The following is a 144,179-nucleotide window of genomic DNA, read 5'->3' on the forward strand; positions in this document are numbered from 1 at the left end:
AACGCCGGAAAAATGACTAAGTCCAAAAAAAAAATTTTCAACTTTTTTCAATTTTACCCCCGTGGGATATATATTCTACCCACACACATTTGGAACTCTCCTAGGGTACCCTCACACATATTATTCCCTCATTTAGTGGATATTTTCACAAAAAAGAGAAATTTTCAAAAATCCAGAAAATTGGCTGAAAACGACTAAATATCAAGGACTCATTGGGCGAATCGCTCTGGAACTGAAATCGAAATGCTCACTGACATTTGCCCTATCTGAAAGTCTGATAAACGCCAGAAAAATGACTAAGTCCAAAAAAAAAAATTTTTTCAACTTTTTTCAATTTTACCCCCGTGGGATATATATTCTACGCACACACATTTGGAACTCTCCTGGGGTACCCTCACACATATTATTCCCTCATTTAGTGGATATTTTCACAAAAAGTGAAATTTTCAAAAATCTAGAAAATTGGCTGAAAAAGACTAAATATCAAGGACTCATTGGGCAATTCGCTCTGGAACTGAAATTGGAACGCTCAATGACATTTGCCCTATGTGAAAGTCTGATAAACGCCGGTAAAAATGACTAAGTCCAAAAAAAAAAATTTTTTCAACTTTTTTCAATTTTACCCCCGTGGGATTTATATTCTACCCAAACACATTTGGAACTCTCCTCGGGTACCCTCACACATATTATTCCCTCATTTAGTGGATATTTTCACAAAAAAGTGAAATTTTCAAAAATCCAGAAAATTGGCTGAAAAAGACTAAATATCAAGGACTCATTGGGCGAATTGCTCTGGAACTGAAATTGGAACGCTCACTGACATTTGCCCTATCTGAAAGTCTGATAAACTTCGGAAAAATGACTAAGTCCAAAGAAAAAAATTTTTTCAACTTTTTTCAATTTTACCCCCGTGGGGTATATATTCTACCCACACACATTTGAAACTCTCCTGGGGTACCTTCACACATATTATTCCCTCATTTAGAGGATATTTTCACAAAAAGTGAAATTTTCAAAAATCCAGAAAATTGGCTGAAAAAGACTAAATATCAAGGACTCATTGGGCAATTCGCTCTGGAACTGAATTTGTAATGCTTAGTGACATTTCCCCTATCTGAAAGTCTGATAAACGCCGGAAAAATGACTAAGTCCAAAGAAAAAAATGTTTTCAACTTTTTTCAATTTTACCCCCATGGGATATATATTCTACCCACACACATTATTCTCTCATTTAGTGGATATTTTCACAAAAAAGTGAAATTTTCAAAAATCCAGAAAATTGGCTGAAAACGACTAAATTTCAAGGTCTCATTGGGCGAATTGCTCTGGAACTGAAATTGGAACGCTCACTCACATTTGCCCTATCTGAAAGTCTGATAAACGCTGGAAAAATGACTAAGTCCAAAGAAAAAATTTTTTTCAACTTTTTTCAATTTTACCCCCGTGGGATATATATTCTACCCACACACATTTGGAACTCTCCTGGGGTACGTACCCTCACACATATTATTCCCTCATTTAGTGGATATTTTCACAAAAAAGTGAAATTTTCAAAAATCCAGAAAATTGGCTGAAAAAGACTAAATATCAAGGACTCATTGGGCGAATTGCTCTGGAACTGAAATCGGAACGCTCAATGACATTTCCCCTATCTGAAAGTCTGATAAACTTCGGAAAAATGACTAAGTCCAAAGAAAAAAATTTTTTCAACTTTTTTCAATTTTACCCCCGTGGGATATATATTCTACCCACACACATTATTCCCTCATTTAGTGGATATTTTCACAAAAAGTGAAATTTTCAAAAATCCAGAAAATTGGCTGAAAACGACTAAATTTCAAGGTCTCATTGGGCGAATTGCTCTGGAACTGAAATTGGAACGCTCACTCACATTTGCCCTATCTGAAAGTCTGATAAACGCTGGAAAAATGACTAAGTCCAAAGAAAAAATTTTTTCAACTTTTTTCAATTTTACCCCCGTGGGATATATATTCTACCCAAACACTTTTGGAACTCTCCTGTTGTATCCTCACACATATTATTCCGTCATTTAGTGGATATTTTCCCAAAAAAGTGACATTTTCAAAAATCCAGAAAATTGGCTGAAAACGACTAAATATCAAGGACTCATTGGGCGAATCGCTATGGAACTGAAATCGAAATGCTCACTGACATTTGCCCTATCTGAAAGTCTGATAAACGCTGGAAAAATGACTAAGTCCCAAAAAATATTTTTTTCAACTTTTTTCAATTTTACCCCCGTGGGATATATATTCTACCCACACACATTTGAAACTCTCCTGGGGTACCTTCACACATATTATTCCCTCATTTAGTGGATATTTTCACAAAAAGTGAAATTTTCAAAAATCCAGAAAATTGGCTGAAAAAGACTAAATATCAAGGACTCATTGGGCGAATCGCTCTGGAACTGAAATCGGAACACTCACTGACATTTCCCCTATCTGAAAGTCTGATAAACTTCGGAAAAATGACTAAGTCCAAAGAAAAAAATGTTTTCAACTTTTTTCAATTTTACCCCCGTGGGATATATATTCTACCCACACACATTATTCTCTCATTTAGTGGATATTTTCACAAAAAAGTGAAATTTTCAAAAATCCAGAAAATTGGCTGAAAACGACTAAATTTCATGGTCTCATTGGGCGAATCGCTCTGGAACTGAAATCGGAACACTCACTGACATTTCCCCTATCTGAAAGTCTGATAAACTTCGGAAAAATGACTAAGTCCAAAGAAAAAAATGTTTTCAACTTTTTTCAATTTTACCCCCGTGGGATATATATTCTACCCACACACATTATTCTCTCATTTAGTGGATATTTTCACAAAAAAGTGAAATTTTCAAAAATCCAGAAAATTGGCTGAAAACGACTAAATTTCATGGTCTCATTGGGCGAATTGCTCTGGAACTGAAATTGGAACGCTCACTCACATTTGCCCTATCTGAAAGTCTGATAAACGCTGGAAAAATGACTAAGTCCCAAAAAATATTTTTTTCAACTTTTTTCAATTTTACCCCCGTGGGATATATATTCTACCCAAACACTTTTGGAACTCTCCTGTTGTATCCTCACACATATTATTCCGTCATTTAGTGGATATTTTCACAAAAAAGTGACATTTTCAAAAATCCAGAAAATTGGCTGAAAAAGACTAAATATCAAGGACTCATTGGGCGTATCGCTCTGGAACTGAAATCGGAACGCTCAATGACATTTGCCCTATGTGAAAGTCTGATAAACGCCGGAAAAATGACTAAGTCCAAAAAAAAAATTTTCAACTTTTTTCAATTTTACCCCCGTGGGATATATATTCTACCCACACACATTTGGAACTCTCCTAGGGTACCCTCACACATATTATTCCCTCATTTAGTGGATATTTTCACAAAAAAGAGAAATTTTCAAAAATCCAGAAAATTGGCTGAAAACGACTAAATATCAAGGACTCATTGGGCGAATCGCTCTGGAACTGAAATCGAAATGCTCACTGACATTTGCCCTATCTGAAAGTCTGATAAACGCCAGAAAAATGACTAAGTCCAAAAAAAAAAATTTTTTCAACTTTTTTCAATTTTACCCCCGTGGGATATATATTCTACGCACACACATTTGGAACTCTCCTGGGGTACCCTCACACATATTATTCCCTCATTTAGTGGATATTTTCACAAAAAGTGAAATTTTCAAAAATCTAGAAAATTGGCTGAAAAAGACTAAATATCAAGGACTCATTGGGCAATTCGCTCTGGAACTGAAATTGGAACGCTCAATGACATTTGCCCTATGTGAAAGTCTGATAAACGCCGGTAAAAATGACTAAGTCCAAAAAAAAAAATTTTTTCAACTTTTTTCAATTTTACCCCCGTGGGATTTATATTCTACCCAAACACATTTGGAACTCTCCTGGGGTACCCTCACACATATTATTCCCTCATTTAGTGGATATTTTCACAAAAAAGTGAAATTTTCAAAAATCCAGAAAATTGGCTGAAAAAGACTAAATATCAAGGACTCATTGGGCGAATTGCTCTGGAACTGAAATTGGAACGCTCACTGACATTTGCCCTATCTGAAAGTCTGATAAACTTCGGAAAAATGACTAAGTCCAAAGAAAAAAATTTTTTCAACTTTTTTCAATTTTACCCCCGTGGGATATATATTCTACCCACACACATTTGGAACTCTCCTGGGGTACCCTCACACATATTATTCCCTCATTTAGTGGATATTTTCACAAAAAAGTGAAATTTTCAAAAATCCAGAAAATTGGCTGAAAACGACTACATATCAAGGATGCATTGGGAGAATCGCTCTGGAACTGAAAACGCAACGCTGACTGACATTTGCCCTATCTGAAAGTCTGATAAACGCCGGAAAAATGACTAAGTCCAAAGAAAAAAATGTTTTCAACTTTTTTCAATTTTACCCCCGTGGGATATATATTCTACCCACACACATTTGGAACTTTCCTGGGGTACCCTCACACATATTATTCCCTCATTTAGTGGATATTTTCAGAAAAAAGTGAAATTTTCAAAAATCCAAAATATTGGCTGAAAACGACTAAATATCAAGGACTCATTGGGCGAATCACTCTGGAACTGAAATCGAAATGCTCACTGACATTTGCCCTATCTGAAGGTCTGATAAACGCCGGAAAAATGACTAAGTCCAAAAAAAAAAATTTTTCAACTTTTTTCAATTTTACCCCCGTGGGATAGATATTCTACTCACACACATTTGGAACTTTCCTGGGGTACCCTCACACATATTATTCCCTCATTTAGTGGATATTTTCACAAAAAAGTGAAATTTTCAAAAATCTAGAAAATTGGCTGAAAAAGACAAAATATCAAGGACTCATTGGGCAATTCGCTCTGGAACTGAAATTGGAACGCTCAATGACATTTGCCCTATGTGAAAGTCTGATAAACGCCGGTAAAAATGACTAAGTCCAAAAAAAAAATTTTTTTCAACTTTTTTCAATTTTACCCCCGTGGGATTTATATTCTACCCAAACACATTTGGAACTCTCCTGGGGTACCCTCACACATATTATTCCCTCATTTAGTGGATATTTTCACAAAAAAGTGAAATTTTCAAAAATCCAGAAAATTGGCTGAAAACGACTGAATTTCAAGGATTCATTTGGCGAATCAGTCTGGAACTGAAATCGGAACGATCACTGACATTTGCCCTATCTGAAAGTCTGATAAACGCTGGAAAAATGACTAAGTCCAAAGAAAAAAATTTTTTCAACTTTTTTCAATTTTACCCCCGTGGGATATATATTCTACCCACACACATTATTCCCTCATTTAGTGGATATTTTCACAAAAAAGTGAAATTTTCAAAAATCCAGAAAATTGGCTGAAAAAGACTAAATATCAAGGACTCATTGGGCGAATTGCTCTGGAACTGAAATTGGAACGCTCACTGACATTTGCCCTATCTGAAAGTCTGATAAACTTCGGAAAAATGACTAAGTCCAAAGAAAAAAATTTTTTCAACTTTTTTCAATTTTACCCCCGTGGGATATATATTCTACCCACACACATTTGGAACTCTCCTGGGGTACCCTCACACATATTATTACCTCATTTAGTGGATATTTTCACAAAAAAGTGAAATTTTCAAAAATCCAGAAAATTGGCTGAAAACGACTAAATTTCATGGTCTCATTGGGCGAATTGCTCTGGAACTGAAATTGGAACGCTCACTCACATTTGCCCTATCTGAAAGTCTGATAAACGCTGGAAAAATGACTAAGTCCCAAAAAATATTTTTTTCAACTTTTTTCAATTTTACCCCCGTGGGATATATATTCTACCCAAACACTTTTGGAACTCTCCTGTTGTATCCTAACACATATTATTCCGTCATTTAGTGGATATTTTCCCAAAAAAGTGAAATTTTCAAAAATCCAAAATATTGGCTGAAAACGACTAAATATCAAGGACTCATTGGGCGAATCACTCTGGAACTGAAATCGAAACGCTCACTGACATTTGCCCTATCTGAAGGTCTGATAAACGCCGGAAAAATGACTAAGTCCAAAAAAAAAAATTTTTCAACTTTTTTCAATTTTACCCCCGTGGGATAGATATTCTACTCACACACATTTGGAACTTTCCTGGGGTACCCTCACACATATTATTCCCTCATTTAGTGGATATTTTCACAAAAAAGTGAAATTTTCAAAAATCTAGAAAATTGGCTGAAAAAGACAAAATATCAAGGACTCATTGGGCAATTCGCTCTGGAACTGAAATTGGAACGCTCAATGACATTTGCCCTATGTGAAAGTCTGATAAACGCCGGTAAAAATGACTAAGTCCAAAAAAAAAATTTTTTTCAACTTTTTTCAATTTTACCCCCGTGGGATTTATATTCTACCCAAACACATTTGGAACTCTCCTGGGGTACCCTCACACATATTATTCCCTCATTTAGTGGATATTTTCACAAAAAAGTGAAATTTTCAAAAATCCAGAAAATTGGCTGAAAACGACTGAATTTCAAGGATTCATTTGGCGAATCAGTCTGGAACTGAAATCGGAACGATCACTGACATTTGCCCTATCTGAAAGTCTGATAAACGCTGGAAAAATGACTAAGTCCAAAGAAAAAAATTTTTTCAACTTTTTTCAATTTTACCCCCGTGGGATATATATTCTACCCACACACATTATTCCCTCATTTAGTGGATATTTTCACAAAAAAGTGAAATTTTCAAAAATCCAGAAAATTGGCTGAAAAAGACTAAATATCAAGGACTCATTGGGCGAATTGCTCTGGAACTGAAATTGGAACGCTCACTGACATTTGCCCTATCTGAAAGTCTGATAAACTTCGGAAAAATGACTAAGTCCAAAGAAAAAAATTTTTTCAACTTTTTTCAATTTTACCCCCGTGGGATATATATTCTACCCACACACATTTGGAACTCTCCTGGGGTACCCTCACACATATTATTACCTCATTTAGTGGATATTTTCACAAAAAAGTGAAATTTTCAAAAATCCAGAAAATTGGCTGAAAAAGACTAAATATCAAGAACTCATTGGGCAATTCGCTCTGGAACTGAAATTGGAACGCTCAGTGACATTTCCCTATCTGAAAGTCTGATAAACGCTGGAAAAATGACTAAGTCCCAAAAAATATTTTTTTCAACTTTTTTCAATTTTACCCCCGTGGGATATATATTCTACCCACACACATTTGAAACTCTCCTGGGGTACCTTCACACATATTATTCCCTCATTTAGTGGATATTTTCACAAAAAGTGAAATTTTCAAAAATCCAGAAAATTGGCTGAAAAAGACTAAATATCAAGGACTCATTGGGCGAATCGCTCTGGAACTGAAATCGGAACACTCACTGACATTTCCCCTATCTGAAAGTCTGATAAACTTCGGAAAAATGACTAAGTCCAAAGAAAAAAATGTTTTCAACTTTTTTCAATTTTACCCCCGTGGGATATATATTCTACCCACACACATTATTCTCTCATTTAGTGGATATTTTCACAAAAAAGTGAAATTTTCAAAAATCCAGAAAATTGGCTGAAAACGACTAAATTTCATGGTCTCATTGGGCGAATCGCTCTGGAACTGAAATCGGAACACTCACTGACATTTCCCCTATCTGAAAGTCTGATAAACTTCGGAAAAATGACTAAGTCCAAAGAAAAAAATGTTTTCAACTTTTTTCAATTTTACCCCCGTGGGATATATATTCTACCCACACACATTATTCTCTCATTTAGTGGATATTTTCACAAAAAAGTGAAATTTTCAAAAATCCAGAAAATTGGCTGAAAACGACTAAATTTCATGGTCTCATTGGGCGAATTGCTCTGGAACTGAAATTGGAATGCTCACTCACATTTGCCCTATCTGAAAGTCTGATAAACGCTGGAAAAATGACTAAGTCCCAAAAAATATTTTTTTCAACTTTTTTCAATTTTACCCCCGTGGGATATATATTCTACCCAAACACTTTTGGAACTCTCCTGTTGTATCCTCACACATATTATTCCGTCATTTAGTGGATATTTTCACAAAAAAGTGACATTTTCAAAAATCCAGAAAATTGGCTGAAAAAGACTAAATATCAAGGACTCATTGGGCGTATCGCTCTGGAACTGAAATCGGAACGCTCAATGACATTTGCCCTATGTGAAAGTCTGATAAACGCCGGAAAAATGACTAAGTCCAAAAAAAAAATTTTCAACTTTTTTCAATTTTACCCCCGTGGGATATATATTCTACCCACACACATTTGGAACTCTCCTAGGGTACCCTCACACATATTATTCCCTCATTTAGTGGATATTTTCACAAAAAAGAGAAATTTTCAAAAATCCAGAAAATTGGCTGAAAACGACTAAATATCAAGGACTCATTGGGCGAATCGCTCTGGAACTGAAATCGAAATGCTCACTGACATTTGCCCTATCTGAAAGTCTGATAAACGCCAGAAAAATGACTAAGTCCAAAAAAAAAAATTTTTTCAACTTTTTTCAATTTTACCCCCGTGGGATATATATTCTACGCACACACATTTGGAACTCTCCTGGGGTACCCTCACACATATTATTCCCTCATTTAGTGGATATTTTCACAAAAAGTGAAATTTTCAAAAATCTAGAAAATTGGCTGAAAAAGACTAAATATCAAGGACTCATTGGGCAATTCGCTCTGGAACTGAAATTGGAACGCTCAATGACATTTGCCCTATGTGAAAGTCTGATAAACGCCGGTAAAAATGACTAAGTCCAAAAAAAAAAAATTTTTCAACTTTTTTCAATTTTACCCCCGTGGGATTTATATTCTACCCAAACACATTTGGAACTCTCCTGGGGTACCCTCACACATATTATTCCCTCATTTAGTGGATATTTTCACAAAAAAGTGAAATTTTCAAAAATCCAGAAAATTGGCTGAAAAAGACTAAATATCAAGGACTCATTGGGCGAATTGCTCTGGAACTGAAATTGGAACGCTCACTGACATTTGCCCTATCTGAAAGTCTGATAAACTTCGGAAAAATGACTAAGTCCAAAGAAAAAAATTTTTTCAACTTTTTTCAATTTTACCCCCGTGGGATATATATTCTACCCACACACATTTGGAACTCTCCTGGGGTACCCTCACACATATTATTCCCTCATTTAGTGGATATTTTCACAAAAAAGAGAAATTTTCAAAAATCCAGAAAATTGGCTGAAAACGACTAAATATCAAGGACTCATTGGGCGAATCGCTCTGGAACTGAAATCGAAATGCTCACTGACATTTGCCCTATCTGAAAGTCTGATAAACGCCAGAAAAATGACTAAGTCCAAAAAAAAAATTTTTTTCAACTTTTTTCAATTTTACCCCCGTGGGATATATATTCTACGCACACACATTTGGAACTCTCCTGGGGTACCCTCACACATATTATTCCCTCATTTAGTGGATATTTTCACAAAAAAGTGAAATTTTCAAAAATCCAGAAAATTGGCTGAAAACGACTAAATTTCAAGGACTCATTGGGCGAATCACTCTGGAACTGAAATCGGAACGATCACTGACATTTGCCCTATCTGAAAGTCTGATAAACGCTGGAAAAATGACTAAGTCCAAAAAAAAATTTTTTTCAACTTTTTTCAATTTTACCCCCGTGGGATATATATTCTACCAACACACATTTGGAACTCTCCTGGGGTACCTTCACACATATTATTCCCTCATTTAGTGGATATTTTCACAAAAAGTGAAATTTTCAAAAATCTAGAAAATTGGCTGAAAAAGACTAAATATCAAGGACTCATTGGGCAATTCGCTCTGGAACTGAAATTGGAACGCTCAATGACATTTGCCCTATGTGAAAGTCTGATAAACGCCGGTAAAAATGACTAAGTCCAAAAAAAAAAATTTTTTCAACTTTTTTCAATTTTACCCCCGTGGGATTTATATTCTACCCAAACACATTTGGAACTCTCCTGGGGTACCCTCACACATATTATTCCCTCATTTAGTGGATATTTTCACAAAAAAGTGAAATTTTCAAAAATCCAGAAAATTGGCTGAAAACGACTAAATTTCAAGGACTCATTTGGCGAATCACTCTGGAACTGAAATCGGAACGATCACTGACATTTGCCCTATCTGAAAGTCTGATAAACGCTGGAAAAATGACTAAGTCAAAAAAAAATAATTTTCAACTTTTTTCAATTTTACCCCGTGGGATATATATTCTACCCACACACATTTGGAACTCTCCTGGGGTACCCTCACACATATTATTCCCTCATTTAGTGGATATTTTCACAAAAAAGTGAAATTTTCAAAAATCCAGGAAATTGGCTGAAAACGACTAAATATCAAGGACTCATTGGGCGAATCGCTCTGGAACTGAAATCGAAATGCTCAGTGACACTTGCCCTATCTGAAAGTCTGCTAAACGCCAGAAAAATGACTAAGTCCAAAATAAAAATTTTTTCAACTTTTTTGAATTTTATCTCCGTGGGATATATATTCTACCCACACACATTTGGAACTTTCCTGGGGTACCCTCACACATATTATTCCCTCATTTAGTGGATATTTTCAGAAAAAAGTGAAATTTTCAAAAATCCAAAATATTGGCTGAAAACGACTAAATATCAAGGACTCATTGGGCGAATCACTCTGGAACTGAAATCGAAACGCTCACTGACATTTGCCCTATCTGAAAGTCTGATAAACGCCGGAAAAATGACTAAGTCCAAAAAAAAAAATTTTTCAACTTTTTTCAATTTTACCCCCGTGGGATATATATTCTACTCACACACATTTGGAACTTTCCTGGGGTACCCTCACACATATTATTCCCTCATTTAGTGGATATTTTCACAAAAAAGTGAAATTTTCAAAAATCTAGAAAATTGGCTGAAAAAGACTAAATATCAAGGACTCATTGGGCAATTCGCTCTGGAACTGAAATTGGAACGCTCAATGACATTTGCCCTATGTGAAAGTCTGATAAACGCCGGTAAAAATGACTAAGTGCAAAAAAAAAAATTTTTTCAACTTTTTTCAATTTTACCCCCGTGGGATTTATATTCTACCCACACACATTATTCCCTCATTTAGTGGATATTTTCACAAAAAAGTGAAATTTTCAAAAATCCAGAAAATTGGCTGAAAAAGACTAAATATCAAGGACTCATTGGGCGAATTGCTCTGGAACTGAAATTGGAACGCTCACTGACATTTGCCCTATCTGAAAGTCTGATAAACTTCGGAAAAATGACTAAGTCCAAAGAAAAAAATTTTTTCAACTTTTTTCAATTTTACCCCCGTGGGATATATATTCTACCCACACACATTTGGAACTCTCCTGGGGTACCCTCACACATATTATTACCTCATTTAGTGGATATTTTCACAAAAAAGTGAAATTTTCAAAAATCCAGAAAATTGGCTGAAAATGACTACATATCAAGGATGCATTGGGAGAATCGCTCTGGAACTGAAATCGCAACGCTCACTGACATTTGCCCTATCTGAAAGTCTGATAAACGCCGGAAAAATGACTATGTCCAAAAAAAATTTTTTTCAACTTTTTGAAATTTGACCCCCGTGGGATATATATTCTACCCACACACATTTGGAACTCTCCTGGGGTACCCTCACACATATTATTCCCTCATTTAGTGGATATTTTCACAAAAAAGAGAAATTTTCAAAAATCCAGAAAATTGGCTGAAAACGACTAAATATCAAGGACTCATTGGGCGAATCGCTCTGGAACTGAAATCGAAATGCTCACTGACATTTGCCCTATCTGAAAGTCTGATAAACGCCAAAAAAATGACTAAGTCCAAAAAATAAAATTTTTTCAACTTTTTTCAATTTTACCCCCGTGGGATATATATTCTACGCACACACATTTGGAACTCTCCTGGGGTACCCTCACACATATTATTCCCTCATTTAGTGGATATTTTCACAAAAAAGTGAAATTTTCAAAAATCCAGAAAATTGGCTGAAAACGACTAAATTTCAAGGACTCATTGGGCGAATCACTCTGGAACTGAAATCGGAACGATCACTGACATTTGCCCTATCTGAAAGTCTGATAAACGCTGGAAAAATGACTAAGTCCAAAAAAAAATTTTTTTCAACTTTTTTCAATTTTACCCCCGTGGGATATATATTCTACCAACACACATTTGGAACTCTCCTGGGGTACCTTCACACATATTATTCCCTCATTTAGTGGATATTTTCACAAAAAGTGAAATTTTCAAAAATCTAGAAAATTGGCTGAAAAAGACTAAATATCAAGGACTCATTGGGCAATTCGCTCTGGAACTGAAATTGGAACGCTCAATGACATTTGCCCTATGTGAAAGTCTGATAAACGCCGGTAAAAATGACTAAGTCCAAAAAAAAAAATTTTTTCAACTTTTTTCAATTTTACCCCCGTGGGATTTATATTCTACCCAAACACATTTGGAACTCTCCTGGGGTACCCTCACACATATTATTCCCTCATTTAGTGGATATTTTCACAAAAAAGTGAAATTTTCAAAAATCCAGAAAATTGGCTGAAAAAGACTAAATATCAAGGACTCATTGGGCGAATTGCTCTGGAACTGAAATTGGAACGCTCACTGACATTTGCCCTATCTGAAAGTCTGATAAACTTCGGAAAAATGACTAAGTCCAAAGAAAAAAATTTTTTCAACTTTTTTCAATTTTACCCCCGTGGGATATATATTCTACCCACACACATTTGGAACTCTCCTGGGGTACCCTCACACATATTATTCCCTCATTTAGTGGATATTTTCACAAAAAAGAGAAATTTTCAAAAATCCAGAAAATTGGCTGAAAACGACTAAATATCAAGGACTCATTGGGCGAATCGCTCTGGAACTGAAATCGAAATGCTCACTGACATTTGCCCTATCTGAAAGTCTGATAAACGCCAGAAAAATGACTAAGTCCAAAAAAAAAATTTTTTTCAACTTTTTTCAATTTTACCCCCGTGGGATATATATTCTACGCACACACATTTGGAACTCTCCTGGGGTACCCTCACACATATTATTCCCTCATTTAGTGGATATTTTCACAAAAAAGTGAAATTTTCAAAAATCCAGAAAATTGGCTGAAAACGACTAAATTTCAAGGACTCATTGGGCGAATCACTCTGGAACTGAAATCGGAACGATCACTGACATTTGCCCTATCTGAAAGTCTGATAAACGCTGGAAAAATGACTAAGTCCAAAAAAAAATTTTTTTCAACTTTTTTCAATTTTACCCCCGTGGGATATATATTCTACCAACACACATTTGGAACTCTCCTGGGGTACCTTCACACATATTATTCCCTCATTTAGTGGATATTTTCACAAAAAGTGAAATTTTCAAAAATCTAGAAAATTGGCTGAAAAAGACTAAATATCAAGGACTCATTGGGCAATTCGCTCTGGAACTGAAATTGGAACGCTCAATGACATTTGCCCTATGTGAAAGTCTGATAAACGCCGGTAAAAATGACTAAGTCCAAAAAAAAAAATTTTTTCAACTTTTTTCAATTTTACCCCCGTGGGATTTATATTCTACCCAAACACATTTGGAACTCTCCTGGGGTACCCTCACACATATTATTCCCTCATTTAGTGGATATTTTCACAAAAAAGTGAAATTTTCAAAAATCCAGAAAATTGGCTGAAAACGACTAAATTTCAAGGACTCATTTGGCGAATCACTCTGGAACTGAAATCGGAACGATCACTGACATTTGCCCTATCTGAAAGTCTGATAAACGCTGGAAAAATGACTAAGTCAAAAAAAAATAATTTTCAACTTTTTTCAATTTTACCCCGTGGGATATATATTCTACCCACACACATTTGGAACTCTCCTGGGGTACCCTCACACATATTATTCCCTCATTTAGTGGATATTTTCACAAAAAAGTGAAATTTTCAAAAATCCAGGAAATTGGCTGAAAACGACTAAATATCAAGGACTCATTGGGCGAATCGCTCTGGAACTGAAATCGAAATGCTCAGTGACACTTGCCCTATCTGAAAGTCTGCTAAACGCCAGAAAAATGACTAAGTCCAAAATAAAAATTTTTTCAACTTTTTTGAATTTTATCTCCGTGGGATATATATTCTACCCACACACATTTGGAACTTTCCTGGGGTACCCTCACACATATTATTCCCTCATTTAGTGGATATTTTCAGAAAAAAGTGAAATTTTCAAAAATCCAAAATATTGGCTGAAAACGACTAAATATCAAGGACTCATTGGGCGAATCACTCTGGAACTGAAATCGAAACGCTCACTGACATTTGCCCTATCTGAAAGTCTGATAAACGCCGGAAAAATGACTAAGTCCAAAAAAAAAAATTTTTCAACTTTTTTCAATTTTACCCCCGTGGGATATATATTCTACTCACACACATTTGGAACTTTCCTGGGGTACCCTCACACATATTATTCCCTCATTTAGTGGATATTTTCACAAAAAAGTGAAATTTTCAAAAATCTAGAAAATTGGCTGAAAAAGACTAAATATCAAGGACTCATTGGGCAATTCGCTCTGGAACTGAAATTGGAACGCTCAATGACATTTGCCCTATGTGAAAGTCTGATAAACGCCGGTAAAAATGACTAAGTGCAAAAAAAAAAATTTTTTCAACTTTTTTCAATTTTACCCCCGTGGGATTTATATTCTACCCACACACATTATTCCCTCATTTAGTGGATATTTTCACAAAAAAGTGAAATTTTCAAAAATCCAGAAAATTGGCTGAAAAAGACTAAATATCAAGGACTCATTGGGCGAATTGCTCTGGAACTGAAATTGGAACGCTCACTGACATTTGCCCTATCTGAAAGTCTGATAAACTTCGGAAAAATGACTAAGTCCAAAGAAAAAAATTTTTTCAACTTTTTTCAATTTTACCCCCGTGGGATATATATTCTACCCACACACATTTGGAACTCTCCTGGGGTACCCTCACACATATTATTACCTCATTTAGTGGATATTTTCACAAAAAAGTGAAATTTTCAAAAATCCAGAAAATTGGCTGAAAATGACTACATATCAAGGATGCATTGGGAGAATCGCTCTGGAACTGAAATCGCAACGCTCACTGACATTTGCCCTATCTGAAAGTCTGATAAACGCCGGAAAAATGACTAAGTCCAAAAAAAAAATTTTTCAACTTTTTTCAATTTTACCCCCGTGGGATATATATTCTACTCACACACATTTGGAACTTTCCTGGGGTACCCTCACACATATTATTCCCTCGTTTAGTGGATATTTTCACAAAAAAGTGAAATTTTCAAAAATCCAGAAAATTGGCTGAAAATGACTACATATCAAGGATGCATTGGGAGAATCGCTCTGGAACTGAAATCGCAACGCTCACTGACATTTGCCCTATCTGAAAGTCTGATAAACGGCGGAAAAATGACTATGTCCAAAAAAAATTTTTTTCAACTTTTTGAAATTTGACCCCCGTGGGATATATATTCTACCCACACACATTTGGAACTCTCCTGGGGTACCCTCACACATATTATTCCCTCATTTAGTGGATATTTTCACAAAAAAGAGAAATTTTCAAAAATCCAGAAAATTGGCTGAAAACGACTAAATATCAAGGACTCATTGGGCGAATCGCTCTGGAACTGAAATCGAAATGCTCACTGACATTTGCCCTATCTGAAAGTCTGATAAACGCCAAAAAAATGACTAAGTCCAAAAAATAAAATTTTTTCAACTTTTTTCAATTTTACCCCCGTGGGATATATATTCTACGCACACACATTTGGAACTCTCCTGGGGTACCCTCACACATATTATTCCCTCATTTAGTGGATATTTTCACAAAAAAGTGAAATTTTCAAAAATCCAGAAAATTGGCTGAAAACGACTAAATTTCAAGGACTCATTGGGCGAATCACTCTGGAACTGAAATCGGAACGATCACTGACATTTGCCCTATCTGAAAGTCTGATAAACGCTGGAAAAATGACTAAGTCCAAAAAAAAATTTTTTTCAACTTTTTTCAATTTTACCCCCGTGGGATATATATTCTACCAACACACATTTGGAACTCTCCTGGGGTACCTTCACACATATTATTCCCTCATTTAGTGGATATTTTCACAAAAAGTGAAATTTTCAAAAATCTAGAAAATTGGCTGAAAAAGACTAAATATCAAGGACTCATTGGGCAATTCGCTCTGGAACTGAAATTGGAACGCTCAATGACATTTGCCCTATGTGAAAGTCTGATAAACGCCGGTAAAAATGACTAAGTCCAAAAAAAAAAATTTTTTCAACTTTTTTCAATTTTACCCCCGTGGGATTTATATTCTACCCAAACACATTTGGAACTCTCCTGGGGTACCCTCACACATATTATTCCCTCATTTAGTGGATATTTTCACAAAAAAGTGAAATTTTCAAAAATCCAGAAAATTGGCTGAAAACGACTAAATTTCAAGGACTCATTTGGCGAATCACTCTGGAACTGAAATCGAAACGCTCACTGACATTTGCCCTATCTGAAAGTCTGATAAACGCCGGAAAAATGACTAAGTCCAAAAAAAAAAATTTTTCAACTTTTTTCAATTTTACCCCCGTGGGATATATATTCTACTCACACACATTTGGAACTTTCCTGGGGTACCCTCACACATATTATTCCCTCATTTAGTGGATATTTTCACAAAAAAGTGAAATTTTCAAAAATCTAGAAAATTGGCTGAAAAAGACTAAATATCAAGGACTCATTGGGCAATTCGCTCTGGAACTGAAATTGGAACGCTCAATGACATTTGCCCTATGTGAAAGTCTGATAAACGCCGTTAAAAATGACTAAGTCCAAAAAAAAAAATTTTTTCAACTTTTTTCAATTTTACCCCCGTGGGATTTATATTCTACCCAAACACATTTGGAACTCTCCTGGGGTACCCTCACACATATTATTCCCTCATTTAGTGGATATTTTCACAAAAAAGTGAAATTTTCAAAAATCCAGAAAATTGGCTGAAAACGACTAAATTTCAAGGATTCATTTGGCGAATCACTCTGGAACTGAAATCGGAACGATCACTGACATTTGCCCTATCTGAAAGTCTGATAAACGCTGGAAAAATGACTAAGTCCAAAGAAAAAATTTTTTTCAACTTTTTTCAATTTTACCCCCGTGGGATATATATTCTACCCACACACATTATTCCCTCATTTAGTGGATATTTTCACAAAAAAGTGAAATTTTCAAAAATCCAGAAAATTGGCTGAATAAGACTAAATATCAAGGACTCATTGGGTGAATTGCTCTGGAACTGAAATTGGAACGCTCACTGACATTTGCCCTATCTGAAAGTCTGATAAACTTCGGAAAAATGACTAAGTCCAAAGAAAAAAATTTTTTCAACTTTTTTCAATTTTACCCCCGTGGGATATATATTCTACCCACACACATTTGGAACTCTCCTGGGGTACCCTCACACATATTATTACCTCATTTAGTGGATATTTTCACAAAAAAGTGAAATTTTCAAAAATCCAGAAAATTGGCTGAAAATGACTACATATCAAGGATGCATTGGGAGAATCGCTCTGGAACTGAAATCGCAACGCTCACTGACATTTGCCCTATCTGAAAGTCTGATAAACGCCGGAAAAATGACTAAGTCCAAAAAAAAAATTTTTCAACTTTTTTCAATTTTACCCCCGTGGGATATATATTCTACTCACACACATTTGGAACTTTCCTGGGGTACCCTCACACATATTATTCCCTCATTTAGTGGATATTTTCACAAAAAAGTGAAATTTTCAAAAATCCAGAAAATTGGCTGAAAATGACTACATATCAAGGATGCATTGGGAGAATCGCTCTGGAACTGAAATCGCAATGCTCACTGACATTTGCCCTATCTGAAAGTCTGATAAACGGCGGAAAAATGACTAAGTCCAAAGAAAAAAATTTTTTCAACTTTTTTCAATTTTACCCCCGTGGGTTATATATTCTACCCACACACATTTGAAACTCTCCTGGGGTACCTTCACACATATTATGCCCTCATTTAGTGGATATTTTCACAAAAAGTGAAATTTTCAAAAATCCAGAAAATTGGCTGAAAAAGACTAAATATCAAGGACTCATTGGGCAATTCGCTCTGGAACTGAAATTGGAACGCTCAGTGACATTTCCCTATCTGAAAGTCTGATAAACGCCGGAAAAATGACTAAGTCCAAAGAAAAAAATGTTTTCAACTTTTTTCAATTTTACCCCCGTGGGATATATATTCTACCCACACACGTTATTCTCTCATTTAGTGGATATTTTCACAAAAAAGTGAAATTTTCAAAAATCCAGAAAATTGGCTGAAAACGACTAAATTTCAAGGTCTCATTGGGTGAATTGCTCTGGAACTGAAATTGGAACGCTCACTCACATTTGCCCTATCTGAAAGTCTGATAAACGCTGGAAAAATGACTAAGTCCCAAAAAATATTTTTTTCAACTTTTTTCAATTTTACCCCCGTGGGATATATATTCTACCCAAACACTTTTGGAACTCTCCTGTTGTATCCTCACACATATTATTCCGTCATTTAGTGGATATTTTCACAAAAAAGTGAAATTTTCAAAAATCTAGAAAATTGGCTGAAAAAGACTAAATATCAAGGACTCATTGGGCAATTCGCTCTGGAACTGAAATTGGAACGCTGAATGACATTTGCCCTATGTGAAAGTCTGATAAACGCCGGAAAAATGACTAAGTCCAAAAAAAAAATTTTCAACTTTTTTCAATTTTACCCCCGTGGGATATATATTCTACCCACACACATTTGGAACTCTCCTGGGGTACCCTCACACATATTATTCCCTCATTTAGTGGATATTTTCACAAAAAAGAGAAATTTTCAAAAATCCAGAAAATTGGCTGAAAACGACTAAATATCAAGGACTCATTGGGCGAATCGCTCTGGAACTGAAATCGAAATGCTCACTGACATTTGCCCTATCTGAAAGTCTGATAAACGCCAGAAAAATGACTAAGTCCAAAAAAAAAAATTTTTTCAACTTTTTTCAATTTTACCCCCGTGGGATATATATTCTACGCACACACATTTGGAACTCTCCTGGGGTACCCTCACACATATTATTCCCTCATTTAGTGGATATTTTCACAAAAAAGTGAAATTTTCAAAAATCCAGAAAATTGGCTGAAAACGACTAAATATCAAGGACTCATTGGGCGAATCACTCTGGAACTGAAATCGGAACGCTCAATGACATTTGCCCTATCTGAAAGTCTGATAAACGCCGGAAAAATGACTAAGTCCAAAGAAAAAAATGTTTTCAACTTTTTTCAATTTTACCCCCGTGGGATATATATTCTACCCAAACACATTTGGAACTCTCCTGGGGTACCCTCACACATATTATTCCCTCATTTAGTGGATATTTTCAGAAAAAAGTGAAATTTTCAAAAATCCAAAATATTGGCTGAAAACGACTAAATATCAAGGACTCATTGGGCGAATCACTCTGGAACTGAAATCGAAACGCTCACTGACATTTGCCCTATCTGAAAGTCTGATAAACGCCGGAAAAATGACTAAGTCCAAAAAAAAAAATTTTTCAACTTTTTTCAATTTTACCCCCGTGGGATATATATTCTACTCACACACATTTGGAACTTTCCTGGGATACCCTCACACATATTATTCCCTCATTTAGTGGATATTTTCACAAAAAAGTGAAATTTTCAAAAATCTACAAAATTGGCTGAAAAAGACTAAATATCAAGGACTCATTGGGCAATTCGCTCTGGAACTGAAATTGGAACGCTCAATGACATTTGCCCTATGTGAAAGTCTGATAAACGCTGGTAAAAATGACTAAGTCCAAAAAAAAAAATTTTTTCAACTTTTTTCAATTTTACCCCCGTGGGATTTATATTCTACCCAAACACATTTGGAACTCTCCTGGGGTACCCTTACACATATTATTCCCTCATTTAGTGGATATTTTCACAAAAAAGTGAAATTTTCAAAAATCCAGAAAATTGGCTGAAAACGACTAAATTTCAAGGATTCATTTGGCGAATCACTCTGGAACTGAAATCGGAACGATCACTGACATTTGCCCTATCTGAAAGTCTGATAAACGCTGGAAAAATGACTAAGTCCAAAGAAAAAAATTTTTTCAACTTTTTTCAATTTTACCCCCGTGGGATATATATTCTACCCACACACATTATTCCCTCATTTAGTGGATATTTTCACAAAAAAGTGAAATTTTCAAAAATCCAGAAAATTGGCTGAAAAAGACTAAATATCAAGGACTCATTGGGCGAATTGCTCTGGAACTGAAATTGGAACGCTCACTGACATTTGCCCTATCTGAAAGTCTGATAAACTTCGGAAAAATGACTAAGTCCAAAGAAAAAAATTTTTTCAACTTTTTTCAATTTTACCCCCGTGGGATATATATTCTACCCACACACATTTGGAACTCTCCTGGGGTACCCTCACACATATTATTACCTCATTTAGTGGATATTTTCACAAAAAAGTGAAATTTTCAAAAATCCAGAAAATTGGCTGAAAATGACTACATATCAAGGATGCATTTGGGAGAATCGCTCTGGAACTGAAATCGCAACGCTCACTGACATTTGCCCTATCTGAAAGTCTGATAAACGCCGGAAAAATGACTAAGTCCAAAAAAAAAATTTTTCAACTTTTTTCAATTTTACCCCCGTGGGATATATATTCTACTCACACACATTTGGAACTTTCCTCGGGTACCCTCACACATATTATTCCCTCATTTAGTGGATATTTTCACAAAAAAGTGAAATTTTCAAAAATCCAGAAAATTGGCTGAAAATGACTACATATCAAGGATGCATTGGGAGAATCGCTCTGGAACTGAAATCGCAACGCTCACTGACATTTGCCCTATCTGAAAGTCTGATAAACGCCGGAAAAATGACTAAGTCCAAAAAAAAAATTTTTCAACTTTTTTCAATTTTACCCCGTGGGATATATATTCTACCCACACACATTTGGAACTCTCCTGGGGTACCCTCACACATATTATTCCCTCATTTAGTGGATATTTTCACAAAAAAGTGAAATTTTCAAAAATCCAGGAAATTGGCTGAAAACGACTAAATATCAAGGACTCATTGGGCGAATCGCTCTGGAACTGAAATCGAAATGCTCAGTGACACTTGCCCTATGTGAAAGTCTGCTAAACGCCAGAAAAATGACTAAGTCCAAAATAAAAATTTTTTCAACTTTTTTGAATTTTATCTCCGTGGGATATATATTCTACCCACACACATTTGGAACTTTCCTGGGGTACCCTCACACATATTATTCCCTCATTCAGTGGATATTTTCACAAAAAAGTGAAATTTTCAAAAATCCAGAAAATTGGCTGAAAACGGCTAAATATCAAGGACTCATTGGGCGAATCGCTCTGGAACTGAAATCGAAAAGCTCACTGACATTTGCCCTATCTGAAAGTCTGATAAATGCTGGAAAAATGACTACGTCCAAAAAGAACTTTTTTTCAACTTTTTTCAGTTTTACCCCTGTGGGATATATATTCTACCCACACACATTTGGAACTCTCCTGGGGTACCCTCACACATATTATTCCCTCATTTAGTGGATATTTAAAAAAAAAAGTGAAATTTTCAAAAATCCAGAAAATTGGCTGAAAACTACTAAATATCAAGGACTCATTGGGCGAATCGCTCTGGAACTGAAATCGAAATGCTCACTGACATTTGCCCTCTCTGAAAGTCTGATAAATGCCAGAAAAATGACTAAGTCCAAAAAAAAAAAATTTTTCAACTTTCTTCAAATTTACCCCCGTGGGATATATATTCCACGCACACACATTTGGAACTATCCTGGGGTACCCTCACACATATTATTCCCTCATTTAGTGGATATTTTCACAAAAAAGTGAAATTTTCAAAAATCCAGAAAATTGGCTGAAAACGACTAAATTTCAAGGACTCATTGGGCGAATCACTCTGGAACTGAAATCGGAACGATCACTGACATTTGCCCTATCTGAAAGTCTGATAAACGCTGGAAAAATGACTAAGTCCAAAAAAAAAAATTTTTCAACTTTTTTCAATTTTACCCCCGTGGGATATATATTCTACCCACACACATTTGGAGCTCTCCTGGGGTACCCTCACACATATCATTCCCTCATTTAGTGGATATTTTCACAAAAAAGTGAAATTTTCAAAAATCCAGAAAATTGGCTGAAAACTACTAAATATCAAGGACTCATTGGGCGAATCACTCTGGAACTGAAATCGGAACGATCACTGATATTTGCCCTATCTGAAAGTCTGATAAATGCTGGAAAAATGACTAAGTCCAAAACAAAATTTTTTTCAACTTTTTTCAATTTTACCCCCGTGGGATATATATTCTACCCACAAACATTTGGAACTCTCCTATGGTACCCTCACACATATTATTTCCTCATTTAGTGGATATTTTCACAAAAAAGTGAAATTTTCAAAAATCCAGAAAATTGGCTGAAAACGACTAAATATCAAGGACTCATAGGGCGAATTGCTCTGGAACTGAAATTGGAACGCTCAGTGACATTTCCCCTATCTGAAAGTTTGATAAACTTCGGAAAAATGACTTATTCCAAATAAAAAAATTTTTTCAACTCTTATCAATTTTACCCCCGTAGGATATATATTCTACCGACACACATTTGGAACTATCCTGGGGTACCCTCACACATATTATTCCCTCAATTAGTGGATATTTTCACAAAAAAGTGAAATTTTCAAAAATCCAGAAAATTGGCTGAAAATGACTACATATCAAGGATGCATTGGGAGAATCGCTCTGGAACTGAAATCGCAACGCTCACTGACATTTGCCCTATCTGAAAGTCTGATAAACGCCGGAAAAATGACTAAGTCCAAAAAAAAAATTTTTCAACTTTTTTCAATTTTACCCCCGTGGGATATATATTCTACTCACACACATTTGGAACTTTCCTGGGGTACCCTCACACATATTATTCCCTCATTTAGTGGATATTTTCACAAAAAAGTGAAATTTTCAAAAATCCAGAAAATTGGCTGAAAATGACTACATATCAAGGATGCATTGGGAGAATCGCTCTGGAACTGAAATCGCAATGCTCACTGACATTTGCCCTATCTGAAAGTCTGATAAACGGCGGAAAAATGACTAAGTCCAAAGAAAAAAATTTTTTCAACTTTTTTCAATTTTACCCCCGTGGGTTATATATTCTACCCACACACATTTGAAACTCTCCTGGGGTACCTTCACACATATTATGCCCTCATTTAGTGGATATTTTCACAAAAAGTGAAATTTTCAAAAATCCAGAAAATTGGCTGAAAAAGACTAAATATCAAGGACTCATTGGGCAATTCGCTCTGGAACTGAAATTGGAACGCTCAGTGACATTTCCCTATCTGAAAGTCTGATAAACGCCGGAAAAATGACTAAGTCCAAAGAAAAAAATGTTTTCAACTTTTTTCAATTTTACCCCCGTGGGATATATATTCTACCCACACACGTTATTCTCTCATTTAGTGGATATTTTCACAAAAAAGTGAAATTTTCAAAAATCCAGAAAATTGGCTGAAAACGACTAAATTTCAAGGTCTCATTGGGTGAATTGCTCTGGAACTGAAATTGGAACGCTCACTCACATTTGCCCTATCTGAAAGTCTGATAAACGCTGGAAAAATGACTAAGTCCCAAAAAATATTTTTTTCAACTTTTTTCAATTTTACCCCCGTGGGATATATATTCTACCCAAACACTTTTGGAACTCTCCTGTTGTATCCTCACACATATTATTCCGTCATTTAGTGGATATTTTCACAAAAAAGTGAAATTTTCAAAAATCTAGAAAATTGGCTGAAAAAGACTAAATATCAAGGACTCATTGGGCAATTCGCTCTGGAACTGAAATTGGAACGCTGAATGACATTTGCCCTATGTGAAAGTCTGATAAACGCCGGAAAAATGACTAAGTCCAAAAAAAAAATTTTCAACTTTTTTCAATTTTACCCCCGTGGGATATATATTCTACCCACACACATTTGGAACTCTCCTGGGGTACCCTCACACATATTATTCCCTCATTTAGTGTCTATTTTCACAAAAAAGAGAAATTTTCAAAAATCCAGAAAATTGGCTGAAAACGACTAAATATCAAGGACTCATTGGGCGAATCGCTCTGGAACTGAAATCGAAATGCTCACTGACATTTGCCCTATCTGAAAGTCTGATAAACGCCAGAAAAATGACTAAGTCCAAAAAAAAAAATTTTTTCAACTTTTTTCAATTTTACCCCCGTGGGATATATATTCTACGCACACACATTTGGAACTCTCCTGGGGTACCCTCACACATATTATTCCCTCATTTAGTGGATATTTTCACAAAAAAGTGAAATTTTCAAAAATCCAGAAAATTGGCTGAAAACGACTAAATATCAAGGACTCATTGGGCGAATCACTCTGGAACTGAAATCGGAACGCTCAATGACATTTGCCCTATCTGAAAGTCTGATAAACGCCGGAAAAATGACTAAGTCCAAAGAAAAAAATGTTTTCAACTTTTTTCAATTTTACCCCCGTGGGATATATATTCTACCCAAACACATTTGGAACTCTCCTGGGGTACCCTCACACATATTATTCCCTCATTTAGTGGATATTTTCAGAAAAAAGTGAAATTTTCAAAAATCCAAAATATTGGCTGAAAACGACTAAATATCAAGGACTCATTGGGCGAATCACTCTGGAACTGAAATCGAAACGCTCACTGACATTTGCCCTATCTGAAAGTCTGATAAACGCCGGAAAAATGACTAAGTCCAAAAAAAAAAATTTTTCAACTTTTTTCAATTTTACCCCCGTGGGATATATATTCTACTCACACACATTTGGAACTTTCCTGGGATACCCTCACACATATTATTCCCTCATTTAGTGGATATTTTCACAAAAAAGTGAAATTTTCAAAAATCTACAAAATTGGCTGAAAAAGACTAAATATCAAGGACTCATTGGGCAATTCGCTCTGGAACTGAAATTGGAACGCTCAATGACATTTGCCCTATGTGAAAGTCTGATAAATGCTGGTAAAAATGACTAAGTCCAAAAAAAAAAATTTTTTCAACTTTTTTCAATTTTACCCCCGTGGGATTTATATTCTACCCAAACACATTTGGAACTCTCCTGGGGTACCCTCACACATATTATTCCCTCATTTAGTGGATATTTTCACAAAAAAGTGAAATTTTCAAAAATCCAGAAAATTGGCTGAAAACGACTAAATTTCAAGGATTCATTTGGCGAATCACTCTGGAACTGAAATCGGAACGATCACTGACATTTGCCCTATCTGAAAGTCTGATAAACGCTGGAAAAATGACTAAGTCCAAAGAAAAAAATTTTTTCAACTTTTTTCAATTTTACCCCCGTGGGATATATATTCTACCCACACACATTATTCCCTCATTTAGTGGATATTTTCACAAAAAAGTGAAATTTTCAAAAATCCAGAAAATTGGCTGAAAAAGACTAAATATCAAGGACTCATTGGGCGAATTGCTCTGGAACTGAAATTGGAACGCTCACTGACATTTGCCCTATCTGAAAGTCTGATAAACTTCGGAAAAATGACTAAGTCCAAAGAAAAAAATTTTTTCAACTTTTTTCAATTTTACCCCCGTGGGATATATATTCTACCCACACACATTTGGAACTCTCCTGGGGTACCCTCACACATATTATTACCTCATTTAGTGGATATTTTCACAAAAAAGTGAAATTTTCAAAAATCCAGAAAATTGGCTGAAAATGACTACATATCAAGGATGCATTTGGGAGAATCGCTCTGGAACTGAAATCGCAACGCTCACTGACATTTGCCCTATCTGAAAGTCTGATAAACGCCGGAAAAATGACTAAGTCCAAAAAAAAAATTTTTCAACTTTTTTCAATTTTACCCCGTGGGATATATATTCTACCCACACACATTTGGAACTCTCCTGGGGTACCCTCACACATATTATTCCCTCATTTAGTGGATATTTTCACAAAAAAGTGAAATTTTCAAAAATCCAGGAAATTGGCTGAAAACGACTAAATATCAAGGACTCATTGGGCGAATCGCTCTGGAACTGAAATCGAAATGCTCAGTGACATTTGCCCTATGTGAAAGTCTGCTAAACGCCAGAAAAATGACTAAGTCCAAAATAAAAATTTTTTCAACTTTTTTGAATTTTATCTCCGTGGGATATATATTCTACCCACACACATTTGGAACTTTCCTGGGGTACCCTCACACATATTATTCCCTCATTCAGTGGATATTTTCACAAAAAAGTGAAATTTTCAAAAATCCAGAAAATTGGCTGAAAACGGCTAAATATCAAGGACTCATTGGGCGAATCGCTCTGGAACTGAAATCGAAAAGCTCACTGACATTTGCCCTATCTGAAAGTCTGATAAATGCTGGAAAAATGACTACGTCCAAAAAGAACTTTTTTTCAACTTTTTTCAGTTTTACCCCTGTGGGATATATATTCTACCCACACACATTTGGAACTCTCCTGGGGTACCCTCACACATATTATTCCCTCATTTAGTGGATATTTAAAAAAAAAAGTGAAATTTTCAAAAATCCAGAAAATTGGCTGAAAACTACTAAATATCAAGGACTCATTGGGCGAATCGCTCTGGAACTGAAATCGAAATGCTCACTGACATTTGCCCTCTCTGAAAGTCTGATAAATGCCAGAAAAATGACTAAGTCCAAAAAAAAAAAATTTTTCAACTTTCTTCAAATTTACCCCCGTGGGATATATATTCCACGCACACACATTTGGAACTATCCTGGGGTACCCTCACACATATTATTCCCTCATTTAGTGGATATTTTCACAAAAAAGTGAAATTTTCAAAAATCCAGAAAATTGGCTGAAAACGACTAAATTTCAAGGACTCATTGGGCGAATCACTCTGGAACTGAAATCGGAACGATCACTGACATTTGCCCTATCTGAAAGTCTGATAAACGCTGGAAAAATGACTAAGTCCAAAAAAAAAAATTTTTCAACTTTTTTCAATTTTACCCCCGTGGGATATATATTCTACCCACACACATTTGGAGCTCTCCTGGGGTACCCTCACACATATCATTCCCTCATTTAGTGGATATTTTCACAAAAAAGTGAAATTTTCAAAAATCCAGAAAATTGGCTGAAAACTACTAAATATCAAGGACTCATTGGGCGAATCACTCTGGAACTGAAATTGGAACGATCACTGATATTTGCCCTATCTGAAAGTCTGATAAATGCTGGAAAAATGACTAAGTCCAAAACAAAATTTTTTTCAACTTTTTTCAATTTTACCCCCGTGGGATATATATTCTACCCACAAACATTTGGAACTCTCCTATGGTACCCTCACACATATTATTTCCTCATTTAGTGGATATTTTCACAAAAAAGTGAAATTTTCAAAAATCCAGAAAATTGGCTGAAAACGACTAAATATCAAGGACTCATAGGGCGAATTGCTCTGGAACTGAAATTGGAACGCTCAGTGACATTTCCCCTATCTGAAAGTTTGATAAACTTCGGAAAAATGACTTATTCCAAATAAAAAAATTTTTTCAACTCTTATCAATTTTACCCCCGTAGGATATATATTCTACCGACACACATTTGGAACTATCCTGGGGTACCCTCACACATATTATTCCCTCAATTAGTGGATATTTTCACAAAAAAGTGAAATTTTCAAAAATCCAGAAAATTGGCTGAAAACGACTAAATATCAAGGACGCATTGGGAGAATCGCTCTGGAACTGAAATCGGAACGATCACTGACATTTGCCCTATCTGAAAGTCTGATAAACGCTGGAAAAATGACTAAGTCCAAAGAAAAAATTTTTTTCAACTTTTTTCAATTTTACCCCCGTGGGATATATATTCTACCCACACACATTATTCCCTCATTTAGTGGATATTTTCACAAAAAAGTGAAATTTTCAAAAATCCAGAAAATTGCCTGAAAACGACTAAATATCAAGGACTCATTGGGCGAATCGCTCTGGAACTGAAATCCTAATGCTCACTTTCATTTGCCCTATCTGAAAGTCTGATAAACGCCAGAAAAATGACTAAGTCCAAAAAAAAAAAAATTTTTCAACTTTTTTCAATTTTACCCCCGTGGGATATATATTCTACGCACACACATTTGGAATTCTCCTGGGGTACCCTCACACATATTATTCCCTCATTTAGTGGATATTTTCACAAAAAAGTGAAATTTTCAAAAATCCAGAAAATTGGCTGAAAACTACTAAATATCAAGGACTCATTGGGCGAATCGCTCTGGAACTGAAATCGAAATGCTTACTGGCATTTGCCCTATCTGAAAGTCTGATAAATGCCAGAAAAATGACTAAGTCCAAAAAAAAAATTTTTTTCAACTTTTTTCAATTTTACCCCCGTGGGATATATATTCCACGCACACACATTTGGAACTCTCCTGGGGTACCCTCACACATATTATTCCCTCATTTAGTGGATATTTTCACAAAAAAGTGAAATTTTCAAAAATCCAGAAAATTGGCTGAAAACGACTAAATTTCAAGGACTCATTGGGCGAATCACTCTGGAACTGATATCGGAACGATCACTGACATTTGACCTATCTGAAAGTCTGATAAACGCTGGAAAAATGACTAAGTCCAAAGAAAAAATTTTTTTCAACTTTTTTCAATTTTACCCCCGTGGGATATATATTCTACCCACACACATTTGGTACTCTCCTGGGGTACCCTCACACATATTATTCCCTCATTTACAGGATATTTTCACAAAAAGTGAAATTTTCAAAAATCTAAAATATTGGCTGAAAATGACTAAATATCAAGGACTCATTGGGCGAATAGCTCTGGAACTGAAATCGGAGCGCTCACTGACGTTTGCCATATCTGAAAGTCTGATAAACGTTGGAAACATGACTAAGTAAAAAAAAAAAAAAAATGTTCAACTTTTTACAATTTGAACCCCGTGGGATATATATTCTACCCACACACATTTGGAACTCTCCTGGGGTACCCTCACACATATTATTCCCTCATTTAGTGGATATTTTCACAAAAAAGTGAAATTTTCAAAAATCCAGAAATTTGTCTGAAAATGACTAAATATCAAGGACTCATTGGGCGAATCGCTCTGGAACTGAAATCGAAAAGCTCACTGACATTTGCCCTATCTGAAAGTCTGATAAACGCCGGAAAAATGACTAAGTCCAAAAAAAAAAATTTTTTCAACTTTTTTCAATTTTACCCCCGTGGGATATATATTCAACCCACACACATTTGGAAATCTCCTGGGGTACCCTCACAGATATTATTCCCTCATTTAGTGGATATTTTCACAAAAAAGTGAAATTTTCAAAAATCCAGAAAATTGGCTGAAAACGACTAAATATCAACGACACATTGGGAGAATCGCTCTGGAACTGAAATCGAAACGCTCACTGATATTTGCCCTGTCTGAAAGTCTGATAAACGCTGGAAAAATGACTAAGTCCAAAAAAAAAATTTTTTCAACTTTTTTCAATTTTACCCCCGTGGGATATATATTCTACCCACACACATTTGGAACTCTCGTGGGGTACACTCACACATATTATTCCCCATTTAGTGGATATTTTCACAAAAAAGTGAAATTTTCAAAAATCCAAAATATTGGCTGAAAACGATTAAATATCAAGGACTCATTGGGCGAATCGCTCTGGAACTGAAATCGGAACGCTCACTCCCTAGCTGACTCCCTATCTGAAAGTCTGATAAACGTTGGAAACATAACTAAGTCAAAAAAAAAAAAAATTTCAACTTTTTTCAATATTACCCCCGTGGGATATATATTCTACCCACACACATTTGGAACTCTCCTGGGGTACCCTCACACATATTATTCCCTCATTTAGTGGATATTTTCACAAAAAAGTGAAATTTTCAAAAATCCAGAAAATTGGCTGAAAATGACTAAATATCAAGGACTCATTGGGCGAATCGCTCTGGAACTGAAATCGGAACACTCACTGACATTTGCCCTATCTGAAAGTCTGATAAATGCTGGAAAAATGACTACGTCCAAAAAAAACTTTTTTTCAACTTTTTTCAATTTTACCCCCGTGGGATATATATTCTACCCACACACATTTGGAACTCTCCTGGGGTACCCTCACACATATTATTCCCTCATTTAGTGGATATTTTCACAAAAAAGTGAAATTTTCAAAAATCCCGAAAATTGGCTGAAAACGACTAAATATCAAGGACTCATGGGGCGAATCGCTCTGGAACTGAAATCGAAAAGCTCACTGACATTTGCCCTATCTGAAAGTCTGATAAACGCCGGAAAAATGACTAAGTCCAAAAAAAAAAATTTTTTCAACTCTTTTCAATTTTACCCCCGTGGGATATATATTCTACCCACACACATTTGGAACTCTCCTGGGGTACACTCACACATATTATTCCCTCATTTAGTGGATATTTTCACAAAAGTGAAATTTTCAAAAATCCCGAAAATTGGCTGAAAACGACTAAATATCAAGGACTCATTGGGCGAATCGCTCTGGAACTGAAATCGAAACGCTCACTGACATTTGCCCTGTCTGAAAGTCTGATAAACGCTGGAAAAATGACTAAGTCCAAAAAAAAAATTTTTTCAACTTTTTTCAATTTTACCCCCGTGGGATATATATTCTACCCACACACATTTGGAACTCTCCTGGGGTACCCTCACACATATTATTCCCTCATTTAGTGGATATTTTCACAAAAAAGTGAAATTTTCGAAAATCCCGAAAATTGGCTGAAAACGACTAAATATCATGGACTCATGGGGCGAATCGCTCTGGAACTGAAATCGAAAAGCTCACTGACATTTGCCCTATCTGAAAGTCTGATAAACGTTGGAAACATGACTAAGTCAAAAAAAAAAAAAATTTCAACTTTTTTCAATATTACCCCCGTGGGATATATATTCTACCCACACACATTTGGAACTCTCCTGGGGTACTCTCACACATATTATTCCCTCATTTAGTGGATATTTTCACAAAAAAGTGAAATTTTCAAAAATCCAAAATATTGGCTGAAAACGAATAAATATCAAAGACTCATTGGGCGAATCGCTCTGGAAATGAAATCGGAACGCTCACTGACATTTGCGATATCTGAAAGACTGATAAACGCCGGAAAAATGACTAAGTCCAAAAAAATTTTTTTTTTAACTTTTTTCAATTTTCCCCTGTGGGATATATATTCTACCCACACACATTTGGAACTCTCCTGGGGTACCCTCACACATATTATTCCCTCATTTAGTGGATATTTTCACAAAAAAGTGAAATTTTCAAAAATCCAGGAAATTGGCTGAAATCGACTCAATATCAAGGACTCATTGGGCGAATCGCTCTGGAACTGAAATCAGAATGCTCACTGACATTTCCCCTATCTGAAAGTCTGATAAACGTTGGAAATATGACTAAGTCAAAAAAAATATTTTTTTCAACTTTTTTCAATTTTACCCCGTGGGATATATATTCTACCCACACACATTTGGTTCTCTCCTGGGGTACCCTCACACTTATTATTCCCTCATTTAGTGGATATTTTCACAAAAAGTGAAATTTTAAATAATCCAAAATATTGGCTGAAAATGACTAAATATCAAGGACTCATTGGGCGAATAGCTCTGGAACTGAAATCGGAGCGCTCACTGACATTTGCCATATCTGAAAGTCTGATAAACGTTGGAAACATGACTAAGTAAAAAAAAAAAAAAATTTCAACTTTTTTCAATTTGAACCCCGTGGGATATATATTCTACCCACAAACATTTGGAACTCTCCTGGCGTACCCTCGCACATATTATTCCCTCATTTAGTGGATATTTTCACAAAAAAGTGAAATTTTCAAAAATCCAGAAAATTGGCTGAAAACGACTAAATATCAAGGACTCATTGGGCGAATCGCTCTGGAACTGAAATCGGAACGCTCACTGATATTTCCCCTATCTGAAAGTCTGATAAACGTTGGAAACATGACTAAGTCCAAAAAAAAAAATTTTCCATCTTTTTTCAATTTGACCCCTGTGGGATATATATTCTATCCACACACATTTGGAACTCTCCTGGCGTACCCTCACACATATTATTCCCTCATTTAGTGGATATTTTCACAAAAAAGTAAAATTTTCAAAAATCAAGAAAATTGGCTGAAAACGAATAAATATTAACGACTCATTGGGCGAATCGCTCTGGAACTGAAATCGGAATGCTCACTGACATTTGCCTTATCTGGAAGTCTGATAAACGCCGGAAAAATGACTACGTCCAACAAAAAATTTTTTCAACTTTTTTCAATTTTACCCCCGTGGGATATATATTCTACCCACACACATTTGGAACTCTCCTGGGGTACCCTCACACATATTATTCCCCATTTAGTGGATATTTTCACAAAAAAGTGACATTTTCAAAAATCCAAAATATTGGCTGAAAACGACTAAATATAAAGGACTCATTGGGCGAATCGCTCTGGAACTGAAATCAGAACGCTCACTGACATTTGCCCTATCTGAAAGTCTGATAAAAGTTGGAACCATGACTAAGTCAAAAAAAAAAAAATTTTCAACTTTTTTCAATTTTACCCCCGTGGGATATATATTCTACCCACACACATTTGGAACTCTCCTGGGGTACCCTCACACATATTATTCCCTCATTTAGTGGATATTTAAAAAAAAAAGTGAAATTTTCAAAAATCCAGAAAATTGGCTGAAAAAGACTAAACATCAAGGACTCATTGGGCGAATCGCTCTGGAACTGAAATCGGAATGCTCACTGACATTTCCCCTATCTGAAAGTCTGATAAATGTTGGAAACATGACTAAGTCAAAAAAAAAAAATTTTTCAACTTTTTTCAATTTTACCCCCGTGGGATATATATTCTACCCACACACATTTGTAACTCTCCTGGGGTACCCTCACACATATTATTCCCTCATTTAGTGGATATTTTCACAAAAAAGTGACATTTTCAAAAATCAAGAAAATTGGCTGAAAACGACTATCAAGGACTCATTGGGCGAATCGCTCTGGAACTGAAATCGGAACGCTCAATAACATTTGTTCTATCTGAAAGTCTGATAAACGCCGGAAAAATGACTAAGCTAAAAAATCAATTTTTCAACTTTTTTTTAATTTTACCCCGTGGGATATATATTCTACCCACACACATTTGGAACTCTCCTGGGGTACCCTCACACATACTATTCCTTCATTTAGTGAATATTTCCACAAAAAATTTAAATTTTCAAAAATCCAGAAAATTGGATGAAAACGACTAAATATTAAGGACTCATTGGGCGAATCGCTCTGGAACTGAAATCGGAATGCTCACTGACATTTGCCCTATCTGAAAGCCAGATAAACGCCGGAAAAATGACTAAGTTAAAAAAAAATTTTTTCAACTTTTTTCAATTTTACCCCCGTGGGATATATATTCTACCCACACACATTTGGAACTCTCCTGGGGTACCCTCACACATATTATTCCCTCATTTAGTGGATATTTTCAAAAAAAAGTGAAATTTTCAAAAATCAAGAAAATTGGCTGAAAACGACTAACTATCAAGGACTCATTGGGCGAATCGCTCTGGAACTGAAATCGGAACGCTCAATAACATTTGTCCTATCTGAAAGTCTGATAAACGCCGGAAAAATGACTAAGCTAAAAAACAATTTTTCAACTTTTTTTAAATTTTACCCCCGTGGGATATATATTCTACCCACACACATTTGGAACTCTCCTGGGGTACCCTCACACATACTATTCCCTCATTTAGTGAATATTTTCACAAAAAATTAAAATTTTCAAAAATCCAGAAAATTGGATGAAAACGACTAAATATTAAGGACTCATTGGGCGAATCGCTCTGGAACTGAAATGGGAATGCTCACTGACATTTGCCCTATCTGAAAGTCAGATAAACGCCGGAAAAATGACTAAGTTAAAAAAAAAAAATTTTTCAACTTTTTTCAATTTTACCCTCGTGGGATATATATTCTACCCACACACATTTGGAACTCTCCTGGGGTACCCTCACACATATTATTCCCTCATTTAGTGGATATTTTCACAAAAAAGTGAAATTTTCAAAAATCCAAAATATTGGCTGAAAACGAATAAATATCAAAGACTCAATGGGCGAATCGCTCTGGAACTGAAATCGGAACGCTCACTGACATTTGCGATATCTGAAAGACTGATAAACGTTGGAAATATGACTAAGTAAAAAAAAATATTTTTTTCAACTTTTTTCAATTTTACCCCGTGGGATATATATTCTACCCACACACATTTGGTTCTCTCCTGGGGTACCCTCACACTTATTATTCCCTCATTTAGTGGATATTTTCACAAAAAGTGAAATTTTAAATAATCCAAAATATTGGCTGAAAATGACTAAATATCAAGGACTCATTGGGCGAATAGCTCTGGAACTGAAATCGGAGCGCTCACTGACATTTGCCATATCTGAAAGTCTGATAAACGTTGGAAACATGACTAAGTAAAAAAAAAAAAAAATTTCAACTTTTTTCAATTTGAACCCCGTGGGATATATATTCTACCCACACACATTTGGAACTCTCCTGGGGTACCCTCACACATATTATTCCCTCATTTAGTGGATATTTTCACAAAAAAGTGAAATTTTCAAAAATAGAAAATATTGGCTGAAAAAGACTAAATATCAAGGACTCATTGGGCGAATCGCTCTAGAACTGAAATTGGAACGCTCACTGACATTTCCCCTATCTGAAAGTCTGATAAACGTTGGAAACATGACTAAGTCCAAAAAAAAAAATTTTCCATCTTTTTTCAATTTGACCCCTTTGGGATATATATTCTATCCACACACATTTGGAACTCTCCTGGCGTACCCTCACACATATTATTCCCTCATTTAGTGGATATTTTCACAAAAAAGTAAAATTTTCAAAAATCAAGAAAATTGGCTGAAAACGAATAAATATTAACGACTCATTGGGCGAATCGCTCTGGAACTGAAATCGGAATGCTCACTGACATTTGCCTTATCTGGAAGTCTGATAAACGCCGGAAAAATGACTACGTCCAAAAAAAATTTTTTTCAACTTTTTTCAATTTTACCCCCGTGGGATATATATTCTACCCACACACATTTGGAACTCTCCTGGGGTACCCTCACACATATTATTCCCTCATTTAGTGGATATTTAAAAAAAAAAGTGAAATTTTCAAAAATCCAGAAAATTGGCTGAAAAAGACTAAACATCAAGGACTCATTGGGCGAATCGCTCTGGAACTGAAATCGGAATGCTCACTGAGATTTCCCCTATCTGAAAGTCTGATAAACGTTGGAAACATGACTAAGTCAAAAAAAAAAAATTTTTCAACTTTTTTCAATTTTACCCCCGTGGGATATATATTCTACCCACACACATTTGGAACTCTCCTGGGGTACCCTCACACATATTATTCCCTCATTTAGTGGATATTTTCACAAAAAAGTGACATTTTCAAAAATCAAGAAAATTGGCTGAAAACGACTATCAAGGACTCATTGGGCGAATCGCTCTGGAACTGAAATCGGAATGCTCAATAACATTTGTCCTATCTGAAAGTCTGATTAACGCCGGAAAAATGACTAAGCTAAAAAAACAATTTTTCAACTTTTTTTTAATTTTACCCCGTGGGATATATATTCTACCCACACACATTTGGAACTCTCCTGGGGTACCCTCACACATACTATTCCCTCATTTAGTGAATATTTCCACAAAAAATTTAAATTTTCAAAAATCCAGAAAATTGTATGAAAACGACTAAATATTAAGGACTCATTGGGCGAATCACTCTGGAACTGAAATCGGAATGCTCACTGACATTTGCCCTATCTGAAAGCCAGATAAACGCCGGAAAAATGACTAAGTTAAAAAAAAAATTTTTCAACTTTTTTCAATTTTACCCCCGTGGGATATATATTCTACCCACACACATTTGGAACTCTCCTGGGGTACCCTCACACATATTATTCCCTCATTTAGTGGATATTTTCAAAAAAAAGTGAAATTTTCAAAAATCAAGAAAATTGGCTGAAAACGACTAACTATCAAGGACTCAATGGGCGAATCGCTCTGGAACTGAAATCGGAACGCTCAATAACATTTGTCCTATCTGAAAGTCTGATAAACGCCGGAAAAATGACTAAGCTAAAAAACAATTTTTCAACTTTTTTTAAATTTTACCCCCGTGGGATATATATTCTACCCACACACATTTGGAACTCTCCTGGGGTACCCTCACACATACTATTCCCTCATTTAGTGAATATTTTCACAAAAAATTTAAATTTTCAAAAATCCAGAAAATTGGATGAAAACGACTAAATATTAAGGACTCATTGGGCGAATCGCTCTGGAACTGAAATCGGAATGCTCACTGACATTTGCCCTATCTGAAAGTCAGATAAACGCCGGAAAAATGACTAAGTTAAAAAAAAAATTTTTTTCAACTTTTTCAATTTTACCCTCGTGGGATATATATTCTACCCACACACATTTGGAACTCTCCTGGGGTACCCTCACACATATTATTCCCTCATTTAGTGGATATTTTCACAAAAAAGTGAAATTTTCAAAAATCAAGAAAATTGGCTGAAAACGACTATCAAGGACTCATTGGGCGAATCGCTCTGGAACAGAAATCGGAACGCTCAATGACATTTGCCCTATCTGAAAGTCTGATAAACGGCGGAAAAATGACTATGTCCAAAAAAAATTTTTTTCAACTTTTTGAAATTTGACCCCCGTGGGATATATATTCTACCCACACACATTTGGAACTCTCCTGGAGTACCCTCACACATATTATTCCCCATTTAGTGGATATTTTCACAAAAAAGTGAAATTTTCAAAAATCCAAAATATTGGCTGAAAACGACTAAATATCAAGGACTCATTGGGCGAATCGCTCTGGAACTGAAATCGGAACGTTCACTGACATTTGCCCTATCTGAAAGTCTGATAAACGCCGGAAAAATGACTGTCCAAAAAAAAAAATGTTTCAATTTTACCCCCGTGGGATATATATTCTACCCACACACATTTGGAACTCTCCTGGGGTACACTCACACATATTATTCCCCATTTAGTGGATATTTTCACAAAAAAGTGACATTTTGAAAAATCGAAAATATTGGCTGAAAACCACTAAATATCAAGGACTCATTGGGCGAATCGCTCTGGAACTGAAATCGGAATGCTCACTGACATTTGCCCTATCTGAAAGTCTGATAAACGTTGGAAACATGACTAATGTTAGAACCTTACTCTTAGTTTTTTTTTCCTTTGCTGGTCACATGACCTTGTTGGCCTATTTAATCCTGCTCCGCCCTTCTGGCTTTGCTGGACTTCAGTGTATATCTACTTTCTAGCTAGCCTGTGCTCTGTGTCTTGCTCTGTTAGTTTGCTTGGTCTACTGACCTCTATGTTCTATATATTTTGTTTGTTCGTCTGTCTGCTACTATTTCTGTTAGGAGGTGTCCCATATTCCTCCCAGTCCTTAGTACTTGTAGGGATTCCTTCCCCACATCTATAGGTCTCCGTACAGACTAGCTTAGGACTTTAGCAGGTCTGATCGCAGGATCAGGTCCCCTGTTACATCGTAGGGATTAAGCTGAGTTCTATCGTAGGGACAGATCTCCTCTCTTTCCTTAGCTCTGGTAGTAGAACATAACAACTAAGTCAAAAAAAAATTTTTTTCAACTTTTTTCAATTTTACCCCCGTGGGATTTATATTCTACCCACACACATTTGGAGCTCTCCTGGGGTACCCTCACACATATTATTCCCTCATTTAGTGGATATTTTCACAAAAAAGTGAAATTTTCAAAAATCCCGAAAATTGGCTGAAAACGACTAAATATCAAGGGCTCATTGGGCGAATCGCTCTGGAACTGAAATCGGAATGCTCACTGATATTTGCCCTATCTGAAAGTCTGATAAACGCCGGAAAAATGACTGTCCAAAAAAAAAATATTTCAACTTTTTTCAATTTTACGCCCGTGGGATATATATTCTACCCACACACATTTGGAACTCTCCTGGGGTACTCTCACACATATTATTCCTCTTTTAGTGGATATTTTCACAAAAAAGTGACATTTTCAAAAATCCAAAATATTGGCTGAAAACGAATAAATATCAAGGGCTCATTGGGCGAATCGCTCTGGAACTGAAAGCGGAACGCTCAATGACATTTGCCCTATCTGAAAGTCTGATAAACGCCGGAAAAATGACTAAGTTAAAAAAAAAAATTTTTCAACTTTTTTCAATTTTACCCCCGTGGGATATATATTCTACCCACACACATTTGGAACTCTCCTGGGGAACCCTCACACATATTATTCCCCATTTAGTGGATATTTTCACAAAAAAGTGACATTTTGAAAAATCAAAAATATTGGCTGAAAACAACTAAATATCAAGGACTCATTGGGCCAATCGCTCTGGAACTGAAATCGGAACGCTCAATAACATTTGTCCTATCTGAAAGTCTGATAAACGCCGGAAAAATGACTAAGTCCAAAAAAACAATTTTTCAACTTTTTTTAATTTTACCCCCGTGGGATATATATTCTACCCACACACATTTGGAACTCTCCTGGGGTACCCACACACATATTATTCCCTCATTTAGTGAATATTTTCACAAAAAAATTAAATTTTCAAAACTCCAGAAAATTGGATGAAAACGACTAAATATTAAGGACTCATTGGGAGAATCGCTCTGGAACTGAAATCGGAATGCTCACTGACATTTGCCCTATCTGAAAGTCAGATAAACGCCGGAAAAATGACTAAGTTAAAAAAAAAATTTTATTCAACTTTTTTCAATTTTACCCCCGTGGGATATATATTCTACCCACACACATTTGGAACTCTCCTGGGGTACCCTCACACATATTATTCCCTCATTTAGTGGATATTTTCACAAAAAAGTGAAATTTTCAAAAATCCAAAATATTGGCTGAAAACGACTAAATATCAAGGACTCATTGGGCGAATCGCTCTGGAACTGAAATCGGAACGGTCACTGACATTTGCCCTATCTGAAAGTCTGATAAACACCGGAAGAATGACTGTCCAAAAAAAAAATGTTTTCAATTTTTTTCAATTTTACCCCCGTGGGATATATATTCTACCCACACACATTTGGAACTCTCCTGGGGTACCCTCACACATATTATTCCCCATTTAGTGGATATTTTCACAAAAAAGTGACATTTTGAAAAATCGAAAATATTGGCTGAAAACGACTAAATATCAAGGACTCATTGGGCGAATCGCTCTGGAACTGAAATCTGAATGCTCACTGACATTTGTCCTATCTGAAAGTCTGATAAACGTTGGAAACATGACTAAGTCAAAAAAAAAATTTTTTTCAACTTTTTTCAATTTTACCCACGTGGGATTTATATTCTACCCACACACATTTGGAGCTCTCCTGGGGTACCCTCACACATATTATTCCCTCATTTAGTGGATATTTTCACAAAAAAGTGAAATTTTCAAAAATCCCGAAAATTGGCTGAAAACGACTAAATATCAAGGGCTCATTGGGCGAATCGCTCTGGAACTGAAATTGGAACGCTCACTGACATTTGCCCTATCTGAAAGTCTGATAAACGTTGGAAACATCACTAAGTCCAAAAAAAAAATGTTTTCAACTTTTTTCAATTTGACCCCCGTGGGATATATATTCTACCCACACACATTTGGAACTCTCCTGGAATACCCTCACACATATTATTCCCCATTTAGTGGAAATTTTCACAAAAAAGTGAAATTTTCAAAAATCCAAAATATTGGCTGAAAACGACTAAATATCAAGGACTCATTGGGCGAATCACTCTGGAACTGAAATCGGAACGCTCACTGACATTTGCCCTATCTGAAAGTCTGATAAACGCCGGAAAAATGACTGTCCAAAAAAAAAATTTTTTCAACTTTTTTCAATTTTACCCCCGTGGGATATATATTCTACCCACACACATTTGGAACTCTCCTGGGGTACCCTCACACATATTATTCCCCATTTAGTGGATATTTTCACAAAAAAGTGACATTTTCAAAAATCCAAAATATTGGCTGAAAACGACTAAATATAAAGGACTCATTGGGCGAATCGCTCTGGAACTGAAATCGGAACGCTCACTGACATTTGCCCTATCTGAAAGTCTGATAAACGTTGGAAACATGACTAAGTCCAAAAAAAATTTTTTTTCAACTTTTTTCAATTTTACCCCCGTGGGATATATATTCTACCCACACACATTTGGAGCTCTCCTGGGGTACCCTCACACATATTATTCCCTCATTTAGTGGATATTTTCACAAAAAAAGTGAAATTTTCAAAAATCCCGAAAATTGGCTGAAAACGACTAAATATCAAGGGCTCATTGGGCGAATCGCTCTGGAACTGAAATCGGAATGCTCACTGATATTTGCCCAGCTGAAAGTCTGATAAACGCCGGAAAAATGACTGTCCAAAAAAAAAAATATTTCAACTTTTTTCAATTTTACGCCCGTGGGATATATATTCTACCCACACACATTTGGAACTCTCCTGGGGTACTCTCACACATATTATTCCCCTTTTAGTGGATATTTTCACAAAAAAGTGACATTTTCAAAAATCCAAAATATTGGCTGAAAACGACTAAATATCAAGGGCTCATTGGGCGAATCGCTCTGGAACTGAAAGCGGAACGCTCAATGACATTTGCCCTATCTGAAAGTCTGATAAACGCCGGAAAAATGACTAAGTTAAAAAAAAAAATTTTTCAACTTTTTTCAATTTTACCCCCGTGGGATATATATTCTACCCACACACATTTGGAACTCTCCTGGGGAACCCTCACACATATTATTCCCCATTTAGTGGATATTTTCACAAAAAAGTGACATTTTGAAAAATCAAAAATATTGGCTGAAAACAACTAAATATCAAGGACTCATTGGGCCAATCGCTCTGGAACTGAAATCGGAACGCTCAATAACATTTGTCCTATCTGAAAGTCTGATAAACGCCGGAAAAATGACTAAGTCCAAAAAAACAATTTTTCAACTTTTTTTAATTTTACCCCCGTGGGATATATATTCTACCCACACACATTTGGAACTCTCCTGGGGTACCCACACACATATTATTCCCTCATTTAGTGAATATTTTCACAAAAAAATTAAATTTTCAAAAATCCAGAAAATTGGATGAAAACGACTAAATATTAAGGACTCATTGGGCGAATCGCTCTGGAACTGAAATCGGAATGCTCACTGACCTTTGCCCTATCTGAAAGTCAGATAAACGCCGGAAAAATGACTAAGTTAAAAAACAAATTTTATTCAACTTTTTTCAATTTTACCCCCGTGGGATATATATTCTACCCACACACATTTGGAACTCTCCTGGGGTACCCTCACACATATTATTCCCTCATTTAGTGGATATTTTCACAAAAAAGTGAAATTTTCAAAAATCCAAAATATTGGCTGAAAACGACTAAATATCAAGGACTCATTGGGCGAATCGCTCTGGAACTGAAATGGGAACGGTCACTGACATTTGCCCTATCTGAAAGTCTGATAAACACCGGAAGAATGACTGTCCAAAAAAAAAATGTTTTCAACTTTTTTCAATTTGACCCCCGTGGGATATATATTCTACCCACACACATTTGGAACTCTCCTGGAATACCCTCACACATATTATTCCCCATTTAGTGGATATTTTCACAAAAAAGTGAAATTTTCAAAAATCCAAAATATTGGCTGAAAACGACTAAATATCAAGGACTCATTGGGCGAATCACTCTGGAACTGAAATCGGAACGCTCACTGACATTTGCCCTATCTGAAAGTCTGATAAACGCCGGAAAAATGACTGTCCAAAAAAAAAAATTTTTTCAACTTTTTTCAATTTTACCCCCGTGGGATATATATTCTACCCACACACATTTGGAACTCTCCTGGGGTACCCTCACACATATTATTCCCCATTTAGTGGATATTTTCACAAAAAAGTGACATTTTCAAAAATCCAAAATATTGGCTGAAAACGACTAAATATAAAGGACTTATTGGGCGAATCGCTCTGGAACTGAAATCGGAACGCTCACTGACATTTGCCCTATCTGAAAGTCTGATAAACGTTGGAAACATGACTAAGTCAAAAAAAAAATTTTTTTCAACTTTTTTCAATTTTACCCCCGTGGGATATATATTCTACCCACACACATTTGGAGCTCTCCTGGGGTACCCTCACACATATTATTCCCTCATTTAGTGGATATTTTCACAAAAAAGTGAAATTTTCAAAAATCCAGAAAATTGGCTGAAAACGACTAAATATCAAGGGCTCATTGGGCGAATCGCTCTGGAACTGAAATCGGAACGCTCACTGACATTTGCCCTATCTGAAAGTCTGATAAACGACGGAAAAATGACTAAGTCCAAAAAAAAAATTTTTCAACTTTTTTCAATTTTACCCCCGTGGGATATATATTCTACCCACACACATTTGGAACTCTCCTGGGGTACCCTCACACATATTATTCCCTCATTTAGTGGATATTTAAAAAAAAAAGTGAAATTTTCAAAAATCCAGAAAATTGGCTGAAAAAGACGAAATATCAAGGACTCATTGGGCGAATCGCTCTGGAACTGAAATCGGAACGCTCACTGAAATTTCCCCTATCTGAAAGTCTGATAAACGTTGGAAACATGACTAAGTCAAAAAAAAAAAATTTTTCAACTTTTTTCAATTTTACCCCCGTGGGATATATATTCTACCCACACACATTTGGAACTCTCCTGGGGTACCCTCACACATATTATTCCCTCATTTAGTGAATATTTTCACAAAAAATTTAAATTTTCAAAAATCCAGAAAATTGGATGAAAACGACTAAATATTAAGGACTCATTGGGCGAATCGCTCTGGAACTGAAATCGGAATGCTCACTGACATTTGCCCTATCTGAAAGTCAGACAAACGCCGGAAAAATGACTAAGTTAAAAAATATATTTTTTTCAACTTTTTTCAATTTTACCCCCGTGGGATATATATTCTACCCACACACATTTGGAACTCTCCTGGGGTACCCTCACACATATTATTCCCTCATTTAGTGGATATTTTCACAAAAAAGTGAAATTTTCAAAAATCAAGAAAATTGGCTGAAAACGACTATCAAGGACTCATTGGGCGAATCGCTCTGGAACTGAAATCGGAACACTCAATGACATTTGCCCTATCTGAAAGTCTGATAAACGGCGGAAAAATGACTATGTCCAAAAAAAAATTTTTTTCAACTTTTTTCAATTTGACCCCCGTGGGATATATATTCTACCCACACACATTTGTAACTCTCCTGGAGTACCCTCACACATATTATTCCCCATTTAGTGGATATTTTCACAAAAAAGTGAAATTTTCAAAAATCCAAAATATTGGCTGAAAACGACTAAATATCAAGGACTCATTGGGCGAATCGCTCTGGAACTGAAATCGGAACGCTCACTGACATTTGCCCTATCTGAAAGTCTGATAAACGCCGGAAAAATGACTGTACAAAAAAAAAATTTTTTCAATTTTTTTCAATTTTACCCCCGTGGGATATATATTCTACCCACACACATTTGGAACTCTCCTGGGGTACCCTCACACATATTGTTCCCCATTTAGTGGATATTTTCACAAAAAAGTGACATTTTCAAAAATCCAAAATATTGGCTGAAAACGACTAAATATAAAGGACTCATTGGGCGAATCGCTCTGGAACTGAAATCGGAACGCTCACTGACATTTGCCCTATCTGAAAGTCTGATAAACGCCGGAAAAATGACTGTACAAAAAAAAAATTTTTTCAATTTTTTTCAATTTTACCCCCGTGGGATATATATTCTACCCACACACATTTGGAACTCTCCTGGGGTACCCTCACACATATTGTTCCCCATTTAGTGGATATTTTCACAAAAAAGTGACATTTTCAAAAATCCAAAATATTGGCTGAAAACGACTAAATATAAAGGACTCATTGGGCGAATCGCTCTGGAACTGAAATCGGAACGCTCACTGACATTTGCCCTATCTGAAAGTCTGATAAACGTTGGAAACATGACTAAGTCAAAAAAAAATAAAATTTTCAACTTTTTTCAATTTCCCCCGTGGGATATATATTCTACCTGGTATGTTCTGCTACCAGAGCTAAGGAAAGAGAGGAGATCTGTCCCTACGATAGAACTCAGCTTAATCCCTACGATGTAACAGGGGACCTGATCCTGCGATCAGACCTGCTAAAGTCCTAAGCTAGTCTGTACGGAGACCTATAGATGTGGGGAAGGAATCCCTACAAGTACTAAGGACTGGGAGGAATATGGGACACCTCCTAACAGAAATAGTAGCAGACAGACGAACAAACAAAATATATAGAACATAGTGTTATGTTCTGCTACCAAAGCTAAGGAAAGAGAGGAGATCTGTCCCTACTATAAGACTCAGCTGAATCCCTACGATGTAACAGGGAACCTGATCCTGCGATCAGACCTGCTAAAGTCCTAATCTAGTCTGTACGGAGACCTATAGATTTGGGGAGGGAATCCCTACAAGTACTAAGGACTGGGAGGAATATGGGACACCTCCTAACAGAAATAGTAGCAGACAGACGAACAAACAAAATAGATAGAACCTAGAGGTCCGTAGACCAAGCAAACTAACAGAGTTAGATACAGAGCACAGGCTAGCTAGAAAGTAGATATACAATGAAGTCCAGCAAAGCCAGAAGGGCGGAGCAGGATTAAATAGGCCAACAAGGTCATGTGACCAGCAAAGGAAAAAAAACCTAACAGCAAGGTTCTAACAGTACCCCCCCCTTCTAAGAGGATCCTCCGGATCCCCTAGGACCAGGCTTATCAGGAAATCTCCTGTGAAACGCTCTGACAAGTCTGGACGCGGAAACATCATCTGACCTCACCCAAGAGTTATCCTCGGGTCCGAAACCTTTCCATGCCACAAGATACTGCAAACTACCTCTATACCGTCTAGAGTCAAGGATGCGAGAAATTTCATATTCCCCGTCCTCCACCACCGGAGGAACAGAGGCAGAGGCGTCACCATCCGACACAACAGCTTTTTTTAACAGAGAGACATGAAAGACCGGATTAATTCTCCAGGAGGTAGGAACCTCCAACCTAACAGCAGATTGGTTGACAACCTGAAGCACCTTAAAGGGCCCTACAAACTTGGGACCCAATTTCTTAGAAGGAATCCTCAACCGCAGATTCCTAGAGGACAACCAAACCATGTCACCAACAGCGAACAAAACCTCCTGTCGTTTCCTATCAAAGTAGTCTTTAGATTTTCTGTTGGCCTCCTGAAGATTACCACGCACATCCGTCCAAACTCTTTCCAAATCCGTCGTTTGGAGAACGACCCAAACGACGGATGTCTCCCAGAACAACAAAAAAAAGGCGAACAACCAGCAGAAGAAGATGTATGATTGTTCAGAGCAAATTCGGCAAGTGGCAGAAACTCAGACCACCCCTCTTGATTGTCTGCCACAAAACAACGCAAGAACTGCTCAACATCCTGGTTTTTCCTTTCTGTCTGGCCATTAGATTCAGGATGATATCCGGACGAAAACGACAAATGAATTCCCAACCTGTCACAAAAGGCACGCCAAAAACGAGCCACGAACTGAGGACCCCTATCAGAAACAATGTCAGTAGGAACGCCATGAAGTCTGACAATTTCCTTGACAAAGGCCTTAGCGAGAGTTTTAGCGCAGGGCAGTTTGACGAAAGGAACCAAGTGACACATCTTGCTAAAACGGTCCACGACCACCCAGATGACAGTAAAACCCTCAGAGGGGGGAAGGTCAGTTATAAAGTCCATAGCCAAATGTGTCCAAGGAGCACTGGGGACCTCCAAAGGACAAAGCAACCCCGCAGCAGGAGTATGTGAGGACTTAGATCTAGCACATATAGTACATTGGCGCACCCACTTAATGACTTCCTTCTGCCATCCAGGCCACCAAAAACTGCGACCCACCAGTCTCTTGGTCTCAGAGATTCCGGGATGACCTGCCAACAGAGATTCGTGACACTCAACAAACAAATCTCTCCTAAAGGTCCCAGGCACAAACAACCTCCCATGAGGAGTGTTAGATGGGGCATTCTCCTGAGCTTTAAGAATCTCATCTTCCAAAACGGAGTCTAAAGCAGATATCACAACACCTTCTTGTAAAATGTTTTCCTCTTTCTCAGCACCGACTATGGGAGAAAAACTGCGAGACAAGGCATCCGCCTTAACATTCTTAGTACCAGGGATGTAAGTAACGGAGAAATTAAACCGCGAGAAAAACAGTGCCCACCTAGCCTGACGGGCATTCAGGCGCTTGGCAGCGTCAAGATATATCAGATTTTTATGATCCGTAAGAACCTGAACGGGAAATTCCGCACCTTCCAAGAAGTGGCGCCAGTGTTCAAATGCGAGTTTAATAGCCAATAATTCCCGATTACCAATATCGTAATTCAATTCAGTCTCCGAAAATTTTTTTGAAAAAAATGCACAGGGATGTAATCCATCCCCGTTATCCTGAGACAATACTGCGCCAACCCCCACAGAGGAAGCATCAACCTCAACCAAAAACGGCCTAGTAACATCAGGCTGCATAAGGATGGGAGCAGAGGTGAACCTCTCCTTGAGATACACAAAAGCTTCAATGGCCTCAGAAGACCACTGAACCGCATCAGCACCTTTCCTGGTGAGATCAGTCAGAGGTTTGACAATACTAGAAAAATTTTTTATGAATTTTCTATAGTAATTGGCGAAACCCAAAAACCTCTGTATTGATTTCAAACCAATAGGCCTAGGCCATTCCTGCACAGCCTGAACCTTAACCGGATCCATCTCAAAACCTTTGCTGGAGATAATGTAGCCCAAAAAACTAATTCTCTGTACAGCGAACTCACATTTCTCCAGCTTAGCAAAAAGCGAATTGTCCATTAATAACTGTAATACCTCACGCACGCTCCGCCAATGAGACTCCAGATCTGGCGAATAAATCAAAATGTCATCCAAATACACAACCACATTTTTACCGATCAAAGGTCTAAGGATGTCATTAATCAGATTCTGAAAAAATGCAGGAGCATTAGTAAGACCAAAAGGCATAACCAGATTCTCAAAATGACCCACAGGAGTGTTAAAAGCAGTCTTCCATTCATCACCCTCCTTCATGCGCAACAGATTGTATGCCCCCTTAAGGTCAATTTTAGAGAACCACTTGGCCCCCAATAACTGGTTAAACAGATCAGGAATCAATGGCAGTGGGTAAGGATTGCGTACCGTAATTTTGTTAATCTCACGAAAATCCAGACAAGGACGTAAACCGCCGTCCTTTTTTTTTACAAAAAAAATCCAACCACCACAGGAGACTTAGAGGGCCTAATGTGACCGGCGGCCAAACTTGTCTGTATGTATTCCTCCAAAGCCTTCCTCTCAGGAATAGTAAGGTTAAATAAACGACTTTTAGGAAGAGTCGCTCCAGGGACAAATTCAATAGAACAATCATAGTCTCTATGGGGAGGCAAAACCTGCGATTCTTTCTCAGAAAAAACTCTCCAAAAATCCTGAATAGGAACAGGCAATTCTCCCCTATCCAAAGCTGCAATACGCCCGTTACAACACTTGTCATAACATTTATGGCTCCAGGATTTAATTTCACTGGTAGACCAATCCAGTACAGGATTGTGAAATTTTAACCAGGGCAAACCCAATATTACTGGAGAAGGCAAGTTATTCAACACTACCAAATCCAATTTCTCATGGTGAACACCATTAATAGTGAGAGGAAATTCACTGACCTTGAGAGTAATATTCTTCAAAGGGGAGCCATCCACAGAAACCACAGCAATGGGGGATGATAAAGGTTCAGGTTTTAAATTGAGTTTTTCCACGAATCCCCCATCAATAACATTCAGTGTAGACCCGCAATCAACAAACACCCGAAATTCCATTAATTTTTCCTGAGCAATCGTGGAAGCAGCTAAAAATATACCCTTGGAATTTAAACAGGCAATACGGGCGTGACTGACCATTTTTTTTTCTTTCTTCATACGAAGCTCACAGCCTTTAATCAAATGACCAGATTTCCCGCAATAGAAACACAAGCCTTCTGAAAAACGACGGTGTTTTTCTTGAGAGCGAGGTGCCACCGATCCAATCTCCATCGGTTCACCACTGTTAGTACACACATTATCATAACCAGAAACTGACATAGCAGAGGATTTGCTCTCATTAACCCTAGCACGCAGTCTTCTGTCCACCCGTATAGCTAATTGCATAGCCTGTTGCAAATCCTCAGGTGTAGGATAAGCAATTAGCAGGTCTTTAACCTTTTCACTGAGCCCAGCAAGAAATAGACTTTTCAGAGCAGAATCGTTCCACCCTGTTTGAGTGGACCAACGACGAAAATGTGTACAATATTTTTCCATATTACCTGATCCTTGTTTTAAACGTCTCAACTCAGTCTCAGCTGATGCCACACGGTCAGGATCATCATATAATAGTCCTAAAGCAGAAAAAAAACTATCCACTGATCTGAAGCATGTATCACTAGGTTGCAAAGAAAAGGCCCACTCCTGAGGCTCTTTGCGCAAAAGTGACATTATGAACCCTACGCGCTGGGATTCATCCCCAGAGGACTTGGGTCTCAAACGAAAATACAATAAGCAAGCATTTTTAAATGAAAAAAATTCTCGATGTTCACCAAAAAATAAATCCGGCAAACATACCTTAGGCTCCAAGAAATATGCTCCAGGACAGTTACTCACGTGCTGACGGAGCTCGGCCACTTCCAGAGAGAGTCCCTGCAGGTGTTTAGCCAAATCCTGAACCGACACCATGATGGAACAAAAAAAAATCTTTCCTTAGAGAATTTACAGGCTGGACTTACTGTTATGTTCTGCTACCAAAGCTAAGGAAAGAGAGGAGATCTGTCCCTACTATAAGACTCAGCTGAATCCCTACGATGTAACAGGGAACCTGATCCTGCGATCAGACCTGCTAAAGTCCTAATCTAGTCTGTACGGAGACCTATAGATTTGGGGAGGGAATCCCTACAAGTACTAAGGACTGGGAGGAATATGGGACACCTCCTAACAGAAATAGTAGCAGACAGACGAACAAACAAAATAGATAGAACCTAGAGGTCCGTAGACCAAGCAAACTAACAGAGTTAGATACAGAGCACAGGCTAGCTAGAAAGTAGATATACAATGAAGTCCAGCAAAGCCAGAAGGGCGGAGCAGGATTAAATAGGCCAACAAGGTCATGTGACCAGCAAAGGAAAAAAAACCTAACAGCAAGGTTCTAACACATAGAAGTCAGTAGACCAAGCAAACTAACAGAGCAAGACACAGAGCACAGGCTAGCTAGAAAGTAGATATACAATGAAGTCCAGCAAAGCCAGAAGGGCGGAGCAGGATTAAATAGGCCAACAAGGTCATGTGACCAGCAAAGGAAAAAAAAACTAAGAGCAAGGTTCTAACAGTACCCCCCCTTCTAAGAGGATCCTCCGGATCCCCTAGGACCAGGCTTATCAGGAAATCTCCTGTGAAACGCTCTGATAAGTCTGGACGCGTAAACAACATCCGACCTCACCCAAGAGTTATCCTCGGGACCGAAACCTTTCCAGGCCACAAGATACTGCAAACTACCTCTATACCGTCTAGAGTTAAGGATGCGAGAAATTTCATATTCCCCGTCCTCCACCACCGGAGGAACAGAGGCAGAGGCGTCACAATCCGATACAACAGCTTTTTTCAACAGAGAGACATGAAATACCGGATTAATTCTCCAGGAGGTAGGAACCTCCAACCTAACAGCAGATTGGTTGACAACCTGAAGCACCTTAAAGGGCCCTACAAACTTGGGACCCAATTTCTTTGAAGGAATCCTCAACCGCAGATTCCTAGAGGACAACCAAACCATGTCACCAACAGCGACCAAAACCTCCTGTCGTTTCCTATCAAAGTAGTCTTTAGATTTTCTGTTGGCCTCCTGAAGATTACCACGCACATCCGTCCAAACTCTCTCCAAATCACCGGAAAAATTCTCCTCCTCAGGCATGGCAGATCCCAACTTGGAGAACGACCCAAACGACGGATGTCTCCCAGAACAACAAAAAAAAGGCGAACAACCAGCAGAAGAAGATGTATGATTGTTCAGAGCAAATTCAGCAAGTGGCAGAAACTCAGACCACCCCTCTTGATTGTCTGCCACAAAACAACGCAAGAACTGCTCAACATCCTGGTTTTTCCTTTCTGTCTGGCCATTAGATTCAGGATGATATCCGGACGAGAACGACAAAAGAATTCCCAACCTATCACAAAAGGCACGCCAAAAACGAGCCACGAACTGAGGACCCCTATCAGAAACAATGTCAGTAGGAACGCCATGAAGTCTGACAATTTCCTTGACAAAGGCCTTAGCGAGAGTTTTAGCGCAGGGCAGTTTGACGAAAGGAACCAAGTGACACATCTTGCTAAAACGGTCCACGACCACCCAGATGACAGTAAAACCCTCAGAGGGGGGAAGGTCAGTTATAAAGTCCATAGCCAAATGTGTCCAAGGAGCACTGGGAACCTCCAAAGGACAAAGCAACCCCGCAGCAGGAGTATGTGAGGACTTAGATCTAGCACATATAGTACATTGACGCACCCACTTAATGACTTCCTTCTGCCATCCAGGCCACCAAAAACTGCGACCCACCAGTCTCTAGGTCTCAGAGATTCCGGGATGACCTGCCAACCGAGATTCGTGACACTCAACAAACAAATCTCTCCTAAAGGTCCCAGGCACAAACAACCTCCCATGAGGAGTGTTAGAAGGGGCATTCTCCTGTGCTTTAAGAATCTCATTTTCCAAAACGGAGTCCAAAGCAGCTATCACAACACCTTCTTGTAAAATGTTCTCCTCTTTCTCAGCACCGACTATGGGAGACAAACTGCGAGACAAGGCATCCGCCTTAACATTCTTAGTACCAGGGATGTAAGTAACGGAGAAATTAAACCGCGAGAAAAACAGTGCCCACCTAGCCTGACGGGCATTCAGGCGCTTGGCAGCATCAAGATATATCAGATTTTTATGATCCGTAAGAACCTGAACGGGAAATTCCGCACCTTCCAAGAAGTGGCGCCAGTGTTCAAATGCGAGTTTAATAGCCAATAATTCCCGATTACCAATATCGTAATTCAGTTCAGTCTCCGAAATTTTTTTTGAAAAAAAGGCACAGGGATGTAATCCATCCCCGTTATCCTGAGACAATACTGCGCCAACCCCCACAGAGGAAGCATCAACCTCAACCAAAAACGGCCTAGTAACATCAGGCTGCATAAGGATGGGAGCAGAGGTGAACCTCTCCTTGAGATACACAAAAGCTTCAATGGCCTCAGAAGACCACTGAACCGCATCAGCACCTTTCCTGGTGAGATCAGTCAGAGGTTTGACAATACTAGAAAAATTTTTTATGAATTTTCTATAGTAATTGGCGAAACCCAAAAACCTCTGTATCGATTTCAAACCAATAGGCCTAGGCCATTCCTGCACAGCCTGAACCTTAACCGGATCCATCTCAAAACCTTTGCTGGAGATAATGTAGCCCAAAAAACTAATTCTCTGTACAGCGAACTCACATTTCTCCAGCTTAGCAAAAAGCGAATTGTCCATTAATAACTGTAATACCTCACGCACGCTCCGCCAATGAGACTCCAGATCTGGCGAATAAATCAAAATGTCATCCAAATACACAACCACATTTTTACCGATCAAAGGTCTAAGGATGTCATTAATCAGATTCTGAAAAAATGCAGGAGCATTAGTAAGACCAAAAGGCATAACCAGATTCTCAAAATGACCCACAGGAGTGTTAAAAGCAGTCTTCCATTCATCACCCTCCTTCATGCGCAACAGATTGTATGCCCCCTTAAGGTCAATTTTAGAGAACCACTTGGCCCCCAATAACTGGTTAAACAGATCAGGAATCAATGGCAGTGGGTAAGGATTGCGTACCGTAATTTTGTTAATCTCACGAAAATCCAGACAAGGACGTAAACCGCCGTCCTTTTTTTTTACAAAAAAAAATCCAACCGCCACAGGAGACTTAGAGGGCCTAATGTGACCGGCGGCCAAACTTGTCTGTATGTATTCCTCCAAAGCCTTCCTCTCAGGAATAGTAAGGTTAAATAAACGACTTTTAGGAAGAGTCGCTCCAGGGACAAATTCAATAGAACAATCATAGTCTCTATGGGGAGGCAAAACCTGCGATTCCTTCTCAGAAAAAACTCTCCAAAAATCCTGAATAGGAACAGGCAATTCTCCCCTATCCAAAGCTGCAATACGCCCGTTACAACACTTGTCATAACATTTATGGCTCCAGGATTTAATTTCACTGGTAGACCAATCCAGTACAGGATTGTGAAATTTTAACCAGGGCAATCCCAATATTACTGGAGAAGGCAAGTTATTCAACACTACCAAATCCAATTTCTCATGGTGAACACCATTAATAGTGAGAGGAAATTCACAGACCTTGAGAGTAATATTCTTCAGAGGGGAACCATCCACAGAAACCACAGCAATGGGGGATGATAAAGGTTCAGGTTTAAAATTGAGTCTTTCCACAAATCCCCCATCAATTACATTCAGTGTAGACCCGCAATCAACAAACACCCGAAATTCCATTAATTTTTTCTGAGCAATCGTGGAAGCAGCTAAAAATATACCCTTGGAATTTAAACAGGCAATACGGGCGTGACTGACCATTTTTTTTTCTTTCTTCATACGAAGCTCACAGCCTTTAATCAAATGACCAGATTTTCCGCAATAGAAACACAAGCCTTCAGAAAATCGACGATCTTTTTCTTGAGAGCGAGGTGCCACCGATCCAATCTCCATCGGTTCACCACTGTTAGTACACACATTCTCATAACCAGAAACTGACATAGCAGAGGATTTGCTCTCATTAACCCTTGCACGCAGTCTTCCATCCACCCGTATAGCTAATTGCATAGCCTGTTGCAAATCTTCAGGTGTAGGATAAGCAATTAGCAGGTCTTTAACCCTTTCACTGAGCCCAGCAAGAAATAGACTTTTCAGAGCAGAATCGTTCCACCCTGTTTGAGTCGACCAACGACGGAAATGAGTACAATATTTTTCCACATTACCTGATCCTTGTTTTAAACGTCTCAACTCAGTCTCAGCTGATGCGACACGGTCAGGATCATCATATAATAGTCCCAAAGCAGAAAAAAAACTATCCACTGATCTGAAGCATGAATCACTAGGTTGCAAAGAAAAGGCCCACTCCTGAGGCTCTTTGCGCAAAAATGACATTATGAACCCTACGCGCTGGGACTCATCCCCAGAGGACTTAGGTCTCAAACGAAAATACAATAAGCAAGCATTTTTAAATGAAAAAAATTCTCGGTGTTCACCAAAAAATAAATCCGGCAAACATACCTTAGGCTCCAAGAAATGTGCTCCAGGACAGTTACTCACGTGCTGACGGAGCTCGGCCACCTCCAGAGAGAGTCCTTGCAGGCGATGAGCCAAATCCTGAACCGACACCATGATGGAACAGAAAAATCTTTCCTTAGAGAATTTGCTGGCTGGACTTACTGTTATGTTCTGCTACCAGAGCTAAGGAAAGAGAGGAGATCTGTCCCTACGATAGAACTCAGCTTAATCCCTACGATGTAACAGGGGACCTGATCCTGCGATCAGACCTGCTAAAGTCCTAAGCTAGTCTGTACGGAGACCTATAGATGTGGGGAAGGAATCCCTACAAGTACTAAGGACTGGGAGGAATATGGGACACCTCCTAACAGAAATAGTAGCAGACAGACGAACAAACAAAATATATAGAACATAGAGGTCAGTAGACCAAGCAAACTAACAGAGCAAGACACAGAGCACAGGCTAGCTAGAAAGTAGATATACAATGAAGTCCAGCAAAGCCAGAAGGGCGGAGCAGGATTAAATAGGCCAACAAGGTCATGTGACCAGCAAAGGAAAAAAGACCTAAGAGCAAGGTTCTAACACTACCCACACACATTTGGAACTCTCCTGGGGTACCCTCACACATATTATTCCCTCATTTAGTGGATATTTTAAAAAAAAAGTGAAATTTTCAAAAATCCAGAAAATTGGCTGAAAAAGACTAAATATCAAGGACTCATTGGGCGAATCGCTCTGGAACTGAAATCGGAACGCTCACTGACATTTGCCCTATCTGAAAGTCTGATAAACGCCGGAAAAATGACTGTCCAAAAAAAATTATTTTTCAACTTTTATCAATTATACCCCCGTGGGATATATATTCTACCCACACACATTTGGAACTCACCTGGGGTACCCTCACACATATTATTCCCTCATTTAGTGGATATTTTCACAAAAAAGTGAAATTTTCAAAAATCAAGAAAATTGGCTGAAAACGACTAACTATCAAGGACTCATTGGGCGAATCGCTCTGGAACTGAAATCGGAACGCTCAAGAACATTTGTCCTATCTGAAAGTCTGATAAACGCCGGAAAAATGACTAAGTCCAAAAAAACAATTTTTCAACTTTTTTTTAATTTTACCCCCGTGGGATATATATTCTACCCACACACATTTGGAACTCTCCTGGGGTACCCTCACACATATTATTCCCTCATTTAGTGAATATTTTCACAAAAAATTTAAATTTTCAAAAATCCAGAAAATTGGATGAAAACGACTAAATGTTAAGGACTCATTGGGCGAATCGCTCTGGAACTGAAATCGGAATGCTCACTGACATTTGCCCTATCTGAAAGTCAGATAAACTTCGGAAACATGACTAAGTCGAAAAAAAAAATTTTTTCAACTTTTTTCAATTTTACCCCCGTGGGATATATATTCTACCCACACACATTTGGAACTCTCCTGGGGTACCGACACACATATTATTCCCTCATTTAGTGGATATTTAAAAAAAAAAGTGAAATTTTCAAAAATCCAGAAAATTGGCTGAAAAAGACTAAATATCAAGGACTCATTGGGCGAATCGCTCTGGAACTGAAATCGGAATGCTCACTGACATTTCCCCTATCTGAAAGTCTGATAAACGTTGGAAACATGACTAAGTCAAAAAAAAATAAATTTTCAACTTTTTTCAATTTGACCCCCGTGGGATATATATTCTACCCACACACATTTGGAACTCTCCTGGGGTACCCTCACACATATTATTCCCCATTTAGTGGATATTTTCACAAAAAAGTGACATTTTCAAAAATCCAAAATATTGTCTGAAAACGACTAAATATCAAGGACTCATTGGGCGAATCGCTCTGGAACTGAAATCGGAACGCTCACTGACATTTGCCCTATCTGAAAGTCTGATAAATGTTGGAAACATGACTAAGTCAAAAAAAAAATTTTTTTCAACTTTTTTCAATTTTACCCCGTGGGATATATATTCTACCCACACACATTTGGAACTCTCCTGGGGTACCCTCACACATATTATTCCCCATTTAGTGGATATTTTCACAAAAAAGTGACATTTTGAAAAATCAAAAATATTGGCTGAAAACGACTAAATATCAAAAACTCATTGGGCGAATCACTCTGGAACTGAAATCGGAACGCTCACTGACTTTTGCCCTATCTGAAAGTCTGATAAACGCCGGAAAAATGACTAAGTCCAAAAAAAAATTTTTTTCAACTTTTTTCAATTTTACCCTCGTGAGATATATATTCTACCCACATACATTTGGAACTCTACTGGGGTACCCTCACACATATTATTCCCTCATTTAGTGGATATTTTCACAAAAAAGTGAAATTTTCAAAAATCCAAAATATTGGCTGAAAATGACTAAATATTAAGGACTCATTGGGCGAATCGCTCTGGAACTGAAATCGGAACCCTCACTCCCTAGCTGACTCCCTATCTGAAAGTCTGATAAACGTTGGAAACATGACTAAGTCAAAAAAAAAAAAAATTTCAACTTTTTTCAATATTACCCCCGTGGGATATATATTTTACCCACACACATTTGGAACTCTCCTGGGGTAACCTCACACATATTATTCCCTCATTTAGTGGATATTTTCACAAAAAAGTGAAATTTTCAAAAATCCAATGTAGCGCCGGCGTCCCTGCCCTCTGCTAGGCAGGGACGCTGTTCCCCTCACCTCTCTGCTCCGAGCCCGGCGTCCTCCTCCCGCTCTGCTGGCATCGCGCGCTCCTTCCCGGCCACTGTGCTTAGGGCGTGCGCGCTCCCTCCCTCTTAAAGGGGCCGCGCGCGCCGTCCTAAGGAGTCCCCGGCCAATGGCCGGAGGACTTCACCATATATAAGGCACCTCCTCCAAAATGGAGGTGCCCGAGCAATGTTGTTGCACTGTTCACTACTCTGCTTCAGCCCTCAGGTCCCGTTGCCAGTTACCTGCCAGTTACCTGCCAGATTCCTGCCAGCTTGCTGCCTTATTCCTGCCTGATATTCTGCTACCTGCCTGCTAGCCTGAGGTCTGACGGTCTGCCTTCCAAACTCCTGTCAGTCTGTCTAAGGACCAGCTTGCCCGCTCACCTGGGACCACACATCTGCTACCTGCCTGCTTGCCTGAGGTCCGACGGTCTGCCTTCCAACTCCAGTCAGTCTGTCTATGGACCAGCTTGCCCGCTCACCTGGGAGCGCTCATCTGCTGCCTGTCTGTTGGTCTTCCTGGAGGCTCCGCCGTCACATGCTGTGACCACGCGTTTATCCAGAGACTCTCGCCTGCTCACCTGGGAGCTCACGTCTACCATCAGCCGCCACAGGTCGTACCAACCCTTTACCCAGAGACTGCCCCGGTCACTTGCCGGGACCTCCTGCCCGTTCATCCAGAGACTGCCCCGGTCACTTGCCGTGACCTCCTGCCCGTTCATCCAGAGACTGCCCCGGTCACTTGCCGTGACCTCCTGCCCGTTCATCCAGAGACTGTCTGGGTCACCTGCTGTGACTGCCTGCCTGGTCGCCACCCGCTCCCTTACAAGGACCACCCCCTTGTATAGTAGCTCAGAGGTTCCGCCTCCCAGACCCGTTACATCCAAAATATTGGCTGAAAACGACTAAATATCAAAGACTCATTGGGCGAATCGCTCTGGAACTGAAATCGGAACGCTCACTGACATTTGCCCTATCTGAAAATCTGATAAACGCCGGAAAAATGACTAAGTCCAAAAAAAATATTTTTTAAACTTTTTTCAATTTTCCCCTGTGGGATATATATTCTACCCACACACATTTGGAACTCTCCTGGGGTACCCTCACACATATTATTCCCTCATTTAGTGGATATTTTCACAAAAAAGTGAAATTTTCAAAAATCCAGAAAATTGGCTGAAAAAGACTCAATATCAAGGACTAATTGGGCGAATCGCTCTGGAACTGAAATCTGAATGCTCACTGACATTTCCTCTATCTGAAAGTCTGATAAACGTTGGAAATATGACTAAGTCAAAAAAAAAATTTTTTTCAACTTTTTTCAATTTTACCCCGTGGGATATATATTCTACCCTCACACATATTATTCACTCATTTAGTGGATATTTTCACAAAAAGTGAAATTTTCAAAAATCCAGAAAATTGGCTGAAAACAACTAAATATTAACAACTCATTGGGCGAATCGCTCTGGAACTGAAATCGGAATGCTAACTGACATTTGCCCTATCTGAAAGTCTGATAAACGCCGGAAAAATGACTGTCCAAAAAAAAAAATTTTTCAACTTTTTTCAATTTTACCCCCATGGGATATATATTCTACCCACACACATTTGGAACTCTCCTGGGGTACCCTCACACATATTATTCCCTCATTTAGTGGATATTTTCACAAAAAAGTGAAATTTTCAAAAATAGAAAATATTGGCTGAAAACGACTATATCAAGGACTCATTGGGCGAATCGCTCTGGAACTGAAATTGGAACGCTCACTGACATTTCCTTTATCTGAAAGTCTGATAAACGTTGGAAACATGACTAAGTCCAAAAAAAAAATTTTTTCAACTTTTTTCAATTTGAGCCCTGTGGGATATATATTCTATCCACACACATTTGGAACTCTCCTGGCGTACCCTCACACATATTATTCCCTCATTTAGTGGATATTTTCACAAAAAAGTAAAATTTTCAAAAATCAAGAAAATTGGCTGAAAACGAATAAATATTAAGGACTCATTGGGCGAATCGCTCTGGAACTGAAATCGGAATGCTCACTGACATTTGCCCTATCTGGAAGTCTTATAAATGTTAGAAACATGACTAAGTCCAAAAAAAAAAATTTTTCAACTTTTTTCAATTTGACCCCCGTGGGATATATATTCTACCCACACACATTTGGAACTCTCCCGGGGTACCCTCACACATATTACTCCCTCATTTAGTGGATATTTTCACAAAAAAGTGAAATTTTCAAAAATACAAAATATTGGCTGAAAAAGACTAAATATCAAGGACTCATTGGGCGAATCGCTCTGGAACTGAAATCGGAATGCTCACTGATATTTGCCCTATCTGAAAGTCTGATAAACGCCGGAAAAATGACTACGTCCAAAAAAATTTTTTTTCAACTTTTTTCAATTTTACCCCCGTGGGATATATATTCTACCCACACACATTTGGAACTCTCCTGGGGAACCCTTACACATATTATTCCCTCATTTAGTGGATATTTTCACAAAAAAGTGACATTTTCAAAAATCCAGAAAATTGGCTGAAAACGACTAAATATCAAGGACTCATGGGGCGAATCGCTCTGGAACTGAAATCGGAACGCTCACTGACATTTGCCCTATCTGAAAGTCTGATAAATGCTGGAAAAATGACTATGTCCAAAAAAAATTTTTTTTCAACTTTTTTCAATTTGACCCCCTTGGGATATATATTCTACCCACACACATTTGGAACTCTCCTGGGGTACCCTCACACATATTATTCCCTCATTTAGTAGATATTTTCACAAAAAAGTGTCATTTTCAAAAATCCAGAAAATTGGCTGAAAACGACTAAATATCAAGGACTCATGGGGCGAATTGCTCTGGAACTCAAATCGGAACGCTCAATGACATTTGCCCTATCTGAAAGTCTGATAAACGCCGGAAAAATGACCAAGTCCAAAAAAAAAATGTTTCAACTTTTTTCACTTTTACCCCCGTGGGATATATATTCTACCCACACACATTTGGAACTCTCCTGGGGTACCCTCACACATATTATTCCCCATTTAGTGGATATTTTCACAAAAAAGTGACATTTTCAAAAATCCAAAATATTGGCTGAAAACGACTAAATATCAAGGACTCATTGGGCGAATCGCTCTGGAACTGAAATCGGAACGCTCACTGACATTTGCCCTATCTGAAAGTCTGATAAACGTTGGAAACATGAGTAACTCAAAAAAAAAAAATTTTTCAACTTTTTTCAATTTTACCCCCGTGGGATATATATTCTACCCACACACATTTGGAACTCTCCTGGGGTACCCTCACACATATTATTCCCTCATTTAGTGGATATTTTAAAAAAAAAGTGAAATTTTCAAAAATCCAGAAAATTGGCTGAAAAAGACTAAATATCAAGGACTCATTGGGCAAATCGCTCTGGAACTGAAATCGGAACGCTCACTGACATTTCCCCTATCTGAAAGTCTGATAAAAGTTGGAAACATGACTGAGTCAAAAAAAAAAAATTTTTCAACTTTTTTCAATTTTACCCCCGTGGGATATATATTCTACCCACACACATTTGGAACTCTCCTGGGGTACCCTCACACATATTATTCCCTCATTTAGTGGATATTTTCACAAAAAAGTGAAATTTTCAAAAATCAAGAAAATTGGCTGAAAACGACTAACTATCAAGAACTCATTGGGCGAACCGCTCTGGAACTGAAATCGGAACGCTCAATAACATTTGTCCTATCTGAAAGTCTGATAAACGCCGGAAAAATGACTAAGCCAAAAAAACAATTTTTCAACTTTTTTTTAATTTTACCCCCGTGGGATATATATTCTACCCACACACATTTGGAACTCTCCTGGGGTACCCTCACACATATTATTCCCTCATTTAGTGGATATTTTTTAAAAAAAGTGAAATTTTAAAAAATCCAGAAAATTGGCTGAAAAAGACTAAATATCAAGGACTCATTGGGCGAATCGCTCTGGAACTGAAATTGGAACGCTCAATGACATTTGCCCTATCTGAAAGTCTGATAAACGGCGGAAAAATGACTATGTCCAAAAAAAAAATTTTTTCAACTTTTTTCAATTTGACCCCCGTGGGATATATATTCTACCCACACACATTTGGAACTCTCCTGGGGTACCCTCACACATATTATTCCCTCATTTAGTGGATATTTTCACAAAAAAGTGACATTTTCAAAAATCCAAAATATTGGCTGAAAACGACTAAATATCAAGGACTCATTGGGCGAATCGCTCTGGAACTGAAATCGGAACGCTCAATGACATTTGTCCTATCTGAAAGTCTGATAAACGCCGGAAAAATGACCAAGTCCAAAAAAACAATTTTTCAACTTTTTTTTAATTTTACCCCCGTGGGATATATATTCTACCCACACACATTTGGAACTCTCCTGGGGTACCCTCACACATATTATTCCATCATTTAGTGAATATTTTCACAAAAAATTTAAATTTTCAAAAATCCAGAAAATTGGATGAAAACGACTAAATATTAAGGACTCATTGGGCGAATCGCTCTGGAACTGAAATCGGAATGCTCACTGACATTTGCCCTATCTTGAAAGTCAGATAAACGCCGGAAAAATGACTAAGTTAAAAAAAAAAATTTTTTCAACTTTTTTCAATTTTACCCCTGTGGGATATATATTCTACCCACACACATTTGGAACTCTCCTGGGGTACTCTGACACATATTATTCCCTCATTTAGTGGATATTTTCACAAAAAAGTGAAATTTTCAAAAATCAAGAAAATTGGCTGAAAACGACTATCAAGGACTCATTGGGCGAATCGCTCTGGAACTGAAATCGGAACGCTCAATTACATTTGCCCTATCTGAAAGTCTGATAAACGGCGGAAAAATGACTATGTCCAAAAAAAAATTTTTTTCAACTTTTTTCAATTTTACGCCCGTGGGATATATATTCTACCCACACACATTTGGAACTCTCCTGGGGTACCCTCACACATATTATTCCCCATTTAGTGGATATTTTCACAAAAAAGTGACATTTTAAAAAATCAAAAATATTGGCTGAAAACGACTAAATATCAAGGACTCATTGGGCGAATCACTCTGGAACTGAAATCGGAACGCACACTGACATTTGCCCTATCTGAAAGTCTGATAAACGCCGGAAAAATGACTAAACCAAAAAAAAAAATTTTTAACTTTTTTCAATTTTACCCCCGTGGGATATATATTCTACCCACACACATTTGGAACTCTCCTGGGGTACTCTCACACATATTATTCCCCATTTAGTGGATATTTTCACAAAAAAGTGACATTTTCAAAAATCCAAAATATTGGCTGAAAACGACTAAATATAAAGGACTCATTGGGCGAATCGCTCTGGAACTGAAATCGGAACGCTCACTGACATTTCCCCTATCTGAAAGTCTGATAAACGTTGGAAACATGACTAAGTCAAAAAAAAAAAAATTTTCAACTTTTTTCAATTTTACCCCGGGTGATATATATTCTACCCACACACATTTGGAACTCTCCTGGGGTACCCTCACACATATTATTCCCCATTTAGTGGATATTTTCACAAAAAAGTGAAATTTTCAAAAATCCAAAATATTGGCTGAAAACGACTAAATATCAAGGACTCATTGGGTGAATCGCTCTGGAACTGAAATCGGAACGCTCACTGACATTTGCCCTATCTGAAAGTCTGATAAACACCGGAAAAATGACTGTCCAAAAAAAAAATTTTTTCAATTTTTTTCAATTTTACCCCCGTGGGATATATATTCTACCCACACACATTTGGAACTCTCCTGGGGTACCCTCACACATATTATTCCCTCATTTAGTGGATATTTTTTAAAAAAAGTGAAATTTTAAAAAATCCAGAAAATTGGCTGAAAAAGACTAAATATCAAGGACTCATTGGGCGAATCGCTCTGGAACTGAAATTGGAACGCTCAATGACATTTGCCCTATCTGAAAGTCTGATAAACGGCGGAAAAATGACTATGTCCAAAAAAAAATTTTTTTCAACTTTTTTCAATTTGACCCCCGTGGGATATATATTCTACCCACACACATTTGGAGCTCTCCTGGGGTAGCCTCACACATATTATTCCCTCATTTAGTGGATATTTTCACAAAAAAGTGAAATTTTCAAAAATCCAGAAAATTGGCTGAAAACGACTAAATATCAAGGACTCATTGGGCGAATCGCTCTGGAACTGAAATCGGAACGCTCAATGACATTTGCCCTATCTGAAAGTCTGATAAACGCCGGAAAAATGACTGAGTCCAAAAAAAAAATGTTTTCAACTTTTTTAAATTTTACCCCCGTGGGATATATATTCTACCCACACACATTTGCAACTCTACTGGGGTACCCTCACACATATTATATATACCCCATTTAGTGGATATTTTCACAAAAAAGTGACATTTTGAAAAATCAAAAATATTGGCTGAAAACGACTAAATATCAAGGACTCATTGGGCGAATCGCTCTGGAACTGAAATCGGAACGCTGACTGACATTTGCCCTATCTGAAAGTCTGATAAACGTTGGAAACATGACTAAGTCAAAAAAAAAAAATTTTTCAACTTTTTTCAATTTTACCCCCGTGGGATATATATTCTACCCACACACATTTGGAGCTCTCCTGGGGTAGCCTCACACATATTATTCCCTCATTTAGTGGATATTTTCACAAAAAAGTGAAATTTTCAAAAATCCAGAAAATTGACTGAAAACGACTAAATATCAAGGGCTCATTGGGCGAATCGCTCTGGAACTGAAATCGGAGCGCTCACTGACATTTGCCCTATCTGAAAGTCTGATAAACGCCGGAAAAATGACTGTCCAAAAAAAAATTTTTTCAACTTTTTTAAATTTTACCCCCGTGGGATATATATTCTACCCACACACATTTGGAACTCTCCTGAGGTACCCTCACACATATTATTCCCCATTTAGAGGATATTTTCACAAAAAAGTGACATTTTCAAAAATCAAAAATATTGGCTGAAAACGACTAAATATCAAGGACTCATTGGGCGAATCACTCTGGAACTGAAATCGGAACGCTCACTGACATTTGCCCTATCTGAAAGTCTGATAAACGTTGGAAACATGACTAAGTCAAAAAAAAATTTTTTTTCAACTTTTTTCAATTTTACCCCCGTGGGATATATATTCTACCCACACACATTTGGAGCTCTCCTGGGGTACCCTCACACATATTATTCCCTCATTTAGTGGATATTTTCACAAAAAAGTGAAATTTTCAAAAATCAAGAAAATTGGCTGAAAACGACTAACTATCAAGGACTCATTGGGCGAATCGCTCTGGAACTGAAATCGGAACGCTCAATGACATTTGTCCTATCTGAAAGTCTGATAAACGCCGGAAAAATGACTAAGTCCAAAAAAACTATTTTTCAACTTTTTTTTAATTTTACCCCCGTGGGATATATATTCTACCCACACACATTTGGAACTCTCCTGGGGTACCCTCACACATATTATTCCATCATTTAGTGAATATTTTAACAAAAAATTTAAATTTTCAAAAATCCAGAAAATTGGATGAAAACGACTAAATATTAAGGACTTATTGGGCGAATCGCTCTGGAACTGAAATCGGAATGCTCACTGACATTTGCCCTATCTTGAAAGTCAGATAAACATTGGAAAAATGACTGTCCAAAAAAAAAATTTTTTCAACTTTTTTCAATTTTACCCCCGTGGGATATATATTCTACCCACACACATTTGGAACTCTCCTGGGGTACCCTCACACATATTATTCCCTCATTTAGTGGATATTTTCAAAAAAAAGTGAAATTTTCAAAAATCCAGAAAATTGGCTGAAAACGACTAAATATCAAGGACTCATTGGGCGAATCGCTCTGGAACTGAAATCGGAACGCTCAATGACATTTGCCCTATCTGAAAGTCTGATAAACGCCGGAAAAATGACTGAGTCCAAAAAAAAAATGTTTTCAACTTTTTTAAATTTTACCCCCGTGGGATATATATTCTACCCACACACATTTGCAACTCTCCTGGGGTACCCTCACACATATTATATATACCCCATTTAGTGGATATTTTCACAAAAAAGTGACATTTTGAAAAATCAAAAATATTGGCTGAAAACGACTAAATATCAAGGACTCATTGGGTGAATCGCTCTGGAACTGAAATCGGAACGCTCACTGACATTTGCCCTATCTGAAAGTCTGATAAACGTTGGAAACATGACTAAGTCAAAAAAAAAAATTTTTTCAACTTTTTTAAATTTTACCCCCGTGGGATATATATTCTACCCACACACATTTGGAGCTATCCTGGGGTACCCTCACACATATTATTCCCTCATTTAGTGGATATTTTCACAAAAAAGTGAAATTTTCAAAAATCCAGAAAATTGACTGAAAACGACTAAATATCAAGGGCTCATTGGGCGAATCGCTCTGGAACTGAAATCGGAGCGCTCACTGACATTTGCCCTATCTGAAAGTCTGATAAACGCCGGAAAAATGACTGTCCAAAAAAAAAATTTTTTCAACTTTTTTCAATTTTACCCCCGTGGGATATATATTCTACCCACACACATTTGCAACTCTCCTGGGGTACCCTCACACATATTATTCCCTCATTTAGTGGATATTTTCAAAAAAAAGTGAAATTTTCAAAAATCCAGAAAATTGGATGAAAACGACTAAATATTAAGGACTCATTGGGCGAATCTCTCTGGAACTGAAATCGGAACGCTCACTGACATTTGCCCTATCTGAAAGTCTGATAAACGCCGGAAAAATGACTGTCAAAAAAAAAAATTTTTTCAACTTTTTTCAATTTTACCCCCGTGGGATATATATTCTACCCACACACATTTGGAACTCTCCTGGGGTACGCTCAGACATATTATTCCCCATAGTGGATATTTTCACAAAAAAGTGACATTTTGAAAAATCAAAAATATTGGCTGAAAACGACTAACTATCAAGGACTCATTGGGCGAATCGCTCTGGAACTGAAATCGGAACGCTCACTGACATTTGCCCTATCTGAAAGTCTGATAAACGTTGGAAACATGACTAAGTAAAAAAAAAAAATTTTTTCAACTTTTTTAAATTTTACCCCGTGGGATATATATTCTACCCACACACATTTGGAACTATCCTGGGGTACCCTCACACATATTATTCCCTCATTTAGTGGATATTTTCACAAAAAAGTGAAATTTTCAAAAATCCAGAAAATTGGCTGAAAACGACTAAATATCAAGGGCTCATTGGGCGAATCGCTCTGGAACTGAAATTGGAACGCTCACTGATATTTGCCCTATCTGAAAGTCTGATAAACGCCGGAAAAATGACTGTCCAAAAAAAAAATTTTTTCAACTTTTTTCAATTTTACCCCCGTGGGATATATATTCTACCCACACACATTTGGAACTCTCCTGGGGTACCCTCACACATATTATACCCCATTTAGTGGATATTTTCACAAAAAAGTGACATTTTGAAAAATCAAAAATATTGGCTGAAAACGACTAAATATCAAGGACTCATTGGGCGAATCGCTCTGGAACTGAAATCGGAACGCTCACTGACATTTGCCCTATCTGAAAGTCTGATAAACGTTGGAAACATGACTAAGTCAAAAAAAAAAATTTTTTCAACTTTTTTCAATTTTACCCCGTGGGATATATATTCTACCCACACACATTTGGATCTCTCCTGGGATACCCTCACACATATTATTCCCTCATTTAGTGGATATTTTCACAAAAAAGTGAAATTTTCAAAAATCCAGAAAATTGGCTGAAAACGACTAAATATCAAGGGCTCATTGGGCGAATCGCTCTGGAACTGAAATCGGAACGCTCACTGATATTTGCCCTATCTGAAAGTCTGATAAACGCCGGAAAAATGACTGTCCAAAAAAAAAATTTTTTCAACTTTTTTAAATTTTATCCCCGTGGGATATATATTCTACCCACACACATTTGGAACTCTCCTGGGGTACCCTCACACATATTATACCCCATTTAGTGGATATTTTCACAAAAAAGTGACATTTTGAAAAATCAAAAATATTGGCTGAAAACGACTAAATATCAAGGACTCATTGGGCGAATCGCTCTGGAACTGAAATCGGAACGCTCACTGACATTTGCCCTATCTGAAAGTCTGATAAACGTTGGAAACATGACTAAGTCAAAAAAAAAATTTTTTTCAACTTTTTTCAATTTTACCCCCGTGGGATATATATTCTACCCACACACATTTGGAGCTCTCCTGGGGTACCCTCACACATATTATTCCCTCATTTAGTGGATATTTTCACAAAAAAGTGAAATTTTCAAAAATCCTGAAAATTGGCTGAAAACGACTAAATATCAAGGACTCATTGGGCGAATCGCTCTGGAACTGAAATCGGAATGCTCAATGACATTTGCCCTATCTGAAAGTCTGATAAACGCCGGAAAAATGACTGTCCAAAAAAAAAATGTTTTCAACTTTTTTCAATTTTACCCCCGTGGGATATATATTCTACCCACACACATTTGGAACTCTCCTGGGGTACCCTCGCACATATTATTCCCTCATTTAATGAATATTTTCACTAAAAAGTGAAATTTTCAAAAATCCAGAAAATTGGATGAAAACGACTAAATATTAAGGACTCATTGGGCGAATCGCTCTGGAACTGAAATCGGAACGCTCACTGACATTTGCCCTATCTGAAAGTCTGATAAACGCCGGAAAAATGACTGTCCAAAAAAAAAATTTTTTCAACTTTTTTCAATTTTACCCCCGTGGGATATATATTCTACCCACACACATTTGGAACTCTCCTGGGGTACGCTCAGACATATTATTCCCCATTTAGTGGATATTTTCACAAAAAAGTGACATTTTGAAAAATCAAAAATATTGGCTGAAAACGACTAACTATCAAGGACTCATTGGGCGAATCGCTCTGGAACTGAAATCGGAACGCTCACTGACATTTGCCCTATCTGAAAGTCTGATAAACGTTGGAAACATGACTAAGTAAAAAAAAAAAATTTTTTCAACTTTTTTAAATTTTACCCCGTGGGATATATATTCTACCCACACACATTTGGAACTATCCTGGGGTACCCTCACACATATTATTCCCTCATTTAGTGGATATTTTCACAAAAAAGTGAAATTTTCAAAAATCCAGAAAATTGGCTGAAAACGACTAAATATCAAGGGCTCATTGGGCGAATCGCTCTGGAACTGAAATTGGAACGCTCACTGATATTTGCCCTATCTGAAAGTCTGATAAACGCCGGAAAAATGAATGTCCAAAAAAAAAATTTTTTCAACTTTTTTCAATTTTACCCCCGTGGGATATATATTCTACCCACACACATTTGGAACTCTCCTGGGGTACCCTCACACATATTATACCCCATTTAGTGGATATTTTCACAAAAAAGTGACATTTTGAAAAATCAAAAATATTGGCTGAAAACGACTAAATATCAAGGACTCATTGGGCGAATCGCTCTGGAACTGAAATCGGAACGCTCACTGACATTTGCCCTATCTGAAAGTCTGATAAACGTTGGAAACATGACTAAGTCAAAAAAAAAAAATTTTTCAACTTTTTTCAATTTTACCCCGTGGGATATATATTCTACCCACACACATTTGGATCTCTCCTGGGATACACTCACACATATTATTCCCTCATTTAGTGGATATTTTCACAAAAAAGTGAAATTTTCAAAAATCCAGAAAATTGGCTGAAAACGACTAAATATCAAGGGCTCATTGGGCGAATCGCTCTGGAACTGAAATCGGAACGCTCACTGATATTTGCCCTATCTGAAAGTCTGATAAACGCCGGAAAAATGACTGTCCAAAAAAAAAATTTTTTCAACTTTTTTAAATTTTATCCCCGTGGGATATATATTCTACCCACACACATTTGGAACTCTCCTGGGGTACCCTCACACATATTATACCCCATTTAGTGGATGTTTTCACAAAAAAGTGACATTTTGAAAAATCAAAAATATTGGCTGAAAACGACTAAATATCAAGGACTCATTGGGCGAATCGCTGTGGAACTGAAATCGGAACGCTCACTGACATTTGCCCTATCTGAAAGTCTGATAAACGTTGGAAACATGACTAAGTCAAAAAAAAAAAAAATTTTCAACTTTTTTCAATTTTACCCCCGTGGGATATATATTCTAACCACACACATTTGGAGCTCTCCTGGGGTACCCTCACACATATTATTCCCTCATTTAGTGGATATTTTCACAAAAAAGTGAAATTTTCAAAAATCCAGAAAATTGGCTGAAAACGACTAAATATCAAGGACTAATTGGGCGAATCGCTCTGGAACTGAAATCGGAACGCTCACTGATATTTGCCCTATCTGAAAGTCTGATAAACGCCGGAAAAATGACTGTACAAAAAAAAAAATTTTTCAACTTTTTTCAATTTTACCCCCGTGGGATATATATTCTACCCACACACATTTGGAACTCTCCTGGGGTACCCTCACACACATTATACCCCATTTAGTGGATATTTTCACAAAAAAGTGACATTTTGAAAAATCAAAAATATTGGCTGAAATCGACTAAATATCAAGGACTCATTGGGCGAATCGCTCTGGAACTGAAATCGGAATGCTCACTGACATTTGCCCTATCTGAAAGTCTGATAAACGTTGGAAACATGACTAAGTCAAAAAAAAAAAATTTTTCAACTTTTTTCAATTTTACCCCCGTGGGATATATATTCTACCCACACACATTTGGAGCTCTCCTTGGGTACCCTCACACATATTATTCCCTCATTTAGTGGATATTTTCACAAAAAAGTGAAATTTTCAAAAATCCAGAAAATTGGCTGAAAACGACTAAATATCAAGGACTCATTGGGCGAATCGCTCTGGAACTGAAATCGGAACGCTCAATGACATTTGCCCTATCTGAAAGTCTGATAAACGCCGGAAAAATGACTGAGTCCAAAAAAAAAATGTTTTCAACTTTTTTCAATTTTACCCCCGTGGGATATATATTCTACCCACACACATTTGGAGCTATCCTGGGGTACCCTCACACATATTATTACCTCATTTAGTGGATATTTTCACAAAAAAGTGAAATTTTCAAAAATCCAGAAAATTGGCTGAAAACGACTAAATATCAAGGGCTCATTGGGCGAATCGCTCTGGAACTGAAATCGGAACGCTCACTGATATTTGCCCTATCTGAAAGTCTGATAAACGCCGGAAAAATGACTGTCCAAAAAAAAAAATTTTTCAACTTTTTTAAATTTTACCCCCGTGGGATATATATTCTACCCACACACATTTGGAACTCTCCTGGGGTACCCTCACACATATTATACCCCATTTAGTGGATATTTTCACAAAAAAGTGACATTTTGAAAAATCAAAAATATTGGCTGAAAACGACTAAATATCAAGGACTCATTGGGTGAATCGCTCTGGAACTGAAATCGGAATGCTCACTGACATTTCTCCTATCTGAAAGTCTGATAAACGTTGGAAACATGACTAAGTAAAAAAAAAATATTTTTTCAACTTTTTTCAATTTTACCCCTGTGGGATATATATTCTACCCACACACATTTGGAAATCTCCTGGGGTACCCTCACACATATTATTCCCTCATTTAGTGGATATTTTCACAAAAAAGTGAAATTTTCAAAAATCCAGAAAATTGGCTGAAAACGACTAAATATTAAGGACTCATTGGGCGAATCGCTCTGGAACTGAAATCGGTACGCTCACTGACATTTGCCCTATCTGAAAGTCTGATAAATGCCGGAAAAATGGCTAAGTCCAAAAAAAAAATTTTTTCAACTTTTTTCAATTTTACCCCCGTGGGATATATATTCTACCCACACACATTTGGAACTCTCCTGGGGTACCCTCACACATATTATACCCCATTTAGTGGATATTTTCACAAAAAAGTGACATTTTGAAAAATCAAAAATATTGGCTGAAAACGACTAAATATCAAGGACTCATTGGGCGAATCGCTCTGGAACTGAAATCGGAACGCTCACTGACATTTGCCCTATCTGAAAGTCTGATAAACGTTGGAAACATGACTAAGTCAAAAAAAAAAAAATTTTTCAACTTTTTTCAATTTTACCCCGTGGGATATATATTCTACCCACACACATTTGGATCTCTCCTGGGATACCCTCACACATATTATTCCCTCATTTAGTGGATATTTTCACAAAAAAGTGAAATTTTCAAAAATCCAGAAAATTGGCTGAAAACGACTAAATATCAAGGGCTCATTGGGCGAATCGCTCTGGAACTGAAATCGGAACGCTCACTGATATTTGCCCTATCTGAAAGTCTGATAAACGCCGGAAAAATGACTGTCCAAAAAAAAAATTTTTTCCACTTTTTTAAATTTTATCCCCGTGGGATATATATTCTACCCACACACATTTGGAACTCTCCTGGGGTACCCTCACACATATTATACCCCATTTAGTGGATATTTTCACAAAAAAGTGACATTTTGAAAAATCAAAAATATTGGCTGAAAACGACTAAATATCAAGGAATCATTGGGCGAATCGCTCTGGAACTGAAATCGGAACGCTCACTGACATTTGCCCTATCTGAAAGTCTGATAAACGTTGGAAACATGACTAAGTAAAAAAAAAAAATAATTTTCAACTTTTTTCAATTTTACCCCCGTGGGATATATATTCTAACCACACACATTTGGAGCTCTCCTGGGGTACCCTCACACATATTATTCCCTCATTTAGTGGATATTTTCACAAAAAAGTGAAATTTTCAAAAATCCAGAAAATTGGCTGAAAACGACTAAATATCAAGGAATAATTGGGCGAATCGCTCTGGAACTGAAATCGGAACACTCACTGATATTTGCCCTATCTGAAAGTCTGATAAACGCCGGAAAAATGACTGTACAAAAAAAAAAATTTTTCAACTTTTTTCAATTTTACCCCCGTGGGATATATATTCTACCCACACACATTTGGAACTCTCCTGGGGTACCCTCACACATATTATACCCCATTTAGTGGATATTTTCACAAAAAAGTGACATTTTGAAAAATCAAAAATATTGGCTGAAATCGACTAAATATCAAGGACTCATTGGGCGAATCGCTCTGGAACTGAAATCGGAATGCTCACTGACATTTGCCCTATCTGAAAGTCTGATAAACGTTGGAAACATGACTAAGTCAAAAAAAAAAAATTTTTCAACTTTTTTCAATTTTACCCCCGTGGGATATATATTCTACCCACACCCATTTGGAGCTCTCCTTGGGTACCCTCACACATATTATTCCCTCATTTAGTGGATATTTTCACAAAAAAGTGAAATTTTCAAAAATCCAAAATATTGGCTGAAAACGACTAAATATCAAGGGCTCATTGGGCGAATCGCTCTGGAACTGAAATCGGAACGCTCACTGATATTTGCCCTATCTGAAAGTCTGATAAACGCCGGAAAAATGACTGTCCAAAAAAAAAAATTTTTCAACTTTTTTAAATTTTACCCCCGTGGGATATATATTCTACCCACACACATTTGGAACTCTCCTGGGGTACCCTCACACATATTATACCCCATTTAGTGGATATTTTCACAAAAAAGTGACATTTTGAAAAATCAAAAATATTGGCTGAAAACGACTAAATATCAAGGACTCATTGGGTGAATCGCTCTGGAACTGAAATCGGAATGCTCACTGACATTTCCCCTATCTGAAAGTCTGATAAACGTTGGAAACATGACTAAGTAAAAAAAAAATATTTTTTCAACTTTTTTCAATTTTACCCCTGTGGGATATATATTCTACCCACACACATTTGGAAATCTCCTGGGGTACCCTCACACATATTATTCCCTCATTTAGTGGATATTTTCACAAAAAAGTGAAATTTTCAAAAATCCAGAAAATTGGCTGAAAACGACTAAATATTAAGGACTCATTGGGCGAATCGCTCTGGAACTGAAATCGGTACGCTCACTGACATTTGCCCTATCTGAAAGTCTGATAAATGCCGGAAAAATGGCTAAGTCCAAAAAAAAAATTTTTTCAACTTTTTTCAATTTTACCCCCGTGGGATATATATTCTACCCACACACATTTGGAACTCTCCTGGGGTACCCTCACACATATTATACCCCATTTAGTGGATATTTTCACAAAAAAGTGACATTTTGAAAAATCAAAAATATTGGCTGAAAACGACTAAATATCAAGGACTCATTGGGCGAATCGCTCTGGAACTGAAATCGGAACGCTCACTGACATTTGCCCTATCTGAAAGTCTGATAAACGTTGGAAACATGACTAAGTCAAAAAAAAAAAAATTTTCAACTTTTTTCAATTTTACCCCGTGGGATATATATTCTACCCACACACATTTGGATCTCTCCTGGGATACCCTCACACATATTATTCCCTCATTTAGTGGATATTTTCACAAAAAAGTGAAATTTTCAAAAATCCAGAAAATTGGCTGAAAACGACTAAATATCAAGGGCTCATTGGGCGAATCGCTCTGGAACTGAAATCGGAACGCTCACTGATATTTGCCCTATCTGAAAGTCTGATAAACGCCGGAAAAATGACTGTCCAAAAAAAAAATTTTTTCAACTTTTTTAAATTTTATCCCCGTGGGATATATATTCTACCCACACACATTTGGAACTCTCCTGGGGTACCCTCACACATATTATACCCCATTTAGTGGATATTTTCACAAAAAAGTGACATTTTGAAAAATCAAAAATATTGGCTGAAAACGACTAAATATCAAGGAATCATTGGGCGAATCGCTCTGGAACTGAAATCGGAACGCTCACTGACATTTGCCCTATCTGAAAGTCTGATAAACGTTGGAAACATGACTAAGTCAAAAAAAAAAATAATTTTCAACTTTTTTCAATTTTACCCCCGTGGGATATATATTCTAACCACACACATTTGGAGCTCTCCTGGGGTACCCTCACACATATTATTCCCTCATTTAGTGGATATTTTCACAAAAAAGTGAAATTTTCAAAAATCCAGAAAATTGGCTGAAAACGACTAAATATCAAGGAATAATTGGGCGAATCGCTCTGGAACTGAAATCGGAACACTCACTGATATTTGCCCTATCTGAAAGTCTGATAAACGCCGGAAAAATGACTGTACAAAAAAAAAAATTTTTCAACTTTTTTCAATTTTACCCCCGTGGGATATATATTCTACCCACACACATTTGGAACTCTCCTGGGGTACCCTCACACATATTATACCCCATTTAGTGGATATTTTCACAAAAAAGTGACATTTTGAAAAATCAAAAATATTGGCTGAAATCGACTAAATATCAAGGACTCATTGGGCGAATCGCTCTGGAACTGAAATCGGAATGCTCACTGACATTTGCCCTATCTGAAAGTCTGATAAACGTTGGAAACATGACTAAGTCAAAAAAAAAAAATTTTTCAACTTTTTTCAATTTTACCCCCGTGGGATATATATTCTACCCACACCCATTTGGAGCTCTCCTTGGGTACCCTCACACATATTATTCCCTCATTTAGTGGATATTTTCACAAAAAAGTGAAATTTTCAAAAATCCAAAATATTGGCTGAAAACGACTAAATATCAAGGGCTCATTGGGCGAATCGCTCTGGAACTGAAATCGGAACGCTCACTGATATTTGCCCTATCTGAAAGTCTGATAAACGCCGGAAAAATGACTGTCCAAAAAAAAAAATTTTTCAACTTTTTTAAATTTTACCCCCGTGGGATATATATTCTACCCACACACATTTGGAACTCTCCTGGGGTACCCTCACACATATTATACCCCATTTAGTGGATATTTTCACAAAAAAGTGACATTTTGAAAAATCAAAAATATTGGCTGAAAACGACTAAATATCAAGGACTCATTGGGTGAATCGCTCTGGAACTGAAATCGGAATGCTCACTGACATTTCCCCTATCTGAAAGTCTGATAAACGTTGGAAACATGACTAAGTAAAAAAAAAATATTTTTTCAACTTTTTTCAATTTTACCCCTGTGGGATATATATTCTACCCACACACATTTGGAAATCTCCTGGGGTACCCTCACACATATTATTCCCTCATTTAGTGGATATTTTCACAAAAAAGTGAAATTTTCAAAAATCCAGAAAATTGGCTGAAAACGACTAAATATTAAGGACTCATTGGGCGAATCGCTCTGGAACTGAAATCGGTACGCTCACTGACATTTGCCCTATCTGAAAGTCTGATAAATGCCGGAAAAATGGCTAAGTCCAAAAAAAAAATTTTTTCAACTTTTTTCAATTTTACCCCCGTGGGATATATATTCTACCCACACACATTTGGAACTCTCCTGGGGTACCCTCACACATATTATACCCCATTTAGTGGATATTTTCACAAAAAAGTGACATTTTGAAAAATCAAAAATATTGGCTGAAAACGACTAAATATCAAGGACTCATTGGGCGAATCGCTCTGGAACTGAAATCGGAACGCTCACTGACATTTGCCCTATCTGAAAGTCTGATAAACGTTGGAAACATGACTAAGTCAAAAAAAAAAAAATTTTCAACTTTTTTCAATTTTACCCCGTGGGATATATATTCTACCCACACACATTTGGATCTCTCCTGGGATACCCTCACACATATTATTCCCTCATTTAGTGGATATTTTCACAAAAAAGTGAAATTTTCAAAAATCCAGAAAATTGGCTGAAAACGACTAAATATCAAGGGCTCATTGGGCGAATCGCTCTGGAACTGAAATCGGAACGCTCACTGATATTTGCCCTATCTGAAAGTCTGATAAACGCCGGAAAAATGACTGTCCAAAAAAAAAATTTTTTCAACTTTTTTAAATTTTATCCCCGTGGGATATATATTCTACCCACACACATTTGGAACTCTCCTGGGGTACCCTCACACATATTATACCCCATTTAGTGGATATTTTCACAAAAAAGTGACATTTTGAAATATCAAAAATATTGGCTGAAAACGACTAAATATCAAGGAATCATTGGGCGAATCGCTCTGGAACTGAAATCGGAACGCTCACTGACATTTGCCCTATCTGAAAGTCTGATAAACGTTGGAAACATGACTAAGTCAAAAAAAAAAATAATTTTCAACTTTTTTCAATTTTACCCCCGTGGGATATATATTCTAACCACACACATTTGGAGCTCTCCTGGGGTACCCTCACACATATTATTCCCTCATTTAGTGGATATTTTCACAAAAAAGTGAAATTTTCAAAAATCCAGAAAATTGGCTGAAAACGACTAAATATCAAGGAATAATTGGGCGAATCGCTCTGGAACTGAAATCGGAACACTCACTGATATTTGCCCTATCTGAAAGTCTGATAAACGCCGGAAAAATGACTGTACAAAAAAAAAAATTTTTCAACTTTTTTCAATTTTACCCCCGTGGGATATATATTCTACCCACACACATTTGGAACTCTCCTGGGGTACCCTCACACATATTATACCCCATTTAGTGGATATTTTCACAAAAAAGTGAAATTTTGAAAAATCAAAAATATTGGCTGAAATCGACTAAATATCAAGGACTCATTGGGCGAATCGCTCTGGAACTGAAATCGGAATGCTCACTGACATTTGCCCTATCTGAAAGTCTGATAAACGTTGGAAACATGACTAAGTCAAAAAAAAAAAATTTTTCAACTTTTTTCAATTTTACCCCCGTGGGATATATATTCTACCCACACCCATTTGGAGCTCTCCTTGGGTACCCTCACACATATTATTCCCTCATTTAGTGGATATTTTCACAAAAAAGTGAAATTTTCAAAAATCCAAAATATTGGCTGAAAACGACTAAATATCAAGGACTCATTGGGCGAATCGCTCTGGAACTGAAATCGGAATGCTCACTGACATTTCCCCTATCTGAAAGTCTGATAAACGTTGGAAACATGACTAAGTAAAAAAAAAAAATTTTTTCAACTTTTTTCAATTTTACCCCCGTGGGATATATATTCTACCCACACACATTTGGAGCTCTCCTGGGATACCCTCACACATATTATTCCCTCATTTAGTGGATATTTTCACAAAAAAGTGAAATTTTCAAAAATCCAGAAAATTGGCTGAAAACGACTAAATATCAAGGAGTCATTGGGCGAATCGCTCTGGAACTGAAATCGGAACGCTCAATGATATTTGCCCTATCTGAAAGTCTGATAAACGCCGGAAAAATGACTGAGTCCAAAAAAAAAATGTTTTCAATTTTTTTAAATTTTTCCCCCGTGGGATATATATTCTACCCACACACATTTGGAACTCTCCTGGGGTACCCTCACACATATTATACCCCATTTAGTGGATATTTTCACAAAAAAGTGACATTTTGAAAAATCAAAAATATTGGCTGAAAACGACTAAATATCAAGGACTCATTGGGCGAATCGCTCTGGAACTGAAATCGGAATGCTCACTGACATTTGCCCTATCTGAAAGTCTGATAAACGTTGGAAACATGACTAAGTCACAAAAAAAAAAATTTTCAACTTTTTTCAATTTTACCCCCGTGGGATATATATTCTACCCACACACATTTGGAGCTCTCCTTGGGTACCCTCACACATATTATTCCCTCATTTAGTGGATATTTTCACAAAAAAGTGAAATTTTCAAAAATCCAGAAAATTGGCTGAAAACGACTAAATATCAAGGACTCATTGGGCTAATCGCTCTGGAACTGAAATCGGAACGCTCAATGACATTTGCCCTATCTGAAAGTCTGATAAACGCCGGAAAAATGACTGAGTCCAAAAAAAAAAATTTTTCAACTTTTTTAAATTTTACCCCCGTGGGATATATATTCTACCCACACACATTTGGAACTCTCCTGGGGTACCCTCACACATATTATTCCCTCATTTAGTGGATATTTTCACAAAAAAGTGAAATTTTCAAAAATCCAGAAAATTGGCTGAAAATGACTAAATATTAAGGACTCATTGGGCGAATCGCTCTGGAACTGAAATCGGAACGCTCACTGACATTTCCCCTATCTGAAAGTCTGATAAACGCCGGAAAAATGACTAAGGCCAAAAAAAAAATTTTTTCAACTTTTTTCAATTTTACCACCGTGGGATATATATTCTAACCACACACATTTGGAACTCTCCTGGGGTACCCTCACACATATTATTCCCTCATTTAGTGGATATTTTCACAAAAAAAGTGAAATTTTCAAAAATCCAGAAAATTGGCTGAAAACGACTAAATATCAAGGACTCATTGGGCGAATCGCTCTGGAACTGAAATCGGAACGCTCATTGACATTTGCCCTATCTGAAAGTCTGATAAACTTCGGAAAAATGACAAATTCCCCAAAAAAATTTTTTCAACTTTTTTCAATTTTACCCCCGTGGGATATATATTCTACGCACACTCATTTGGAACTCTCCTGGGGTACCCTCACACATATTATTCCCTCATTTAGTGGATATTTTCACCAAAAAGTGAAATTTTCAAAAATCCAGAAAATTGGCTGAAAACGACTAAATATCAAGGACTCATTGGGCGAATCGCTCTGGAACTGAAATCGGAACGCTCACTGACATTTCCCCTATCTGAAAGTCTGATAAACGCCGGAAAAATGACTAAGGCCAAAAAAAAAATTTTTTCAACTTTTTTCAATTTTACCCCCGTGGGATATATATTCTAACCACACACATTTGGAACTCTCCTGGGGTACCCTCACACATATTATTCCCTCATTTAGTGGATATTTTCACAAAAAAGTGAAATTTTCAAAAATCCAGAAAATTGGCTGAAAACGACTAAATATCAAGGACTCACTGGGCAAATTGCTCTGGAACTGAAATCGGAACGCTCACTGACATTTGCCCTATCTGAAAGTCTGATAAACGTAGGAAAAATGACAAAGTCCAAAAAAAAATTTTTTTCAACTTTTTTCAATTTTACCCCCGTGGGATATGTATTCTACCCACACACATTTGGAACTCTCCTGGGGTACCCTCACACATATTATTCCCTCATTTAGTGGATATTTTCACAAAAAAGTGAAATTTTAAAAAATCCAGAAAATTGGCTGAAAACGACTAAATATCAAGGACTCATTGGGCGAATCGCTCTGGAACTGAAATCGGAACGCTCACTGACATTTCCCCTATCTGAAAGTCTGATAAACGCCGGAAAAATGACTAAGGCCAAAAAAAAAATTTTTTCAACTTTTTTCAATTTTACCCCCGTGGGATATATATTCTAACCACACACATTTGGAACTCTCCTGGGGTACCCTCACACATATTATTCCCTCATTTAGTGGATATTTTCACAAAAAAAGTGAAATTTTCAAAAATCCAGAAAATTGGCTGAAAACGACTAAATATCAAGGACTCATTGGGCGAATCGCTCTGGAACTGAAATCGGAACGCTCACTGACATTTGCCCTATCTGAAAGTCTGACAAACTTCGGAAAAATGACAAATTCCCCCAAAAAATTTTTTCAACTTTTTTCAATTTTACCCCCGTGGGATATATATTCTACGCACACTCATTTGGAACTCTCCTGGGGTACCCTCACACATATTATTCCCTCATTTAGTGGATATTTTCACAAAAAAGTGAAATTTTCAAAAATCCAGAAAATTGGCTGAAAACGACTAAATATCAAGGACTCATTGGGCAAATCGCTCTGGAACTGAAATCGGAATGCTCACTGAAATTTCCCCTATCTGAAAGTCTGATGAATGTCGAAAAAATGACTAAGTCCAAAAAAAAACTTTTTTAAACTTTTTTCAATTTTACCCCCGTGGGATATATATTCTAACCACACACATTTGGAACTCTCCTGGGGTACCCTCACACATATTATTCCCTCATTTAGTGGATATTTTCACCAAAAAGTGAAATTTTCAAAAATCCAGAAAATTGGCTGAAAACGACTAAATATCAAGGACTCATTGGGCGAATCGCTCTGGAACTGAAATCGGAACGCTCACTGACATTTCCCCTATCTGAAAGTGTGATAAACGCCGGAAAAATGACTAAGGCCAAAAAAAAAATTTTTTCAACTTTTTTCAATTTTACCCCCGTGGGATATATATTCTACCCACACACATTTGGAACTCTCCTGGGGTACCCTCACACATATTATTCCCTCATTTAGTGGATATTTTCACAAAAAAGTGAAATTTTAAAAAATCCAGAAAATTGGCTGAAAACGACAAAATATCAAGGACTCATTGGGCGAATCGCTCTGGAACTGAAATCGGAACGCTCACTGACATTTCCCCTATCTGAAAGTCTGATAAACGCCGGAAAAATGACTAAGGCCAAAAAAAAAAAATTTTTCAACTTTTTTCAATTTTACCCCCGTGGGATATATATTCTACGCACACTCATTTGGAACTCTCCTGGGGTACCCTCACACATATTATTCCCTCATTTAGTGGATATTTTCACCAAAAAGTGAAATTTTCAAAAATCCAGAAAATTGGCTGAAAACGACTAAATATCAAGGACTCATTGGGCGAATTGCTCTGGAACTGAAATCGGAACGCTCACTGACATTTCCCCTATCTGAAAGTCTGATAAACGCCGGAAAAATGACTAAGGCCAAAAAAAAAATTTTTTCAACTTTTTTCAATTTTACCCCCGTGGGATATATATTCTAACCACACACATTTGGAACTCTCCTGGGGTACCCTCACACATATTATTCCCTCATTTAGTGGATATTTTCACAAAAAAGTGAAATTTTCAAAAATCCAGAAAATTGGCTGAAAACGACTAAATATCAAGGACTCACTGGGCAAATTGCTCTGGAACTGAAATCGTAACGCTCACTGACATTTGCCCTATCTGAAAGTCTGATAAACGTAGGAAAAATGACAAAGTCCAAAAAAAAATTTTTTTCAACTTTTTTCAATTTTACCCCCGTGGGATATATATTCTACCCACACACATTTGGAACTCTCCTGGGGTACCCTCACACATATTATTCCCTCATTTAGTGGATATTTTCACAAAAAAGTGAAATTTTAAAAAATCCAGAAAATTGGCTGAAAACGACAAAATATCAAGGACTCATTGGGCGAATCGCTCTGGAACTGAAATCGGAACGCTCACTGACATTTCCCCTATCTGAAAGTCTGATAAACGCCGGAAAAATGACTAAGGCCAAAAAAAAAATTTTTTCAACTTTTTTCAATTTTACCCCCGTGGGATATATATTCTAACCACACACATTTGGAACTCTCCTGGGGTACCCTCACACATATTATTCCCTCATTTAGTGGATATTTTCACAAAAAAAGTGAAATTTTCAAAAATCCAGAAAATTGGCTGAAAACGACTAAATATCAAGGACTCATTGGGCGAATCGCTCTGGAACTGAAATCGGAACGCTCACTGACATTTGCCCTATCTGAAAGTCTGATAAACTTCGGAAAAATGACAAATTCCCAAAAAAAAATTTTTCAACTTTTTTCAATTTTACCCCCGTGGGATATATATTCTACGCACACTCATTTGGAACTCTCCTGGGGTACCCTCACACATATTATTCCCTCATTTAGTGGATATTTTCACCAAAAAGTGAAATTTTCAAAAATCCAGAGAATTGGCTGAAAACGACTAAATATCAAGGACTCATTGGGCGAATCGCTCTGGAACTGAAATCGGAACGCTCACTGACATTTGCCCTATCTGAAAATCTGATAAACTTCGGAAAAATGACAAATTCCCCAAAAAAATTTTTTCAACTTTTTTCAATTTTACCCCCGTGGGATATATATTCTACGCACACTCATTTGGAACTCTCCTGGGGTACCCTCACACATATTATTCCCTCATTTAGTGGATATTTTCACCAAAAAGTGAAATTTTCAAAAATCCAGAGAATTGGCTGAAAACGACTAAATATCAAGGACTCATTGGGCGAATCGCTCTGGAACTGAAATCGGAACGCTCACTGACATTTCCCCTATCTGAAAGTGTGATAAACGCAGGAAAAATGACTAAGGCCAAAAAAAAAATTTTTTCAACTTTTTTCAATTTTACCCCCGTGGGATATATATTCTAACCACACACATTTGGAACTCTCCTGGGGTACCCTCACGCATATTATTCCCTCATTTAGTGGATATTTTCACAAGAAAGTGAAATTTTTGACGCGCCCCTGGGCCTGCTGTGTCGTGCGGCATCGCGCGCACGGGGGCTTACCCGGAGCCGAATCAGATGGGGGTAGTAGTCTCGTGGCGGTGACCCGGTCCGTGCCCAGGGAGTCAAACTGAGTGGCAGTCTATTTAGCAGTAGATGTAAAATGACTTCGCCACCCGTTGAATGCAGCTATAGAGCCGCCGCTGCAGGACAGTCCGCTGAGGCCGGTAGTATGATTGTGCAGCGTGGATGGTATAATCCCCAACGGGAGGGGTATGGCCTCAGGGCAGCAGATGTGGAAGATGGGAGTAGTGATGGTGCAGCAAGGAGACTCAGAAACATATGATGCAGTTTCAGGGTTTTTACTCACTGGTGTTGCTTCAGTCACTTCGGCCGGGAGTGACCACCCGAGCCGTGCTGCGTCCACCAGGTGCGGGACTCGGCTAACCCCCAGGCAGTTCCGGAGCGTGGTCCTGAGCTCCCCTCTCTCTCTCTCTGCTGGCCGTCCCCACCAGGGATCCACCTTTGTCCGGCTCCCTCGGGCCTCTTGGTGGCAAAACCTTTTCTGGCTTCACCTGACCCTATGCGTGGTGAGCCTTCCTGGTGAATGTGGTGAGGGTCGTGGCAAAGCTTGACCACGACCTCCGGTTCCTGACTAAGGATGTTCTGCCTCCGCCAGTTTGGGATCCAATACCCTCTTCTGCCAACCCTTCACCCTTTTGGTTTACTTCTGGGATCTCAGGGTTCCCTCTCTCCTTGCGTCTCTGGGCCTCTCTTCCTCCTTCTCTCTGCTTCAGGCCTGGCCCTGGAGCTGGGCCCAGCCAGAGCCACAGCTCCCTGTCAGCCCTCTTGGCTGAGCTCCTCTGCTCTGCTCCTCCTCTGAACTGACTGACCCTGTTCCTAGATGGTGCCCACCATATATACTCCCTCTATGTGTGAGCCCAGGTGACTAGCACCCAATGGGCTCCTACCTCTATGCCCAGAGCCCCTCCCCTATCTGCCCCTACACTACTGGGATGTTCCTCCCCCCCTCCCACTCCAGCCAGGGACAGACGCTGTCGTACCTGCACATCTAACTGGTGGGAGTACCGTAGTTCTGTCCCCCGGAAATGGGATGAGTGTAGTGCATGCAGCTATCTGAGCTCAGTCCCACACTCCATCTTTACCCGGGAGTGGAATACCACACTTCTGGTACGAGGTGCAATACCCCTGTAGCAGCCGAGTCCTCGGGGTGCTACATTCCCCCGTGGTAAACCACAGCACGTCCTCGGGCTGTAAAAGAGCAAAACAAATAAACATACAAAATTTTTAAAGTGTACACTTGCATATAAAATATTAACTTTGAATCATCCCTTTATGGGAGGTATTTTTCTCTTTAACCGTTACAGGTATAAAACATTTTCCTTACTCATAATAAATCATCTGGCTATTGCCACCGGAACTCTTTTGGCACATAACACATAACTTCCACATTATTACTCTAGCAGCATATAACTTTCAATATAATCTTGACTTCTGGCCACTGTGCAACTTGTGACCAGGTAAAAGTGCAACAGTCACAAAAACAGTTCCTTATAAAACCGGTAGGAAGCGCAACTATTTACAGGGCATGGCCGCTCTCAGTCCTCGGCCAGTGGGGATAAGGGATGGCTGCTCACAGTCCTCAGCCTGGTTAGGGATAGGGACACACGGGTAACAGTTTGCCGGTCCCAACGGGGACTATACTTTACTGGTAACAGTTCTTGTACCCTTACGGGTAACTATTTACAGCTCCACTGCACCGTACTTTAATAACGGCATCCTCCTGCTCCTTCTTGAGGGTAATCTTCAGACCCGTCCGGGTCCTCTTGACCTTCCTCAAACCGCAGCTCTTCCTCGGTCAATCTGTGCACATGGAGAGCATATGGTCCTTTGGCACATTGATGCCGGGTGAAGGTGACCTCATCACCCAGGTAAAGATCACGTCCTCTGTGTCCCTCCGGCAGATGGCTCTCGAAGTCCCTGCGGGTGACAAAGACGTCGCCGGGGGTTCTGTGGTCCCGGATAAAACCCCAACCGTGCTCCAGTTGGAACTTGATTACGGTCCCGGTGGCGCGGGGACCGTGGGCTGCACGGGGGTTTCGACGGGTCCGGCGTTTTTGCTCCGCGCTCTGGACTTGTAGCCGCTCCTCGTGGACCCGTCTCTCTCGCCGTTCCCGGTCGAAGACCTCCAGCTGTTGCCGGCAGCACTCCGCTCGCTGGGCTGCGGCCGCCCGGGTCTCGTGGGTGAACCCAATGAGGTTTTCTCCGGTGGGGTCCCATTCGAATTGGGCCTCCTCCAACAAGAGCGGGACGATCTTGACAGGCGCCGGGGCTGGGATTAGGGGTTCACACAAGGGCCGTTCCCTCCGGAGTCGTGGGTTGGGAAACTCCGGTGGCCATTCAAACGGCAGCCCGTCAAGGCTAGTGTGCTGCGCGTACAGGTCTTCGCCCAGGTGTGGCACTGTGGAGGTAGAGGGCGCTGTGGGGGCAGCGGCGCCCGGGGGCACTTGGCAATGCGTCCAGGCCGAAGGCATCCTGAACGTGAAGGGCGCTTTAGAGGCAGCGGCGCCCGGGTCCACCAGGTCTTGCGACCAGGCCGGTGGCATGATGGAGGTAGAGGGCACTTTGGATACAGCGGCGCCCGGGGGTACTCGGCCCTGCGACCAGGAAGGTGGCGTTTCCTGCTTGGCCGCGCTCAGGGTTGAGGCGTGTGATGTCACAGGAGGCGTGGCCGCGGCTCCTGCCGCTTGAGGCCTAGTTTGGAGCGGTGGCGGTGCAGCGACGGGCACGGTGAGCGGGATTTCGGGCTCTGCGACGGGGAGCTGGGGCAGGTTTTCGGCTACTGTGCACGGGGTGTTAATGTCCCCATTACCTGCTTCCGTCTCCTCAGCTCCTTCCACGGCGTCGTCTCCGGCCTTCGTCCCCTCCACACCATCTTCAGGGGCTGGCGTGCTCCTTGTCGCGGGTGGCGTGCTCCGCTGGCGGGTTCCAGCCTGCTGGGCCATCTCCCTGCTCCACTCAGTCAGTACCTCTCGCTGTACTCGGGCCATCCTCCGAGCCAAGCCCTCCAGCGCGGTCTGTGCATGCTCCCGATCTCGGGGGAGCTGTGCCAGGATCTCCACCAGGCCTTCTGGGGTGGCGGCCTGCAACAGGCTCCTGACCATAGGGTCGGTGCTGCCTGACTCTCCCTCCATCTCCGGGTGCGATCTCTCACGACTACTCCAAGCTGCACCCATCCTCTCTCTTTTGTTCTTGATCCACCCACACTGAGGGTGGTCCCGAGACAACTTGGTGATTGTCAGTTCCAGGGGCAGACCCCCCACTCTGATGGACATCTCTATCATTGCAGTCTCTGCTGGTGGGGGCGGTCTTTGCTTTTGGCGCTCTTCTGGGACCAGGCCCACGATGGGAGGTGGTCTCTTGCCACCCTCTGGCACGCCCATAATGGCGTCCGCTCTGCCAGGGCGGGAAATCGTTTCAAATGGCGGGAATCGTCTCCTAATGGCGGGAAACTCCGTGGATGGCGGGAAAAGGCTGCAGATGGCGGCAACCGGCGGGAAACGATCCGAGATGGCGTCCGATGGCGGGGACCCTCCGGAATTGGCGGGAGACTTCTTCTTACGGTACATATAAACTTTTCTTCAGGCACGCAGTACCCGGTAGTTGCGGGCACGTAATCCTGCCGACTACGCCAAAGTTGACGCGCCCCTGGGCCTGCTGTGTCGTGCGGCATCGCGCGCACGGGGGCTTACCCAGAGCCGGATCAGATGGGGGTAGTAGTCTCGTGGCAGTGACCCGGTCCGTGCCCAGGGAGTCAAACTGAGTGGCAGTCTATTTAGCAGTAGAAGTAAAATGACTACGCCACCCGTTGAATGCAGCTATAGAGCCGCCGCTGCAGGACAGTCCGCTGAGGCCGGTAGTATGATTGTGCAGCGTGGATGGTATAACCCCCAACGGGAGGGGTATGGCCTCAGGGCAGCAGATGTGGAAGATGGGAGTAGTGATGGTGCAGCAAGGAGACTCAGAAACATATGATGCAGTTTCAGGGTTTTTACTCACTGGTGTTGCTTCAGTCACTTCGGCCGGGAGTGACCACCCGAGCCGTGATGCGTCCACCAGGTGCGGGACTCGGCTAACCCCCAGGCAGTTCCGGAGCGTGGTCCTGAGCTCCCCTCTCTCTCTCTCTCTGCTGGCCGTCCCCACCAGGGATCCACCTTTGTCCGGCTCCCTCGGGCCTCTTGGTGGCAAAACCTTTTCTGGCTTTCCTGACCCTATGCGTGGTGAGCCTTCCTGGTGAATGTGGTGAGGGTCGTGGCAAAGCTTGACCACGACCTGCGGTTCCTGACTAAGGATGTTCTGCCTCCGCCAGTTTGGGATCCGATACCCTCTTCTGCCAACCCTTCACCCTTTTGGTTTACTTCTGGGATCTCAGGGTTCCCTCTCTCCTTGCGTCTCTGGGCCTCTCTTCCTCCTTCTCTCTGCTTCAGGCCTGGCCCTGGAGCTGGGCCCAGCCGGAGCCACAGCTCCCTGTCAGCCCTCTTGGCTGAGCTCCTCTGCTCTGCTCCTCCTCTGAACTGACTGACCCTGTTCCTAGATGGTGCCCACCATATATACTCCCTCTATGTGTGAGCCCAGGTGACTAGCACCCAATGGGCTCCTACCTCTAAGCCCAGAGCCCCTCCCCTATCTGCCCCTACACTACTGGGATGTTCCACCCCCCCCCCACTCCAGCCAGGGACAGACGCTGTCGTACCTGCACATCTAACTGGTGGGAGTACCGTAGTTCTGTCCCCCGGAAATTTGATGAGTGTAGTGCATGCAGCTATCTGAGCTCAGTCCCACACTCCATCTTTACCCAGGAGTGCAATACCACACCTCTGGTTCGAGGTGCAATACCCCTGTAGCAGCCGAGTCCTCGGGGTGCTACATTTTCAAAAATCCAGAAAATTGGCTGAAAACGACTAAATATCAAGGACTCATTGGGCAAATCGCTCTGGAACTGAAATCGGAACGCTCACTGACATTTGCCCTATCTGAAAGTCTGATAAACTCCGGAAAAATGACTAAGTCCAAAAAAAATTTTTTTTAACTTTTTTCAATTTTACCCCCGTGGGATATATATTCTACGAACACTCATTTGGAACTCTCCTGGGGTACCATCACACATATTATTCCCTCATTTAGTGGATATTTTCACAAAAAAGTGACATTTTCAAAAATCCAGAAAATTGGCTGAAAACGACTAAATATCAAGGACTCATTGGGCGAATCGCTCTGGAACTGAAATCGGAACGCTCACTGAAATTTCCCCAATCTGAAAGTCTGATAAATGTCGGAAAAATTACCAAGTCCAAAAAAATTTTTTTTTCAACTTTTTTCAATTTTACCCTGTGGGATATATATTCTACCCACACACATTTGGAACTCTCATGGGGTACCCTCACACATATTATTCCCTCATTTAGTGGATATTTTCACAAAAAAAGTGAAATTTTCAAAAATCCAGAAAATTGGCTGAAAACGACTAAATATCAAGGACTCATTGAGCGAATCGCTCTGGAACTGAAATCGAAACACTCACTGCCATTTGCCCTATCTGAAAGTCTGATAAACACCGGAAAAATGACTAAGGCCAAAAAAAAAATTTTTTCAACTTTTTTCAATTTTAACCCCGTGGGATATATATTCTAACCACACACATTTGGAACTCTCCTGGGGTACCCTCACGCATATTATTCCCTCATTTAGTGGATATTTTCACAAAAAAGTGAAATTTTCAAAAATCCAGCAAATTGGCTGAAAACGACTAAATATCAAGGACTCATTGGGCGAATCGCTCTGGAATTGAAATTGGAACGCTCACTGACATTTCCCCTATCTGAAAGTCTGATAAACGCCGGAAAAATGACTAAGTCCAAAAAAAAAAAATGTTTTCAACTTTTTTCAATTTTACCCCCGTGGGATATATATTCTACCCACACACATTTGGAACTCTCCTGGGGTACCCTCACACATATTATTCCCTCATTTAGTGGATATTTTCACAAAAAAGTGAAATTTTCAAAAATCCAGAAAATTGGCTGAAAACGACTAAATATCAAGGACTCATTGGGCGAATCGCTCTGGAACTGAAATCGGAACGCTCACTGACATTTCCCCTATCTGAAAGTGTGATAAACGCAGGAAAAATGACTAAGGCCAAAAAAAAAATTTTTTCAACTTTTTTCAATTTTACCCCCGTGGGATATATATTCTAACCACACACATTTGGAACTCTCCTGGGGTACCCTCACGCATATTATTCCCTCATTTAGTGGATATTTTCACAAGAAAGTGAAATTTTTGACGCGCCCCTGGGCCTGCTGTGTCGTGCGGCATCGCGCGCACGGGGGCTTACCCGGAGCCGAATCAGATGGGGGTAGTAGTCTCGTGGCGGTGACCCGGTCCGTGCCCAGGGAGTCAAACTGAGTGGCAGTCTATTTAGCAGTAGATGTAAAATGACTTCGCCACCCGTTGAATGCAGCTATAGAGCCGCCGCTGCAGGACAGTCCGCTGAGGCCGGTAGTATGATTGTGCAGCGTGGATGGTATAATCCCCAACGGGAGGGGTATGGCCTCAGGGCAGCAGATGTGGAAGATGGGAGTAGTGATGGTGCAGCAAGGAGACTCAGAAACATATGATGCAGTTTCAGGGTTTTTACTCACTGGTGTTGCTTCAGTCACTTCGGCCGGGAGTGACCACCCGAGCCGTGCTGCGTCCACCAGGTGCGGGACTCGGCTAACCCCCAGGCAGTTCCGGAGCGTGGTCCTGAGCTCCCCTCTCTCTCTCTCTGCTGGCCGTCCCCACCAGGGATCCACCTTTGTCCGGCTCCCTCGGGCCTCTTGGTGGCAAAACCTTTTCTGGCTTCACCTGACCCTATGCGTGGTGAGCCTTCCTGGTGAATGTGGTGAGGGTCGTGGCAAAGCTTGACCACGACCTCCGGTTCCTGACTAAGGATGTTCTGCCTCCGCCAGTTTGGGATCCAATACCCTCTTCTGCCAACCCTTCACCCTTTTGGTTTACTTCTGGGATCTCAGGGTTCCCTCTCTCCTTGCGTCTCTGGGCCTCTCTTCCTCCTTCTCTCTGCTTCAGGCCTGGCCCTGGAGCTGGGCCCAGCCAGAGCCACAGCTCCCTGTCAGCCCTCTTGGCTGAGCTCCTCTGCTCTGCTCCTCCTCTGAACTGACTGACCCTGTTCCTAGATGGTGCCCACCATATATACTCCCTCTATGTGTGAGCCCAGGTGACTAGCACCCAATGGGCTCCTACCTCTATGCCCAGAGCCCCTCCCCTATCTGCCCCTACACTACTGGGATGTTCCTCCCCCCCTCCCACTCCAGCCAGGGACAGACGCTGTCGTACCTGCACATCTAACTGGTGGGAGTACCGTAGTTCTGTCCCCCGGAAATGGGATGAGTGTAGTGCATGCAGCTATCTGAGCTCAGTCCCACACTCCATCTTTACCCGGGAGTGGAATACCACACTTCTGGTACGAGGTGCAATACCCCTGTAGCAGCCGAGTCCTCGGGGTGCTACATTCCCCCGTGGTAAACCACAGCACGTCCTCGGGCTGTAAAAGAGCAAAACAAATAAACATACAAAATTTTTAAAGTGTACACTTGCATATAAAATATTAACTTTGAATCATCCCTTTATGGGAGGTATTTTTCTCTTTAACCGTTACAGGTATAAAACATTTTCCTTACTCATAATAAATCATCTGGCTATTGCCACCGGAACTCTTTTGGCACATAACACATAACTTCCACATTATTACTCTAGCAGCATATAACTTTCAATATAATCTTGACTTCTGGCCACTGTGCAACTTGTGACCAGGTAAAAGTGCAACAGTCACAAAAACAGTTCCTTATAAAACCGGTAGGAAGCGCAACTATTTACAGGGCATGGCCGCTCTCAGTCCTCGGCCAGTGGGGATAAGGGATGGCTGCTCACAGTCCTCAGCCTGGTTAGGGATAGGGACACACGGGTAACAGTTTGCCGGTCCCAACGGGGACTATACTTTACTGGTAACAGTTCTTGTACCCTTACGGGTAACTATTTACAGCTCCACTGCACCGTACTTTAATAACGGCATCCTCCTGCTCCTTCTTGAGGGTAATCTTCAGACCCGTCCGGGTCCTCTTGACCTTCCTCAAACCGCAGCTCTTCCTCGGTCAATCTGTGCACATGGAGAGCATATGGTCCTTTGGCACATTGATGCCGGGTGAAGGTGACCTCATCACCCAGGTAAAGATCACGTCCTCTGTGTCCCTCCAGCAGATGGCTCTCGAAGTCCCTGCGGGTGACAAAGACGTCGCCGGGGGTTCTGTGGTCCCGGATAAAACCCCAACCGTGCTCCAGTTGGAACTTGATTACGGTCCCGGTGGCGCGGGGACCGTGGGCTGCACGGGGGTTTCGACGGGTCCGGCGTTTTTGCTCCGCGCTCTGGACTTGTAGCCGCTCCTCGTGGACCCGTCTCTCTCGCCGTTCCCGGTCGAAGACCTCCAGCTGTTGCCGGCAGCACTCCGCTCGCTGGGCTGCGGCCGCCCGGGTCTCGTGGGTGAACCCAATGAGGTTTTCTCCGGTGGGGTCCCATTCGAATTGGGCCTCCTCCAACAAGAGCGGGACGATCTTGACAGGCGCCGGGGCTGGGATTAGGGGTTCACACAAGGGCCGTTCCCTCCGGAGTCGTGGGTTGGGAAACTCCGGTGGCCATTCAAACGGCAGCCCGTCAAGGCTAGTGTGCTGCGCGTACAGGTCTTCGCCCAGGTGTGGCACTGTGGAGGTAGAGGGCGCTGTGGGGGCAGCGGCGCCCGGGGGCACTTGGCAATGCGTCCAGGCCGAAGGCATCCTGAACGTGAAGGGCGCTTTAGAGGCAGCGGCGCCCGGGTCCACCAGGTCTTGCGACCAGGCCGGTGGCATGATGGAGGTAGAGGGCACTTTGGATACAGCGGCGCCCGGGGGTACTCGGCCCTGCGACCAGGAAGGTGGCGTTTCCTGCTTGGCCGCGCTCAGGGTTGAGGCGTGTGATGTCACAGGAGGCGTGGCCGCGGCTCCTGCCGCTTGAGGCCTAGTTTGGAGCGGTGGCGGTGCAGCGACGGGCACGGTGAGCGGGATTTCGGGCTCTGCGACGGGGAGCTGGGGCAGGTTTTCGGCTACTGTGCACGGGGTGTTAATGTCCCCATTACCTGCTTCCGTCTCCTCAGCTCCTTCCACGGCGTCGTCTCCGGCCTTCGTCCCCTCCACACCATCTTCAGGGGCTGGCGTGCTCCTTGTCGCGGGTGGCGTGCTCCGCTGGCGGGTTCCAGCCTGCTGGGCCATCTCCCTGCTCCACTCAGTCAGTACCTCTCGCTGTACTCGGGCCATCCTCCGAGCCAAGCCCTCCAGCGCGGTCTGTGCATGCTCCCGATCTCGGGGGAGCTGTGCCAGGATCTCCACCAGGCCTTCTGGGGTGGCGGCCTGCAACAGGCTCCTGACCATAGGGTCGGTGCTGCCTGACTCTCCCTCCATCTCCGGGTGCGATCTCTCACGACTACTCCAAGCTGCACCCATCCTCTCTCTTTTGTTCTTGATCCACCCACACTGAGGGTGGTCCCGAGACAACTTGGTGATTGTCAGTTCCAGGGGCAGACCCCCCACTCTGATGGACATCTCTATCATTGCAGTCTCTGCTGGTGGGGGCGGTCTTTGCTTTTGGCGCTCTTCTGGGACCAGGCCCACGATGGGAGGTGGTCTCTTGCCACCCTCTGGCACGCCCATAATGGCGTCCGCTCTGCCAGGGCGGGAAATCGTTTCAAATGGCGGGAATCGTCTCCTAATGGCGGGAAACTCCGTGGATGGCGGGAAAAGGCTGCAGATGGCGGCAACCGGCGGGAAACGATCCGAGATGGCGTCCGATGGCGGGGACCCTCCGGAATTGGCGGGAGACTTCTTCTTACGGTACATATAAACTTTTCTTCAGGCACGCAGTACCCGGTAGTTGCGGGCACGTAATCCTGCCGACTACGCCAAAGTTGACGCGCCCCTGGGCCTGCTGTGTCGTGCGGCATCGCGCGCACGGGGGCTTACCCAGAGCCGGATCAGATGGGGGTAGTAGTCTCGTGGCAGTGACCCGGTCCGTGCCCAGGGAGTCAAACTGAGTGGCAGTCTATTTAGCAGTAGAAGTAAAATGACTACGCCACCCGTTGAATGCAGCTATAGAGCCGCCGCTGCAGGACAGTCCGCTGAGGCCGGTAGTATGATTGTGCAGCGTGGATGGTATAACCCCCAACGGGAGGGGTATGGCCTCAGGGCAGCAGATGTGGAAGATGGGAGTAGTGATGGTGCAGCAAGGAGACTCAGAAACATATGATGCAGTTTCAGGGTTTTTACTCACTGGTGTTGCTTCAGTCACTTCGGCCGGGAGTGACCACCCGAGCCGTGATGCGTCCACCAGGTGCGGGACTCGGCTAACCCCCAGGCAGTTCCGGAGCGTGGTCCTGAGCTCCCCTCTCTCTCTCTCTCTGCTGGCCGTCCCCACCAGGGATCCACCTTTGTCCGGCTCCCTCGGGCCTCTTGGTGGCAAAACCTTTTCTGGCTTTCCTGACCCTATGCGTGGTGAGCCTTCCTGGTGAATGTGGTGAGGGTCGTGGCAAAGCTTGACCACGACCTGCGGTTCCTGACTAAGGATGTTCTGCCTCCGCCAGTTTGGGATCCGATACCCTCTTCTGCCAACCCTTCACCCTTTTGGTTTACTTCTGGGATCTCAGGGTTCCCTCTCTCCTTGCGTCTCTGGGCCTCTCTTCCTCCTTCTCTCTGCTTCAGGCCTGGCCCTGGAGCTGGGCCCAGCCGGAGCCACAGCTCCCTGTCAGCCCTCTTGGCTGAGCTCCTCTGCTCTGCTCCTCCTCTGAACTGACTGACCCTGTTCCTAGATGGTGCCCACCATATATACTCCCTCTATGTGTGAGCCCAGGTGACTAGCACCCAATGGGCTCCTACCTCTAAGCCCAGAGCCCCTCCCCTATCTGCCCCTACACTACTGGGATGTTCCACCCCCCCCCCACTCCAGCCAGGGACAGACGCTGTCGTACCTGCACATCTAACTGGTGGGAGTACCGTAGTTCTGTCCCCCGGAAATTTGATGAGTGTAGTGCATGCAGCTATCTGAGCTCAGTCCCACACTCCATCTTTACCCAGGAGTGCAATACCACACCTCTGGTTCGAGGTGCAATACCCCTGTAGCAGCCGAGTCCTCGGGGTGCTACATTTTCAAAAATCCAGAAAATTGGCTGAAAACGACTAAATATCAAGGACTCATTGGGCAAATCGCTCTGGAACTGAAATCGGAACGCTCACTGACATTTGCCCTATCTGAAAGTCTGATAAACTCCGGAAAAATGACTAAGTCCAAAAAAAATTTTTTTTAACTTTTTTCAATTTTACCCCCGTGGGATATATATTCTACGAACACTCATTTGGAACTCTCCTGGGGTACCATCACACATATTATTCCCTCATTTAGTGGATATTTTCACAAAAAAGTGACATTTTCAAAAATCCAGAAAATTGGCTGAAAACGACTAAATATCAAGGACTCATTGGGCGAATCGCTCTGGAACTGAAATCGGAACGCTCACTGAAATTTCCCCAATCTGAAAGTCTGATAAATGTCGGAAAAATTACCAAGTCCAAAAAAATTTTTTTTTCAACTTTTTTCAATTTTACCCTGTGGGATATATATTCTACCCACACACATTTGGAACTCTCATGGGGTACCCTCACACATATTATTCCCTCATTTAGTGGATATTTTCACAAAAAAAGTGAAATTTTCAAAAATCCAGAAAATTGGCTGAAAACGACTAAATATCAAGGACTCATTGAGCGAATCGCTCTGGAACTGAAATCGAAACACTCACTGCCATTTGCCCTATCTGAAAGTCTGATAAACACCGGAAAAATGACTAAGGCCAAAAAAAAAATTTTTTCAACTTTTTTCAATTTTAACCCCGTGGGATATATATTCTAACCACACACATTTGGAACTCTCCTGGGGTACCCTCACGCATATTATTCCCTCATTTAGTGGATATTTTCACAAAAAAGTGAAATTTTCAAAAATCCAGCAAATTGGCTGAAAACGACTAAATATCAAGGACTCATTGGGCGAATCGCTCTGGAATTGAAATTGGAACGCTCACTGACATTTCCCCTATCTGAAAGTCTGATAAACGCCGGAAAAATGACTAAGTCCAAAAAAAAAAAATGTTTTCAACTTTTTTCAATTTTACCCCCGTGGGATATATATTCTACCCACACACATTTGGAACTCTCCTGGGGTACCCTCACACATATTATTCCCTCATTTAGTGGATATTTTCACAAAAAAGTGAAATTTTCAAAAATCCAGAAAATTGGCTGAAAACGACTAAATATCAAGGACTCATTGGGCGAATCGCTCTGGAACTGAAATCGGAATGCTCACTGATATTTCCCCTATCTGAAAGTCTGATAAACGCAGGAAAAATGACTAAGGCCAAAAAAAAATTTTTTTCAACTTTTTTCAACTTTACCCCCGTGGGATATATATTCTAACCACACACATTTGGAACTCTCCTGGGGTAGCCTCACACATATTATTCCCTCATTTAATGGATATTTTCACAAAAAAAGTGAAATTTTCAAAAATCCAGAAAATTGGTTGAAAACGACTAAATATCAAGGACTCATTGGCCGAATCGCTCTGGAACTGAATTCGGAAAGCTCACTGAAATTTCCCCTATCTGAAAGTCTGATAAATGTCGAAAAAATGACTAAGTCCAAAAAAAATTTTTTTTCAACTTTTTTCAATTTTACCCTGTGGGATATATATTCTACCCATACACATTTGGAACTCTCCTGGGGTACCCTCACACGTGTTATTCCCTTATTTAGTGGATATTTTCACAAAAAAAGTGAAATTTTCAAAAATCCAGAAAATTGGCTGAAAACGACTAAATATCAAGGACTCATTGGGCGAATCGCTCTGGAACTGAAATCGGAACGCTCACTGACATTTGCCCTATCTGAAAGTCTGATAAACTCCGGAAAAATGACTAAGTCCAAAAAAAAATTTTTTTCAACTGTTTTTAATTTTACCCCCGTGGGATATATATTCTACGCACACTCATTTGGAACTCTCCTGGGGTACCCTCACACATATTATTCCCTCATTTAGTGGATATTTTCACAAAAAAGTGACATTTTCAAAAATGCAGAAAATTGGCTGAAAACGACTAAATATCAAGGACTCATTGGGCGAATCGCTCTGGAACTGAAATCGGAATGCTCACTGAAATTTCCCCAATCTGAAAGTCTGATAAACGTCGGAAAAATTACTAAGTCCCAAAAAAATTTTTTTTCAACTTTTTTCAATTTTACCCTGTGGGATATATATTCTACCCACACACATTTGGAACTCTCATGGGGTACCCTCACACATATTATTCACTCATTTAGTGGATATTTTCACAAGAAAGTGAAATTTTCAAAAATCCAAAATATTGGCTGAAAACGACTAAATATCAAGGACTCATTGGGCGAATCGCTCTGGAACTGAAATCGGAACGCTCACTGACATTTGCCCTATCTGAAAGTCTGATAAACTACGGAAAAATGACTAAGTCCAAAACAAAATTTTTTTAAACTTTTTTCAATTTTACCCTGTGGGATATATATTCTACCCACACACATTTGGAACTCTCCTGGGGTACCCTCACACATATTATTCCCTCATTTAGTGGATATTTTCACAAAAAAGTGAAATTTTCAAAAATCCAGAAAATTGGCTGAAAACGACTAAATATCAAGGACTCATTGGGCGAATCGCTCTGGAACTGAAATCGGAACGCTCACTGAAATTTCCCCAATCTGAAAGTCTGATAAATGTCGGAAAAATTACTAAGTCCAAAAAAAAAAAAAGTTTCAACTTTTTTCAATTTTACCCCCGTGGGATATATATTCTACCCACACACATTTGGAACTCTCATGGGGTACCCTAATACATATTATTCCCTCATTTAGTGGATATTTTCACAAAAAAGTGAAATTTTCAAAAATCCAGAATTTGGCTGAAAACGACTAAATATCAAGGACTCACTGGGCGAATTGCTCTGGAACTGAAATCTGAACGCTCACTGACATTTCCCCTATCTGAAAGTCTCATAAACGTTGGAAAAATGACAAAGTCCAAAAAAAAATTTTTTTCAACTTTTTTCAATTTTACCCTGTGGGATATATATTCTACCCACACACATTTGGAACTCTCATGGGGTACCCTCACACATATTATTCCCTCATTTAGTGGATATTTTCACAAAAAAGTGAAATTTTAAAAAATCCAGAAAATTGGCTGAAAACGACTAAATATCAAGGACTCATTGGACGAATCGCTCTGGAACTGAAATCGGAACGCTCACTGAAATTTCCCCAATCTGAAAGTCTGATAAATGTCGGAAAAATTACTAAGTCCAAAAAAAAAAATTTTTCAACTTTTTTCAATTTTACCCCCGTGGGATATATATTCTACCCACACACATTTGGAACTCTCATGGGGTACCCTCACACATATTATTCCCTCATTTAGTGGATATTTTCACAAAATAGTGAAATTTTCAAAAATCCAGAAAATTGGCTGAAAACGACTAAATATCAAGGACTCATTGGGCGAATCTCTCTGGAACTGAAATCGGAACGCTCACTGACATTTCCCCAATCTGAAAGTCTGATAAACGTCGGAAAAATGACAAAGTCCAAAAAAAAAAATTTTTCAACTTTTTTCAATTTTACCCTGTGGGATATATATTCTACCCACACACATTTGGAACTCTCATGGGGTACCCTCACACATATTATTCCCTCATTTAGTGGATATTTTCACAAAAAAGTGAAATTTTAAAAAATCCAGAAAATTGGCTGAAAACGACTAAATATCAAGGACTCATTGGACGAATCGCTCTGGAACTGAAATCGGAACGCTCACTGAAATTTCCCCAATCTGAAAGTCTGATAAATGTCGGAAAAATTACTAAGTCCAAAAAAAAAAATTTTTCAACTTTTTTCAATTTTACCCCCGTGGGATATATATTCTACCCACACACATTTGGAACTCTCATGGGGTACCCTCACACATATTATTCCCTCATTTAGTGGATATTTTCACAAAATAGTGAAATTTTCAAAAATCCAGAAAATTGGCTGAAAACGACTAAATATCAAGGACTCATTGGGCGAATCTCTCTGGAACTGAAATCGGAACGCTCACTGACATTTCCCCAATCTGAAAGTCTGATAAACGTCGGAAAAATGACAAAGTCCAAAAAAAAAAATTTTTCAACTTTTTCAATTTTACCCTGTGGGATACATATTCTACCCACACACATTTGGAACTCTCCTGGGGTACCCTCACACATATTATTTCCTCATTAAGTGGATATTTTCACAAAAAAGTGAAATTTTCAAAAATCCAGAAAATTGGCTGAAAACGACTAAATATCAAGGACTCATTGGGCGAATCACTCTTAACTGAAATCGGAACGCTCACTGACATTTCCCCTATCTGAAAGTCTGATAAACGTCGGAAAAATGACAAAGTCCAAAAAAAATAATTTTTCAACTTTTTTCAATTTTACCCCCGTGAGATATATATTCTACCCACACACATTTGGAACTCTCCTGGGGTACCCTCACACATTTTATTCCCTCATTTAGTGGATATTTTCACAAAAAAAGTGAAATTTTCAAAAATGCAGAAAATTGGCTGAAAACGACTAAATATCAAGGACTCATTGGGCGAATCGCTCTGGAACTGAAATCGGAACGCTCATTGACATTTCCCCTATCTGAAAATCTGATAAATGTCGGAAAAATGACTAAGTCCAAAGAAAAATTTTTTTCAACTTTTTCAATTTTACCCTGTGGGATACATATTCTACCCACACACATTTGGAACTCTCCTGGGGTACCCTCACACATATTATTCCCTCATTTAGTGGATATTTTCACAAAAAAGTGAAATTTTCCAAAATCTAGAAAATTGGCTGAAAACGACTAAATATCAAGGACTCATTGGGCGAATCGCTCTGGAACTGAAATAGGAACGCACACTGAATTTTCCCCAATCTGAAAGTCTGATAAATGTCGGAAAAATTACTAAGTCCCAAAAAAAAAATTTTTCAACTTTTTTTAATTTTACCCCCGTGGGATATATATTCTACCCACACACATTTGGAACTCTCATGGGGTACCCTCACACATATTATTCCCTCATTTAGTGGATATTTTCACAAAAAAGTGAAATTTTCAAAAATCCAGAAAATTGGCTGAAAACGACTAAATATCAAGGACTCATTGGGCGAATCGCTCTGGAACTGAAATCGGAACGCTCACTGACATTTCCCCTATCTGAAAGTCTGATAAACGTCGGAAAAATGACAAAGTCCAAAAAAAAATTTTTTTCAACTTTTTTCAATTTTACCCTGTGGGATATATATTCTACCCAAACACATTTGGAACTCTCATGGGGTACCCTCACACATATTATTCCCTCATTTAGTGGATATTTTCACAAAAAAGTGAAATTTTCTAAAATAGAGAAAATTGGCTGAAAATGACTAAATATCAAGGACTCATTGGGCGAATCACTCGTAACTGAAATCGGAACGCTCACTGACATTTCCCCTATCTGAAAGTCTGATAAATGCCGGAAAAATGACTAAGTCCAAAAAAAAAATTTTTTTCAACTGTTTCAATTTTACCCTCGTGGGATATATATCCTACGCACATTCATTTGGAACTCTCCTGGGGTACCCTCACACATATTATTCCCTCATTTAGTGGATATTTTCACAAAAAAGTGAAATTTTCAAAAATCCAGAAAATTGGCTGAAAACGACTAAATATCAAGGACTCATTGGGCGAATCGCTCTGGATCTGAAATCGGAACACTCACTGAAATTTCCCCAATCTGAAAGTCTGGTAAACTCCGGAAAAATGACTAAGTCCAAAAAAAAATTTTTTTCAACTTTTTCAATTTGACCCTGTGGGATACATATTCCACCCACACACATTTGGAACTCTCCTGGGGTACCCTCACACATATTATTCCCTCAGTTAGTGGATATTTTCACAAAAAAGTGAAATTTTAAAAAATCCAGAAAATTGGCTGAAAACGACTAAATATCAAGGACTCATTGGGCGAATTGCTCTGGAACTGAAATCAGAATGCTCACTGACATTTCCCCTATCTGAAAGTCTGATAAACGTCGGAAAAATGACAAAGTCCAAAAAAAAAAAATTTTTTCAACTTTTTCAATTTTACCCCTGTGGGATATATATTGTACCCACACACATTTGGAACACTGCTGGGGTACCCTCACACATATTATTCCCTCATTTAGTGGATATTTTCACAAAAAAGTGAAATTTTCAAAAATCCAAAATATTGGCTGAAAACGACTAAATATCAAGGACTCATTGGGCGAATCGCTCTGGAACTGAAATCGGAACGCTCACTGACATTTGCCCTATCTGAAAGTCTGATAAACGTTGGAAAAATGACAAAGTCCAAAAAAAAAATGTTTTCAACTTTTTTCAATTTTATCCCCTAGGATATATATTCTACCAACACACAATTGGAACTCTCCTAGGGTACCCTCACACATATTATTCCCTCATTTAGTGGATATTTTCACAATAAAAGTGACATTTTCAAAAATCCAGAAAATTGGCTGAAAACGACTAAATATCAAGAACTCATTGGGCGAATCGCTCTGGAACTGAAATTGGAATGCTCACTGATATTTGCCCTATCTGAAAGTCTGATAAACGCCGGAAAAATGGCTAAGTCCAAAAAAAAATTTTTTCAACTTTTTTCAATTTTACCCTGTGGGATATATATTCTACCCACACACATTTGGAACTCTCATGGGGTACCCTCACACATATTATTCCCTCATTTAGTGGATATTTTCACAAAAAAGTGAAATTTTCTAAAATAGAGAAAATTGGCTGAAAATGACTAAATATCAAGGACTCATTGGGCGAATCACTCTTAACTGAAATCGGAACGCTCACTGACATTTCCCCTATCTGAAAGTCTGATAAATGCCGGAAAAATGACTAAGTCCAAAAAAAAAATTTTTTTCAACTGTTTTCAATTTTACCCTCGTGGGATATGTATCCTACGCACACTCATTTGGAACTCTCCTGGGGTACCCTCACACATATTATTCCCTCATTTAGTGGATATTTTCACAAAAAAGTGAAATTTTCAAAAATCCAGAAAATTGGCTGAAAACGACTAAATATCAAGGACTCATTGGGCGAATCGCTCTGGATCTGAAATCGGAACGCTCACTGAAATTTCCCCAATCTGAAAGTCTGATAAACTCCGGAAAAATGACTAAGTCCAAAAAAAAAATTTTTTCAACTTTTTCAATTTTACCCTGTGGGATACATATTCCACCCACACACATTTGGAACTCTCCTGGGGTACCCTCACACATATTATTCCCTCATTTAGTGGATATTTTCACAAAAAAGTTCAATTTTCAAAAATCCAAAATATTGGCTGAAAACGACTAAATATCAAGGACTTATTGGGCGAATCACTCTGGATCTGAAATCGGAATGCTCCCTGAAATTTCCCCAATCTGAAAGTCTGATAAATGTCGGAAAAATGACTAAGTCCAAAAAAATTTTTTTTTAAACTTTTTCAATTTTACCCTTGTGGGATATATATTCTACCCACACACATTTGGAACTCTCCTGGGGTACCCTCACACATATTATTCCCTCAGTTAGTGGATATTTTCACAAAAAAGTGAAATTTTAAAAAATCCAGAAAATTGGCTGAAAACGACTAAATATCAAGGACTCATTGGGCGAATTGTTCTGGAACTGAAATCAGAACGCTCACTGACATTTCCCCTATCTGAAAGTCTGATAAACGTCGGAAAAATGACAAAGTCCAAAAAAAAAAAATTTTTTTCAACTTTTTCAATTTTACCCCTGTGGGATACATATTGTACCCACACACATTTGGAACACTGCTGGGGTACCCTCACACATATTATTCCCTCATTTAGTGGATATTTTCACAAAAAAGTGAAATTTTCAAAAATCCAAAATATTGGCTGAAAACGACTAAATATCAAGGACTCATTGGGCGAATTGCTCTGGAACTGAAATCGGAACGCTCACTGACATTTGCCCTATCTGAAAGTCTGATAAACGCCGGAAAAATGGCTAAGTCCAAAAAAAATTTTTTTTTCAACTTTTTTCAATTTTACCCTGTGGGATATATATTCTACCCACACACATTTGGAACTCTCCTGGGGTACCCTCACACATATTATTCCCTCATTTAGTGGATATTTTCACAAAAAAGTGAAATTTTCAAAAATCCAAAATATTGGCTGAAAACGACTAAATATCAAGAAGTCATTGGGCGAATCGCGAATCACTCTGGAACTGAAATTGGAACGCTCACTGACATTTCCCCTATCTGAAAGTCTGATAAACGCCAGAAAAATGACTAAGGCCAAAAAAAAAATTTTTTAAACTTTTTTCAATTTTACCCTCGTGGGATATATATTCTACCCACACACATTTGGAACTCTCCTGGGGTACCCTCACACATATTATTCCCTCAGTTAGTGGATATTTTCACAAAAAAGTGAAATTTTCAAAAATCAAGAAAATTGGCTGAAAACGACTAAATATCAAGCACTCATTGGGCGAATTGCTCTGGAACTGAAATCAGAACGCTCATTGACATTTCCCCTATCTGAAAGTCTGATAAACGCCGGAAAAATGGCTTAAGTCCAAAAAAAAAATTTTTTCAACTTTTTTCAATTTTACCCCCGTGGGATATATATTCTACCCATAAACATTTGGAACTCTCCTGGGGTACCCTCACACATATTATTCCCTCATTTAGTGGATATTTTCACAAAAAAGTGAAATTTTCAAAAATCCAGAAAATTGGCTGAAAACGACTAAATATCGAGGACTCATTGGGCGAATCGCTCTGGATCTGAAATCGGAACGCTCACTGAAATTTCCCCAATCTGAAAGTCTGATAAACGTCGGAAAAATGACAAAGTCCAAAAAAAAATTTTTTTCACCTTTTTTCAATTTTACCCTGTGGGATATATATTCTACCCACACACATTTGGAACTCTCCTGGGGTACCCTCACACATATTATTTCCTCATTTAGTGGATATTTTCACAAAAAAGTTCAATTTTCAAAAATCCAAAATATTGGCTGAAAACGACTAAATATCAAGGACTCATTGGCGAATCGCTCTGGATCTGAAATCGGAACGCTCACTGACATTTCCCCTATCTGAAAGTCTGATACACGTCGGAAAAATGACAAAGTCCCCAAAAAATTTTTTTTCAAATTTTTTAAATTTTACCCCCGTGGGATATATGTGCTACCCACACACATTTGGAACTCTCCTGGGGTACGCTCACACATATTATTCCCCATTTAGTGGATATTTTCACAAAAAATTTAAATTTTCAAAAATCAAGAAAATTGGCTGAAAACGACTAAATATCAAGGGCTCATTGGGCGAATCGCTCTGGAACTGAAATCGGAACGCTCACTGATATTTGCACTATCTGAAAGTCTGATAAACGCCGGAAAAATGACTGTCCAAAAAAAAAATTTTTTCAACTTTTTTAAATTTTATCCCCGTGGGATATATTTTCTACCCACACACATTTGCAACTCTCCTGGGGTACCCTCACACATATTATATATACCCCATTTAGTGGATATTTTCACAAAAAAGTGACATTTTGAAAAATCAAAAATATTGGCTGAAAACGACTAACTATCAAGGACTCATTGGGCGAATCGCTCTGGAACTGAAATCGGAACGCTCACTGACATTTGCTCTATCTGAAAGTCTGATAAACGTTGGAAACATGACTAAGTCAAAAAAAAAAAAATTTTTCAACTTTTTTCAATTTTACCCCCGTGGGATATATATTCTACCCACACACATTTGGAGCTCTCCTGGGATACCCTCACACATATTATTCCCTCATTTAGTGGATATTTTCACAAAAAAGTGAAATTTTCAAAAATCCAGAAAATTGGATGAAAACGACTAAATATCAAGGACTCATTGGGCGAATCGCTCTGGAACTGAAATCGGAACGCTCAATGACATTTGCCCTATCTGAAAGTCTGATAAACGCCGGAAAAATGACTGAGTCCAAAAAAAAAATGTTTTCAACTTTTTTCAATTTTACCCCCGTGGGATATATATTCTACCCACACACATTTGGAACTCTCCTGGGGTACCCTCACACATATTATTCCCTCATTTAGTGGATATTTTCACAAAAAAGTGAAATTTTCAAAAATCCAGAAAATTGGCTGAAAACGACTAAATATCAAGGGTTCATTGGGCGAATCGCTCTGGAACTGAAATCGGAACGCTCACTGATATTTGCCCTATCTGAAAGTCTGATAAGCGCCGGAAAAATGACTGTCCAAAAAAAAAATTTTTTCAACTTTTTTCAATTTTACCCCCGTGGGATATATATTCTACCCACACACATTTGGAACTCTCCTGGGGTACCCTCACACATATTATACCCCATTTAGTGGATATTTTCACAAAAAAGTGACATTTTGAAAAATCAAAAATGTTGGCTGAAAACGACTAAATATCAAGGACTCATTGGGCGAATCGCTCTGGAACTGAAATCGGAACGCTCACTGACATTTGCCGTATCTGAAAGTCTGATAAACGTTGGAAACATGACTAGGTCAAAAAAAAAAATTTTTTCAACTTTTTTAAATTTTACCCCCGTGGGATATATATTGTACCCACACACATTTGGAACTCTCCTGGGGTACCCTCACACATATTATTCCCTCATTTAGTGGATATTTTCACAAAAAAGTGAAATTTTCAAAAATCCAAAATATTGGCTGAAAACGACTAAATATCAAGGACTCATTGGGCTAATCGCTCTGGAACTGAAATCGGAACGCTCAATGACATTTGCCCTATCTGAAAGTCTGATAAACGCCGGAAAAATGACTGAGTCCAAAAAAAAAATGTTTTCAACTTTTTTCAATTTTACCCCCGTGGGATATATATTCTACCCACACACATTTGGAACTCTCCTGGGGTACCCTCGCACATATTATTCCCTCATTTAGTGAATATTTTCACAAAAAATTTAAATTTTCAAAAATCAAGAAAATTGGCTGAAAACGACTAAATATCAAGGGCTCATTGGGCGAATCGCTCTGGAACTGAAATCGGAACGCTCACTGATATTTGCCCTATCTGAAAGTCTGATAAACGCCGGAAAAATGACTGTCCAAAAAAAAAATTTTTTCAACTTTTTTAAATTTTACCCCCGTGGGATATATTTTCTACCCACACACATTTGCAACTCTCCTGGGGTACCCTCACACATATTATATATACCCCATTTAGTGGATATTTTCACAAAAAAGTGACATTTTGAAAAATCAAAAATATTGGCTGAAAACGACTAACTATCAAGGACTCATTGGGCGAATCGCTCTGGAACTGAAATCGGAACGCTCACTGACATTTGCCCTATCTGAAAGTCTGATAAACGTTGGAAACATGACTAAGTCAAAAAAAAAAAAATTTTCAACTTTTTTCAATTTTACCCCCGTGGGATATATATTCTACCCACACACATTTGGAACTCTCCTGGGGTACCCTCACACATATTATTCCCTCATTTAGTGGATATTTTAAAAAAAAAGTGAAATTTTCAAAAATCCAGAAAATTGGCTGAAAAAGACTAAATATCAAGGACTCATTGGGCGAATCGCTCTGGAACTGAAATCGGAATGCTCACTGACATTTGCCCTATCTGAAAGTCAGATAAACGCCGGAAAAATGACTAAGTTAAAAAAAAAATTTTTTTCAACTTTTTTCAATTTTACCCCTGTGGGATATATATTCTACCCACACACATTTGGAACTCTCCTGGGGTACCCTGACACATATTATTCCCTCATTTAGTGGATATTTTCACAAAAAAGTGAAATTTTCAAAAATCAAGAAAATTGGCTGAAAACGACTATCAAGGACTCATTGGGCGAATCGCTCTGGAACTGAAATCGGAACGCTCAATTACATTTGCCCTATCTGAAAGTCTGATAAACGGCGGAAAAATGACTACGTCCAAAAAAAAATTTTTTTCAACTTTTTTCAATTTTACGCCCGTGGGATATATATTCTACCCACACACATTTGGAACTCTCCTGGGGTACCCTCACACATATTATTCCCTCATTTAGTGGATATTTTCACAAAAAAGTGACAGTTTCAAAAATCCAAAATATTGGCTGAAAACGACTAAATATCAAGGACTCATTGGGCGTATCGCTCTAGAACTGAAATCGGAACGCTTACTGACATTTTCCCTATCTGAAAGTCTGATAAACGTTGGAAAAATGACTAAGTAAAAAAAAATAAAATTTTCAACTTTTTTCAATTTGACCCCCGTGGGATATATATTCTACCCACACACATTTGGAACTCTCCTGGAATACCCTCACACATATTCCCCATTTAGTGGATATTTTTACAAAAAAGTGAAATTTTCAAAAATACAAAATATTGGCTGAAAACGACTAAATATCAAGGACTCATTGGGCGAATCGCTCTGGAACTGAAATCGGAGCGCTCACTGACATTTGCCCTATCTGAAAGTCTGATAAACGCAGGAAAAATGACTGTCCAAAAAAAAATTTTTTCAACTTTTTTCAATTTTACCCCCGTGGGATATATATTCTACCCACACACATTTGGAACTCTCCTGGGGTACCCTCACACATATTATTCCCCATTTAGTGGATATTTTCACAAAAAAAGTGACATTTTGAAAAATCAAAAATATTGGTTGAAAACGACTAAATATCAAGGACTCATTGGGCGAATCACTCTGGAACTGAAATCGGAACGCTCACTGACATTTGCCCTATCTGAAAGTCTGATAAACGTTGGAAACATGACTAAGTCAAAAAAAAAATTTTTTTCAACTTTTTTCAATTTTACCCCCGTGGGATATATATTCTACCCACACACATTTGGAGCTCTCCTGGGGTAGCCTCACACATATTATTCCCTCATTTAGTGGATATTTTCAAAAAAAAAGTGAAATTTTCAAAAATCCTGAAAATTGGCTGAAAATGACTAAATATCAAGGACTCATTGGGCGAATCGCTCTGGAACTGAAATCGGAAAGCTCAATGACATTTGCCCTATCTGAAAGTCTGATAAACGTCGGAAAAATGACTGAGTCCAAAAAAAAAATGTTTTCAACTTTTTTCAATTTTACCCCCGTGGGATATATATTCTACCCACACACATTTGGAACTCTCCTGGGGTACCCTCGCACATATTGTTCCCACATTTAGTGAATATTTTCACAAAATATTTAAATTTTCAAAAATCCAGAAAATTGGCTGAAAACGACTAAATATCAAGGACTCATTGGGCGAATCGCTCTGGAACTGAAATCGGAACGCTCAATGACATTTGCCCTATCTGAAAGTCTGATAAACGCCGGAAAAATGACTGAGTCCCAAAAAAAAATGTTTTCAACTTTTTTCAATTTTACCCCCGTGGGATATATATTCTACCCACACACATTTGGAACTCTCCTGGGGTACCCTCACACATATTATTCCCTCATTTAGTGGATATTTTCACAAAAAAGTGAAATTTTCAAAAATCCAGAGAATTGGCTGAAAACGACTAAATATCAAGGGTTCATTGGGCGAATCGCTCTGGAACTGAAATCGGAACGCTCACTGATATTTGCCCTATCTGAAAGTCTGATAAGCGCCGGAAAAATGACTGTCCAAAAAAAAAATTTTTTCAACTTTTTTCAATTTTACCCCCGTGGGATATATATTCTACCCACACACATTTGGAACTCTCCTGGGGTACCCTCACACATATTATACCCCATTTAGTGGATATTTTCACAAAAAAGTGACATTTTGAAAAATCAAAAATGTTGGCTGAAAACGACTAAATATCAAGGACTCATTTAGCGAATCGCTCTGGAACTGAAATCGGAACGCTCACTGACATTTGCCGCATCTGAAAGTCTGATAAACGTTGGAAACATGACTAAGTCAAAAAAAAAAATTTTTTCAACTTTTTTAAATTTTACCCCCGTGGGATATATATTCTACCCACACACATTTGGAGCTATCCTGGGGTACCCTCACACATATTATCCCCTCATTTAGTGGATATTTTCACAAAAAAGTGAAATTTTCAAAAATCCAGAAAATTGGCTGAAAACGACTAAATATCAAGGGCTCATTGGGCGAATCGCTCTGGAACTGAAATCGGAATGCTCACTGATATTTGCCCTATCTGAAAGTCTGATAAGCGCCGGAAAAATGACTGTCCAAAAAAAAATTTTTTCAACTTTTTTAAATTTTATCCCCGTGGGATATATATTCTACCCACACACATTTGGAACTCTCCTGGGGTACCCTCACACATATTATACCCCATTTAGTGGATATTTTCACAAAAAAGTGACATTTTGAAAAATCAAAAATATTGGCTGAAAACGACTAAATATCAAGGACTCATTGGGCGAATCGCTTTGGAACTGAAATCGGAACGCTCACTGACATTTGCCCTATCTGACAGTCTGATAAACGTTGGAAACATGACTAAGTCAAAAAAAAAAAATTTTTCAACTATTTTCAATTTTACCCCCGTGGGATATATATTCTACCCACACACATTTGCAACTCTCCTGCGGTACCCTCACACATATTATATATACCCCATTTAGTGGATATTTTCACAAAAAAGTGACATTTTGAAAAATCAAAAATATTGGCTGAAAACGACTAAATATCAAGGACTCATTGGGTGAATCGCTCTGGAACTGAAATCGGAACGCTCACTGACATTTGCCGTATCTGAAAGTCTGATAAACGTTGGAAACATGACTGAGTCCAAAAAAAAAATGTTTTCAACTTTTTTCAATTTTACCCCCGTGGGATATATATTCTACCCACACACATTTGGAACTCTCCTGGGGTACCCTCACACATATTATTCCCTCATTTAGTGGATATTTTCACAAAAAAGTGACATTTTGAAAAATCAAAAATATTGGCTGAAAACTACTAAATATCAAGGACTCATTGGGCGAATCGCTCTGGAACTGAAATCGGAACGCTCACTGACATTTGCCCTATCTGAAAGTCTGATAAACGTTGGAAACATGACTAAGTAAAAAAAAAAAATTTTTTCAAGTTTTTTCAATTTTACCCCCGTGGGATATATATTCTACCCACACACATTTGGAGCTATCGTGGGGTACCCTCACACATATTATTCCCTCATTTAGTGGATATTTTCACAAAAAAGTGAAATTTTCAAAAATCCAGAAAATTGGCTGAAAACGACTAAATATCAAGGGTTCATTGGGCGAATCGCTCTGGAACTGAAATCTGAACGCTCACTGACATTTGCCCTATCTGAAAGTCTGATAAACGTCGGAAAAATGACAAAGTCCAAAAAAAATTTTTTTTCAACTTTTTTCAATTTTACCCCCGTGGGATATATATTTTACGCACACTCATTTGGAACTCTCCTGGGGTACCCTCACACATATTATTCCCTCATTTAGTGGATATTTTCACAAAAAAGTGAAATTTTCAAAAATCCAGAAAATTGGCTGAAAACGACTAAATATCAAGGACTCATTGGGCGAATCGCTCTGGAACTGAAATCGGAATGCTCACTGACATTTGACCTATCTGAAAGTCTGATAAACTCCGGAAAAATGACTAAGTCCAAAAAAAAATTTTTTTCAACTTTTTTCAATTTTACCCCCGTGGGATATATATTCTACGCACACTCATTTGGAACTCTCCTGGGGTACCCTCACACATATTATTCCCTCATTTAGTGGATATTTTCACAAAAAAGTGAAATTTTCAAAAATCCAGAAAATTGGCTGAAAACGAATAAATATCAAGGACTCATTGGGCGAATCGCTCTGGAACTGAAATCGGAATGCTCACTGAAATTTCCCCTATCTGAAAGTCTGATAAATGTCGAAAAAATGACTAAGTCCAAAAAAAATTTTTTTCAACTGTTTTCAATTTTACCCCCGTGGGATATATATTCTATGCACACTCATTTGGAACTCTCCTGGGGTACCCTCACACATATTGTTCCCTCATTTAGTGGATATTTTCACAAAAAAGTGAAATTTTCAAAAATCCAGAAAATTGGCTGAAAACGACTAAATATCAAGGACTCATTGGGCGAATTGCTCTGGAACTGAAATCTGAACGCTCACTGACATTTGCCCTATCTGAAAGTCTGATAAACGTCTGAAAAATGACAAAGTCCAAAAAAAAATTTTTTTCAACTTTTTTCAATTTTACCCCCTGGGATATATATTCTAACCACACACATTTGGAACTCTCCTGGGGTACCCTCACACATATTATTCCCTCATTTAGTGGATATTTTCACAAAAAAGTGAAATTTTCAAAAATCCAGAAAATTGTCTGAAAACGACTAAATATCAAGTACTCATTGGGCGAATCGCTCTGGAACTGAATTCGGAATGCTCACTGACATTTGCCCTATCTGAAAGTCTGATAAACTCCGGAAAAATGACTAAGTCCAAAAAAAAATTTTTTTCAACTGTTTTCAATTTTACCCCCGTGGGATATATGTTCTACGCACACTCATTTGGAACTCTCCTGGGGTACCCTCACACATATTATTCCCTCATTTAGTGGATATTTTCAAAAAAAGTGAAATTTTCAAAAATCCAGAAAATTGGCTGAAAACGACTAAATATCAAGGACTCATTGGGCGAATCGCTCTGGAACTGAAATCGGAACGCTCACTGACATTTGCCCTATCTGAAAGTCTGATAAACTCCGGAAAAATGACTAAGTCCAAAAAAAAATTTTTTTCAACTGTTTTCAATTTTACCCCCGTGGGATATATATTCTACGCACACTCATTTGGAACTCTCCTGGGGTACCCTCACACATATTATTCCCTCATTTAGTGGATATTTTCAAAAAAAGTGAAATTTTCAAAAATCCAGAAAATTGGCTGAAAATGACTAAATATCATGGACTCATTGGGCGAATCGCTCTGGAACTGAAATCGGAATGCTCACTGACATTTGACCTATCTGAAAGTCTGATAAACTCCGGAAAAATGACTAAGTCCAAAAAAAAAATTTTTAAAACTTTTTTCAATTTTACCCCCGTTGGATATATATTCTACGCACACTCATTTATAACTCTCCTGGGGTACCCTCAATCATGTTATTCCCTCATTTAGTGGATATTTTCACAAAAAAAGTGAAATTTTCAAAAATCCAGAAAATTGGCTGAAAACGACTAAATATCAAGGACTCATTGGGCGAATCGCTCTGGAACTGAAATCGGAACGCTCACTGAAATTTCCCCAATCTGAAAGTCTGATAGATTTCGGAAAAATTACTAAGTCCAAAAAAAAATTTTTTTCAACTTTTTTCAATTTTACCCTGTGGTATATATATTCTACCCACACACATTTGGAACTCTCATGGGGTACCCTCACACATATTATTCCCTCATTTAGTGGATATTTTCACAAAAAAGTGAAATTTTCAAAAATCCAGAAAATTGGCTGAAAACGACTAAATATCAAGGACTCATTGGGCGAAACGCTCTGGAACTGAAATCGGAATGCTCACTGACATTTGACCTATCTGAAAGTCTGATAAACTCCGGAAAAATGACTAAGTCCAAAAAAAAATTTTTTTCAACTGTTTTCAATTTTACCCCCGTGGGATATATGTTCTACGCACACTCATTTGGAACTCTCCTGGGGTACCCTCACACATATTATTCCCTCATTTAGTGGATATTTTCAAAAAAAGTGAAATTTTCAAAAATCCAGAAAATTGGCTGAAAATGACTAAATATCAAGGACTCATTGGGCGAATCGCTCTGGAACTGAAATCGGAATGCTCACTGACATTTGACCTATCTGAAAGTCTGATAAACTCCGGAAAAATGACTAAGTCCAAAAAAAAAATTTTTAAAACTTTTTTCAATTTTACCCCCGTTGGATATATATTCTACGCACACTCATTTGGAACTCTCCTGGGGTACCCTCACTCATGTTATTCCCTCATTTAGTGGATATTTTCACAAAAAAAGTGAAATTTTCAAAAATCCAGAAAATTGGCTGAAAACGACTAAATATCAAGGACTCATTGGGCGAATCGCTCTGGAACTGAAATCGGAACGCTCACTGAAATTTCCCCAATCTGAAAGTCTGATAAATGTCGGAAAAATTACTAAGTCCAAAAAAAAATTTTTTTCAACTTTTTTCAATTTTACCCCCGTGGGATATATATTCTACGCACACTCATTTGGAACTCTCCTGGGGTACCCTCACAAATATTATTCCCTCATTTAGTGGATATTTTCACAAAAAAGTGAAATTTTCAAAAATCCAGAAAATTAGCTGAAAACGACTAAATATCAAGGACTCATTGGGAGAATCGCTCTGGAACTGAAATCGGAACGCTCACTGACATTTCCCCTATCTGAAAGTCTGATAAACGTTGGAAACATGACTAAGTCCAAAAAAAAAGTTTTTTCAAATTTTTTCAATTTTACCCCCGTGGGATATATATTCTAACCACACACATTTGGAACTCTCCTGGGGTACCCTCACACATATTATTCCCTCATTTAGTGGATATTTTCACAAAAAAGTGACATTTTAAAAAATCCAGAAAATTGGCTGAAAACGACTAAATATCAAGGACTCATTGGGCGAATCGCTCTGGAACTGAAATCGGAACACTCACTGACATTTCCCCTATCTGAAAGTCTGATAAACGCCGGAAAAATGACTAAGGCCAAAAAAAAATTTTTTTCAACTTTTTTCAATTTTACCCCCGTGGGATATATATTCTAACCACACACATTTGGAACTCTCCTGGGGTACCCTCACACATATTATTCCCTCATTTAGTGGATATTTTCACAAAAAAGTGAAATTTTCAAAAATCCAGAAAATTGGCTGAAAACGACTAAATATCAAGGACTCATTGGGCGAAACGCTCTGGAACTGAAATCGGAATGCTCACTGACATTTGACCTATCTGAAAGTCTGATAAACATCGGAAAAATGACAAAGTCCAAAAAAAAATTTTTTTTAACTTTTTTCAATTTTACCCCCGTGGGATATATATTCTAACCACACACATTTGGAACTCTCCTGGGGTACCCTCACACATATTATTCCCTCATTTAGTGGATATTTTCACAAAAAAGTGAAATTTTCAAAAATCCAGAAAATTGGCTGAAAACGACTAAATATCAAGGACTCATTGGGAGAATCGCTCTGGAACTGAAATCGGAACGCTCACTGACATTTCCCCTATCTGAAAGTCTGATAAACGTTGGAAACATGACTAAGTCCAAAAAAATAGTTTTTTCAAATTTTTTCAATTTTACCCCCGTGGGATATATATTCTAACCACACACATTTGGAACTCTCCTGGGGTACCCTCACACATATTATTCCCTCATTTAGTGGATATTTTCACAAAAAAGTGACATTTTAAAAAATCCAGAAAATTGGCTGAAAACGACTAAATATCAAGGACTCATTGGGCGAATCGCTCTGGAACTGAAATCGGAACACTCACTGACATTTCCCCTATCTGAAAGTCTGATAAACGCCGGAAAAATGACTAAGGCCAAAAAAAAATTTTTTTCAACTTTCTTCAATTTTACCCCCGTGGGATATATATTCTAAACACACACATTTGGAACTCTCCTGGGGTACCCTCACACATATTATTCCCTCATTTAGTGGATATTTTCACAAAAAAGTGAAATTTTCAAAAATCCAGAAAATTGGCTGAAAACGACTAAATATCAAGGACTCATTGGGCGAAACGCTCTGGAACTGAAATCGGAATGCTCACTGACATTTGACCTATCTGAAAGTCTGATAAACATCGGAAAAATGACAAAGTCCAAAAAAAAATTTTTTTTAACTTTTTTCAATTTTACCCCCGTGGGATATATATTCTAACCACACACATTTGGAACTCTCCTGGGGTACCCTCACACATATTATTCCCTCATTTAGTGGATATTTTCACAAAAAAGTGAAATTTTCAAAAATCCAGAAAATTGGCTGAAAACGACTAAATATCAAGTACTCATTGGGCGAATCGCTCTGGAACTGAAATCGGAACGCTCACTGACATTTGCCCTATCTGAAGGTGTGATAAACTCCGGAAAAATGACTAAGTCCAAAAAAAATTTTTTAAAACTTTTTTCAATTTTACCCCCGTTGGATATATATTCTACGCACACTCATTTGGAACTCTCCTGGGGTACCCTCACTCATGTTATTCCCTCATTTAGTGGATATTTTCACAAAAAAAGTGAAATTTTCAAAAATCCAGAAAATTGGCTGAAAACGACTAAATATCAAGGACTCATTGGGTGAATCGCTCTGGAACTGAAATCGGAACGCTCACTGAAATTTCCCCAATCTGAAAGTCTGATAAATGTCGGAAAAATTACTAAGTCCAAAAAAAAATTTTTTTCAACTTTTTTCAATTTTACCCCCGTGGGATATATATTCTACCCACACACATTTGGAGCTATCCTGGGGTACCCTCACACATATTATTCCCTCATTTAGTGGATATTTTCACAAAAAAGTGAAATTTTCAAAAATCCAGAAAATTGGCTGAAAACGACTAAATATCAAGGACTCATTGGGAGAATCGCTCTGGAACTGAAATCGGAACGCTCACTGACATTTCCCCTATCTGAAAGTCTGATAAACGTTGGAAACATGACTAAGTCCAAAAAAATAGTTTTTTCAAATTTTTTCAATTTTACCCCCGTGGGATATATATTCTAACCACACACATTTGGAACTCTCCTGGGGTACCCTCACACATATTATTCCCTCATTTAGTGGATATTTTCACAAAAAAGTGACATTTTAAAAAATCCAGAAAATTGGCTGAAAACGACTAAATATCAAGGACTCATTGGGCGAATCGCTCTGGAACTGAAATCGGAACACTCACTGACATTTCCCCTATCTGAAAGTCTGATAAACGCCGGAAAAATGACTAAGGCCAAAAAAAAATTTTTTTCAACTTTTTTCAATTTTACCCCCGTGGGATATATATTCTAACCACACACATTTGGAACTCTCCTGGGGTACCCTCACACATATTATTCCCTCATTTAGTGGATATTTTCACAAAAAAGTGAAATTTTCAAAAATCCAGAAAATTGGCTGAAAACGACTAAATATCAAGGACTCATTGGGCGAATCGCTCTGGAACTGAAATCGGAATTCTCACTGACATTTGACCTATCTGAAAGTCTGATAAACTCCGGAAAAATGACAAAGTCCAAAAAAATTTTTTTTTCAACTTTTTTCAATTTTACCCCCGTGGGATATATATTCTACGCACACTCATTTGGAACTCTCCTGGGGTACCCTCACACATATTATTCCCTCATTTAGTGGATATTTTCACAAAAAAGTGAAATTTTCAAAAATCCAGAAAATTGGCTGAAAACGACTAAATATCCAGGACTCACTGGGCGAATTGCTCTGGAACTGAAATCTGAACACTCACTGACATTTGCCCTATCTGAAAGTCTGATAAACGTCGGAAAAATGACAAAGTCCAAAAAAAAATTTTTTTCAACTTTTTTCAATTTTACCCTGTGGTATATATATTCTACCCACACACATTTGGAACTCTCATAGGGTACCCTCACACATATTATTCCCTCATTTAGTGGATATTTTCACAAAAAAGTGAAATTTTCAAAAATCCAGAAAATTGGCTGAAAACGACTAAATATCAAGGACTCATTGGGCGAATCGCTCTGGAACTGAAATCGGAACGCTCACTGACATTTGCCCTATCTGAAAGTCTGATAAACTCCGGAAAAATGACTAAGTCCAAAAAAAAATTTTTTTCAACTGTTTTCAATTTTACCCCCGTGGGATATATGTTCTACGCACACTCATTTGGAACTCTCCTGGGGTACCCTCACACATATTATTCCCTCATTTAGTGGATATTTTCAAAAAAAGTGAAATTTTCAAAAATCCAGAAAATTGGCTGAAAACGACTAAATATCAAGGACTCATTGGGTGAATCGCTCTGGAACTGAAATCAGAACGCTCACTGACATTTGCCCTATCTGAAAGTCTGATAAACTCCGGAAAAATGACTAAGTCCAAAAAAAAATTTTTTTCAACTGTTTTCAATTTTACCCCCGTGGGATATATATTATACGCACACTCATTTGGAACTCTCCTGGGGTACCCTCACACATATTAGTCCCTCATTTAGTGGATATTTTCACAAAAAAGTGAAATTTTCAAAAATCCAGAAAATTGGCTGAAAACGACTAAATATCAAGGACTCACTGGGCGAATTGCTCTGGAACTGAAATCTGAATGCTCACTGACATTTGCCCTATCTGAAAGTCTGATAAACGTCGGAAAAATGACAAAGTCCAAAAGAAAATTTTTTTCAACTTTTTTCAATTTTACCCCCGTGGGATATATATTCTACGCACACACATTTGGAACTCTCCTGGGGTACCCTCACACATATTATTCCCTCATTTAGTGGATATTTTCACAAAAAAGTGAAATTTTCAAAAATCCAGAAAATTGGCTGAAAACGAATAAATATCAAGGACTCATTGGGCGAATCGCTCTGGAACTGAAATCGGAATGCTCACTGAAATTTCCCCTATCTGAAAGTCTGATAAATGTCGAAAAAATGACTAAGTCCAAAAAAAATTTTTTTCAACTTTTTTCAATTTTACCCCCGTGGTATATATATTCTAACCACACACATTTGGAACTCTCCTGGGTTACCCTCACACATATTGTTCCCTCATTTAGTGGATATTTTCACAAAAAAGTGAAATTTTCAAAAATCCAGAAAATTGGCTGAAAACGACTAAATATCAAGGACTCATTGGGCGAATCGCTCTGGAACTGAAATCGGAACGGTCACTGAAATTTCACCAATCTGAAAGTCTGATAAATGTCGGAAAAATTACTAAGTCCAAAAAAAAATTTTTTTCAACTTTTTTCAATTTTACCCCCGTGGGATATATATTCTACCCACACACATTTGGAGCTATCCTGGGGTACCCTCACACATATTATTCCCTCATTTAGTGGATATTTTCACAAAAAAGTGAAATTTTCAAAAATCCAGAAAATTGGCTGAAAACGACTAAATATCAAGGACTCATTGGGAGAATCGCTCTGGAACTGAAATCGGAACGCTCACTGACATTTCCCCTATCTGAAAGTCTGATAAACGTTGGAAACATGACTAAGTCCAAAAAAATAGTTTTTTCAAATTTTTTCAATTTTACCCCCGTGGGATATATATTCTAACCACACACATTTGGAACTCTCCTGGGGTACCCTCACACATATTATTCCCTCATTTAGTGGATATTTTCACAAAAAAGTGAAATTTTCAAAAATCCAGAAAATTGGCTGAAAACGACTAAATATCAAGGACTCATTGGGCGAAACGCTCTGGAACTGAAATCGGAATGCTCACTGACATTTGACCTATCTGAAAGTCTGATAAACATCGGAAAAATGACAAAGTCCAAAAAAAAATTTTTTTTAACTTTTTTCAATTTTACCCCCGTGGGATATATATTCTAACCACACACATTTGGAACTCTCCTGGGGTACCCTCACACATATTATTCCCTCATTTAGTGGATATTTTCACAAAAAAGTGAAATTTTCAAAAATCCAGAAAATTGGCTGAAAACGACTAAATATCAAGTACTCATTGGGCGAATCGCTCTGGAACTGAAATCGGAACGCTCACTGACATTTGCCCTATCTGAAGGTCTGATAAACTCCGGAAAAATGACTAAGTCCAAAAAAAATTTTTTAAAACTTTTTTCAATTTTACCCCCGTTGGATATATATTCTACGCACACTCATTTGGAACTCTCCTGGGGTACCCTCACACATATTATTCCCTCATTTAGTGGATATTTTCACAAAAAAGTGAAATTTTCAAAAATCCAGAAAATTGGCTGAAAACGACTAAATATCAAGGACTCATTGGGCGAATCGCTCTGGAACTGAAATCGGAACGCTCACTGAAATTTCCCCAATCTGAAAGTCTGATAAATGTCGGAAAAATTACTAAGTCCAAAAAAAAATTTTTTTCAACTTTTTTCAATTTTACCCCCGTGGGATATATATTCTACCCACACACATTTGGAGCTATCCTGGGGTACCCTCACACATATTATTCCCTCATTTAGTGGATATTTTCACAAAAAAGTGAAATTTTCAAAAATCCAGAAAATAGGCTGAAAACGACTAAATATCAAGGACTCATTGGGAGAATCGCTCTGGAACTGAAATCGGAACGCTCACTGACATTTCCCCTATCTGAAAGTCTGATAAACGTTGGAAACATGACTAAGTCCAAAAAAATAGTTTTTTCAAATTTTTTCAATTTTACCCCCGTGGGATATATATTCTAACCACACACATTTGGAACTCTCCTGGGGTACCCTCACACATATTATTCCCTCATTTAGTGGATATTTTCACAAAAAAGTGACATTTTCAAAAATCCAGAAAATTGGCTGAAAACGACTAAATATCAAGGACTCATTGGGCGAATCGCTCTGGAACTGAAATCGGAACGCTCACTGACATTTGCCCTATCTGAAAGTCTGATAAACTCCGGAAAAATGACTAAGTCCAAAAAAAAATTTTTTTCAACTGTTTTCAATTTTACCCCCGTGGGATATATGTTCTACGCACACTCATTTGGAACTCTCCTGGGGTACCCTCACACATATTATTCCCTCATTTAGTGGATATTTTCAAAAAAAGTGAAATTTTCAAAAATCCAGAAAATTGGCTGAAAACGACTAAATATCAAGGACTCATTGGGCGAATCGCTCTGGAACTGAAATCGGAACGCTCACTGACATTTGCCCTATCTGAAAGTCTGATAAACTCCGGAAAAATGACTAAGTCCAAAAAAAAATTTTTTTCAACTGTTTTCAATTTTACCCCCGTGGGATATATATTATACGCACACTCATTTGGAACTCTCCTGGGGTACCCTCACACATATTATTCCCTCATTTAGTGGATATTTTCACAAAAAAGTGAAATTTTCAAAAATCCAGAAAATTGGCTGAAAACGACTAAATATCAAGGACTCACTGGGCGAATTGCTCTGGAACTGAAATCTGAATGCTCACTGACATTTGCCCTATCTGAAAGTCTGATAAACGTCGGAAAAATGACAAAGTCCAAAAGAAAATTTTTTTCAACTTTTTTCAATTTTACCCCCGTGGGATATATATTCTACGCACACACATTTGGAACTCTCTTGGGGTACCCTCACACATATTATTCCCTCATTTAGTGGATATTTTCACAAAAAAGTGAAATTTTCAAAAATCCAGAAAATTGGCTGAAAACGAATAAATATCAAGGACTCATTGGGCGAATCGCTCTGGAACTGAAATCGGAATGCTCACTGAAATTTCCCCTATCTGAAAGTCTGATAAATGTCGAAAAAATGACTAAGTCCAAAAAAAATTTTTTTCAACTTTTTTCAATTTTACCCCCGTGGTATATATATTCTAACCACACACATTTGGAACTCTCCTGGGTTACCCTCACACATATTATTTCCTCATTTAGTGGATATTTTCACAAAAAAGTGAAATTTTCAAAAATCCAAAATATTGGCTGAAAATGACTAAATATCAAGGACTCATTGGGCGAATCACTCTGGAACTGAAATCGGAACGCTCACTGACATTTCCCCTATCTGAAAGTCTGATAAACGCCGGAAAAATGACTAAGTGAAAAAAAAAATTTTTTTTCAACTGTTTTCAATTTTACCCCCGTGGGATATATATTATACGCACACTCATTTGGAACTCTCCTGGGGTACCCTCACACATATTATTCCCTCATTTAGTGGATATTTTCACAAAAAAGTGAAATTTTCAAAAATCCAGAAAATTGGCTGAAAACGACTAAATATCAAGGACTCACTGGGCGAATTGCTCTGGAACTGAAATCTGAATGCTCACTGACATTTGCCCTATCTGAAAGTCTGATAAACGTCGGAAAAATGACAAAGTCCAAAAGAAAATTTTTTTCAACTTTTTTCAATTTTACCCCCGTGGGATATATATTCTACGCACACACATTTGGAACTCTCTTGGGGTACCCTCACACATATTATTCCCTCATTTAGTGGATATTTTCACAAAAAAGTGAAATTTTCAAAAATCCAGAAAATTGGCTGAAAACGAATAAATATCAAGGACTCATTGGGCGAATCGCTCTGGAACTGAAATCGGAATGCTCACTGAAATTTCCCCTATCTGAAAGTCTGATAAATGTCGAAAAAATGACTAAGTCCAAAAAAAATTTTTTTCAACTTTTTTCAATTTTACCCCCGTGGTATATATATTCTAACCACACACATTTGGAACTCTCCTGGGTTACCCTCACACATATTGTTCCCTCATTTAGTGGATATTTTCACAAAAAAGTGAAATTTTCAAAAATCCAGAAAATTGGCTGAAAATGACTAAATATCAAGGAATCATTGGGCGAATCGCTCTGGAAATGAAATCTGAACGCTCACTGACATTTGCCCTATCTGAAAGTCTGATAAACGTCGGAAAAATGACAAAGTCCAAAAAAAAATTTTTTAAACTTTTTTCAATTTTACCCCCGTTGGATATATATTCTACGCACACTCATTTGGAACTCTCCTGGGGTACCCTCACTCATGTTATTCCCTCATTTAGTGGATATTTTCACAAAAAAAGTGAAATTTTCAAAAATCCAGAAAATTGGCTGAAAACGACTAAATATCAAGGACTCATTGGGCGGATCGCTCTGGAACTGAAATCGGAACGGTCACTGAAATTTCACCAATCTGAAAGTCTGATAAATGTCGGAAAAATTACTAAGTCCAAAAAAAAATTTTTTTCAACTTTTTTCAATTTTACCCTGTGGTATATATATTCTACCCACACACTTTTGGAACTCTCATAGGGTACCCTCACACATATTATTCCCTCATTTAGTGGATATTTTCACAAAAAAGTGAAATTTTCAAAAATCCAAAATATTGGCTGAAAACGACTAAATATCAAGGACTCATTGGGCGAATCGCTCTGGAACTGAAATCGGAACGCTCACTGACATATGCCCTATCTGAAAGTCTGATAAACGCCGGAAAAATGGCTAAGTCCCAAAAAAAAATTTTTTCAACTTTTTTCAATTTTACCCCCGTGGGATATATATTCTACCCACACACATTTGGAATTCTCCTGGGGTACCCTCACAGATACTATTCCCTCATTTAGTGGATATTTTCACAAAAAAAGTGAAATTTTCAAAAATCCAGAAAATTGGCTGAAAAAGACTAAATATCAAGGACTCATTGGGCGAATTGCTCTGGAACTGAATTCGGAACGCTCACTGACATTTCCCCTATCTGAAAGTCTGATAACCGCCGGAAAAATGACTAAGTGAAAAAAAAAATTTTTTTTCAACTTTTTTCAATTTTACCCCCGTGGGATATATATTCTATCCACACACATTTGGAACTCTCCTGGGGTACCCTTACACATATTATTCCCTCATTTAGTGGATATTTTCACAAAAAAGTGAAATTTTCAAAAATCCAGAAAATTGGCTGAAAACGACTAAATATCAAGAACTCATTGGGCGAATCGCTCTGGAACTGAAATTGGAACGCTCACTTACATTTCCCCTATCTGAAAGTCTGATAAACGCCGGAAAAATGACTAAGTGAAAAAAAAAATATTTTTTTCAACTTTTTTCAATTTTACCCCCGTGGGATATATATTCTACCCACACACACTTGGAACTCTCCTGGGGTACCCTCACACATATTATTTCCTCATTTAGTGGATATTTTCACAAAAAAGTGAAATTTTCAAAAATCCAAAATATTGGCTGAAAATGACTAAATATCAAGGACTCATTGGGCGAATCACTCTGGAACTGAAATCGGAACGCTCACTGACATTTCCCCTATCTGAAAGTCTGATAAACGCCGGAAAAATGACTAAGTGAAAAAAAAAATTTTTTTTCAACTTTTTTCAATTTTACCCCCGTGGGATATATATTCTGTCCACGCACATTTGGAACTCTCCTGGGGTACCCTCACACATATTATTCCCTCATTTAGTGGATATTTTCACAAAAAAGTGAAATTTTCAAAAATCCAGAAAATTGGCTGAAAACGACTAAATATCAAGGACTCATTGGGCGAATTGCTCTGGAACTGAAATCGGAACGATCACTGACATTTCCCCTATCTGAAAGTCTGATAAAAGCCGGAAAAATGACAAAATCCCCCAAAAAATTTTTTTTAACTTTTTTCAATTTTACCCCCGTTGGATAAATATTCTACCCACACACATTTGGAACTCTCCTGGGGTACCCTCACACATATTATTCATTCATTTAGTGGATATTTTCACAAAAAAGTGAAATTTTCAAAAATCCAGAAAATTGGCTGAAAAGGACTAAATATCAAAGACTCATTGGGCGAATCGCTCTGGAACTGAAATCGGAATGCTCACTGACATTTCCCCTATCTGAAAGTCTGATAAAGTTCGGAAAAATGACAAAGTCCAAGAAAAATTTTTTTTCAACTTTTTTCAATTTTACCCCCGTGGGATATATATGCTACCCACACACATTTGGAACTCTCCTGGGGTACCCTCACACATATTATTCCCTCATTTTGTGGATATTTTCACAAAAAAGTGAAATTTTCAAAAATCCAGAAAATTGGCTAAAAACGACTAAATATCAAGGACTCATTGGGCGAATTGCTCTGGAACTGAAATCGGAACGCTCACTGACATTTCCCCTATCTGAAAGTCTGATAAACGTCAGAAAAATGATAAAGTCCAAAAAAAAATGTTTCAAAACTTTTTCAATTTTACCCCCGTGTGATATATATTCTACCCACACACATTTGGAACTCTCCTGGGGTACCCTCACACATATTTTTCCCTCATTTAGTGGATATTTTCACAAAAAAGTGAAATTTTCAAAAATCCAAAATATTGGCTGAAAACGACTAAATATCAAGGACTCATTGGGCGAATTGCTCTGGAACTGAAATCGGAATGCTCACTGACATTTCCCCTATCTGAAAGTCTGATAAACGCCGGAAAAATGACTAAGTAAAAAAAAAATAATTTTTAAACTTTTTTCAATTTTACCCCCGTGGGATATATATTCTACCCACACACATTTGGAACTCTCCTGGGGTACCCTCACACATATTATTCCCTCATTTAGTGGATATTTTTACAAAAAAGTGAAATTTTCAAAAATCCAAAATATTGGCTGAAAACCACTAAATATCAAGGACTCATTGGGCGAATCGCTCTGAAACTGTAATCGGAACGCTCACTGACATTTGCCCTATCTGAAAGTCTGATAAACGCCTGAAAAATGACTAAGTCAAAAAAAAAAAAATGTTTCAACTTTTTTCAATTTTACCCCCGTGGGATATATATTCTACCCACACACATTTGGAACTCTCTTGGGGTACCCTCACACATATTATTCATTCATTTAGTGGATATTTTCACAAAAAAAGTGAAATTTTCAAAAATCCAGAAAATTGGCTGAAAAGGACTAAATATCAAGGACTCATTGGGCGAATCGCTCTGGAACTGAAATCGGAATGCTCACTGACATTTCCCCTATCTGAAAGTCTGATAAAGTTCGGAAAAATGACAAAGTCCAAAAAAAAATTTTTTAAACTTTTTTCAATTTTAACCCTGTGGGATATATATTCTACCCACACACAGTTGGAACACTCCTGGGGTACCCTCACACATATTATTCCCTCATTTAGTGGATATTTTCACAAAAAAGTGAAATTTTCAAAAATCCAGAAAATTGGCTGAAAACGACTAAATATCAAGGACTCATTGGGCGAATCGCTCTGGAACTGAAATCGGAACGCTCACTCCCTAGCTCACTCCCTATCTGAAAGTCTGATAAACGCCGGAAAAATGACTAAGTCCAAAAAAAAATTTTTTTTCAACTTTTTTCAATTTTAACCCTGTGGGATATATATTCTACCCACACACATTTGGAACTCTCCTGGGGTACCCTAACACATATTATTCCCTCATTTAGTGGATATTTTCACAAAAAAGTGAAATTTTCAAAAATCCAGAAAATTGTCTGAAACCGACTAAATGTCAAGGACTCATTGGGCTAATTGCTCTGGAACTGAAATCGGAACGCTCACTGACATTTCCCCTATCTGAAAGTCTGATAAACGTCGGAAAAGTGAAAAAGTCCAAAAAAAAATTTTTTTCAATTTTACCCCCGTGGGATATATATTCTACCACACACATTTGGAACTCTGCTGGGGTACCCTCACACATATTTTTCCCTCATTTAGTGGATATTTTCACAAAAAATTGAAATTTTCAAAAATCCAGAAAATTTGCTGAAAACGACTAAATGTCAAGGACTCATTGGGCGAATCGCTCTGGAACTGAAATCGGAACGCTCACTGACATTTCCCCTATCTGAAAGTCTGATAAACGCCGGAAAAACGACTTACTCAAAAAAAAAAAATTTCAACTTTTTTCAATTTTACCCCCGTGGGATATATATTCTACCCACACACATTTGGAACTCTCCTGCGGTACCCTCACACATATTATTCCCTCATTTAGTGGATATTTTCACAAAAAAGTGAAATTTTCAAAAATCCAGAAAATTGGCTGAAAATGACTAAATATCAAGGACTCATTGGGCGAATCGCTCTGGAACTGAAATCGGAATGCTCACTGACATTTCCCCTATCTGAAAGTCTGATAAACATCGGAAAAATGACAAAGTCCCAAAAAAAAATTGTTTCAAGTTTTTTTAATTTTACCCCCGTGGGATATATATGCTACCCACACACATTTGGAACTCTCCTGGGGTACCCTCACACATATTATTCCCTCATTTAATGGATATTTTCACAAAAAAGTGAAATTTTCAAAAATCCAAAATATTGGCTGAAAGCAACTAAATATCAAGGACTCATTGGGCGAATCGCTCTGGAACTGAAATCGGAACGCTCACTGACATTTGCCCTATCTGAAAGTCTGATAAACGCCTGAAAAATGACTAAGTCAAAAAAAAAAAAATGTTTCAACTTTTTTCAATTTTACCCCCGTGGGATATATATTCTACCCACACACATTTGGAACTCTCTTGGGGTACCCTCACACATATTATTCATTCATTTAGTGGATATTTTCACAAAAAAAGTGAAATTTTCAAAAATCCAGAAAATTGGCTGAAAAGGACTAAATATCAAGGACTCATTGGGCGAATCGCTCTGGAACTGAAATCGGAATGCTCACTGACATTTCCCCTATCTGAAAGTCTGATAAAGTTCGGAAAAATGACAAAGTCCAAGAAAAATTTTTTTTCAACTTTTTTCAATTTTACCCCCGTGGGATATATATGCTACCCACACACATTTGGAACTCTCCTGGGGTACCCTAACACATATTATTCCCTCATTTAGTGGATATTTTCACAAAAAAGTGAAATTTTCAAAAATCCAAAATATTAACTGAAATCGACTAAATATCAAGGACTCATTGGGCGAATCGCTCTGGAACTGAAATCGGAACGCTCACTGACATTTCCCCTATCTGAAAGTCTGATAAACGTCGGAAAAATGACAAAGTCCAAAAAAAAATTTTTTAAACTTTTTTCAATTTTAACCCTGTGGGATATATATTCTACCCACACACAGTTGGAACACTCCTGGAGTACCCTCACACATATTATTCCCTCATTTAGTGGATATTTTCACAAAAAAGTGAAATTTTCAAAAATCCAGAAAATTGGCTGAAAACGACTAAATATCAAGGACTCATTGGGCGAATCGCTCTGGAACTGAAATCGGAACGCTCACTCCCTAGCTCACTCCCTATCTGAAAGTCTGATAAACGCCGGAAAAATGACTGAGTCCAAAAAAAAATATTTTTTTCAACTTTTTTCAATTTTAACCCTGTGGGATATATATTCTACCCACACACATTTGGAACTCTCCTGGGGTACCCTAACACATATTATTCCCTCATTTAGTGGATATTCTCACAAAAAAGTGAAATTTTCAAAAATCCAGAAAATTGTCTGAAAACGACTAAATGTCAAGGACTCATTGGGCTAATTGCTCTGGAACTGAAATCGGAACGCTCACTGACATTTCCCCTATCTGAAAGTCTGATAAACGTCGGAAAAGTGAAAAAGTCCAAAAAAAAATTTTTTTCAATTTTACCCCCGTGGGATATATATTCTACCACACACATTTGGAACTCTGCTGGGGTACCCTCACACATATTTTTCCCTCATTTAGTGGATATTTTCACAAAAAATTGAAATTTTCAAAAATCCAGAAAATTTGCTGAAAACGACTAAATGTCAAGGACTTATTGGGCGAATCGCTCTGGAACTGAAATCGGAACGCTCACTGACATTTCCCCTATCTGAAAGTCTGATAAACGCCGGAAAAATGACTTACTCAAAAAAAAAAAATTTCAACTTTTTTCAATTTTACCCCCGTGGGATATATATTCTACCCACACACATTTGGAACTCTCCTGCGGTACCCTCACACATATTATTCCCTCATTTAGTGGATATTTTCACAAAAAAGTGAAATTTTCAAAAATCCAGAAAATTGGCTGAAAATGACTAAATATCAAGGACTCATTGGGCGAATCGCTCTGGAACTGAAATCGGAATGCTCACTGACATTTCCCCTATCTGAAAGTCTGATAAACGTCGGAAAAATGACAAAGTCCCAAAAAAAAATTGTTTCAAGTTTTTTTAATTTTACCCCCGTGGGATATATATGCTACCCACACACATTTGGAACTCTCCTGGGGTATCCTCACACATATTATTCCCTCATTTAGTGGATGTTTTCACGAAAAAGTGAAATTTTCAACAATCCAGAAAATTGGCTGAAAACGACTAAATATCAAGAACTCATTGGGCGAATCGCTATGGAACTGAAATCGGAACGCTCACTGACATTTCCCCTATCTGAAAGTCTGATAAACGCCGGAAAAATGACTTACTCAAAAAAAAATAAAATTTTCAACTTTTTTCAATTTTACACCCGTGGAATATATATTCTACCCACACATTTGGTACTCTACTGGGGTACCCTCACACATATTATTCCCTCATTTAGTGGAAATTTTCAGAAAAAAGTGAAATTTTCAAAATTCCAGAAAATTGGCTGAAAACAACTAAATATCAAGGACTCAGTGGGCGAATCGCTCTGGAACTGAAATCGGAATGCTCACTGACATTTACGCTATCTGAAAGTCTGATAAACGGCGGAAAAATGACAGTCCAAAAAAAAAACTTTTTCATCTTTTTTTAATTTTACCCCGTGGAATATATATTCTACCCACACACATTTGGTACTCTACTGGGGTACCCTCACACATATTATTCCCTCATTTAGTGGATATTTTCACAAAAAAGTGAAATTTTCAACAATCCAGAAAATTGGCTGAAAACGACTAAATATCAAGGACTCATTGGGCGAATCACTATGGAACTGAAATCGGATTGCTCACTAACATTTCCCCAATCTGAAAGTCTGATAAACGCCGGAAAAATGACTAAGTCCACAAAAATTTTTTTTCAACTTTTTAAAATTTTACCCCGTGGGATATATATTGTACCCACACACATTTGGAAATCTCCTGGGGTACCCTCACACATATTATTCCCTCATCTAGAGGATATTTTCACAAAAAAGTAAAATTTTCAAAAATCCAAAATATTGGCTGAAAACGACTAAATATCAAGGACTCATTGGGCGAATTGCTCTGGAACTGAAATCGGAATGCTCACTGACATGTCCCCTATCTGAAAGTCTGATAAACGTCGGAAAAATGACAAAGTCCAAAAAAAATTTTTTTCAACTTTTTCAATTTTACCCCGTGGGATATATATTGTACCCACACACATTTGGAACTCTCCTGGGGTACCGTCACACATATTATTACCTCATTTAGTGGATATTTTCACAAAAAATTGAAATTTTCAAAAATCCATAAAATTGGCTGAAAACAACTAGATATCAAGGACTCATTGGGCTAATCGCTCTGGAACTGAAATCGTAATGCTCACTGACATTTCCCCTATCTGAAAGTCTGATAAACGCTGGAAAAATGACTAAGTGCAAAAAAAAAATTTTTTCAACTTTTTTCAATTTTACCCCCGCGGGATATATATTCTACCCACACTCATTTGGAACTCTCCTGGGGTACCCTCACACATATTATTCCCTCATTTAGTGGATATTTTCACAAAAAAGTGAAATTTTCAAAAATCCAAACTATTGGCTGAAAACGACTAAATATCAAGGACTCATTGGGCGAATCGCTCTGGAACTGAAATCGGAACGCTCACTGACATTTGCCCTATCTGAAAGTCTGATAAACGCCGGAAAAATGGCTAAGTCCAAAAAAAAAATGTTTTCAACTTTTTTCAATTTTACCCCCGTGGGATATATATTCTACCCACACACATTTGGAACTCTCCTGGGGTACCCTCACACATATTATTACCTCATTTAGTGGATATTTTCACAAAAAAGTGAAATTTTCAAAAATCCATAAAATTGGCGGAAAACAACTAAATATCAAGCACTCATTGGGCGAATCGCTCTGGAACTGAAATCGGAACGCTGACATTTCCCCTATCAGAAAGTCTGATAAACGCCGGAAAAATGACTAAGTCCAAAAAAAAAATTTTTTCAACTTTTTTCAATTTTTCCCCCGTGGGATATATATTCTACCCACACACATTTTGAACTCTCCTGGGGTACCCTCACACATATTATTCCCTCATTTAGTGGATATTTCCACAAAAAAAGTTAAATTTTCAAAAATCCAAAATATTGGCTGAAAACGACTAAATATCAAGGACTCATTGGGCTAATCGCTCTGGAACTGAAATCGGAATGCTCACTGACATTTCCCCTATCTGAAAGTCTGATAAACGCAGGAAAAATGACTAAGTGAAAAAAAAAAAATTTTTCAACTTTTTTCAATTTTACCCCCGTGGGATATATATTCTACCCACACTCATTTGGAACTCTCCTGGGGTACCCTCACACATATTATTACCTCATTTAGTGGATATTTTCACAAAAAAGTGAAATTTTCAAAAATCCATAAAATTGGCTAAAAACAACTAAATATCAAGGACTCATTGGGCGAATCGCTCTGGAACTGAAATCGGAACGCTAACTGACATTTCCCCTATCAGAAAGTCTGATAAACGCAGGAAAAATGACTAAGTCCAAAAAAAAAAATTTTTCAACTTTTTTCAATTTTACCCCCGTGGGATATATATTCTACCCACACACATTTTGAACTCTCCTGTTGTACCCTCACACATATTATTCCCTCATTTAGTGGATATTTTCACAAAAAAAGTGACATTTTCAAAAATCCAGAAAGTTGGCTGAAAACGACTAAATATCAAGGACTCATTGGGCGAATCGCTCTGGAACTGAAATCGGAACGCTCACTGACATTTGCCCTGTCTGAAAGTCTGATAAACGCAGGAAAAATGACTATGTCCAAAAAAAAATTTTTTCAACTTTTTTCAATTTTACCTCTGTGGGATATATATTCTATCCACACACATTTGGAACTCTCCTGGGGTACCCTCACACATATTATTCCCTCATTTAGTGGATATTTTCACAAAAAAGTGAAATTTTCAACAATCCAGAAAATTGGCTGAAAACGACTAAATATCAAGGACTCATTGGGCAAATCACTATGGAACTGAAATCGGATTGCTCACTAAGATTTCCCCAATCTGAAAGTCTGATAAACGCCGGAAAAATGACTAAGTCCACAAAAAATTTTTTTCAACTTTTTAAAATTTTACCCCGTGGGATATATATTGTACCCACACACATTTGGAAATCTCCTGGGGTACCCTCACACATATTATTCCCTCATCTAGAGGATATTTTCACAAAAAAGTAAAATTTTCAAAAATCCAAAATATTGGCTGAAAACGACTAAATATCAAGGACTCATTGGGCGAATTGCTCTGGAACTGAAATCGGAATGCTCACTGACATGTCCCCTATCTGAAAGTCTGATAAACGTCGGAAAAATGACAAAGTCCAAAAAAAAATTTTTTTCAACTTTTTTCAATTTTACCCCCGTGGGATATATATTCTACCCACACACATTTGGAACTCTCCTGGATTACCCTCACACATATTGTTCCCTCATTTAGTGGATATTTTCACAAAAAAGTGAAATTTTCAAAAATCCAGAAATTGGCTGAAAACGACTAAATATCAAGGACTTATTGGGTGAATTGCTTTGGAACTGAAATCGGAATGCTCACTGACATTTCCCCTATCTGAAAGTCTGATAAACGCCGGAAAAATGACTTAAGTCCAAAAAAAAATTTTTTTCAACTTTTTTCAATTTTACCCCCGTGAGATACATATTCTACCCACACACATTTGGAACTCTCCTGGGGTACCGTCACACATATTATTACCTCATTTAGTGGATATTTTCACAAAAAATTGAAATTTTCAAAAATCCATAAAATTGGCTGAAAACAACTAGATATCAAGGACTCATTGGGCTAATCGCTCTGGAACTGAAATCCTAATGCTCACTGACATTTCCCCTATCTGAAAGTCTGATAAACGCTGGAAAAATGACTAAGTGCAAAAAAAAAATTTTTTAAACTTTTTTCAATTTTACCCCCGCGGGATATATATTCTACCCACACTCATTTGGAACTCTCCTGGGGTACCCTCACACATATTATTCCCTCATTTAGTGGATATTTTCACAAAAAAGTGAAATTTTCAAAAATCCAAAATATTGGCTGAAAACGACTAAATATCAAGGACTCATTGGGCGAATCGCTCTGGAACTGAAATCGGAACGCTCACTGACATTTGCCCTATCTGAAAGTCTGATAAACGCCGGAAAAATGGCTAAGTCCAAAAAAAAAATGTTTTCAACTTTTTTCAATTTTACCCCCGTGGGATATATATTCTACCCACACTCATTTGGAACTCTCCTGGGGTACCCTCACACATATTATTCCCTCATTTAGTGGATATTTTCACAAAAAAGTGAAATTTTCAAAAATCCATAAAATTGGCTGAAAACAACTAAATATCAAGCACTCATTGGGCGAATCGCTCTGGAACTGAAATCGGAACGCTGACATTTCCCCTATCAGAAAGTCTGATAAACGCCGGAAAAATGACTAAGTCCAAAAAAAAAATTTTTTCAACTTTTTTCAATTTTTCCCCCGTGGGATATATATTCTACCCACACACATTTTGAACTCTCCTGGGGTACCCTCACACATATTATTCCCTCATTTAGTGGATATTTCCACAAAAAAAGTTAAATTTTCAAAAATCCAAAATTTTGGCTGAAAACGACTAAATATCAAGGACTCATTGGGCTAATCGCTCTGGAACTGAAATCGGAATGCTCACTGACATTTCCCCTATCTGAAAGTCTGATAAACGCAGGAAAAATGACTATGTCCAAAAAAAAATTTTTTTCAACTTTTTTCAATTTTACCTCTGTGGGATATATATTCTATCCACACACATTTGGAACTCTCCTGGGGTACCCTCACACATATTATTCCCTCATTTAGTGGATATTTTCACAAAAAAGTGCAATTTTCAAAAATCCAAAATATTGGCTGAAAACAACTAAATATCAAGGACTCATTGGGCGAATCGCTCTGGAACTGAAATCGGAACGCTCACTGACATTTGCCCTATCTGAAAGTCTGATAAACGCCGGAAAAATGACTAAGTCCAAAAAAAAATTTTTTTCAACTTTTTTCAATTTTACCCTCGTGGGATATATATTCTACGCACAAACATTTGGAACTCTCCTGGGGTACCCTCACACATATTATTCCCTCATTTAGTGGATATTTTCACAAAAAAGTGAAATTTTCAAAAATCCAAAATATTGGCTGAAAACAACTAAATATCAAGGACTCATTGGGCGAATCACTCTGGAAGTGAAATCGGAACGCTCACTGACATTTCCCCTATCTCAAAGTCTGATAAACGCCGGAAAAATGACTAAGTCCAAAAAAAAATTTTTTAAAACTTTTTTCAAGTTTACCCCCGCGGGATATATATTCTACCCACACACATTTTGAACTTTCCTGTGGCAGCCTCACACATATTATTCCCTCATTTAGTGGATATTTTCACAAAAAAAGTGAAATTTTCAAAAATCCAGAAAATTGGCTGAAAAAGACTAAATATCAAGGACTTTTTGGGCGAATCGCTGTGGATCTGAAATCGGAGCATTCACTGACATTTCCCCTATCTGAAAGTCTGATAAATGCCGGAAAAATGACTAAATCCCCCAAAAAAATTTTTTCAACTTTTTTCAGTTTTACCCCGTGGGATATATATTCTACCCACACACATTTGGAACTCTCCTGGGGTACCCTCACACATATTATTCCCTCATTTAGTGGATATTTTCACAAAAATTTGAAATTTTCAAAAATCCAAAAAATTGGCTGAAAACAACTAAATATCAAGGACTCATTGGGCGAATCGCTCTGGAACTGAAATCGGAACGCTAACTGACATTTCCCCTATCTGAAAGTCTGATTAACGCTGGAAAAATGACTAAGTCCCAAAAAAAATTTTTTTCAACTTTTTTCAATTTTACCCCCGTGGGATATATATTCTACCCACACATATTTGGAAATCTCCTGGGGTACCCTCACACATATTATTCCCTCATCTAGTGGATATTTTCACAAAAAAGTGACATTTTCAAAAATCCAGCAAAAATTGGCTGAAAACGACTAAATATCAAGGACTCATTGGGCGAATTGCTCTGGAACTGAAATCGGAATGCTCACTGACATTTCCCCTATCTGAAAGTCTGATAAACGTCGGAAAAATGAGTAAGTCCAAAAAAAAAAATGCTTTCAACTTTTTTCAATTTTACCCCCGTGGGATATATATTCTACCCACACACATTTGGAACTCTCCTGGGGTACCCTCAAACATATTATTCCCTCATTTAGTGGATATTTTCACAAAAAAAGTGACATTTTCAAAAATCCAGAAAGTTGGCTGAAAACGACTAAATATCAAGGACTCATTGGGCGAATCGCTCTGGAACTGAAATCGGAACGCTCACTGACATTTGCCCTGTCTGAAAGTCTGATAAACGCAGGAAAAATGACTATGTCCAAAAAAAAATTTATTTCAACTTTTTTCAATTTTACCTCTGTGGGATATATATTCTATCCACACACATTTGGAACTCTCCTGGGGTACCCTCACACATATTATTCCCTCATTTAGTGGATATTTTCACAAAAAAGTGCAATTTTCAAAAATCCAAAATATTGGCTGAAAACAACTAAATATCAAGGACTCATTGGGCGAATCGCTCTGGAACTGAAATCGGAACGCTCACTGACATTTGCCCTATCTGAAAGTCTGATAAACGCCGGAAAAATGACTAAGTCCAAAAAAAAATTTTTTTCAACTTTTTTCAATTTTACCCTCGTGGGATATATATTCTACGCACACACATTTGGAACTCTCCTGGGGTACCCTCACACATATTATTCCCTCATTTAGTGGATATTTTCACAAAAAAGTGAAATTTTCAAAAATCCAAAATATTGGCTGAAAACGACTAAATATCAAGGACTCATTGGGCGAATCACTCTGGAAGTGAAATCGGAACGCTCACTGACATTTCCCCTATCTGAAAGTCTGATAAACGCCGGAAAAATGACTAAGTCCAAAAAAAAATTTTTTACAACTTTTTTCAAGTTTACCCCCGCGGGATATATATTCTACCCACACACATTTTGAACTTTCCTGTGGCAGCCTCAAACATATTATTCCCTCATTTAGTGGATATTTTCACAAAAAAAGTGAAATTTTCAAAAATCCAGAAAATTGGCTGAAAAAGACTAAATATCAAGGACTTTTTGGGCGAATCGCTGTGGATCTGAAATCGGAGCGTTCACTGACATTTCCCCTATCTGAAAGTCTGATAAATGCCGGAAAAATGACTAAATCCCCCAAAAAAATTTTTTCAACTTTTTTCAGTTTTACCCCGTGGGATATATATTCTACCCACACACATTTGGAACTCTCCTGGGGTACCCTCACACATATTATTCCCTCATTTAGTGGATATTTTCACAAAAATGTGAAATTTTCAAAAATCCAAAAAATTGGCTGAAAACAACTAAATATCAAGGACTCATTGGGCGAATTGCTCTGGAACTGAAATCGGAATGCTCACTGACATTTCCCCTATCTGAAAGTCTGATAAACGTCGGAAAAATGACAAAGTCGAAAAAAAATTTTTTTCAACTTTTTCAATTTTACCCCCTTGGGATAAAAATTCTATCCACACACATTTGGAACTCTCCTGGGGTACCCTCACACATATTATTCCCTCATTTAGTGGATATTTTCACAAAAAAGGGAAATTTTCAAAAATCCAAAACATTTTCTGAAAACGACTAAATATCAAGGAATCATTGGGCGAATCGCTCTGGAACTGAAATCGTAACGCTCACTGACATTTGCCCTATCTGAAAGTCTGATAAACGTCGGAAAAATGAGTAAGTCCAAAAAAAAAATGCTTTCAACTTTTTTCAATTTTACCCCCGTGGGATATATATTCTACCCACACACATTTGGAACTCTCCTGGGGTACCCTCACACATATTATTCCCTCATTTAGTGGATATTTTCACAAAAAAGTGAAATTTTCAAAAATCCATAAAATTGGCTGAAAACAACAAGATATCAAGGGCTAATTGGGCGAATCGCTCTGGACGTGAAATCGGAACGCTCACTGACATTTCCCCTATCTGAAAGTCTGATAAACGCCGGAAAAATGACTAAGTCCAAAAAAAAATTTTTTTCAACTTTTTTCAATTTTACCCCCGTGAGATATATATTCTACCCACACACATTTGGAACTCTCCTGGGGTACCCTCACACATATTATTACCTCATTTAGTGGATATTTTCACAAAAAAGTGATATTTTCAAAAATCCAAAAAATTGGCTGAAAACAACTAAATATCAAGGACTCATTGGGCGAATCGCTCTGGAACTGAAATCGGAACGCTAACTGACATTTCCCCTATCAGAAAGTCTGATAAACGCAGGAAAAATGACTAAGTCCAAAAAAAAAAATTTTTCAACTTTTTTCAATTTTACCCCCGTGGGATATATATTCTACCCACACACATTTTGAACTCTCCTGTTGTACCCTCACACATATTATTCCCTCATTTAGTGGATATTTTCACAAAAAAAGTGAAATTTTCAAAAATCCAAAATATTGGCTGAAAACGACTAAATATCAAGGACTCATTGGGCTAATCACTCTGGAACTGAAATCGGAATGCTCACTGACATTTCCCCTATCTGAAAGTCTGATAAATGCTGGAAAAATGACTATGTCCAAAAAAAAAAATTTTTTCAACTTTTTTCAATTTTACCTCTGTGGGATATATATTCTATCCACACACATTTGGAACTCTCCTGGGGTACCCTCACACATATTATTCCCTCATTTAGTGGATATTTTCACAAAAAAGTGCAATTTTCAAAAATCCAAAATATTGGCTGAAAACAACTAAATATCAAGGACTCATTGGGCGAATCGCTCTGGAACTGAAATCGGAACGCTCACTGACATTTGCCCTATCTGAAAGTCTGATAAACGCCGGAAAAATGACTAAGTCCAAAAAAAAATTTTTTTAAACTTTTTTCAAGTTTACCCCCGCGGGATATATATTCTACCCACACACATTTTGAACTTTCCTGTGGTACCCTCACACATATTATTCCCTCATTTAGTGGATATTTTCACAAAAAAACTGAAATTTTCAAAAATCCAGAAAATTGGCTGAAAAAGACTAAATATCAAGGACTTTTTGGGCGAATCGCTCTGGAACTGAAATCGGAACGCTCACTGACATTTCCCCTATCTGAAAGTCTGATAAACGCTGGAAAAATGACTAAGTACAAAAAAAAATTTTTTCAACTTTTTTCAATTTTACCCCCGTGGGATATATATTCTACCCACACACATTTGGAACTCTCCTGGGGTACCCTCACACATATTATTCCCTCATTTAGTGGATATTTTCACAAAAAATGTGAAATTTTCAAAAATCCAGAAAATTGGCTGAAAAAGACTAAATATCAAGGACTTATTGGGTGAATCGCTCTGGATCTGAAATCGGAATGCTCACTGACATTTCCCCTATCTGAAAGTCTGATAAATGCCGGAAAAATGACTAAATCCCCCCAAAAAAATTTTTAAACTTTTTTCAGTTTTACCCCGTGGGATATACATTCTACCCACAGACATTTGGGACTCTTCTGGGGTACCCTCACACATATTATTCCCTCATTTAGTGGATATTTTCACAAAAAAGTGAAATTTTCAAAAATCCAGAAAGTTGGCTGAAAACGACTAAATATCAAGGACTCATTGGGCGAATCGCTCTGGAACTGAAATCGGAACGCTCACTGACATTTGCCCTGTCTGAAAGTCTGATAAACGCCGGAAAAATGACTGTCCAAAAAAAAAATTTTTTCACCTTTTTTCAATTTTACTTCTGTATGATATGTATTCTATCCACACACATTTGGAACTCTCCTGGGGTACCCTCACACATATTATTCCCTCATTTAGTGGATATTTTCACAAAAAAGTGAAATTTTCAAAAATCCAAAATATTGGCTGAAAACGACTAAATATCAAGGACTCATTGGGCGAATCGCTCTGTAACTGAAATCGGAACACTCACTGACATTTGCCCTATCTGAAAGTCTGATAAACGCCGGAAAAATGACTAAATCCCCCAAAAATTTTTTTAAAACTTTTTCAGTTTTACCCCGTGGGATATATATTCTACCCACACACATTTGGAACTCTCCTGGGGAACCCTCACACATATTATTCCCTCATTTAGTGGATATTTTCACAAAAAAGTGAAATTTACAAAAATCCATAAAATTGACTGAAAACAACTAAATATCAAGGACTCATTGGGCGAATCGCTCTGGAACTGAAATCGGAACGCTCACTGACATTTCCCCTATCTGAAAGTCTGATAAACGCTGGAAAAATGACTAAGTACAAAAAAAAATTTTTTCAACTTTTTTCAATTTTACCCCCGTGGGATATATATTCTACCCACACACATTTGGAACTCTCCTGGGGTACCCTCACACATATTATTCCCTCATTTAGTGGATATTTTCACAAAAAATGTGAAATTTTCAAAAATCCAGAAAATTGGCTGAAAAAGACTAAATATCAAGGACTTATTGGGTGAATCGCTCTGGATCTGAAATCGGAATGCTCACTGACATTTCCCCTATCTGAAAGTCTGATAAATGCCGGAAAAATGACTAAATCCCCCCAAAAAAATTTTTAAACTTTTTTCAGTTTTACCCCGTGGGATATACATTCTACCCACACACATTTGGGACTCTTCTGGGGTACCCTCACACATATTATTCCCTCATTTAGTGGATATTTTCACAAAAAAGTGAAATTTTCAAAAATCCAGAAAATTGACTGAAAAAGACTAAATATCAAGGACTCATTGGGCGAATCTCTCTGGAAGTGAAATCGGAACGCTCACTGACATTTCCCCTGTCTGAAAGTCTGATAAACGCCGTAAAAATGACTAAGTCCAAAAAAAAATTTTTTTCAACTTTTTTCAATTTTATCCCCGTGTTATATATATTCTACCCACACACATTTGGAACTCTCCTGGGGTACCCTCACACATATTATTCCCTCATTTAGTGGATATTTTCACAAAGAAGTGAAATTGTCAAAAATCCAAAATATTGGCTGAAAACGACTAAATATCAAGGACTCATTGGGCGAATCGCTCTGGAACTGAAATCGAAACGCTCACTGACATTTGCCCTATCTGAAAGTCTGATAAACGCCGGAAAAATGGCTAAGTCCAAAAAAAAATTTTTTTCAACTTTTTTCAATTTTACCCCCGTGGGATATATATTCTACCCACACACATTTGGAACTCTCCTGGGGTACCCTCACACATATTATTCCCTCATTTAGTGGATATTTTCACAAAAAAGTGAAATTTTCAAAAATCCAGAAAATTGGCTGAAAAAGACTAAATATCAAGGACTTATTGGGCGAATCGCTCTGGATCTGAAATCGGAACGCTCACTGACATTTCCCCTATCTGAAAGTCTGATAAACGCCGGAAAAATGACTAAATCCCCCCAAAAAATTTTTTTAACTTTTTTCAGTTTTACCCCGTGGGATATTTATTCTACCCACACACATTTGGAACTCTTCTGGGGTACCCTCACACATATTATTCCCTCATTTAGTGGATATTTTCACAAAAAAGTGAAATTTTGAAAAATCCAGAAAATTGGCTGAAAAAGACTAAATATCAAGGACTCATTGGGCGAATCGCTCTGGAACTGAAATCGGAACGCTCACTGACATTTCCCCTATCTGAAAGTCTGATAAACGCCGGAAAAATGACTAAGTCCAAAAAAAAATAGTTTTAAACTTTTTTCAATTTTACCCTCGTGGGATATATATTCTACCCACACACATTTGGAACTCTCCTGGGGTACCCTCACACATATTATTCCCTCACTTAGTGGATATTTTCACAAAAAAGTGAAATTTTAAAAAATCCAACATATTGGCTGAAAACGACTAAATATCAAGGACTCATTGAGCGAATCGCTCTGGAACTGAAATCGGAATGCTCACTGACATTTCCCCTATCTGTAAGTCTGATAAACGCCGGAAAAATGACTTAGTCAAAAAAAATTTTTTCAACTTTTTTCAATTTTACCCCCGTGGGATATATATTCTACCCACACACATTTGGAACTCTCCTGGGGTACCCTCACACATATTATTCCCTCATTTAGTGGATATTTTCACAAAAAATGTGAAATTTTCAAAAATCCAGAAAATTGGCTGAAAAAGACTAAATATCAAGGACTTATTGGGTGAATCGCTCTGGATCTGAAATCGGAATGCTCACTGACATTTCCCCTATCTGAAAGTCTGATAAATGCCGGAAAAATGACTAAATCCCCCCCAAAAAATTTTTAAACTTTTTTCAGTTTTACCCTGTGGGATATACATTCTACCCACACACATTTGGGACTCTTCTGGGGTACCCTCACACATATTATTCCCTCATTTAGTGGATATTTTCACAAAAAAGTGAAATTTTCAAAAATCCAGAAAATTGGCTGAAAAAGACTAAATATCAAGGACTCATTGGGCGAATCTCTCTGGAAGTGAAATCGGAACGCTCACTGACATTTCCCCTGTCTGAAAGTCTGATAAACGCCGGAAAAATGACTAAGTCAAAAAAAATTTTTTCAACTTTTTTCAATTTTACCCCCGTGGGATATATATTCTACCCACACACATTTGGAACTCTCCTGGGGTACCCTCACACATATTATTGCCTCATTTAGTGGATATTTTCACAAAAAAGTGAAATTTTCAAAAATCCAGAAAATTGGCTGAAAAAGACTAAATATCAAGGACTCATTGGGCGAATCGCTCTGGAACTGAAATCGGAACGCTTCCTGACATTTCCCCTATCTGAAATTTCTGATAAATGCAGGAAAAATGACTAAGTCCAAAAAAAAAATTTTTTAAACTTTTTTCAATTTTACCCCCGTGGGATATATATTCTACCCACACACATTAGGAACTCTCCTGGGGTACCCTCACACATATTGTTCCCTCATTAAGTGGATATTTTCACAAAAAAGTGAAATTTTCAAAAATCCCAAATATTGGCTGAAAACGACTAAATATCAAGGACTCATTGGGCGAATCGCTCTTTAACTGAAATCGGAATGCTCACTGAAATTTGCCCTATCTGAAAGTCTGATAAACGCCGGAAAAATGACTATGTCCAAAAAAAAATGTTTTCAACTTTTTTCAATTTTACCCCTGTGGGATATTTATTCTACCCACACACATTTGGAATCTCCTGGGGTACCCTCACACATATTATTCCCTCATTTAGTGGATATTTTCACAAAAAAGTGAAATTTTCAAAAATCCAAAATATTGGAAGAAAACGACTAAATATCAAGGACTCATTGGGCGAATCGCTCTGGAACTGAAATCGGAACGCTCACTGACATATGCCCTATCTGAAAGTCTGATAAACGCCGGAAAAATGACTATGTCCAAAAAAAAATTTTTTTCAACTTTTTTCAATTTTACCCCGTGGGATATATATTCTACCCACACACATTTGGAACTCTCCTGGGGTACCCTCACACATATTATTCCCTCATTTAGTGGATATTTTAACAAAAAAGTGAAATTTTCAAAAATCCAGAAAATTGACTGAAAATGAATAAATATCAAGGATTCATTGGGTGAATCGTTCTGGAACTGAAATCGGAATGCTTCCTAACATTTCCCCTATCTGAAATTTCTGATAAATGCAGGAAAAATGACTAAGTCCAAAAAAAAAATGTTTTCAACTTTTTTTAATTTTACCCCCGTGGGATATATATTCTACCCACACACATTAGGAACTCTCCTGGGGTACCCTCACACATATTGTTCCCTCATTTAGTGGATGTTTTCACAAAAAAGAGAAATTTTCAAAAATCCAGAAAATTGGCTGAAAACGACTAAATATCAAGGACTCATTTGGCGAATCGCTCTGGAACTGAAATGGGACCGCTCAATCACATTTGCCCTATCTGAAAGTCTGATAAATGCCGGAAAAATGACTAAGTCAAAAAAAAAATTTTTTTCAACTTTTTTCAATTTTACCCTCGTGGGATATATATTCTACCCACACACATTTGGAACTCTCCTGGGGTACCCTCACACATATTATTCCCTCATTTAGTGGATATTTTCACAAAAAAGTGAAATTTTCAAAAATCATGAAAACTGGCTGAAAAAGACTAAATATCAAGGACGTATTGGGCGAATCGCTCTGGAACTGAAATCGGAACGCTCACTGGCATTTCCTCTATCTGAAAGTCTGATAAACGCCGGAAAAATGACTAAATAAAAAAAATATATTTTTTCAACCATTTTCAATTTTACCCCCGTGGGATATATATTCTACCCACACACATTTGGAACTCTCCTGTGGTACCCTAACACATATCATTCCCTCATTTAATGGATATTTTCACATAAAAGTGAAATTTTCAAAAATCCAGAAAATTGGCTGAAAAAGTCCAAATATCAAGGACTCATTGGGCGAATCGCTCTGGAACTGAAATCGGAACGCTCACTGACATTTGCCCTATCTGAAAGTCTGATAAACGCCGGAAAAATGACTAAGTCCAAAAAAAAATGTTTTCAACTTTTTTCCATTTTACCCTCGTGGGATATATATTCTATCCACACATATTTGGAACTCACCTGGGGTACCCTTACACATATTATTCCCTCATTTAGTGGATATTTTCACAAAAAAGTGAAATTTTCAAAAATCCAGAAAATTGGCTGAAAACGACTAAATATCAAGGACTCATTGGGCGAATCGCTCTGGAACTGAAATCGGAATGCTTCCTGACATTTCCCCTATCTGAAATTTCTGATAAATGCAGGAAAAATGACTAAGTTAAAAAAAAATTTTTTTTCAACTTTTTTCAGTTTTACCTCGTGGGATATATATTCTACCCACACACATTAGGAACTCTCCTGGGGTACCCTCACACATAATATTCCCTCATTTAGTGGATATTTTCACAAAAAAGTGAAATTTTCAAAAATCCAGAAAATTGGCTGAAAACGACTTAATATCAAGGACTCATTGGGCGAATCGCTCTGGAACTGAAATCGGAACGCTCACTGACATTTCCCCTATCTGAAAGTCTGATAAACGTCGGAAAAATGACTATGTCCAAAAAAAAAATTTTTTCAACTTTTTTCAATTTTACCCCTGTGGGATATATATTCTACCCACACACATTTGGAACTCTCCTGGGGTACCCTCACACATACTATTCCCTCATTTAGTGGATATTTTCACAAAAAAGTGAAATTTTCAAAAATCCAAAATATTTTCTGAAAACTACTAAATATCAAGGACTCATTGGGCGAATCGCTCTGGAACTGAAATCGGAACGCTCACTGACATTTGCCCTATCTGAAAGTCTGATAAACGCCGGAAAAATGACTAAGTCCAAAAAAAAAATTTTTTCAACTTTTTTCCATTTTACCCTCGTGGGATATATATTCTATCCACACACATTTGGAACTCTCCTGGGGGACCCTCACACATATTATTCCCTCATTTAGTGGATATTTTCACAAAAAAGTGAAATTTTCAAAAATCCAGAAAATTGGCTGAAACGACTAAATATCAAGGACTCATTGGGCGAATCGCTCTGGAACTGAAATCGGAATGCTCAATGACATTTGCCATATCTGAAAGTCTGATAAACGCCGGAAAAATGACTAAGTCCAAAAAAAAATTTTTTTTAAACTTTTTTCAATTTTACCCCCGCGGGATATATATTCTACCCACACACATTTTGAACTTTCCTGGGGTACCCTCGCATATATTATTCCCTCATGTAGTGGATATTTTCACATAAAAGTGAAATTTTCAAAAATCCAGAAAATTGGCTGAAAAAGTCTAAATATCAAGGACTCATTGGGCGAATCTCTCTGGAACTGAAATCGGAACGCTCACTGACATTTCCCCTATCTGAAAGTCTGATAAACGTCGGAAAAATGACTATGTCCAAAAAAAAAATGTTTTCAACTTTTTTCAATTTTACCCCTGTAGGATATATATTCTACCCACACACATTTGGAACTCTCCTGGGGTACCCTCACACATATTATTCCCTCATGTAGTGGATATTTTCATAAAAAAGTGAAATTTTCAAAAATCCACAAAATTGGCTGAAAACGACTAAACATCATGGACTCATTGGGCGAATCGCTCTGGAACTGAAATCGGAATGCTCACTGACATTACCCCTATCTGAAATTTCTGATAAACGCAGGAAAAATTACTAAGTCCAAAAAAAAATTTTTTTCAACTTTTTTCAATTTTACCCCCGTGGGATATGTATTCTACCCACACACATTTGGAACTCTCCTGGGGTACCCTCACACATATTATTACCTCATTTAGTGGATATTTTCATAAAAAATTGAAATTTTCAAAAATCCACAAAATTGGCTGAAAACGACTAAATATCATGGACTCATTGGGCGAATCGCTCTGGAACCGAAATCGGAATGCTCACTGACATTTCCCCTATCTGAAATTTCTGATAAACGCCGGAAAAATGACTAAATAAAAAAAAAATATTTTTTCAACCTTTTTCAATTTTACCCCCGTGGGATATATATTCTACCCACACACATTTGGAACTCTCCTGGGGTACCCTCACACATATTATTACCTCATTTAGTGGATATTTTCATAAAAAAGTGAAATTTTCAAAAATCCACAAAATTGGCTGAAATCGTCTAAATATCATGGACTCATTGGGCGAATCGCTCTGGAACTGAAATCGGAACGCTCACTGACATTTCTCCTATCTGAAAGTCTGATAAACGCCGGAAAAATGACTAAGTCCAAAAAAACAATTTTTTCAACTTTTTTCAATTTTACCCTCGTGGGATATATATTCTACCCACACATATTTGGAGCTCTCCTGGGGTACCCTCACACATATTATTCCCTCATTTAGTGGATATTTTCACAAAAAAGTGAAATTTTCAAAAATCCACAAAATTGGCTGAAAACGACTAAATATTCAGGACTCATTGGGCGAATCGCTCTGGAACTGAAATCGAACGCTCAATGACATTTGCCCTATCTGAAAGTCTGATAAACGCCGGAAAAAATGACTAAGTCCAAAAAAACAATTTTTTCAACTTTTTTCAATTTTACCCTCGTGTGATATATATTCTACCCACACAAATTAGGAACTCTCCTGGGGTACCCTCACACATATTCTTATCTCATTTAGTGGATATTTTCATAAAAAAGTGAAATTTTCAAAAATCCAAAATATTGGCTGAAAACGACTAAATATCAAGGACTCATTGGGCGAATCGCTCTGGAACTGAAATCGGAATGCTCTCTGACATTTGCCCTATCTGAAAGTCTGATAAACGCCGGAAAAAATGACTTAGTCCAAAAAAACAATTTTTTCAACTTTTTTCAATTTTACCCTCATGGGATATATATTCTACCCACACATATTTGGAACTCTCCTGGGGTACCCTCACACACATTATTCCCTCATTTAGTGGATATTTTCACAAAAAAGTGAAATTTTCAAAAATCCAGAAAATTAGCTGAAAAAGACTAAATATCAAGGACTTATTGGGCGAATCGCTCTGGAACTGAAATCGGAACGCTCACTGACATTTCTCCTATCTGAAAGTTTGATAAATGCCGGAAAAATGACTAAATTCAAAAAAAAAATTTTTAAACTTTTTTCAGTTTTACCCCGTGGGATATATATTCTACCCACACACATTTGGAACTCTCCTGGGGTAGCCTCACACATATTATTCCCTCATTTAGTGGATATTTTCACAAAAAAGTGAAATTTTCAAAAATCCACAAAATTGGCTGAAAACGACTAAATATCAAGGACTCATTGGGCGAATCGCTCTGGAACTGAAATCGGAATTCTCACTGACATTTGCCCTATCTGAAAGTCTGATAAACGCCGGAAAAAATGACAGTCCAAAAAAACAATTTTTTCAACTTTTTTCAATTTTACCCTCGTGGGATATATATTCTACCCACACTCATTTGGAATTCTCCTGGGGTACCCTCACACATATTATTCCCTCATTTAGTGGATATTTTCACAAAAAAGTGAAATTTTCAAAAATCCAGAAAATTGGCTGAAAAAGACTAAATATCAAGGAC

Source organism: Phyllobates terribilis, unplaced genomic scaffold (genome assembly GCF_046119375.1).
Source record: "Phyllobates terribilis strain yellow unplaced genomic scaffold, ASM4611937v1 Scaffold_2__4_contigs__length_985480577, whole genome shotgun sequence".
Lineage (NCBI taxonomy): Eukaryota > Metazoa > Chordata > Amphibia > Anura > Dendrobatidae > Phyllobates > Phyllobates terribilis.